The sequence below is a fragment of the Gigantopelta aegis genome, unplaced genomic scaffold (assembly GCF_016097555.1).
Source record: "Gigantopelta aegis isolate Gae_Host unplaced genomic scaffold, Gae_host_genome ctg2018_pilon_pilon:::debris, whole genome shotgun sequence".
Classification (NCBI taxonomy): Eukaryota; Metazoa; Mollusca; class Gastropoda; order Neomphalida; family Peltospiridae; genus Gigantopelta; species Gigantopelta aegis.
The window spans coordinates 46,568-165,132 of record NW_024532821.1 but is presented as its reverse complement, the minus strand read 5'-3'; the positions used below and the strand labels follow the sequence as shown (position 1 = coordinate 165,132).

Here is a 118,565-nt window from a genome sequence, read left to right as displayed (position 1 = left end):
ATGAGTAAAAATTATAAACTTGTACCCACTCAACGTGGTTTTTTGTTAAAAATTAATCCAGTAGTCTAAAGGTTAAGTTCTGAGTTTCATTATTACTGAACATTCAGATTAAAGACAGTCTTCATGGACTAGGATTTATACAAGGAGTTTTCTGATATGGGGGTCCCAACCTGAAAACAAAGGGTCCCAAAACCACACAAACAACAGAGAGCTGCGGACAATAAATCATGTGTATATGTTTCATTAAAGAAAACTAAATTTAACAAGCTGTGTTGTTTCCTACCTTTTATTGTAAATCAGTGAACTTGTGTCTTTCAACTTCATAGCATAATGTTTTTACTGTCAGTCAGTGAACTCTGTCTTTCATGGCACTAAATGCCTCTGCAGCTTTGACAAAGTTATACTGTTCTATACTAGGACCCACCGCTTTAATAAACGTTAAGCACAGCAAAGGATAAACATGCCAAGATTAAAACTTTTTATTTTCGATATGGGGAAACGCCCATTTGAATACGCAGTTTATAGGCTGAAAAGAAATACAGTGCTACACAGAATGATCGATCTTTGATAGTGGACAGGGTTACTGAAAATGTCAGATATTTTGTGTGGCTTCCCCAGAGAATTGCTGTATCAAGTTTCAAAACAATCCAATTAAAATTCTAGAAGTAGATATAAGCAGACCTGGCAACCCTCCCAGATTCCGCGGGAGTCTCCCGGTATTTGATCAAATCTCCTTTCACCTGTGCGGGAGACAATTTCTCCTGTTAAATTACATTTTTGTAAGCATAAACAAAATCGATCCTCTTTTGTCAAAATAACATAAGGGAAGTAACTCTGCCTTTTTTTCTCATTCGGAAAATGTCGACTACTTTCGGTATCTGAGAATGTAACAGGCCGAATTGTCCCGACAGTTTAACCTTTGCCGAAGTGAGAATTGTGGGATAGCCTATTTATATTGTTAAAAAAGCACATGGAGTTTGTAAAATGACGTGTTATTATAATGTTTGTTGTCTTCGTAATGGCTACGAAGCGTGTTGCCGCTAATTCAACAGGCTGTGTATTGACATTCAGTGTTGCCATATAGGCCTAAAAAAAACTATCCAATTTAGTTCTAATAGCACCTCTGAATTGTAAAATGTCTTTCCACTGGATTACATAATGCAACTATGATGAATCTGAACTGCCAGACTTCGAGTTGACAGCAATACACATGATGCATGTTAAAATCACATGTCACAGCAAGACAACGAAAAGACCAATTCGCTGTATAAACATACTTGTGTCAGTTAATTTTGTATGTTTGTGCAGTAAAATGTTGGTTATAAGAGTACACTTCAAGAAATTATTCTTGTACAATTAAAAAATGTGTTTGACATTGACATAAAGTTACTCACGGAAATGAGTATAATTCCGGTATATTTCACACGATGTCTGTAATGAGGTTTTACTTATGATTAATGAAAATACAATGTTTATTGCACCATTATAATGATTTTAAATAAGTACCACGCCACCGTTCCTCATTATAGTAAAAACTGAATATTAATTTATAAGATCTATATAAATTTGTCTTTGGTACTTAGGTACACTAACCACAAATGATAATGTAATGCAACCTGTAAGGCTGTAAATGTACTAATTAATTTTTTAATTTCTTGTTCATGTTCTTAACATTTTTGGATAAAATATTTAATTTTTTTTTAAATATGTATTAAATCAAAATAATATTGAAACTTAAAAAAAACAAAAAACAATTTAATGCCAAGATCTAAGGTTAACAAGTATATATGACATTATATAGTATTCATATAACTTATTGTAATAATGTTTTTTTTTAATCTTGCGATTTTGGGTTAAATTGTGTGAATTAAACAAAATCTCCTGCTTTTTGACAAAATCTCCTGCTTTTTCAACACACACCTCCTGCTTTCTCTTGACTAAAGGTTGACAGATCTGGATATAAGACTTCAAAGAAAAGTTGATGGATGCAAATCAAATCATGCAGTATCGGAAAAAATCTAATGACAAACAGAACAGCACTATTATAGCAGAGGAAAACATCTTTTGTTGTAGATATACTGTCAAATACTGATGGAAAGTGACACTGGTGCTTTCCCATTACTAGGACGTAGCCCAGTGGTAAAACGCTTGCTTGATGCGTGGTCAGTTTTAGATCAACCCCCATCGGTGGGCCCACTGGGCTCTTTCTCATTTCAACCAGTGCACCACAACTGGTATATCAAAGGCTGTGGTATGTGCTATCCTGTCTGTGGGATGACACATATAAAAGATCCCTTGCTACAAATAAAAAAGTGTAGAGGGTTTCCTCTCTAAGACTATATATCAGAATAGCCAAATGTTTGACATCCAATAGCTGATGATTAATACTCAATGTGTTCTAGTGGTGTCGTTAAACAAAGCAAACATTTTCCCCATTGCTACCAAGGTATCAAGTATTTAATTTTTATGAGCATTATTGTTACAAGTTATTAATTCAAAGTGACAAAAAACACAACAAATGGAGATGTTTAGACTTCTTTAGTTAAAAATATGAAATAGAAAACTAAAACATTTCACTTACTGTTTGGCAATGATGACTTCCAACTTAATAGATATTCCAAGTCACTTCTGATGTCTCTCTCCCACGAGTTCCAAGTACTCTGTTTTGCAGCTAGCATTGTCACCATATTTAGTTTACAGAGCTGATGAGCCTTAATAGCCTGCACAATTAGTCGAGCTGTCTCCTCTGTATACTTCAAAAGGATTCCTAAAATGAAAAGTATACTTCAAAAGGATTCCTAAAATGAAAAGTATACTTCAAAAGGATTCCTAAAATGAAAAGTATACTTCAAAAGGATTCCTAAAATGAAAAGAATACTTCAAAAGGATTCCTAAAATGAAAAGTATACTTCAAAAGGATTCCTAAAATGAAAAGTATACTTCAAAAGGATTCCTAAAATGAAAAGAATACTTCAAAAGGATTCCTAAAATGAAAATAATAAAGTGTTCAAGTGTGTGATTTTAGCTAAACACATTTTCATTAGACGTAAATACAAACATGCACAAGCATTTAAATCTCCAATCCTGACAACAATTTTAATATTTAAACAATTTCACAAAACACTGTGAGCCTAATTATGCAGATAAACTTAAATGTACAACTAAACCACACTTTTTATTAGTATTAATAGTAAACAAATATAGTTTGAAGTACACATATTTTTTCTCTTAAAATGATCCATCTTACGTAATGATCTAATTTTCTTATGAAGTTTTTGAAATTGGCTCCAGCCAGTTAATTTCAGGATGGTTTCTGATTGACATGAAGTGTATTTATTATAAATATCCACTGTAATCATAAATTATTTTTAGCGTTCTTAAAATGTAGCCAAATCCAAATAAATGAAATATATTTAAAGTGACATAAACCTTTAACAAGGTCATCATATCAAATAAAAAAATAACAAGCATTCTGAGAGTACTGCTAAAGCAATACATGTCTCCTACCAGACCCAACAAATTTTTGTATCTCCTTAATTCAAGGGGCATAACTCTGTCAAGAATTGGTACCTTGCCATGGAAGTTAAACTTGATTTGTAACTGTACATCATAAAGGTATATACAAAATTTCTGACAGACAGAAGGATGGACAGAGACAGAAGGATGGACAGACACAGACAGACAGAGATGAAATCTATAGTCCCCTCCGGTTGGACCGGTAGGGAACTAATAAAGAGATATACAAAATTTCAACTCAATATCTTGAGGCATTCAAAAAAACCAAAAAACCAAAAAAGTCTGGAAAACAAATCTTCTCATCTCCCAAGTTCAAAGGTCATAACTTTTAAAAATAGGTAAATCCCCATGAAAGTCAATCTTTATCTGTAACATTAAATGATAAAGCTATTTATCCTATAACTTACCCATGATATCCATGTCATACACCCATGTGATAAATATAGAATACTACATGTATACGACTTTTGTTCGGTCAGATACGTTTGGGAAGTTCACTGTTTTGTAAAAATGATATCTAGTGAAAACGAGCGTGGTATTTTATTTACCCTCCTTTAAATCATGCAAATTATGTAAAATAAATAAATAAATTTTGTATTTCAAGACCGGATGTCGATTTGCACAACTAGCCGGTGCATGACTACGTGCCGCCACATTGAGAAATAGTTTGTTATACTTCCGCTACTTCTCAGTGACATTGTCAGGGGAGTGGTGTAGACGTACTTCCCCTTAAATTTCTATCAGGTTTCTTTTTTTAATTTAAACAAACCTGTATGGTAGATGCATGTAAGGTAGATGCATATATATATATATATATATATATATATATATATATATATATATATATATATATATATACAGTCAAATCCGCTTATTTGGATGTGCCTTATTTATATTCAAATAAGCGGCATATTCAATAAACCGAAGGTACAATTTCGACATACGATATACCCAATTAAGACCTCTTGTTGATTTATGCAAACCCTAATTACGATTCTCCCAATTTGGGCCTCATGACATGTGGAATTTTCGTCAGAAACCGGTAAGTATTCCAAGTTCCATATTGTGACTCTGTTATCATTATCAAGTTTGTCTATAAACTTGATAAATACAAGAGGCAACAGTTAATGCGTTTGTACGCCTAAAGTAGAAGTGACTAAACATCTAATGACCCAGATAAAACGACCGGAAGCTCAATTAGACTGGCCACAGTAAAATAATTAAAAGGCCGTTATTAACTTCTTGATAATTAAACGGCCGTTATTAACTTCTTTGTACATTTGTAAATCAAATGCAACAAGACCCCACCCCCACCACCCAATATAATCTTGAATAAGTAGTCATTTCCATGTTCTGTATTTTACCAGGACGTCTATCTGACTATTATCTGTGCATTTGTAACTGATTTGACAGGTAAACTAGACTGGCCAAAGTCAAATAAGTGAAAGGCCGTTATTCAATGTAACAGAAGGAAAAACACAAACACAAACGCTAATATTGGGCCCGATATTGCAATGTCTTTTTGTCTGGCGACGGAAAACCATTCTGATAAGGCCTTCTCCACATTGGCTGCTTTTCCCGTTCTCTGTCTTTTTCGTTCTGGGTTAGCATTGGCGAGATACTGGGCACATATCTCGTCGTATTTCTGAGCCAAAGATAAATCGTTTCGTTTCCGTTTAAAGTTCTTGTCAATATTTATAGCTAAAAGATGATTAATCCAACTTGCTAAGAAAATCTCCTACAACTTACCGTTTGTCGGCATTTAACAATTTAAACAGTAATCACCATAATCGGTCACCCCCAAATGGGGCCGCACATTGTGAGCTGCAGAGGAAAAATCACGCGATCAAAAGATCCCGCTAAAAATAACACTAGTAGCAAATGGCTTTTGTTTGTTACTGTCACGGACAATTCATAGAGAAAAATATCTGACAAGTGTTTATTTATGGATTAAACATACACTGCTTCAAACGTGGCCGACATGAGATTAAGAGATGCCTGCTTACGAAACGCACATGGCCGCCAACAAGGTGGGAATGACTGACTTTGATCCTTGATTGTCCTGCATTGTCTCGGCCATTGGGTCACATTTGAGATGAATCTCAGAGTTCATGGATTAATTACGATGTAATTAGGAAATGTATTGATTAATAACGAGTCATCCGAAATAATTTAAGAAACAAGAAAGCAAGTTTGTTGTAAGTCTTTTCTCTTTTTTTAACAATGAAATTAAATAAAATTAAAAGTATTCATTTCTGTCTGTCCATCCTTCTGTCTGTCAGAAATTTTGTATATACCTTTATGATGTACAGTAACACAAACTTTCCTGTTTTACATGCAATTGACATTTGGCAAGGATAATTTTATATTCAAATATCCGAAAACACGTTAAAAAACACATCCAATTAACCGTTGGATTTTGTATTGTCATAATGGCAAATGGTTCCGTGCAGGACAAACATATTCAAATATCCGAAAATATACAATAATCCGACATCCAATTAAGTGGATTTGACTGTATATATATATATATATATATATATATATATATATATATATATATATATATATGTTTATTTTCATATTGGGTGAAAAAAGGATAAAACTAATGCATAGTTCCATATTTTAACCAAACGCCTCCAAGAAACAAATGTCCCTATTACACCACTGGTTATGCTAATAATGATGAATTCACAAATCACAACTGACAATAACAATTTGTTGACCAATAATCCAACTAATAAGAAAATAACAAGTTTTTTTGCAGTTAAAAACGTGTAGCTTGCAAAAGCAGTTGAGTTCATGGGAAAACTAGTTACAACTTTAAGGCCGATGACAGTCACCCTTGTTTTGGCTTTGTACACAATAAATATAGCATATCTTACTGTAATTTCACTTGAAATTCATATTTTGTAAAAGGTACAATTTGTTCATCACAAGATGTTTTTTTCAAACACATTCAGGTGCATTAGTAATGTTCACCAAAAAAAAAATTCAATAGCAACTGTGTATTGGGATTTTTCCAGGATTTTCAAAATGGAAACATTGTTTATCCAGTTTATGTTTAGTGTAGGAGATGCAAAATGACGTCATTGAAATACTGACGTCATTTAAATTCAAAATTAGCTGTATTATTACAATGCTTTGCCGCATTAAAATAAAAACTGGTCTACTAACCTCAACCCCTGTCAAATTTCTATAACAAGCAGACAACACTGTTTACAGGTTGGTATTTTTTTTTTTTTCATAATTCTGGACAAAATATTAATTTTAAGTTTTAAAAGATGAAAGAAATAAAAAGTATCTTTTGTTAAATATATCATATCAAAAAATTACCGTTGGATATGTTTTTAAATAATTTTGTATGAAGCCAAAACAAGGGTCCAAAGAGTGACTGTCGTCGACCTTAGTCAATTTTATTCCACCACAAAGTGTTCAAAATTAATTCACGGTTATTCTAACTCAGGACACCGGAATCCCACAGTGCTTGAATTTCATCGGCTGACAGCCTTTCGGAACCGTAAGGTAGGTTGCCTAAACCTTCCATTTTCAGTACTTTTTGTTTCGTCGATAGCACTTCTCTTAGCTTGCAAAATTCTCTATCTCACAGTAATGATGTTTCGTAATGAAGGGAAGGGAGCTAGACAGTTTGGAATTCAGGGACGACGGTCCATAATCTTCACCATTTGATTTTTTAATGGAAATAAGAATCGACATAGAATATTACAAAGCTCACTTGGGGGTATCAATTCGATATGCCTACTTTCACTGCTCTAGATTTTATTTTTATTTTTTATTTAAAATTATTTCTTGCGCAGTCAGGTTTACATCAACTTAATGAATGACATTGCTGAATCGGTGAATGGTATTCGCAGTGAAAGTTGTGGGATGTTACCGACCTTGACATTAACTGTGAATGAAAAAAATAGTCCCGTTATGCTAATAAGGTCACTGTCCAACCAATCAAAATGGACCCTGTTCCCTGTTGACAAATTAAAATGCAGTTTGTAATACGCACCTGGTGGTCCGTACGAAATTTGTACGACACCACTGTATCTTCACCAGGAGGGTAATAATGTAGTGTATTAATCCAGTTAATAATGGTATTCAAATTTATAGGTAGATATGCAAATTTGCAAGGTCTCCATGTAATATATCTGTTATTTGTTTACAGGCCAATAAGACCTGTATACCTTAGCGTAACATTTTCATAACATTTAGTTAAAATGCATGACGTCAAACTAATTTGTGCTAATCGTAATGACGTCATATTACCGATGGAGGCAACTTTTGTACTGTAATTTACTAAATATCAAATGAAAATGTTAGTTTAGAAGTCTTATAGGATAAATATAATTAGCTACTAGTGTTTTTCAATATGTAAATTATCAACCTCGTCTAGTTAATCAGTATTAATCAGGTTAATGTAATAGTGGAGTTTCACTGTATAATGATTTAACTGGTTCAAAATAAATGAGAAAAATACAAAATTTACAAACCGTCAACAGGTATGATTATGGTTGAGATTTTGTTCTTAACTGCTTCACAGATTCCTTTTTCAACAGCTTTTCCAACAGCAGATGGTTTAAAATCATGATACAAAACATGGATCAGCTTTGCAGCAGGCAGGTAGTCACTGTTAGTCATAACCAAATGATCTCTCTGGAGCTCTTTAGCTGTCAAATTTAAAAATGCAGTCAATTCATAAGAACTATTATTATATTTCTCAAAAATAAACACGAAAAGAAAATGTATGATAAAATACTTATTTATCATTTGCATTATTTCTGCTTAGTTAAATATACTGGTACATAAAAAATCAGCCACAAATAATAAAAAAAAAAAATGTTTTGTTTAATGATACCACTAGAGCACATTGCTTCATTAAGCATTGGCTATTGGATGTCAAGCATTATGGTAATTTTGACATAAAGTCTTAGAGAGGCAACCTGCTACATTTTTCCATTAGTAGCAAGGGCTCCTTTATATGCACCATCCCAGACAGGATAGCACTTACCAAGGCCTTTGATATACCAGTCGTGGTGCACTGGCTGAAATGAGAAATATCCCAATGGGCCCACTGATGGGGATCGATCCCAAAGCGAGCGCTTTACCACTGGCCTATGTCCTGCCCCTGACCATACCAAGGCTTTTGATAAGGTATGGAAGGACGGCCTGCTTTTAAAGCTTCTTCAAAAAGAGATTTGTGGAAGAATGTCATGCTTATTGGGGGTTTTGGGGTGTTTTTTTTAATTGCACACAAATTTTACCCTAAGCAAGTTTTAAAGAATCTATTTAATATTTGCTCATATAAATATTCTCACAGTATAGACAGTCATAACTCACAAAATCATAACTTACCCATGTTCAATTTATTTACATTTCATATTTCTTCATAAATTATTTCTGCATTTCAATTCAATCATTTTTAATAAAAAAAACAAAGTAGCATACATGTATGTGTGTGTGAGAATGCACAAATTTTGTATCATTACTTTATTTGAAATAAATTCCAATTTTTGACATTTCTGGATTGGTTTTTCTGAACATTAACATGTACTTGATTTTAGCAAGAGGACCATGCATGGGCCCCCCCCCCCCCCCCCCCCCCCCCGAGTTGCTCACCTGGTATTAAACTAACTAAAAGTAAACTATAATAATAATCATTTATCACAGATGGTCATTTGGTGACCACTAATTTGACAGTAACATAGCAAATGAAGATGTGCATACATATGTATTGTAAACCAAACCAATAAATGATACTTTTATCACAACATTTTGTGAACTCTAATTTCACCAGTCATAATTAGGGAATAAATGAAGATGTAAACTGGTGATGGAAATCTACATGGTGGGAACAAGTTGAAAATCTCTTAGCCAATCAGAGGCTAGGGCAGCCATATTAGATTTTGAATCGCTATGAAAAATAACAACACATGATCAGGGCCATTAGTGAATTTTGCTGAAATCTGCATGATGAAACACAAAACATGATGGCCATACTAGATTTTGAATTGTCCCCAAAAATAGTAACACTTGCAGAGCCATGAGAGGATCATTTGAACCACATTTGGTTGAAATCTGTCTGATGGAACTTGAGAAGAAGTACAAAAATGTGTCACGGGTGGCCTTCTTAGATTTGGAATCAGCCCGAAAATTAACAACACTTAGTCAGGGCCATGAAAGGATAATTTGAAACACATTTGGTTTAAATCTACCTGGTTGAAAATGTAAAAAGTTGATGGACAATGGACACCCCACCATCGCATAAGCTCCCATGGCCCTTCAAGGCATATAGTCACAGACCACTGACCTATTTAATGACCTAACAAAGTATTACCTGAACAAATATAATTTGATTTGTCCCCAAATGTACTTTATTCAACCATCTTCATAACCACCATACTCCATTTATTAATGACATTTTGTAAAAATAATAACTGAATTATGGCAATGGTCCATAATTCAAAAACTAAAATTGCCGAGAGGGATGACATGGATTTCACTCCATCATGGTTCAGTTAAGGTGATGCGATAGCTAGATTTGGTTTCCAACAATTAATGTAATTTTTATTTATTATAAATTTTTAGAGAAATAAGGTCCTTAACTCCGTGACAGTATGCCTTTCAGGCCAGATGAGCTAAAGTTCCATACCAGTGAACATTTGTTTATTTGATACACTCAACAAAAGTTAACATTTATATTTATTATGCTGGCTATCTTCAGCTGAAGCAACTAATCTGACAGCAAATTATTTGATTACATGATTATATGCATGATGATTCAGTCTTTTGTGACCATGCACTGGCTGTTGTCTGATAGAAAAAGATCAGAACAATGTTAGGGGATCACTTTAAAAAATCTTAAGTCTTTTTCTTTGTTCTTTTTCTTGAAATATTTATTAAAATAGTTCTTGCTTAACTAAAACGGATGCCCACGATTCACTCTGTTGAACAGACTGACATTTTCCCAATCGACTACAAAAAAGTGAGTCAACTAATACATTGTACCAACCTTTTTGTACCAAATATTGAGGTGGGTTAATACACAGCGATATACAGTAATCAATATATGGCATAGTTTAATAAATATATACATAAAAAAGTTTTTAAAACATTACCACATTTGTCAACAGCTTGATGATTCACCAGTTTCTGAAATGGATGTCTATGGGGATCTATAATAAAATAATAAATGAAATAACAAAAAAGCATGAAAGCTGTTCCATTGTTAATAACACAGGGTAATAGGTATTAGGCAACTCAAAATTGTTTTGTTGTACATTGTTAGCTTTTGGAAATGTATTCTGTGCAATAACTGATAGGGTACATAATATTACTGGTATACAGAATTTTCTCTCTGTGATTGTATAATTATTCAGATAATCAGTACTCTACAAAGCGAGTAAAATACTCGCCATGGTGACTAAAAAAATTCCCTGGCGTCTAAAAAATAAAATCACATTTGTCAGTTGGCGACTGTCCAATAATTTTACTTTAATTTGTAAACAAAACTGGACATCGAAAAACATTGCGGACCAGTAGCAATTTATCTTCTATAAAATTTGTTTTCTATCGGTTTGTTTGAAAAATAGAAGTTTGAGACAAGTTATATCGGACTATGAATAATGATTTTCCAGTATTCAAGAGTAAACATGTTAAGGGAGGTAATACTTTGTTATTATGTTATCTCCCTGAACTTGAATTTCAAGCATTTAGAAATAATTTGGCCCTCGTTCAGTTTTGGACGAAGTCAGTCCTGTCCCATTTAGAGCCCGGTTTTATTTATGTATCAAAATGAGATTGCCGAGTCACTGTGTGTCTTTACTTGTCTGTTTGAAACTCAAACGTTAATTATTTTAAATGTTTGACTTATATATGTTACGCTGCGCTCCAATCGTCTCGTCGTGCTTATTGTGATAATGGGTCCCTCCATGATAACAACTTCTCCAGTCGTGAATGTCGTTTTAATTATGTCGGAAGTTATATTCACCAGTGGAGGATGAAAACATGTTTCTATTTTCATGACTCAACTTTAGATGGCTTAATTTAAAGACAAAACAGTATTTATGGATTTACAAGGCAGTATGTGACGAAAATAAATATCATTTAAACCAAAAGTAAGGTTGCTGATTGGTAACTACTAGTAACACGTTGAAGCCTGGTAGATATTATCACAATGCTTTTATTTAACTTTTAATGAGTACTGCAATTTAAATGCATATCTTAGCAGTGCCATTAAAATATTAATTTGCTTAATTTTTTAAAATAAAATTATTGGGTACAGAATCTGCTAATGATAGTTAATAGTTGTTCACTGTTTTAGTGGAACCGGACACAAACAGTTGTAATTACTATTTAACAACTAGGAATTACCCCTTTACAAGTTCATTTGAATGCAGTCCTAATAACACTTACGACATTAGTAATGTGCCGTAAAATGGCACTAAAAGCATGTGGTTTATATTTTGTCATTTCGGAAAAAAGAATACAGATATATATATACATACATATTAGCTGGCTACTAAATATAAGTGGTTGGTGACTAAAATATACTTTACTGGCCAGGGAAGAGTAAATTTGAACTTGCTTTGTAGAGCACTGATACTACAGATTCAGTCATTCAGTAAAGCTGGGATACATTCTCAAATTAATCCTACTAAACTCCAGTCCTATGTATGCACTTTACACAATGGCCAGGTTGTACAATATTTCATATTACCACTTTAAACAAGCCAAGCACAACAATAAGAAAATTTTTTTGCCTTAAAATTTATAGAACTTTTAGCTGCAACTGGATTCATCAAAGTCACAGAAAAGTTCAAATGCTACAGGCCTTTATAGCCATGCTAATGTAAAATGTACGTAACAAATAAAATGGTTTAAAAAGGAGTAAAACAGCATTTTACCACCATTTGTTTTAAATAAAACATTAATTCTGAAGCATGTCATGTCATGTCATAGGGTTTTACGTGCATATTCAGAACAAGCTGTTGTAGCACACGCCTGTCATGGGCAAAAGAGCTGGCCTTGGCCGGCTCCTCCGTCCATGACAGGAAAGGTGGGGGGAGGAGAGAGGAGGGACCGCCTGCACTGGCAGGTGCAAGGAAGCACCAGCAGCCCGATCAAATCGGTAGCAGGCGGGTGGGGGTGGTGCATGGTGGTGCTATGGAATTTGAATGGAGCAGTTAAATGCCAAAGAGAAAAGAGGGAATTTGGCGCAATTTTGAAGGGTCGGTCGAAAGGTAAATGGCCGAGCTAATATAGGTTTTGATATTAGTGAATCGAGAGTAGCTCCTGAAGCAATGGAAGACTTAATTTATAGGGTTACTGAATGAATAAAATTTAATGACATCCCAACATAAAAAAAAAAGTACATCGGCTTTTTTTTCAAAAACATTGGATAAAGGTACTGTGTTTTTCGTCCTATAAGCCACTACTTTTTTACTGTGAATTGCAAGGTGTGTTTATGAAATAGTGTGCTTTATTTATGAATTTAATGGTAACCACTGTGCATATAAACCACACTTTTTTTTATTCTTATAACAATAATATAGCATACCAAATGACTGTTTATTAATTAAGCAGGGTCTGAAGTATTACTATGGAATGGCTCTTTATTGTGAAGTCAGGCTAGAAACAATACAACACTTGTGTATTTGTTATACTTAGTGTCAAAAATAGACTCGACCGTGAAGCTCCTTAGAAACTATGTTTCTTGATCTTTTTAATGCCTCTGTTTGTTACCTGTTTGTAATGTTTTTAAAGGTCCAGGCTTATCAAAAACATAATTCACTATTGTTTGGTATCTACGTATACCTTTTACAATATATATCAAGTATCAATAAAACAAATTCCAAAACATTTACCCGTTTTAATATATTCACAATAAAAAGTCGTGTTTTTCCCATCGCTTGCCAAAAAACCTCTAGACTCCTTGAGATAAGTCACTTGATTCTGTGACAATGAAAGTGTTATTGTGTACAGCCTTTCACACCTGACCTGACCTGACCTTTTCACACATTTGATTTGGAACGCGTTTTTTTTAAAACGCGAAAATGTTATTCCAGTGAATTGAATTGTATGGATGGAATATTCTTTTGGAGATAGTTTTCAAATGTAAAATATGGTGAAACATTGTTTAGTCTTTGGATGTTTTCCGAACTTTAGACAAACAGGGTTTGCAGGGAAGCGGTTCTTAAACTGAACCCGTGTGTAATGGAAAGGACTGTCACAATGCAATCTGCAGTGACCACTTCATCCCTGGGGATTACGAAAACCAGTCTAAAAAACACCTTTCCCGCATTTTTTAAATTATAGTAAACGGTAAAATTCTTTTTTGGGTTATTTTTATTTAAACTGAAAAGGAAAACAGAAAAATGCAAACAAAACAAAAGTTTTAACACCTTACTTGACATTAAGTCCAGTTCACAATAACCAATTGTCACATTGTTAAAAAAAATAAAAGCGAAATAAGATAATAATAATAATAATGTGTGCACAACCTACCCGGAAAAAAAAATCCATGTAGGCATCTTAGCCATGCATGACAGTGAACATGTATGCATCTGCAGTAATGACAAACTGTGCCACTCAAGAAAACGATTTGGAAACTGATCATGCGATGTGTCATATGTGATACTTTATTTTCAAAGTAATATTTTTAACAAGACAAAACAAAAAAGTGCTAAAATAATCCTGGGACAATAGTGTAGCGTGTATGGGCTACAAAGTGCGGTCATGAGCGGTCTATAAATAGCGGCGTCACCGATTCACATCCACTGAGCTGAAACACCAGACATATGCAAATCATTTTGGATACAAGGGGTTGCCTACACTTATGCACAATTTTAAAATATTTATTTACTACAGACATAAAACAATTTGTAGTCTCAGATTATGCACAGCTTCATTGGTGAGAGACAAATTTTATAAAGTATTTTACGGTGTTCACATAGAAAATAGTCTTTGAATGCTTAGGTGTGCCGATACACCGGACAGCACTGTAGTCACTTGGCTCATCGGATCATCGTTGTTGTATTCCAGCTCAAACTGATAGGGAAGTACCCCTAACAGATTTTATCCTTCGTCACCAATCGAGGTACCATTAGAATAGATTGACAAATGTGATAAGACCAAAATGTCCAAACTAGCGTCCATTAAGAATCCGCTGTTTTAAAAAAAAATCATTATCTGCAGTCGCCATGTTGACCTACTAAAAGCATAAGTGGAATCTGCCGCATGCTACGTCACAGGTCTGATGCGATACAAATTGACTGGATCAGTGGGTTTTTTCCCAAGCGTTTTACAAAAAGACACTTTATTAATAATTGGGGTGGTATTTTTGTTTTTTATTTTTGATAATGTAATCTTAATGTATTTTATAATATATATACACCGTGTATTAATAATGTGCCATGAGCCTGGACCTTTAATTATTATATCAGAATTCAAGTTCAGTATGAAGCTAGTGAATTAAAATTGCATAATCAGAGTACTTGTAATGTTTTTATTACAAGTTGGCATTCCCATTCTAATTAGCAAGCTAATTTATACTGAGCATTCGTTTGTGCATAAACATTTATGTAGAAACTTATTTTATTATCAAGAAGTTAATAATGGCCTTTTAATTATTTGACTGTGTCCAAGTCTAATTGAGCTTCCGGTGGTTTTATCTGGGTTATTAGATGTTTAGTCACTTCTACTTCTAGGCGTACAAACGGCATTAACTGTTGCCTCTTGTATTTATCAAGTTTATAGACAAACTTGATAATGATAACAGAGTCACAATATGGAACTTGGAATTGGTATTTTATTAACACAAAATACTTACCGGTTTCTGACGAAAATTCCACATGTCATGAGGCCCAAATTGGGAGAATCGTAATTAGGGTTTGCATAAATCAACAAGAGGTCTTAATTGGGTATATCGTCTGTTGAAATTGTACCTTCGGTTTATTGAATATGCCGCTTATTTGAATATATTTTTGTTGCACGAGGCACATCCAAATAAGCGGATTTGACTGTATATTGAACGACTGAACTACGGTATACACCTGTGTTCAGTTTATGCTCATGCTGTGTAACATGTTACACCGCGTTAATGTTTTGTGCATATCTTGTTTTGATGCATTTCATTATATTACATGTAATTATATATATATATTATATATATATAATTTTCGGCAAATATTTTGAAAAAAAAAAGGTCATCATTTAAAAGTTATAAAACAATGTCGAAACAGTAAATGATCGACAGGACTGTGCTTAGTTTCGGCCTATATATACAGCTTGACCCGACCTCATTTGCATATATAATTTTTGCACATGGCACATTAGTCAGGTTATAGAGAAACGTAATCGATTGAGTACTAGTAATTCTAATGCATTCTTTAAAAAAAAATTGTTCATGCTTGGTAATCATACTGGAACAAATAAAATGTTATAAGGTATTTTTTGCAACTAATGCAAGATTACGAACAATGCATTACCAAGTTCTTGTTCATATTTTCATGAAAATAGTGGGGTTTGTCAACGTTGTGTTTTGTTTATGAAACTTACCCATTAGGTGAAATGAAACTGAAAGCCACACAATCAACAATTATTTATTGTTTGAATTTAAGGGAGAATGGATTTCTTTATGATTATTAAATACAAACAATAATTAACTGTAATTAAGGTTGTGACTTTGTTTTAACCATGGCTTATTAAAGGTGGGGTTTAGGCTATGTATAGACGTAGTTCAGAACTTGCCTAACAAGGGGTGCAGTTTATATACCAGTGTGTGTAATAGGCCGGAAAATATGGTATGAATGAGTACTTATATTACCGTATATCTTCGTCGCCTGTAAGTCAACCCTGCCTGTAAATTGACCCCCTTTCTCTGATAATAAAAATCAACCATTTTTGCTTTGATTCGCTTATAAGAAGACAACCCAGTTTCTGTGGCTTCAAACAACAAACGTCGCCATTGTCGCTATCCTTATTTTGTTACTTAAGCTATTTCCTCCATATCAGTATGAGCGCCCTCTGTAGTATGCTACATTTTATAGTAACATGAAACATTGTTTTCAACTGAAGCTAAATTTATGTAAACAAATACAACAAGGTGGGTTTTTTTATATATACATTTTTACTAGTTTCTTTTTAATAACATTTCATAATTATAACCTTCAATATCAAATGCCATACCCGCATATGGATTTGATCACATTTTCTTTAGTGTCTTGGTGCATGTTTGAAGTTTTTCCTTCTTATATCTCCAATCTCGCACTAATTTTTCACTAACACTGAATTCACGTTCTGCAGCATAGTTATTGTTTTCTTCGGCAAAGGCAATAACCGTAAGCTGGAATGCTGCATCATAACAATTCCGTTTACGTTTCAGCATGATTGTCAACGAAAACAAATTGTGGCAATGAAAAACGGTATACAAATAGCTGTGATGATCGAGATATTAATAAAGTAATGTTTTATGTATATATAAATTATATTCAAATTAATCCATGTAATTGATTACTGTACCAATAAAACAAATGTTGCCTAATTAATATTCATTAGGTTGATATGTAATTGATTACTGCACCAATGAAACAAGCCGATTTTGCTTATTTAATATTCATTAGGTTGGCCTCATTTTCATTGGTATCAGGATCACATGAGGTTGGTAACTATTGTTTCGGGAGCAGGAAGTTATGTAAGTCGCAAGTTCTTCCTGCCGACCCTGTCATACCACTGGCTGAGTATTAAAACAAAAATCAATTTGCCTGTGTTGTTTAACATTAAACAACATACCGACTTCACTAGCTTCAACTTTACTGGATTATGACCCTATATCATTATCTGTGGATGGTATTGTCAGCCACCTAATTAACCACTTCTCAGGTCTTTTGGTTCAGAGACGGGTGCATTTGTTTACCGATATGTGCTAAGCGGGTTTGTAAAAACAACAATAATGGATCACAAAAATCAAATAATGCTTTATTACAGTGAATAAATATTAAAGGTAAGTACATGTAGTACTATTGTGAGTTTGAGGCTACTTTAAGATAAGATCGTGATTTAAAAACAAACCCATGGAAGATTTGCAAAATGTCATTTACAACATGCCAGGGCAGAGGATTTTTTTGATTTTTTTATTATTATTATTTTTTTAAATTCTCTTGTAAGTCAATCCCCTGGCTATTTGCAGAATATTTTGTAAAAATTTGACGTATAGTGGAAGATATACTGTAATATATAAGTTTTATAATTAAATAAAAACACAATGTAACAAGCTTGTATGACTTTTTAAAATGTATAAAAATCAGAATCTTTAACAATTTCGAGGAACTGACTACTTACCTTTCAAATCTTCAGAGTTCCAAAGGAAAAGAATGCTGCATGTGTTGGAAATCCTCTGACATTTGGAAAGATCACCCAACAGAACTTGGAGTACAACATCACCAACAGGAAACCGGACTTCAGAGTTGGATTGATTTTCAACGACTGCAAATTTTATTTATAAAATCTATTATATAGCAAAGAGTAAATATTATGTGCACCATAAATTACATTTTTATCATGAGCATCATCATAAATATACATGTAGCTTCAACTTTATATGATTTTTTAAATTATCATTTACTAACATGAAGCACTACGGTCCATGAAAGGAATACAATAAAGCAGAAAGTGACCGTTGCTATACACTTTTATATAGACAGGACAGGACATACCCTGGCCTCTGATTTACAAGTTGAGAAGAACTGATTGGGACTGTCCAGACATAAACGATACAATCATAAACTAAAAGTAACATTTGAACTAGGTGGTCACCTATTGTGTAGTCTAGTGATTAAAAGTATCCTCATGAAACTGTTGTATTTTTCTGCCAGTTATGTTATTTTGAATGTATGGTACCTATAATATTGCTGTTTTTAAGAGCATGTCTGCCAATTTCTGTTTAAAAAAGAGCATGATGTTTTTCAAAGAAAGGTGCATGATTCAGAGCGTTCTCAGAAAAGTCATTATCAATATTCAAAGAAACAACAGACACAAACATTGGTATCAGCATTTTATTATATCTAAGTTCATGCCATATGAATTCACAAAATATTATCTATTTTATAAAGAGGATCCAGCAATTTTTGTCGTGACAAAATATGTGACTTAATTGGCCACTGTGGTATATGTATGTATGTATGTATGATGGATGTTAACTAGTTTAACGTGGCCATATACCACTAGGGTTTCGAACACGCCCATCCTGAGTCCGACCTCCGATAAGATCGGTGGCCTGACTCGGGATAGAGGATATGTATGTATGAGAAACATTCTTCTCATAAACATTCTAACAGATGTGTATAGGGATTAATGATAAAAATGGGTATTCCTTCAGAGATCAGTCATTGAAAGATCCATATAAAATACATATAAAGGTTTTATCTGCTTTGTAATTTTATTATAATTATTAGATGAAGAAACCTTTTAATTATACTTGAACCAACAATGCAGGAAAATCTACATATTAGTTGTAAACAAAAGTACACACATGCTTACCATCGGCCTACTCCTGCTCACTGAACGAAAAAACTTAACTTTATTGAGTTGTGTTATTTACTATTTTCAAGTATAGAATCAAAAATGTCATAAAAACAAACTATATAACTGTAATTTGCATGGTTAAATTTATGTCTTGAAGCAATCAATAAAAAAGGACCTGTTTTTATAATTATTTTTACTGATTTAGTGGTTGCATGATCAGCAGATTGCTGCATGGTGTTTAAAATATTGCTTGCAACATAAGGTGAGACCAATTTCTTTTCTTTTTGTTTAAATAGTTTTGGTTTATCTAAATATTCTTCTACTATAATTTATTCAAATATAATACTGACTATACATATTTTGTAAAAAACAATGTGTTCTAGTGGCGTCGTTTAATAAAACAAACTTTACTTTTTTTACTTTATATATATATACTGAACAAAATAAGAAACTTCCGCCAACTTTGCTTGAACATAACTTGATGAAAACAAACCGGGGGAATAATTGTTATGTATGCGTTTAAAGAGTGTTCCATGATGCATCGTTTGGTGCAAAAATCATGGCCATAGGTTAACAGAAACTGGGAGAAATACACATGTATATTGTAGCCATAGTCACTCACTAGTATGTCAAAATAAACATGCACATGCAGACGACACTTCAATATATATTTTGGACATGATCACCATAAATTAAGAAAAGTACAAATGTTTTAATTGACATATGGGTCATGTGGGTTTTTTTTCACTTATTTTGGTTCTTGTGTAGAAAAAAGAATGTTTATGGTAAAATGCAACAAAGAATTGGATATACTTAAAATTTCTTAGCTACTTGACTGTTTACATATCTTACTATGAGATTTGGAATGTAAACACACAGTAGGTGGTGTATTACTTTGAAAAGGGTGAAAATCCAAAATGGCATGACTTAATAGAGACAATGACTCAACAGGGTGAGAATATACTTGAAATTTATTCAAATTAATACATCTATTTTGCATTATGAAACATTTTAGGGGAGAGAAGGGTTGTTTGTCAAGAGTTACAAATCGTTTCAAAATACATTGTATACATTTAAATAATAATAAAAAATGGTAATTATTTACATTTAGATTTGGAATGTTTTACTTCAAAATTGGGAATATTTAACAACACAGCCTTTGCAGAATGGTCTAGAAACAGCTGATTAAACCCTGCATATGTTTGCAACAGTATTTATTTTTCGCATACATACATTGTGTATGATTCCCAATTAATGTTTTATCCAAACAGGACTATTTTTATCCACATTTTCTGTGTGTCTTAAAAGTGTATAGTATAGGATAAAACCCATCTCACTATGGCTTATACACTCGTAAAAATGTTGTTAATTGTGAATGACCACTTTTATGGTATTCTGCATCTACGTGTACATCTAGCAGGCCTCAGAGAGTTGAAAATCTGCGTGACCCATTTATCGATTATGAAGAAATAAATCCAGGTAACCCATTTCCTTTTTGTTAAACCCATTATATTCAAATAAATGGGGTTCCAAATTTTGGAAGTACTAAAAATAGGTTATGCAAAATTAGATTTGCGCGAGCAACACGCGAACGAAACAATCGTTCTCGCAATTTTCACATGCCTGATGTAGTTGTATATTAATGACAAAGGTGCCTCACACATTAGGGAATCTTCAGATATATTTAGAATTTGCCAATTGTTAATATGTTTGTGTTATAAACAATTTTTGTTTTTTAATGACAGAGATCCTGGTTTATATAAATTACATATCTTTAAAAAAATAATTGTTATACAAAATAGTACTTTTCTTTTAAATAAATTTTTCCATATGGTTCACTATATGATTTTGATTTAGATATCTTTTACGGTAATATTTACTTGTTGAAATGCCACTTTGATGATTTGGCGAACATCTATTTTCCTGGTAATCATATTACTGATGATGAAATGAGTTTACTTCTGAGAAATCAAAGGTAAAGTGGATTTCATTAATACCCTTAAACAAGGTGAAATTCGAAACATTTCACCTGAATTGGCCCCTAGCAAGATCCCTGAATTTTATATTCAGGTGCAGATTAGTAGGTTACTTAAGTTGTGTTTCTATAGATCTTAAATATATTTAAATCACCATCTCAAAAGTGTGAAATGTACCAAGAATTAATTATATGATAATATATTTACAAACCTTTTGTAGACAAATTACCAATGCCAAAACTTCTTGATATTTTTTCAGCTTGAAATAGCTGAAACAAAATTTTAAAAATCATGCATTAAAATACCAATAGAAAAATTAATTTTTGAAAACTAGAATTGTTTTCTCTTTTCAAGAAAAGAAATTAAAGTGCAATCTTGCGTATATATATATATATATATATATATATATATATATATATATATATATATATATAAAAATGATATACAGTATATATATTTATATATAATGATCCTATATATATATATATATATAAACACACACACACACACACACACATAGTCAAACCTGTCCTAGGGGCTACCTGTATTCAGCAGACACCTGCCTTAAGCGACCACTTTTCCCCCATCCAAACAATTTATAACATAAATGCACCTGTAATAAGCGGTCACCTGTCTAACGCGGCCAGTGGCCATCCAAATCAGATTCCAAATTGCTAAAATACCTGTATTAAGCAGCCACAGTAAATGTTTACTATTATATAAAAGGGATATTTAACAACAGTGATAAAGTACAGCAACTAACCAATCTTTTCACCTTCAGGAATACTAGTACCCATTCAGTCCCGACATCTCTACTGTGTATCAGTTAAGAAAGTATGACTATGGAAAGCATCTAATTGGCTCTAAGTAAGCTACGCTTGACATTTGTAGATTCACTTACTATGACAATACACTGCATGAAGTAGAAATTAAATAATTAAATAGAAAGAGAAAACAAACTTGTTGAGAACGGTTAATTTAATACATTCCAGTTTCAGTTTTTCCTGAAGGAGGCGACATGTCAAAAGTTTATTTATAGTAAACTGTGAAGCACACATCCATTAATTAGCAGTACAGACGCTAAAACAAGAAAAAACAACATATGTTTTAAAAACTATATGTCGCAACCTGTAATCAGTGGCCACTTTTATCTACTCCCTTGTGTGACCGCGTAAGACAGGTTTGACTATTTATTTATTAATAAGCATTTAAAATGGATCATCCACTTTAATTTTCTTGGAATAATACACCAGTTCTTTATTTCTTTCAGCTGCAATCAATAAACTAGGTATGTAAAAATTGAGTATTCATTGGCAAAATGTCAAAAGTTTATTAAAACTGCAGTATGTTATGTTCGAGTCTAGCATTTGTAAACAATATTACAAAATTATAGAGTGGTGAAATTTAACTTATCAAATATATCAATAAATAAATATTACTAGTTGCCTATCACAATTAATGGTGATAATAGAACTTATTTTCATGTTTGCATCTAATTATGGCTCAAGTACACTGTCCTTGCAAATAACTCAGTGATCAGTGCATTTAATATTTCAAGCATCCTAAAACATGTTTTGCATATGCCTTAAATCATGAGATTGTCAAAATTAAATATGTCATATGTCACTTAATTTTTCCGAGATATAATTTTGTTATTGAATAACAAATTTATTTGCAAATCCTGACGTAATAATCAATGTATAGAATTTACCTATTATACAAAGACTATAAGGCCAGTTCAGTACCTTATTCAAAACAGAATTACACTTCAAAACCTATTTGACAAGATTATCATACCACAATACATGTAGATACTGGATAACTAATTGCTTACGTCAAATTTAAGATTAAACAGATAAATGGTTCTGTGTAGAAGGAAAACTTTGAAGAAAAAAATAAAACCCACATGGCAGACTGGACCTAGGAGAAGGCATACTACAACTGTAAAATGACCCAAACAGACAGCATTCATAAGTCTTGCTTGACAAGATGTCTATGAGAAGGAAAACTCAGATGTAACACCTGGGGAAACAGATGCATTCAGCAACCAACAAGCAACATGCTAAGAAGATAGAATGTGCCGGCTGTATACAGTATGGGGACCTTGAAGAAAACTGAGTAAATATACAATTGCCCATAATGGCCATGCAAACAGATATCAGAAGACTCTCTACCAGACAGGGACAGTGCTGGGCCACAAGCCTCGAATGTGCCCAAAACTCTACAAATGATGGGAATAGGAGTAAATGTGACTAAAGTCGATCTAAGTCATCCCCATAAAAAAAAATCAAATGCCCCATTCATTGATGCGCAGTACTAACGTGGAATGCTGAAGGAATCCGACACAAGAAACCTGAACTACAAAACGTCATGAAACCCACTTGACAGACACTCCACTGCTTCTTTGTTAGGTTATGAGCTATTCCGACATAACAGAGAACATCACCACAAAGGAGGAATCTTTACTCTGGTCAAAAATACCATTCCAGCAGCTGAGGTATCAAACTGCACCTGTAATAAGCGGTCACCTATCTAACGCAGCCAGTGGCCACCCAAATCAGATCCCAAATTGCTAAAATACCTGTATTAAGCAGCCACAGTAAATGTTTACTATTATATAAAAGGGATATTTAACAACTGATAAAATACAGCAAATAACTGATCTTCTCACCTTCAGGAATACTATAGTACCCATTCAGTCTCGACATCTCTACTGCGTATCAATTAAGAAAGCATGACTCTGGAATGCATCAAATTTCCTCTGGGCAAGCTACACTTGACATTTGTAGATTCACATACTATGACAATATTCACATACTATGACAATACACCACATTAAGTACAAATTAAATAATTAAACGGAAAAAAGAAACAAACTTGTAGAGAATAGTTAATTTAATACATTCCATTTGCAGTATTTCTGAAGGAGATGACATGTCAAAAGTTGATTTATAGTCAACTGTGTAGCACACATCCATTGATTAGCAAGTACAGATGGTAAAACAAGAAACAACAACAAATGTTTTAAAGACTATATATGTGGCAACCTGTATTCAGTGGCCACCTGTCTTAAGTGGCCACTTTTATCTACTCCCTTGTGTGACCGCTTAAGACAGGTTTGACTGTATATATACATACATATACAGATATATATATATATATATATAGATATATATATATACATATACATATATATATACATATATATAAATATACATATATATAAATATATACATATACATATATACATATATATATACACATATGTGTATATATATATATATATATATATATATATATATATATATATATATACATATATATATATACATACACATATATATACATACACACATATATATATACGTATATATGTGTGTGTGTGTGTGTGTATATACTCTTCAAAAGAAGAAACGCAAAACCACATTGTCGTAACATTTGGAGAATTGATTTAATTATTGAATGGTATCCGATAATTACCAAATGTAGGATTGTACAATTCATCTATCCATAGTGAGTAAGTGATAGGACACACCACCAGTATTCATTTTAATATGGAAAATAACTGCCTGGCACCACCTCTATGTTAATCGTATTTGTTGAGGCTCTGCTGAGACAAATACGGATTAACTAGACGAAATCCGGTGATGTCGATGGCCAAGGAAGGACATAATGTTGTTGTTCTGTAGGAAAGCAGTTGTGAGACGTGCAGTGTGAGGCCTGGCGTTGTCATTTTAAACAATTTTTGGCCATAATAAATCACAGTACTAAAGTCGCCGCCACCAGGTCATAAGATGGCTGCCCACACCATCACTATTAGCACAGTTTAGTTGACCACGACGTCATACACGCACATTTAAACAAATCTTTGAAAACACCTGTCTACGCAGTCAGGTACATTGTCGATGAATCTTGTTGGCTTGTAAGCAAATGGACCCATCCACAGCAACAGGCGGTTCCGTACGGTCTAGAGATCTTGCAAATTTTGCATACGTTCATTACCCGGATTAGCGGTCCTGCCCGGGGGTAGTGACCCGTGGTCGACCGGATCTACGGGAGTCACGTGTTGATCCATGTTGCTGGTATGACATCTGGATATGGTGCATGGGCAAGTTAATAGGCAACGGCCGTTCTGGATTCGCCTGCGTAGTCGGCTATGGCATTGTTTCTCTGCGGTTCATGAGACGTGGCATGTCCTGGATATCAACTGTATATATAGGCAAGCGATACTTTATACTATATATACATTGCACGTGTCATTCACAGTGCAGTCGGTCTTCTTTTTGCCTATTCAAATGGAAATAAGTGTGATCATCTGCCGTACAGGCCCTTACCAAAGAAGGACCTACGGCTCGGACACCCCGTTTCAACCGTATATACAATGGACTACGTCACGAGTATTTTTTAATATGGAAAATATCAACTGAGTCTATGTTAATCGGTATTTGTTGAGGCTCTGCCGAGACAAATACCGATTAACTAGACGAGGTTGATATTTTACATATTAAAAAACACGAGTAGTGAATAACATTTTAATGGATGGTAGTAAAACAATAATATGACCATCACGATCAGCACAGATTAGCCAAATGATTTTAAACAACCTATTGAAAACGTTACGCTCAGGTCACGGGTCTTGTTGGCTTGTAAGCACCCATCCAGCAACACATTACCATAGAGATGTTGCAAATTTGCAGGGATTAACCGGGTTTAAAGTAAATTATCACATGAGGCATGGATATCATCGGCAAGTTAAGGATAAATAATATGGACCAATATAGGGTATATATATATATATACATACAGTCATTCACAGTCACGGTCTTCTTGCCTGAAATGGAAATAACTGTGATCAACTGCAACAGGCCACCAGAAGGACCTACGGCTACACACCCTCCAACCGAAGGACAATGGACTACCCAGTTGGAAATATACTGATCTCAATAACAGGTGTGAGTAAATAGAAGACTGGATGGTAGAAAACAATCTTATCCTGATCAACACGCCAAATGAGAAGCCAACCTATCTTTCATGGTCCTGGAAGACAACAAGCACTCCAGACATTGCCATAGCCACAGGGATCATTCATAAGGCTCGAACAACAGGTAACCAATTAGGGGTAAGTGAGCCTCACACTCAACGTGGCTTCACCAAAAAACACAAGTATCAGTGGACCAAGCTGGAATCTAATCTTCTGCCAAGAAGCAGACATCCAAGAAAGCAGAAGCATTAATGACAATGTTGATCAAATTACAAGTCATCCCTCAAGCAGCAAACAGAAGCATGCCAAGAGGCTGTTGAAAAAACTAATAACATTACTGGTGTAAGAACCTCCAAAAGCACCACACCAGTTGACATCTTTCACCAGAGTAATTAGAAAAAAAGTCAACCTGAGAAACAACATCCACTCACAAACAAGCAAGAAACGCATTTGATGAAATAGATGAAACCAGAAAGGCCTGGCAGGAGAAAACCAGTTCCCTTAATATGCAAAATGACACCTCAAAATGCTGGAAACTGACGAAGGTGCTAAATGAGGACAACCAGTCAAAAAGACAAGAGCAACTACTTTGGAAGAAAATTATATGATCTACACCAGAAAGTAGGCAGCCAATTTGTTAGCAAAGAATTAAAACAATTACAACATATACTCCATCCCACCACAGAGAAAACAGCAAAAGTGAGAAAAGACATCAAACAACAACTGATGGAACAAAAAAACAAAAAAAACCTACCATGACATATATCTTCTCAATTCATGAACTCACAAACTGAGTCTGATGACTAAAGAATAAAAAATATCCAGGCAAGGATGGAATATCAAATGAAATGATCGGGCATCTTGGCAAATAAGCCAAACAGAAGGTATTGATTATCTTCAACCAGTCCTGGAAAACAGGAGTTTCTGTATTTCTGGAAAGAAGCCATAATAACATCAATCCTAAAGAAAGGAAAGAACACTCTAAAACCAGCTACAGACCCATCAGCCTCCTTAGTTGCCTCGAAAAGACAATAGAACGGATGGTATCAAGTGACTCCAGTTCCATCTTGAAACAAATGGCCTTATCAACCAGACACAATTGGGTTTTAGAAAAAAATTGTAGTACGGAGGACCAAATAGCTTACTTAACCCAGGAGATTGAAAATGCATTCCTGCAAAAGAAGACGACCCTAGCTGTATTTGTTGACCATACAAAGGAGGGGGCAGGATTTAGCTCAGTCGGTTGACTGCTCACTTGAGGTGCTTATGTCACAGGATTGAACCAACTTGGTGGATCCATTCAACTGATTGAGTTTTTTTCTCGTTCCAACCAGTGCACCACAACTAGTCAATAGCCGTAGTATGTGCTTTCCTGTCTGTGGCAAAGTGCATATAAAAGATCCCTTACTGCATTAGAAAAAATGTAGTGGGTTTCCTCTGACGACTTGGGAGTCAGAATTACCAAATGACATCCAATAGCCGATGATTAATTAATTCTTAATGAGGCCTTTAACAAGGTATGGAGTGAGAGCCTGCTTTTGAAGCTTCTCCAAGAAGGATTTGTGGAAGAATGTATTGCTGGATTCAAAGCTACCTGTTTCTGAGGACAGCCAGAGTAAAACTAGAAAGACACACAGGGAGAGGTCATCTCACCAACTCTCTTCATTATCTTCATAGATGACATTGTAGACCACTTCTCAACGTGCAAGCAGATGATCTGGCAATATGGACATCCGCTGAACATATCAACATAGCAAACATCAAGATACTAGATGCCATGAATACCATCTAAGACTGGGCAGAAGAGTGGATGGTCGCCACCAACAAAAACGAAATACAGGATGCCTGTTTTTCCCTCTAACAAAAGAAATCTTGAATAATATAACGTCTATCAAAGGTGGAAATATCCCCCAACAGAATACACCAACCTACCTTGGTGTGACACTGGACAGGCTTTCATAGATACTGTATTTGACAGGAAATTAGCCCATGTCTTTGAATAAGCTCCCCTCTGTTTTGATAACATTTAAGAAATTAGGCCCTTATTCGTAAATAAGCCCACCCCCAACTTTGTCACTGTATGACAGTAAATAACATGAAAATGCAACTTTGCTCAAAGTTCAGTTAAAAGGTCATACAATTAAACACAAATGTAACACAATATTTTACCACCAGTGAGATTTAGCAGTCTAACAGTAAAAGTGTGTAACATTGTTTTCAATTTCATGTCTGCAGTATTTCTTTGAAGTACCCAAGCCTGAACTAAAACCAGTGTCTATTTTTAAAACCACACTGGGTCTGCTGTTAATGTTAATTAGGCAAATACCTTGTTCTGATTGGTTAAGAGCAATGACCTTGATTGACAACTACATGTATAGCTAGTTGAACAGTGTATAAGCTGGCTGTCTGTGTCACAAATGTGTATAGGCTATTGAATTTGTTGTTAACTGCTGTTGTTGGAAGTAGTCTCAGCATTAAATTTTGGATGTAAATAAACAGCACTGGTAAGTAATTGTAACATAGAAGGTGTGTTTCTGATAATTAGATACTAGTAAAAAGCCAATTAATAAATAATTATTATAAATAACAAAGTAACAAATGGAACACTAATTAATAGAGGTATTACTGAAGGTTTTTTGTTTTCTTCCTGGTTCATTTAATTAATATTATTTAGAATTATTATTATTAATTTATTTTTTTAAACAAAACTGGCCCCTTGTCTGGGGAATAAGCCCACCCCATGCTAAGCTCACAATGAGTTGTCTTGGCCCCCTGGGCTTATTTCGGATCAATTATAGTACCACAAATTAAAGCTATGAAAAACAAGGCAACAAAATAATGGGCATCATGTGTGTGTGTGTGTGTGTGGGGGTGGGGGCGGGGGGTGGTGGGTAAATCACAAAATCCTCACTCATGTCTACACAGGTGCAATTCGACCACATCTAAAGTATGCTTCAACATCATGGATCACAGAAACAAAAACCAACATGGCAAGACTGGTAAAAATAAAAAATGCCAGCCTCCAACTAATAACAGGTAGATTAAAGACAACTCCAATCCCTGCAATGGAAAAAATTGTGAGATTACACTCATTTGAAAGGTGGGAAGAAAAACTACTCTGACAAGGTGAAAAGCTCAAGAGAATGAAATTTCACCACACAGAATCCTGAACCCATGTCTATACAGATGGCTCTGCTGAAATTGCTGTCAAAAATGGAGGTGTGGGTGTCTATATCAGATATGTCAATGGCAGTTTTTCATTTAAATCTATCGCCACCAACTTCAAAGCTGAGGCATGTGCACCAGAGGTGGGGAAAAGCCCTTTTCTCCCGGTCTGGGACCGATTCTCAATCTCTGAGACCGAAATTATTTTTTTAAAACGTCTGTTTGCCGGTCCCACTTTTGTCATTCTTGTCGGTCCGAAGCACCTGTCCATTTCTATTATTGGAACAAATTCTTATCCGTCAAGTGGACCGGCCTGCCCAGACATCGGTATCTCATGCATGATTTAAAATAATAAATAAATAGTGGTCAATATGGCTGGTATTTCAGACGTCTGTGATTTTAAAGTCTGCCTAAGTATATATCGTCTGTCGCTGAAGTCGGACCTACAGTAGTGTCAATCCACAGCCACTAGGCTAGACATTAATTTTGTCAAAGTTGCTGAGCTGGTCAAGCGATTAAATAGATGTTAACAATAACACCATTCTTGGCGAGAGAGCCATCAAGGTATTACACTCCAATTAAAACAAAGGACCCAGAGTTTGCAACTGGTTACAATCAACACCTGTCAACACCTATGTACGGAGCTTTGTCGGGTCGAGTGTCCTAGTCCGAAACAAGACACTTTTGTGCAATACAAACTGCTTGAAATAGCATAAAATATACTGAAATAATCTGTAAATGTATTTATTGTTGACTGTTCAATGTAGTCTATCCAATAATTATAAAAGGATTTTAAAATTAACAAAAGGTTTCCACTTTTTTGTTAACAAGTGGGAGTAAGCAGAACAGCTACATGTACTGTTATCTCAAGAGCCAATAGAGGTCATATTTCGTCCAATCAGTGATGACGTTATTAATCTCTTTGTCTAAACATGTGCTGGCTCAGGCTGTCAAACGCTTCAACGGTGCGATCTTTTATTAATTTTCAGGACACCGTACTGAATACTGGTACTTTTTATACATATATGGGATTTAAGTTCATAACTTTTATTCCTTCTATATATTATTTATTCCATTATGTAAAATATATATACAATTTGGGGGGGTGTTCACTGATGTGATAAAAAAAAAGTTTTTTATTCCTTTCTTTTTTCCACTCGCACCCCCCCCCCCCCTCCATTAATGATGACATCAAGTGGGACCGATTGACAATTTTATTTTTCCCCACCCCTGATGTGCACTGCTTGAAGTGGCCAGAATAATAAATACAAAAGACAACTTCTCACCTAATGCTGTTTTTCTTAAAGACTGCAGATCTCTGCTTCAGAGCCTTCAGGCCTATGGAGGTGAACAGATTCTGTTGGCTATCATGAGGGAACTTCAAGACCTTAGCCCAAGAACAAACTTGATCCTTCAATGGATACCACCCGACTGTGGCGTGTCAAGTAATGAAGAAGCAGACATGCTTTCAAAAGCGGGAAGCAGAACCCAGCAAATATCCTGCAATCCATCTGAATCCATTACTCTGAGTAAGATGTGGGATTGGATATTTGCCTCTGAGTCAGAGGTGAAAACCATCATAAAAAGCAACTTTAACACAACCTGGAAAGCAAGACTGGAAGTGAGAAAAGAGAAGGATTACCTTGAAACACTGGACAGGATACAGCAAGTAATCATATTTAGAGTGAGAACTGGGCATCGCTGCCTACTCTCCCACCTCTATAAACTCAAACTTGCCCATTCTGATGAATGTCCATGTGCCCAAACACAGGAACACATCCTTCAGTCCTGACATCACACAGAAGACAAGAAACCTGGCAGTATCCTGTGGACCTCAAAGAGAAACTTTGGGTACCGGCGTCGTCTCTTTGACTTCCTGATGAGAACATGACTAGAAATCTGAGCATGGCTTTGTAATTGCAGAAGAAGAAAAAGTAGTAGTGTTGTCCTCTTTGTTACATTGTAATGTGTCTAAGTGTTGTTAAATAAATCCATCCGAATCCATTCAATTGGCTATTCAGAAATTATTTAAAGTTGAGCACTGTCAGAAATCAACATTTTCTGGCCAAAAAACAACAACAAAACAAACAAACAAACAAAAACAACAAACAAACAAACCCAACCATCATGTGAACTGATCTGGTGTTTTTTTGTAGGAGTTCACTCCTACATAATGTTTTCTGTCATAACTTGCTTTTCAAACAATAAAAACCACCAATTAGAGTCAGTTGTTTAGTTGGTATTTGAATACTGTATATATAACTTTTAGTGAATTTAGCAAGGCTATACAAAATTATAATATTTAATAGCACTAAATTTAAAGAGATGTACAATTGATGGTACAAAAAACCAACAACTTTTGAGCAATCGTTTTGCCAGTGATTAATTGAACACATTGTGTAATACTTCGGCAATCGTCTCAGTGATGTAGAGCAAAATATGTGCTCACTAACATGTTGGTACTTGTTAACAACATGCAAGTTTAATGTTCATGACTGGACTTGATAAAAATCTGATTCAGGAAAATGTGTACTTTAGACACAGTAGCTGGCTACCATTTGGTCGTCGACGATTGCCGAAGTATTACACACAGTCCCCTCTATCCCTCCACTACAACATATCAATAAAGGGAGCACTAGAAGTAACTCGAGCTATCTTAGCATGTGAAATCAGTTCATCTTTTTAAGTCATTTTAAAACCAAAACCAAAGCCAAAAAACTAATTATCACAATTAAATTGGCAAATTAACTCTTTTGAGTATAAAGACTGGGGTAATTCAACAATAAAAACTTGCAATATATTCCCCCAAATTCTATTTTTTGGTGTGTAATTTTCTGACCCTTTATAACTCGACCACCCAAGTTATAAAATAATATTTTAATTAAAATAATTTGACTTATAGGCGAAGATATACGGTAAATGTAAGTTGTCTGTAAGCTGCATAACATTAAAATTGATCCAAAATATTATTTCAGTTGATTCGACAACTTAAGCTTATATTTTTAGTGTCTGATACGCTGACCTCGATAAAGTTTTATGTCACTAATGTGTCACTTATTTGGATTTTGCTAAATTGTAAGATTGATAATATTTTATGATTTACAGTATTTGAATATTCGCTATTAATTTTCTTCCAATATTTGAATACCATTTTCAGACAACATACCAAGTACCGTCAATTTGGAAAATAATACATTGATCACTATCTTACTGCCTTCATGCAGGCAGATATACACAATTTAAAAATAATTACCTTGATAGTTTCCACATCTTTGTGGTAGAGTACAAAACAAATTTCATCCAAAGAACTTCTTGGATTTCCAGCAAGGAACATTTCAACAGTATCAAACATGATCTTCACAACCAGTTCAGGCTTGAACTTTAAATTCCCAGTTCCAAGAACAGGAAATGCAATGGTCTTGAAACGAATTGACCACTGGCTGTACTCAAACATGAATAGATGAAACTTTCCATTATCTGAAATTAAAATAACAAAATATCATATATCACAGTATTTACTGGTTGCACCAAAAATATATACAGTCTACTGAAGCATGAAACAAGGCAGTAAAAGTAGATGGCATAATGTTCTAGTAACTGTTCTTGCATACAGATTTGAAGCACATGTACACATGTAGATGTATAAGGCATTTTGCAAACAGGCATGAAAGTTAAACATAAATATAAATTAACACATCTACATGTAATTGTTCAGCAATGATTTACATTGTAAGACATGCTTTATATGTGACTTTTCTTTCAAATGAATGTTTACTCCACTTCTGTTGGTGTAAGAGTTTTGTCATATTGAATACATGTAAACTACATGTATATACCACTTAAGATTTATTTTTATCAATGTGTACATGTCATTGGAAATACATGCACAACAATGCTTTAATAACATTGCAAGTATAATGTCTTACTGGATTGATCATATAGGTCACTATTAGTGAACACATTACTGAGTACTGATCACATGGTGACTATCACAATAGTTATCTATAATCATTGGCATTTTGATGAGTTGAGTTTGCAAGAAGTGATGCACATAAATCAACATTGCAGTAATAAAACTGTATTGTGAAACTGTCAAACTTAAAGTGCTGTTCTGGGACATACACTAACATTTTAAATTCCACAATTAAATGCCTTTTTAATTCATTGCAATAACATTTTACAGATATGTAAATCAATAATTACAAAAATGCCTAATAAAAGCATTAAAAAATCACTCACATAGAACACTGATGGAAACGACCGAGTAAAATTCTTGGTAAAACCATTTGCCTGTAAATAGCCGTGACGTCATGAAGGGAACTCGCTTCACAGAAACCTACCATAAGATGACTCCCAGCACAAGTGAAAGTGGGACCGACAGCGACTGCCAGGCTCAATTATCATGCGTTTCTTCTCTTCTCCTTTTGATGATGAATAGTGTAGTGATGACTGGACTAATATTTGTGCAACAACAAATAATGCCTTTTCTTACACACCCGGTGGTGAGAAGACCATGTGTTATTTTTGGTTACACATGGTTCAACATGTACATGTGTTAACAATTTGAAGATATACGACTGTCTGCTTCAAGGTGATGACCAGGTCATCAATGCCATATATCCAATGAAAACCACACAATGAAAATCGATTACACTGTGATGTATAGTTAACCTGCGATGCATAAGTCAGCTACAAGTGCAACGGCTGTAAATAACTTTTAGTCGAAAAAGACGTTAAAATTTGCTTAAAACCTGGTTTTTGAGGATATGTAAGAAATAGAATAATACATTCATGTCCATTAGATACCATTTATCTCACAACTCATTTAAAAACGTATCAAACTCGCTCTCACTCATTGGATACATTTTAAAACAACATGTATTATTCTCTATACCAGTTTGAACCTGGAACGTCTTCTGAAGAACCACCAGACTGACAGATGACGATGAAAATGGTCGTGGGAGACAGATTATGACTAAAAGACTTGTTTTGTGTTGCAGAAAAATTGTTGGTACGGCATCTTTTTAAAAAACCCCCATAAAACATGGTATTCCCATGTCTCACTTAAGCCGACAAGCCAGTTCAGATGAATCAAAACTAAAGTGTCCACTGCTGTTGTAACTGTCTTGGACATTTCTTCCTGTCCAGTCTTTCCAGGTTGTTTTAATCACATTCACACACAGCTTTCTCACAGCAACATTACTAGGAAATGTGTGAAGACTAAATTCATCGGCTTTTGTATTGCTATAGCTACCAACAACACACCGTTTAACCATAATAAACACAAAAGAAGCAATGAACAACGGTGCTGGCTATCGAAATGATTTCCCTTCGTTACGTCACAGGTCAAATCTTACAGAACTTCCCGAAACAAATTCAGCTGGTTCTGTTTTTCAGGGGAATATTTTGAAATCGGAAATATACCGGTATATAATTTAAAACCCCCCAAACATTTCTATCATATTAAACAATATGTTGACTGACATAGCTCAATACATCACACATCTGGAACAGCACTTATGAGTTCCTCTCAAGGCTGGGATATTTTTGCAATGGTTAAAATTTTATGAACATGATTACGAAAATATGCTAGTGCGAAAATACATATATTTTATTCTTTATTGAAAACTATATATTTACCAGTATGGTATAATTTATTATCGTCTAGTCAATATACAAAGCCATCAGGTATTTCACATAACAGCAGAGCCAGCACCTGCTGAATCAGCGAATGACCTACATGTACAATTGTTTTCTCAGTCCATGTCCATTTTTGGCCTAAATTCCGATTATAAGTGCAGTTATCAATATTCATTTTATTTTAGAGTGACATACATGTACTGGCCTAAACCATTTACTCCAAGAGGCAATTGGCTTTTATCAGAATTTTAGGTAAGGAAGGTTGGACAAACCTACTTTATGTAAAAAGTGGTGCCAATTCCAAAAAAAGAGAGGCCAAAATCAGCTAATTATAGTACTGTACCTATTAAACCTCTGACTATTTTACAATACTATTTTGTGATCAAGGTCTGGCCAAAGAATAACAATGTCATCAATGTGGCCAACTTTTGGCCATAACCAGTTATTTTTCATAAAAAATTTTAATGAAATTGTACTCAATGTGAATAGCAGTAAAATTTCATGACTATATAAAATTTATGAAGCCAAATACAGAAAAAAAGGCATTTGCTGGTTTTCAAAAGTTTTAACCAAAATAATGTGCAAAGAGTACACAGACGTACATCATCATCACCATGCACTACCATCATGATTACCTTCACTATTCTGTTCAGTGGTATGAGACAACACATTTGACTGCTGGTAAACCAGTGATAGAAAAACTGCATTAGCTAAAAACAATTACTCCGGTATAGTTATGATCTGTGTTTGTGTGTCGAAGAAACATGATTCTTTCTTTAAAATGTGAGGAACATTGAATGACAACGACCTATATATTGGCTATAGCCAAATCAAATCCCACAGACAACAATATGTGGATAAAACTCCTACCTGCAGTGTATTAATTGACAAATATAAATACCACCATGCATCTCTCACCTTTAAAGTGAATCAGAAAATATTGGGGGTCAAGCTGCTCATTTCAGAGATAATGGGTAGGGTCTATCAGGGGTTTCCCTAGAGCGATAAGCCGACACGGCCCGTGCTCCCTTAGCCAGCCAAGTAATTCATGTCTGGTAAGCGCCTTAACTGCAGGACCGTGTCGGCTTAATTTGTAACATGTATACAAAACAATGGAGCTGTGATCCGTAACGTCATTCACCACACATTATCACACTTCCATTTGGTATCTCTGCAATTCTTTAGATGTTCACTTTGAGGTCCATTGATCGCACCGTTTTAATTGTCGGCGGGCCTGTGCTGGTCACGTGGTACAGATAACTGCTTGTTGTAATAGTGTATGTATGCTTGGGAATTGCGCATCAAGACAAATCAAAGAAAATACCTATTAATTGAATAAACATCTCTGAAGGTGAAATTCTTGAGTAAAAGATGTCACCATTATTTTAATTTTGTAAAGTCTTTGAACCAAACCGACACTGCTTGTCAATTTGAATACACATGCCAGTTTAGGGCCGAAAGACATGTTGGCTATCCCAAGGGCCGAGTTCAGCCAGACCGAGCGAAAACAAAACGTTCGCTACACTGGTGTGTGCGCTTCACGTTAAACCAAATGGACACTGCGGACACCAATCAAATAGTTCGCGAACGTTAGGAAGAACGTTCGTTGGCTGAACTGAGGAAAGCTCGGCGTAATATACGTCACACTTCAGAGTCAGCTGACACCCACGTGTCAAGAGATATCGTTGCGGACATGAACAATACGATTACATGGAAGTAAATCTTGATGTAAATGTGTAGAAAAACAATAGTTGTTTGCATCAATGAATACCTAACTGCAGTTTCGTTATTTCCTTTGTCTTTGTTAATTTTGTAGCTATGGTCGAGAGCACGCACTGAGATCGCGATCGCAGGAAATGAGCATGCAGTATTTATACAAATTGCAGTTAAACGTACACTGAATTAGTTTACAATAATCATGTTTGTTAGATAATGCTAGATATGTATTTGTTAAACTGTGAGATGACAAGCATTTAACACGACGCTGAAATCAACAGCAACAACACGGCGCAAATTATGAAATTGTTGGGGGTGGGGAATTGATGGGTGTTTTTTTTTTAAAGATTTAAACCCCCCCCCCCCCCAAAAAAAAAAAAAAAAACCCCACAAAAACAACCCCAACATGATTTGATGGATTGAAGGCAAACACTTAACTGTTTTCAACCTACTACCCCACTTCTTTTGGCTTGATTTTTTTGTTATAATGATGCTATATATGTAAGCGCCTTAAAAAAATCCTGGGGAAAGGCCTGTCTATGACTACACTAGTCCCTCACAAAATTTTAGGACCCCATACATGTTTTAAGCACAAGGCTACTTAACACAGTGGTACAAGATGAAATAAAATTGCATACATTTTTTTGCCCAGATGAAACATTTTGTTTTACAACCAACACGCTCACATTTATCACCAATCACAGGACTTGTGATGTTAACTTCTTTATCAAACTTTGACCCAGCTGGAAGTTATTTGGTTTTGTACTACCTGCAGGACACTATACAAGCAAAATATAAGAATATCTTTGCTTTGGGCTTTCCATTCTATGTTCCACCATCTGCCAGTAATTGGGTCAGGTCAGGAACAGCCTTTCTGTCAGCCAAATAGTAAAACCAGAGAAACATCTGCTGCTATGTACAAGGTTTCATATCTCACTAATTTGTGCACAACAGGCTTTTTGTCTATTCTTAGCACACTGGGGTCTTTTTAGTGCAGTAATGTTAATAAAAGCTGGTAAAGTGTTGTAAATGTTCAGAATTGCATTTCAAGTTAGTTTAATCTCATAATAGCTCAACATTTCATTGATTGTTTTGTTATTGGCATGTTTGTACTTAATTTGGGTTTGCTTATTTGGTCTTACTTATTTTGAACAGACTATTTATTGCCTCAGCTTTGGTACAATCTAAAGCCCTGTATGAGTGTCGAACATATGGAACTGATCTTGCTACTAGAAGAGACAAATGATAGCTATGCAAACGTGGTTTAACCCCTGTCCAAACATGACAGTCGCCAGAGTGGATGAAATATTTGGAATATTTAGCATCCATGATGACCTATGAAAGTTTCTGTAATAACAGCAGTGCTGGCAAGTGCATCATTAATGCACAGCTTTTGGGGAACTAAATTGATATGAATGGTATCTACATCCATTCATTAACAGGACTGTAGGAACAAAATGTGTGAATATTTTTCAGCTTTATGCTTAGTGAAATTAACAACATTTTCTTTACTTCAAATAACTAGTCATGTACGCACTGTGAGCTTGTACAGTCTCACATATTTTAATCTGGATGTCACCCATGTTGGGATGGTAAACTTTGTTAATCTTACCTTTTCTGTCACAGTTATAAGATGGACAATTTGTTTTTAGCAATCATTATATGTTATATGAGTCAATATTGGTAAAGAGGTTGAAACATTTGCCAGTCTCAGTGACGAGCAGATTGTTGAAAGTGTCAAGAAGTAAAAGAATCCGACACTGAACTGGAGCAGTCAGTGGCCATGCAGTTCCTGGGATGCCATTAATTTATGATTAAAACGTAAACACTTGCCTTTTGTAGAAGGGAATCAACATTCTGACTTGTGTTTATAAATACTACATAAAATATTTGATAATTTTTTACCTGGTTGGTATTTTTATTTTATTTTATTTTGTTACTGCCTGTTAGTTATATTTAAAACGTCATTCTCTTGACATTTAGCAACTTCAAACAAAAATATGTTGGTAGTACCGCCAACTCGATATAACGCCAAAATTTCACTGGTACATTAGTTGGCGTTAAATCGAGGTTATACTGCATCTTCATTACTACAGTAATAAGAATTGTACCTGCATGTATACATACACAGGCTTCTGAGAATTAAAAATTGGAGTAAACCATTTATGGGTTACATGAAAACAAATTCAAGTAACTCATGTTGCTTTGGCATAACCTGCAATTATCTTGTAAATGATGTTCTAACTTTTAATGTTCAAATGAAAAATGTGTTACACAAAATCAGACATGTGCAAAGAATGATCATTCTCACAATTTTCTGGAGCCCTTTTAAGTGCTCATGGACTAGCTAACATGCAACTGACAAACCTGAATTAATTTCACTATTCACAAGCATTTCTGTCATTTGTATATAAACATGATATTTTAAAACAAGTAAGTAAATATTTAAATATCTAGAAACAAAGATGAATATGCATACAGAAGTACAATACTGGTAGTTTTCCTTGTATTCTTCTAGTGCCCCATGAAAAATGGCCTTGCATGTCCGTAATTTGCCTGATGATGTTTTCACTACACAGCCACTTTCAATTCCTTTTGGGCAAAATCTGTAGCATTCATCTTGAACTTGTTGTCCAGCTAGCTCTAATATGGACTTTGAAACCATCCCATGAGATAAATCCAGTTTCCAGTTTGTTGAATTTACCAAAACATCCACCTGCAAAAATATTTAAAATGAGTCGAAATTATAGGATATTTAGTAGACTTTAATACTATGCATTTGACTGTAACTGGGTTGTGAGCTATATATGGTATCCATTTATGAACTGAAGCCCAGTCATGGTGTCGTGCAATATCTAATGTTTTTATGCACCCCATCCCATCTAAAATTATGTAATGGTAATCAGCACTTTCCTACTTTTCCTGTCACTGGGTTATTCCATGTCAAATCACACAATTTATCCAGACACCTCTCAGATTTGGCTGAAGACATTTCTAAAAATACCTTTATAGGCCAAATGAAAGAATCCCAGGTTTTAGCTTCATATGTTTTAAAGCTGCAGTCCCTGTAATATTTTTATTATTTAAGCATTTAGAATAGATGATCCAGTTCTGTTTGGTACATAAAAGGTCCACCACGTCGCTATAGTTTCGCAATGCTTGCTTATCTAAATTATCTAGGTCAACTATAAATGCAATGGCCAGCTTTGTTTTTCTTCATTTAGCAGGACGCCAGCAGAACTGGGACTTTATGTGATTTGTGCAGGAGATGAGCTTTTCATGTGATTTTGAACAAATTTAACTGTCTTGATTGAGGGGTCGCCTCATATCATCTTTATATCCATAGAAGAAGGAAAGAAGGAAATGTTTTATTTAACGACACACTCGACACATTTTATTTACGGTTATATGGCATCAGACATACACATGGCTGTTAACAAAAGTAAAATGTTGTGACTGAAATTTAAAGGTATAGGGCATTGCCCTGGTTGGGGGTTTAGATGGCGGATGTCAGTGCCATGATTATATCACCATTCAAAATGGTAGTGTTTTACATGACAATTGTAGTCCACTTTAAACATGTATTTCTCCCAACCCAAACCCTGTTGGGGTTTTTTTATTGGACAAAAACATTAATTTGATGGGTCCTGCAGTGAACCTATATTAATAAAAATAGTCCTATTAGGCTGACATTTGCTGGGGTGTTCTTTCACAAGCTACGGACATTTTTTTAAAAGTTTGCATTATTACTTGATATTATTTATTTAGGCTTGATCGCCAGCTAATGGGACGGCAAATCAAATATTCAAATACATTTACATCAGGTTGCCGTAGTCTTATTGCAAATTCATTATGGTCGTTAAAAATTGGGGTAAAAGCCAATGTCTGATACTGCAATACGTTAACGTTGAATAGTCCTTTGTTGACCTTTGTGTCCATTTAACAATATGTAACATAAAATCTGGCAGTTTTAATACCCCTATCGCTCGTGTAACGTTTTGTGACCATGTCATATTTTACTTTGGGGTATTTAGTAATACATATATGTTAAAATAAAACGGCAATGACTGGTTGCATACTTTATTAATTAACATTACGTTGCACAATAACACCCCCCCCCCCCCCCCCCCCCAATTACGTTTTGTCACACATCCCATAATTCCTACTCTCATAGTGCACGTTGAGTAGTTCTCGAATGACCCCATTATTCAATCGTAAATAATAAAGAAGTAACATACCGCTGGTCGGTAAATGTTAATTTTTCACCGGATCAATTTTATTAAGTCTCAATATCTATAATATGCAATCTAATAATCTCCCAGCAGAACTATTACATTGCAACAGTGTTCAAACTCGCACGTGCTGTTCGTCACATGGTGTGACATCGGGTACGGCCATTACTTCAAAGGGAGTAAGTAGCACATTTAAATTAGGAGGTTTTTTTCACTTAATTTACAACTACTGTAGTAACGTTTTTTTATAGTGGGGTTTAATTACAAAAACCGTACCAAACATGATTTAATTTAAAAAAAAAATAATAATAATAAAATATCTGGAAAAAAAAGTACGAAACATATGTACACACCTTTTTACAAAATAAATCGTCTGCTTAACCTTCTGACTACTGCAGGCGAGATATCTCGCCCGACGTCACGTCAGTCGATATACTGTACACTGTATACAGTGCATTCCCCAATTCATATTTCCCGCCGTTTTGCACACGACACTTACAATAATTAAAGAAAAAAGATTTTTTTTTTCAAAATGGTGGTTTTTGTTTTGATTTTTTCAATTGAAAATACCTTGAAATTTTGAGTTCAAAAAGTGGTTTTCGGCAAGTATTTTCGCTTGACAACAATGGCGGCACGTCGCGGTAATTTTCAGGGATCGATAGCTGATTGTAACAGCTAATTTTGATAATAAATTTGAACCAACAACGAAAATTACCAAATATTGCAATATGAATCGTAGTTCGGGTTTTAAAAAAAATTCTTGTCAGAAAACCACTGTTATCGGGACTAATGGACATAAATACTGGACAGCTGGCCACAAATGCCCGTAAGTAAACGCAACTTTTTCGATTTTTTGCCTAATTTTAATCACCATTAGCCGATCTAAAATAATAAAAATTACAAAAAAAGACACGAAAATAATACTTACCGATTCATATATGAACTTTATTTCATGTATTTATGAAACATTTAAGTGAATATATGTGAGTAAAAATTATAAACTTGTACCCACTCAACGTGGATTTTGTTAAAAATTAATCCAGTAGTCTAAAGGTTAAAATAGCACAGAAAATGGTAGTGCAGGATGCACATTAAGTCAATACTTTTACTTTCTACATCCGTAAAATTAATAGCGGATTGGATAGATATATAGCTAGATAACAATTTAACGTGTCCATATACCACTAGGGTTGGACGTGTTGCGATATATCCCAAATATTGTTAACGCAAATGGATGGATTAAAACAAAAAGTTATATTCTTCTACCAAAAATATATTATATCAGACAATGTAGGCATTATTACTAAAAACTACGATACAACAGACTGTATCAAAACAGGATACACCTAATTTGCATATCCAGGTCAGAGTTGTTCGTCACGTGTTCATAATCGATTGGTAAACCAAAACGAAACTTTTTCGATGTCATTTTAAAAAAATATATACAATTAGCTAAATTTGTAAACATTTTTATGAGAGCAACTTTGGGAATCTTTATTGGGAAACTGTTGGGTTGAAGGGTCTAATTGGGGAAAAGTTTGATATTGGATTGGGAATTTACGTTAGGGAAATGGGGCCGTTCACCGGCCCCAAAATGTATAGTAGTTTATACCCTGTGATGGGTCCCTAAAGGGGGTCAGTGGGGCAAAGAAAACGTCCGAAGTGATCGGGTTGACATTACGGAAACCGAAAACGGCCTTAGTGATTCTCATTTAAAAAAAAAAAAAAAAAAAAAAAATTACTGAAAAGATAATTTCCACAATTTCTCTGACGACGGAAATCCGTCTCACGACGGACAGTTAACAGCCATGCATACATGTATGGTTAAGGACCACACAGATATTGAGAGAGGAAACCCGCTGTCGCCACTTCACAGGCTACTCTTTTCGATTAGCAGCAAGGGATCTTTTATATGCATCATCCCACAGACAGGGTAGTACATACCACGACCTTTGATATGCCAGTCGTGGTGCACTGGCTGGAACAAGAAATAGCCCAATGGGCCCACCGACGAGGATCGATCCCAGACTGACCACGCATCAAGCAAATGCTTTACCACTGGGCTACGTCTCGCCCCTTTTTATCCATAGAGGTATGGTACATCATCTTTCCAGGGGTCGGTGAGTGGGGTATTTGACTTGAAATTTTGACAGTGGCCAGCTGTTGGCATATGTGTTACATGTAAGGGGGTGTTAATAATTACATAACGCTCTAGTGGTAGAGAAAGAGGGTGTTCGATTTACTAACATTTTTCAAGACTATATTTTGTTTTTATTCATTACTTAGACCTAAAAAGGTGGGGTTTTTTTTGGAAATGCACGGTCGGTCTAGGATCAATCCCCATCAGCGGGTATATAAAAGGCCATGGTATGTGATATCCTGTCTGTGGGATGGTACATATAAATGATCCCTTGCTAAAAAAAAACATGTAGCAGGTTTCCAAGGCGCGTGTGCAGGGATTTCAGCGGGGTTGGGGGTTGTAGACTGTGTTGAGCGAAGTTTATATGGGGCCATGCTCCCCCAGAAAATAATATATTTCACATTTTTTAAACTTGGGCAGGTAAGGGTTTCGACCCCCAATGCCCTCCCCCTGCACATGCACCCGTTTCCTCTCTAAGATTCTACATGTATGTCAAAATTACCAAATGTTTGACATCCAATAGCAGATGATTATTAAATAAATATGCTAACATTGATATCATTAAACAAAACAAATTAACTTTACCCTTTCCAAACGAAAGAATAGTTATTCAAATTTGTCAATTTTAACACGCATAAAATTAAGTGAAAATGTTCATTGTCTACTTTAGTATATTTTATTAAAAAAAATTATATACATGATCAATGTGTTACTAGTGTACAAATTAAACTTTGAAAGTTCTACTAACACTTTATAAAATATTAATTCTGAAATAGGAAGGTACAATTGTCGATAATACATTGTCAAAATCAAACCGGTTTTATCCTCAACCGAACGTTCTTCGTACAGCGCAAGATTTCTCATTTAATTTTTTGAGACGAACCCTACAATTTCAAATCCGCAAATGCACGTGTTAACTGAAACTGACAACAGGCTGTCATTTGTGCTTTGCCATGCAATGGTGGCACAGGCGACAAATCGAGCATACACTTTTGACGATCTCCGTTCATAGCGAACACACACACACACACGCGTTTTTTAAAAGTGCATTTGAGCTTGTATTTCATATTTGTACATGATGTTATAATATGGTAACCAGAGACTGTAACTTTAAAGTTATGACCCATTTTCATAGTAGCATTTTGTGTGACCCATATCTTCTGTTCTTGAAAAGACACAATGTTCAAAATTGCTAACCTGACTACGTTTGGCACTGGCTTTCAAATTTTGAAGTTGACAAGGGGCCCATGGACCATTAAATGATCATCTGGGTAAAATCACACCCATTTTTCCTGGGTGTATGTATCAGAATAACCAAATACATAAGTTTGTTTTTCCACCAATCAATTAAGTAAGCTACCAACTAAATTTATAGTTAGAAATGATCTAGTAGATCTGAAGAAATTACATTTTAAATGCCAGAGTCCTCTAGTTTTTGAGATAGTTCAACCCGGAGTTCAACATAGGTTGAGATGTATCAAAATGTTCATCTTTGGGTTAGGATTCAGGAAACCAATGCTGACACTGTGGCACATTAGTGTGGGCTGAGAAATTCTGGGTCGAAAATATGTCTTTTGGGGTTAAAAATACGAAAAAAATAAAAATGTAAAATTCCAAAGCATATGCAAACAAGTCTAATAATTAATTTAAAAAAAAAAAATTTAAGGCTTAAATGACTTTTATTATATGCTGAATGACCACCTCAACTAAATTTACTGTATTTATTTGTTTGAATGACAATTACATAAGAAAAATGCCACCGAAAAGAACGTCATCAAACGACAAATGTGCATATCAAAACATAATTAAAGTTTAGGCATAATATAATTATGTTCTTGAATAATAATCTCAAATTGTTAAGATACTGAAAAATACAGAAACTATTTAGAATCAAAATAAATTCAGTACTGATCAAAGTATGACAAGTATATGACCAAAGTATGACAAGTGTATGCCAAACTATTAAAGAATCTGAAAAGTTCCAACATGCACAGCAAAATGTAGCCAAGTCTTGAAGAGAATATTACACCTGCATAGTGAGAAGTATAGTTTTAGTTTAATCACTTTAATTATCTAGTCTGCTGTGTCAGTACCTCTATATGGGCAATGGGTTAGAGCACTGATTTTCATCAAAATCCTCAACTCATGTCTGACAGTTGCATGCGGCATATCATGACCATTTGTTTGGTATCGGCAATCTTCTAAACTACATTTATTCAGTTACACAGGAACAAACACTAATAGTTAAAAAATCAAGGGCTGCAACTCACTAGTTATGCATGATGACTTAGTCTCAGGTTATTATGGATCTAACATGTCGTCAATTACAATACCATCAACTGGTAAAGATATCGAGAAACATTCAGCTGAAAACTGTATTTTGTAAGGGGTACAAGTTTTCCCCCAGCATTTTCACAACAAAATACCATAGTCAGCATTAATTGCTGTTTTGTTCACAAAGCTTTTAAGTTATCATTATGTAGAAGCATTCCGTACCATTAAACAAAATGCAGATTTATTTTTCTATTTCCAAAGAAAGAGTTCATTGTAGCACATCTTGTCAGGCAATAATGATAGTGCTTCTCTGGGAAAGTGTCAATTGACCATGTATCTCATGAACAGGTGTAAACTTTACCAGTATGACCTGTTAAAGAGACTGTCCTGAGTGTGCTATCACTGTTTCCGACTAATAGTTAAATAAGCCTTTTCACAACATCAGTGTTTGTGGATAACACAATGTGTTTCTGGTCATCCTAATTTTAGTAGTTGTCCAAATTGGATTTTACCTCCCAATAGTTTCATACTTACAGAAAAAAAAAATCTTTTAGGAAGTAAAATGAAGTTTGAGCTAGCTACTACAAATATTGGGACTAATGAAAACACATTGCATATGCAGACACCGATATTCTAAACCGGACAAATATTTAATATTTAATTTTAGTTGTTATAAAGGCTCTAGCTATAAGTGAAACATGTCACAATGGCAGTAAACTGAGGATAGTCCTGCATGATGGTGGATGATAAATACAAGGATATTTAGTGTCAGGATATTTGAAGTAAACATCACGACCTCCCCAAGGACATATGGAGGACCAAACATTAATGACATTCACAAATTAGATAAATAATTTTCTGACCTTTACATATATGTAGACTATTCATTGTAGCATTTCATGGAAGTAGGGAAGAAGCTTTTAAAAACTGATTTAAGCGAATCACACAGAGAACTGGAAGTGGGAGGATATAAATCTTGATGACAGGTAATGTATCTATAAAAGAGAAAACACCTCAAGTTTTCTCCATTTCCTTTCAACATCACCTGTCCTCAAACTAGTGTAGCATTCAACAGATGTCGGCAGGTTCCATACTTCGAAGATGCACACAACCTCTCCTCATGGACCAGTAGGAAGCTGACACAGTGGAAGAAAAGGCCAGCCAGAGTTCACCCATCCCCATTGAGATGTTCGGAACAGACCAAACCCATGCTGTTAGTATTAACAGTGGTGATGGTGGCATCCGTTAGTGGTGTGGAGGAACAATCCCGCGTAGTATGTACAGACTCGCAATCTCGTCATCCAACAAAAGGGTTAGATGCCGATGGTGCAGGTAATCCCTCAGCGTGGTAAGAGCACAGGATCGTAAACCGGATCCACGTAGATACTGTGTTCTTAGTGATGTCTTTCAAGTGGATCTGATTGCATGAGAGGAACAGTCGCTTTGAAATACTGCGGAAAGGCCTTACTCTCTCAATATTGTGTGGACCCACGATGGAAGAGAATGCTTGGACAGCGTAGGTGTGTGGCGCTTGATTAGAAAGCTGGTTCTTGACCATAAAGTTCAGGAGGCCCAGTGTGATGGATGTATTGTCTCTCTGGAACCGCACCATGTCCATGTCCAGAGTATGTATCTCTGACGCTCTCACTGCCATAGCGAACCCCAGCAAGAATACTGGTCTTCCTTGTCAAAACCTCTAAGGACGCCTCAGTTATGTGCTCATTAGATGCTTTAGACAAAGCCCTAAGAAAAAGATTCAGGTCCCATTTTGGTGGACAAAAACGTTGAACCTGGTCTTCATGCTTAAAACCCTTTATCATAGCATGATTCTCAGGAACAGCTGCCAACTTGGAACCGGCGGCAGTCATGAACTGTCGTGATGACTGAGATGTAGCCACATGAAAAGTCTGAGGTTTCAGGTTTTGCCTGATGCACCTTCAGTATCGCCGTTGTGGTCTTAGAAGAGAAAACGTTCTTCTTCAAACCCTCAGAGATAAGGTCCACACGTGTAGCTGGAACAAGTGTGGATTTGGATGGTGCAGTCTTGACGTGAGATGAAGCAAGAGGTAGTAGCAGAGGATCTGGATCCATGAGACTAAAAGAATCCTGTGTCCATGTGATACAGGGCATAATTTGTTGTCAGGGACGAGGCTTGCAGAGTCCCTAACATCATATTATGTACCCGAGGGTAGAATAGCCCTATCCCACATGGATACATAATGGAGGATTATTTTTCTCCCATCCAGTAGATGAAAAAACATGAAAAAAAGTACATTTTTTATTTTTTATCTTACAATAAAATAATCATAACCATTGAAAAGATTGTACCCCAAAATGGTTTATACTAAAAGTATAAACCGAAAATGATAGTATATTCATTATGACAGCAGCTTTTCTTGTTTTTATAAAATATAAAAAGTATTTCTTGTGTTATTTTGCCATTTACATGACATCACCCAATGTTAATATCAGCTCAAACAATAGAAGTCATGTGGTCATGCAAGACCGTTTTATTCCGCATGGGCTGACGTCATGGAATACGCCTGTCTTGCATGGCTAGGGATGGGAGAAATATGAGGTTGGGATACCAGACTCTGCATGGCCATATCAGAGTGATGAGGAGTAGTCGACAGCAAAACTCTTGAAACTGTTGGGAGTACTCATGGAAGCAGTACTGGTGAAGGGAATGCATAAGCGTCCAGACTGTCCCAACTGATGGCCAATGCATCGAGATTGAGAGCAGCAAAGCCTTTGGCACACCCACTGGAAGGTTTCTGGGTTGAGTATCCCCTTTGTAGCTCGCGGAGCAGACAGTTGGGACAACATGTCTGCCAGAACATGCGACACCCCTGGGATGTGACGGGCTCTGGGTTGCAGTGGAATGGCATCTACCCAATCAAACAGGTAATAAGACAGCCAGAGCAGGCTGCTGGAATGTGTTCTGTGCCAAAGTGGAATGTCACAGATTCTGCCAGGACAGTATAGCCTGCAAACCGAACCTTGTCCCATATGTCGGAGGAAATCTGTACTAGTCCCAGGTCCACACAAAGCAAGGCTCCAATGTTGGTTGCAACTGAGACTCTTCGACATTGACAATCCTGCCGATTGTGTTAAAAACCCATGAGCCACGTGACATCAACTGGATGATTGTCACCAGCTGCTGAAGTACCTATCCATTAAAAATTCCAAGAGGCAGCTGTCCAAATGATAAAGCTCAATGGACCTAGCACTGATAACTTTTGGAACCAGTAGAACTGGCAATTTACTTGCAGACTTCCAACAGATGAAGTGATCGAACTGCCGAAGATCTTGGTAACTTCACCAATCAACAGACGAACAGTTCACAGGGTCCCAAAACAGCACCAACAGTTGACCGGTCCAGTGTACCATCTTCCACCCCAAACTGTAATGCTTGTAACTTCGAACCGATAACAGCAAGCGAGAAACCCATAATGAATTCCCACCACCGGCTGCATGTCGAAGACCATGTAGTGAGGTCTACTGCAACTCATCGTGTTGTTATGGTAAACACGATGGAAGCTGTAACAAGAACTGTAGCTGGAGTAGCAACCCAAACGGAAGATGTGAAATAAAAGTATCTTCCATCTTAACAGCGACAGTTGATGTAGGAAAACTGGCTGTGTTCTGATATCTCACGAATGATCGGCACTGCACAGAAATCAGCAGTCAGATAGTGTCCGTGTGATCATAGACACTGGGCCCTTCTGAGATGTCGGCAATGGCTTAGCCATCTAGCACAGACATGTTGATCCCAAGTAGAACACTGGTCGAGATGACGTGGACCAGGGGATCCCAGCGGTTGAAGGTTGAATCTTCCAGCTTGAAGATCTGTGATGTCATGTACGACTGACCCACGGAAGACTGGAAAGCGGTTATCCTGTGATGGCTGCATTCTTGCTATGATGAGTTGAGAACTGTCGACTTCTATCTCAAACTGATTGCTGAGTGGAAGTCACTATAGGCCCATTACCTAGGTGTACCGTTGGTTCCCTTCATCAGATCCACTGTAGGCTACAGAGTAAGGTCATCCGAAGTGACAGTGGCCTAAGGTCTAGGAACCATGGCAGCATTATAGCTGCAAAGGTATGCTGTAATAAGTGTCCTCAGTGACTGTTGGTTGTGGAACGTCATAAGGAAAAACCCTCAGAAGTTGGAAACAAGCATGTCAATCACCACTGCTGAACGGCCATGGTGCAATGAACCATGGACGGTCCTGTTGGCTCCCCGTGAAGTCTGGTGATGCCTTCTCTCGAAGCAGCCCGTGGAAAGCAGTGAACCGGCTAGCCAATCAGTTGCACTGGAAGGTTGTGGAGATCCAGAACGTGTATGGTCCCAATAGGACCCATCGGTCACAGGACTGTGGATCTGGTGTCTCTACTGCGAATGACTCGTGGAAAGCGGTGGAGTCTGCTGCGGTCACGGCTCCGATGAGTAGTGGACGGTCGGCTCTTCTCTCGAGGTGAGTGTGATAATCGTCTCAATGCAGTTGCAGGAGTCCCGTGGGCATGGTTGCAGCAAGCGCCGTAAGTGGTTGCTGGTCTGCGGAAGTAACTGTAGCAGCTGATCCAGTGCAAGCCGATGGACTGGTGACCATGGCAGCATTAACTGCCGCAAAGGTCTCGTGAAGCATACTCCGTAGTATATTCTTCAGTATCTCGCAGAAGTCCTCTGGGTCATGAGTACCGTATTGCCCATAGGCACAGTTACAGCAAGTGCCATAACAAAAGCCATAGGTAGTTGCTGATCTTGGATACGGTATCAGTGATGGAAGGTTGCATGGCAGGAGCTGGAGCCATCAGACACTCAGCCTTCTTAGTCCGCTGGGCTAGGACACGGAGATACGCGCTGAACTCTGTCAGTCGAAGGCAGGCAATGAACGCATCTCCCATCTATGTCAACAGCCCGGACAGAACTCAGGGTGGGTTGCCACCACCACAAACTTCTTGCATTTGAGGCAAAACCACACAACACAAGAAGCACCAAAATCTGATATTGTTAACTAATCTGTAATGATAAAGAAAACAACACGAGTCTGTATCATTCTGGTAAAAATGGCAACCGAAGACTGTTGACTGGCAGGCAGGACAATTAATAAGTTGGAAAGAACACTTTAAATAAAGTGATTACATCCAAAATAATTGTACAACAATAAAGTAACAACATTTAGAAATGTGTTACAGACATTAAAGTCTTAAATAAACCAAGTAAAAAGGAGAACCTTAGGCCATCCCATTGGCTGTTGGGATGTTCGAACCAGACTACTATCCTTAGGGGAATATGCACTAGTTTGAGGACAGGATGTTGAAAAGAAATTAATAAATTCACAAATTTGTTTTACCCCTCCTTGGAGACAAACAGGTGATCTAACATTAATGTCATTCATAAATTAAATATCCGTCTGTAGACCTTTATATATGAGGACTATTCGGTTATAGGGAAGATGTTTTTGTTAAATTGGCTTAATGTTCCCCTCTTGTGCCATGTCCCTCGGGGGGAGGGTGTGTGTGCATGTGTGGGAGGGGGAGGTCAGAATGCTTCTCCATGTGCCAATCTTTCAACTAAATTTGCTTGGAATTGATCAAGTAGTTTTGTAGTAGAACAGTTTAAAAACATTCCTCTATACATGTATAACCATTGAAGTTGGAGTTAATTAATCCAGTCAAACATCTATTTTTCTTGAGGAAAGACAGGAATGGAAGTACTAAAGAACGACCATTCTATGTACAGCCCATGTAGTGCCTGTATCAAAATCTGAATGTCACAGTAAGTTATGGGTGGGTGACTGAGGCATATTAATTACACCTATTATAATTTTATTTTTATATAAAAGTCATGTCAGTTTTTTAATCAAATCAAACATACTTCATGACATAAAATGGGAACATCCTGCGTGACAACCATGCTGTGATCACTTATATCAAAAACGTAAACCAGATTATGACAATAAGGTGTGGGTAGAAGGTATACACCTTTTATTATTTTATTTTCATCATTCAGTATGACCATAAAGGTTTCTATTTGTTTTAACTGCTCCTTTTACAGTAATAATTAATGTTTTCTCCTTAAGCTTATTTAGTAGCTTAAAACTATTTCAAAGTTCCTTTCTATTTGTTAACAAATGTTTACTTTAAGACTACAGAAATGTACAGTTTAAGAAAATGTAACAACAAAAAGGAATAAAGTACAACAATGTAAACAATTGACTTATATAACAAAATAACCAGCACAATATGATTGATTTGTATTCCTTGATGTTTACTTTAAGACTACAGGAATGTACAGTTTAAAAAAAAAACCACTTGACAAAAATTAAACCAAATATTAATGTAATCCATGAAAGAATTTAAAGATTCTAAATAATTAAAACCTGATGAAAGTCAAAATGACCTTGACCTTACAAAAGGTTCAGATACATACATGTATGTACCTCTAAGCCCAAGACTCATTTATACCAAATATGAATGCCATCTTTGAAAAGTATCACTTAAGTGAAAAAGCAATTGGAAAAACATTTAACAAAGTTCCAAATGATCTTGTCCTGCCTTGACATCAGATTTAGGGTTCCAAATGTGTGCTGTTGAAAGACTCATCTGGTGAACAGATGTTCCAAATAGGAAAGCCATCCCTTAAAATGATTTAGTTAAAAGTAACTTCAAAAACTTTTACTTGACCTCAAATTACAATCATGAGGCAGGGGCTAGGTGGGATACACATGAAAGACTCGTCAGGTAGACACTCATACGAAATATAAAAGCTATCATTAAAGGATTCAAAAGCAGGCCTAGCTCTGAGAATTGCAAGAGCGATAGTTTCGTTTCATGCGTCGCTCGCACAAGTATGATTTTGTGTATAACCTATTTTTGGTGCATGCATTGAATTTATGATATCATTTACATGGCCAGGGTGGGATATAGCCCATTGGTAAAGTACTCGCTCGATGTGTGGTCGGTCTAGGATCGATCCCTGTCAGTGGACCCATTAGGTTATTTTTCGTTCCAGCCAGTGCACCATGACTGGTATATCAAAGGCCATGCTATGTGCTATCATGTCTGTGGGATGGTACATATAAAAGATCCCTTGCTACTACCGTATTTGACCGGAAATTAGCCCATGTCTTTGAATAAGCCCCCCTCCGTTTTGATAGCATTTAAGAAATTAGGCCCTCATTCGTAAATAAGCCCACCCCCAACTTCGTCACCTTATAAATAACATGAAACTGCAAGTTTGCTCAAAGTTCATTTAAAAGGTCATACCTCCTGCAGATAATTAAACACAAATGTAACACAATATTTTACCACCAGTGAGATTTAGCCATCTAACAGTAACAGTGTATAACATTGTTTCCAATTGCATGCCTGCTGTATTTCTTTGAAGTACACAAGCCCAAGTCTGAACCAAAACCAATGTCTATTTTTACCACCACACTGGGTCCGCAGTTAATGCTAATTAGGCAAATACCTTATTCTGATTGGCTAAGAACAATGACCTAGATTGACAATTCTTTGTAGTGTAAGCTGGCTGCTTGTGTCACAAACGTGTGTATACACTATTGAGTTTGTTAATTGCTGTTGTTTTAAGTCTTCTCAGCATTAAATTTTGGATGTAAATAAACAGAACTGGTAAGTAATTGTAACATGGAAGGTGTGTTTCTGATAATTAGATACTAGTAAAAAACCCAATTTAATTAATAAACAATTATTATTTATTAATAACAAATGGAACACTAATTAATAGGTGCTACTGAACGTTTTTTGTTTTCTTCCTAGTTCATTTAATTATTATTATTTATTTTATTTTATTATTATTTTATTTTTTTCTCAACAAAACTGGCCCCTTGTCTGGGAATAAGCCCACCCCATGCTAAGCTCACAATGAGTTGTCTTGGCCCCCTGGGCTTATTTCCGGTCAAATACGGTAATGACACACATTTAGCAGATTTCCTCTCTATGACTCAAAATGACCCTATGTTTGACATCCAATAGCCAATGACTTTAGTGACGTCGTTAAAGAAAAACAAACTTTAACATCATTTACATGGTTATAACAGGTTACGTAACAACAAAATGGGTTACCTGAAATTTGTTTTTGCATAACCCATAAATGATTTACGCAAATGTTCAATTCTCAGAGGCCTGAAGAACTAAAGGCAATTGGAAAAATGTTAACAAAAAATTACCATGACCTTGCCCTGAGGTCATATTGCACTAACAAACTGAAAAACACTAAATATGAAAGTCATTAAATGCAATCAGAAAATCTCTAGCCACAATCTAAATGACCTTGCCCTTGAGTCATAATCATGATGCTGGGAATGTGTAGTTACGATTCCACAACGGCCGAAAATGTTTGGTCACACTTTCGATCATTATCCCCATGTAAATAAGTCTAGACACCAATGACAAATATAGGTTATGAAGATCTAAAAGTATTAAGATTTTAGGTAATTGTTTGTATTTCATATGTCAGAATGTTAGACATTATGTTCCATACAATTTATAGAACATATATTGACAAAATTTAAAAATACGAACGAAGTAACATGAAGATTGCCTTTACAATTTCCATATTTTTACATTTAACATCAATTTATACCATTTAATAAACCACTATAATTATTATTTGCTTTGTTTAAGAAAATTCAATCTTTAATCTTTAAAATGCAATTATGATGGCAATGTTTGGTGTATTCTGTAGAATGTACTGGTTGTTTATAAACAGCATGTCAAAAAACAACTCAATGGTTTTGTCCACTACCCTGTGTCTGGTTTTGTCATAAGATATAGTAAAATAATGTATGGTTTAGTTTTTCTGTGTATTAATTTTAAACAAAATATTGAATGTTTTCTTGTTTCTTTTTTTTTCCTTTTCTTTTTTAACAGCTAATGCTTTTAGCTGAAAGCAATGCAAATTTTGTGAATGCAAATTTGACTCTTGACACTGCATTCAACCATATTATTAATCATGTACAAAAATGTTTTTAAAAACCAGTAGTGAATTAAACATTAGTACTGGAAAATATAGATACAGGACAAATAATTGTAAAATAATTTTGAAAATGTAACAACAAAAAGGAATAAAGTACAACAATGTAAACAACCGACTTATATAACAAACTAACCAGCGCAATATGATTGATTTGTATTCCTTGATATTAAAGGTTCTATATCACTGTTAAAAATGACATATTTTGTTATTTTTAGATTTAACTGCAAATGAATCGATCCCATATATCTTTGCATATAATATTATAACTCAGGAATATCAAAATTGTAATGTGGTCATACTGTGTAACCAGAGTAGCGTTCAGCACGACTAACTTCTTGTCTTAACAAATTGTAAAAAAATCTTTGGAAATCGGAGAATCCACAAAATCTGACAAATTGACTGGATTTGGCCGTCAGAGACAGATGAGTTGCTCAAAGACATTATATTTGTCGGCAACACACTGGCATTTTTCACAATATATGTTTGTATACTTATGTATTCGCTGAAAATTTATTCATGTATATAAACACCAGTCATTACCAAAGAGTTGGATCAAATGAAATAATGACTTATAATGAGCAACTGTTCAATGCAATCAATAATTTGTTACAATTACAATCGCAAGTAATATTAATAAAACAAAATTTATCATTTTGCAATCTACTATTTTCTATTTACTATGAAGGACTTTGTAAGCCTATTTTAAAAGAAAAAACAATAACTGAAATGGTTCAATGACTCTTTTGGTAGCGAGTTTATGTCAGTTCTAGAAAAATTCGGGGAATCCTTTTCCAGAAAATTTAGAAAACTAGAAATGCAATTTCTTGCATTAGACAAATAAAATTCACCATGACAGAATGAAGGTAATACAAGGTGAAAAGTGTTTTGGCCAGCTCATTTTGCCCAAATATCACCATTCTTTTTGCCCGAATGAGTAGATTTGCTCCATCACTGGGGGAGGGGTCCCCCATCTCGTACGCTTATATGGCTGTAGTATGTGCTGTACTGCCTGTGAGAAAGTTTGTATAAAAGATCATTTACTTAGACCTGTAGGAACGCTATCTAGAGTTTAGGACACAACCTCTAGTTGGGGAAGGGAGGGGCACATGTACATGTAACTTTATTCATGTATAGTAGGTATTTATTTCAGTTCATCTAAAGCCGTAAACATCTTAAAATATACCAGTAACAAGGTAAAATAATGTAAACTAGTACCACTGGTCTGATGGTGACGCCCATTCTATCGATAGCAAAAATGTGACCATATATTTTCTCCCATTGTGGAATTGTAATAGTGGTTATGCCAAATATGAAAACACGTCAAATTTCCAGTCATGTGGGAATGCTCAACTGTACATATTTCAAGTGTTGTTTTGCTACTGCAAGTTCGATTGCATATGAACAGTGGATCACTCCTTGTAACCCAACTCATGAAACTCGATCACATTAATTTGTGATAGTCAGTATGTGGTCATTACAAGTTATTCTAACATTAATAAGTGATCTATATCATGCAGTCAAGTAAAAAAAAAAGACAGTATAATCATATTTATGATGTCACATTTGTTGTTAATTGTCACATTTAGTAGATCAACTGCCTGGCAATCCCGCCTTTATAATTACACGTAGCAGTAAGACAAGACAGAATACTGCAGATACAACATGAAAATGTTTATATTGCTTCACAACATCGTAACAAATTACACATATCTATATTATTTTGAATACCTGTTGTTTTGCAAGTTCACCAATTATCACAGAAATTCTAGAAATAGGCTGTACTGTTGAATCTGAAAAGAAATTAACACACTTTGTTTATTGATTGAACCATTATCAGCATGATATAATTATCATGTTAGTAATTAACAAAATAATATTAGTTTGTTTTGTTCAACAACATCACTACAGCATATTAATTTATTAATCATTGGCTACTGGATATCAAACGTATGTAACACATGGATGAAACTTGCTACATTTTTCCATTAGCAGCAAGAGTTCTTTAATATGCACTTTTGTTTACAAACAGGACAGCACATACCATATATTGACATGTAGTTGTAAGGCATTGTTTAGGACAGGAAAAAACAATTGTTTGGGACAGGAAAAAACAATCAGAGAATACTGGGTCCACCAGGGGCATCTGATCATTTGACCCAAGCACCTAGCTTTGCCAACAGCTTTACCAACTACTGTCCGAACCAAAATGTTAACAACTACCAAAAATGGCTCTCCTACCTTTATTTTTTGTTAGATTTTACTCACATTTTGTCCAGACAGAAATCTAGGAAAAACCATTGCAATGACACAGATTCCACATACTAGATGATAACCATGTCACCAATATCGACTTCGCTGAGATCGCATAGGGCAAAAAGCATGTAATTTTGTGCCGGCTGCCATTTTGACTTTTTATGGAATATTCTCCAAGAGGGGTGAAAGGATATGACTTAATCTAGCAACGTCATAACATGTTATGATATAAAAGAAAACGTGATGATGTCATATTAATTTAAAAAAAAAAAAATTGTTTGTTTAAATATACCACTAAAGATCGTTGATTTTATATTAATTATGTCACATACTTTGGAGGCTTTCACCCCTCTTGAAGAGTATTCCATAAAAAAGCAAAATGGCACAGCAGAAAACTGCATGTATTTTGCCCTATGCTATCTCAGCAAAGTCGACACTGGCGACATCGTTACAGTCTCATATGTGGAATCTGTTTCACTGTAATGTTTTTTTCACAACTTGTGTGTGGACAAAATTTGGGGGAAATGTAACGGTAATTAAAGGTAGGAGAGTAATTTTTTGTAGTTGTTAACATTTTGGTTTGGACAGTAAGCAAGCAAAATCCTACCCCAAAATAAGGAATATATATATATACACACACACACACATATAAAGAACAGTTAGAGTTTCAGTGTGACTAAGTATTAATGTATTTATTTTAGAAAAAAACAGTTTAAAAAAAAGAGTACACCTAATAAATCACTATCATTCAACATAGTTTATAACTCAAATACTATATGAGAGACCACCATAATATGTAAATTAGATTAACTACTGTAGATCCTGAATTTAATGTGATCAAAATATTAATGCGAAAAATGCGAGTTTCTCATTAACCTTCTGACTACTGCAGGCGAGATATCTCGCCCGACGTCACGTCAGTCGATATACTGTACACTGTATACAGTGCATTCCCCAATTCATATTTCCCGCCCTTTTGCACATGACACTCACCGGAAACGGAAATATAATTAAAGAAAAAAGATTTTTTTTCAAAATGGTTTTCGGCAAGTATTTTCGCTTGACAACAATGGCGGCACGTCGCGGTCATTTTCAGGGATCGATAGCTGATTGTGACAGCTAATTTGATAATAAATTTGATCGTTTTACCAACAACGAAAATTACCAAATATTGCAATATGAATCTTAGTTCGGGTTTAAAAAAAAATTCTGGTCAGAAAACCACTGTTATCGGGAATAATGGACATAAATACTGGACAGCTGGCCACAAATGCCCGTAAGTAAATGCAACTTTTTCGATTTTTTGCCTAATTTTAATCACCATTAGTCGATTTAAAATAATAAAAATTACAAAAAAAGACACGAAAATAATACTTACCGATTAATATATGAACTTTATTTCATGTTTTTATAAAACATTTAAGTGAATATATGTGAGTAAAAACTATAAACTTGTACCCACTCAACGTGGTTTTTGTTAAAAATTAATCCAGTAGTTTAAAGGTTAATAATATGACACATTTATTTCTCTGTTTTGTCCAGCAATAGTCCAGCAAGCTATGTGCCACATGCTATTAAAACAAACAAAGATTTATCGCACGTAAATGGGTTTTAGCACACTAATTCTGAGATCGACCATATTTCTTTGTTTTTACTGTTCAAGATCGGTCAACAGATCTTAGGAAGACATACATGTAGTTGTAATAGTACATGAAACTATGAAACTTTATTTCGGTACACTCAGGCCATCAAACGACAGCACATTTCAACTTATTTTTGTGCTTATATGTAATTAAGGTTCAAGCATGCAGTCCTGGGCACATACCTCAGCTATTTGTGCTGTCTGTCCAGGACAGTGAGTTAGTTATTATATAGTGAGAAAGAAGAGGGTGTAATAGTCTTACAGCTACTGATTGAGTCATTATATCCCAAACAAAAATTGCAAGCTTAATAAATAGCTGGTAACAACCTTGCGGCAAGGTAGTAACTACCGCGTTTCGAGCTAGTATTTGGAACCTTTTTACAACCTTGCCGCAAGCTTGCGACGAGCTGTTTGCAACCTTGCGACGAGCTTCCTGCAAGCTTATTCAGTTTAAGCTAGTATTTGGAACCTTTTTACAACCTTGCCGCAAGCTTGCGACGAGCTTGCCGCAAGCTTGTTGCAAGCTTGTTGCAACCTTGCCGCAAGCTTGCGGGAAGCTTGTTGCAACCTTGCCGCAAGCTTGCGACGAGCTTCCCGCAAGCTTATTCAGTTTAAGCTAGTATTTGGAACCTTTTTACAACCTTGCTGCAAGCTTGCGACGAGCTTCCCGCAAGCTTGCAACAAGCTTCCTGCAAGCTTGCGACGATCTACCTACAAGCTTGCATCAGTGGCAGCCATCTTGCATCTTGTATAATTCTTTAAAAAGCACAACAATGGTTTTAAAGTGAAAAACATGAACAGTTAAAACAAAAAAATAGGTGCTACATGTTGTCAGATACTTAGGCTACAAAATTAGTTTACCTGTCTGATAGACATGTTCCATTTATGTGGGATAGTCTTGCCTAAACTAATATGCTAAAAAGCTCCTGGTCCTATATTCTTCTTCTTCCTCTTGTTTTAGGTTATATTCCTCCACTATCTGGAGATCCACACTGTGGTGTAAAGTGATTTGTTTGTTTCTTCTTGTTTTCTTTTTTCTCCTGTTCCACCAAGCAGGATTCAACCAAACTTGGTCCAAATGATCCTCTTATAGACCTGACCAAGTGTTGTTATTTTTCAGGCCAATAAAAAGTCCAAGATGGCCGCCCTTGTCTCTGAATAACTGAGACATTTTTAACTTTTACTCAAGTTCCACCATGCAAATTTAAACCATATGTATTCCTAATGATCCTCTCATGGCCCTGACCAAGTTTGTTATTTTTTCGGGCAGATTTAAAATCAAGATCGCTGCCCTGGCCTCTGATTGACAGAGACATTTTTTTGCTTCTTTTCAAGGTCCACCAGGCAGGTTTCAATCAAACTTAGTCCAAATGATTCTCTCATGACTTACTAAGTGTTGTTATTTTTGTGGCTGATTCAAAATCCAAGATGGCCACCCTGGCCTCTGATTGGCTCAGACATTTTCAACATCTTCTCAAATTCCACCAGGCTAATTTCAACCAAACATGGCCCATGTCATCCTCTCATGGCCATGCATATGTTATTATTTTTGGGGCCAATTGAAAATCCAATTATTACAAGATGATTCTGTTTTAACCTTATTGTATTATCATTTGTATGTATTAATATTAATTTTGTTTTAATTATTATTGTAAATACTATCTAAATATGTAACATGTATGTTTGGTTGTTTAGCCACTGTTCCCACTGAATTTGATAAATCATATGAGAAGTTATGAATTAAAAAAAAAATAACCATGAAAATGATTTGGACTTAGCTTTTTCTCCACAAGTGTAGACATGCTTTCACAGTTGAAGATATACATGTAGCAAGCTTACAAAAATGAAAACATGCTTGCGGGAAGCTTGCACAGTTGAAGATATGCTTGCAGCAAGCTAGCAAAAATGAAAACATGCTTGCGGGAAGCTTGCACAGTTGAAGATATGCATGCAGCAAGCTTGCACATGCTTTCACAAATGAAAACATGCATGCGGCAAGCTTGCAGAAATACTGACTACCTTGCGCGAGCTAAATGTTAGCTTGCAAATAGCTTGCATTGCTTGTACTACCTTGTAACAACCTTGTAACTACCTTGCAACAACCTAGCCGCAAGCATGCATTTTTGTTTGGGATAAAACTCGCTCTGGGTGGGAGCCGGTACCGGGCTGCGAACCTGGTACCTACCAGCCTCATGTCTGATGGCTTATAACCACGACACCACCGAGGCCGGTCGACAGCATATGAGGAATTATTGTACAATGGGTATTTACAGTGACAAGACAAGAACAGGAGTTATTCATAGACTATATACAAACATAATTCTAAATAGCTATATACACATTTTAAAAAGAAAACATATACGTCTGCTACAGGGGTGGGGAAAAGCCCTTTTTTGCCGGTCTCGGACCGATTCACAATCTTTGAGACCGAAATAATTTTTTGAAAACGTGTGTTTGCCGGTCCCACGTTTATTATTTTTTCGGTCCGAAGCGTCTGTCCATTTTTATTATTGGAAACAACTTTAATTTGTTATTGATGTTTCTGCAACTCATTACTTACCTACTTCACTAACAGGTGATTATTTTGAGTCGTGATACATTTAAACCAGTCACACGTTTAATACAAATCAATCGGTCATGTTTTGTTTTTCTATCAATGACCGGAAATAGAAACGTTGAACACGGTGAATGAGCTATTTGTGTCACTTCTCAGTTTGTTCCTGCACAGGTGTCGATCGGTACACAATTACAATAGGTTTAATTAAGTCGGCCAGTAATCTTTAATATCACTGTGATCATGAAGCAAGCGCGTAATAACAAAATAATTACATCAATGGGATTAGCACCAAAAACCGCAATGAACAGTCGGTCACAACCGGTCACGAGATTAAAGGTTTACTTATTAGCGATGATACCATTTATTGGTGATAATGAAGGAAGGACGTATGCTTTAATTAAAACAAAGACCTAGAGTTCATCTTTAATCAAAGGTGATACTATTTTTGCAAATATGAATACGCTGCAGGTATGCCTATACTTGTCGACAAAAACAAAAAATTTTAAGTTTAACGTATGTATACTGTTTTGCTGGGAAAAGCAGATGCTTGCGATTTGTATTGAGATATCAATATGTCATTGCTTACATGGGTAAATAAGAGTAAATAAGAGTAAAAAACGAAAACAAGACGAGGTAGATACGGACGACGCGGAGGTTACGGACACAGGTTCTTCCCCAGCTAAGAAGAAAGTTAAAGTGCGATGTTTTCAGTCGGCGTGGTTGAAGCAATTTAAGTGGCTAATTTGTGATGATGGAGGTCGACAGTTGTATGGGGAATTGTCGGGTCGTGTCGCCAACAGGCCTTTGTAAAATAGTACTTCATGTACATGAACGCTGAATGTTATGGGAAGCAAAATGGTTTACACCGGTTGTCATACACAGTAGCTCAAGTTCAAGGTGAACCAATCAGCGTCAACATTATTAATCGTTCAGTCGGCAACTTCTATCAATAGTATCATTGAATTAGGTGTCAAGTTGGTTGTTCAACGACACTTATCAGGACGCGTCAATAAAACAATATAGTAAGGAACCATAGCATAATATGAAATGAATTAATATCTTCCTTATTAGAAACATCATTTAATGTACAGATAAGTAGGTGTTTTAATGTACGTTGAGGGATTGGGTGTACGTGCAGTCAGATATTTTACGAGCACTAAAGTCCCGTAAAACGATAATAAACTATAAATTCATCAAGTAGGCCTATAAAATAGTTTAAAATTTTTTTTAACCGGGGGGGGGGGTTAGGCTACTAATTATGTCATAGGTGGGACCGATTGGCAATTTTAATTTTCCCCACCCCTGGTCTGCTAATGTTTAGCCAGATTTAGGTAACTTTCTTACACACCCGTTGGTGAGAACATCATGTGTTATTTATGATTACACATGCTTGTTTACACACGTACATGTGTGAACAATTTCAAGACATACGACTGGCTACTCCTTGGTGATAGCCAGGTCACCAATGACATACGTTCAATAAAAAACCAGCGTGATGGAAATCGATTACACTGTGATGTATAGTTAACCTGACAATCATGTGTCTGTGGCGCGCAAGTCAGCTACAAGTGCTACGGCTATAAATAACTTTTAGTCGAAAAAGACGTTAAAATGTGCTTAAAACCTGGTTTTTGAGAATATGTAAGAAATAGAATAATACATTTTAAAACAACTCATTGTGAGATAAATGTTATCTAATGGCCACTCATGTATTATTCTATATATACACGCTAAGTAAATGATTGCTGCAAAAATAGGCTTTGAGTTAATTGATCTCACCAAAAACACTAGGGACTAAACAGGTTAATAGACCTATTTTGCATTCCTATTGCACATGCACATGAAGTGTGGTCCCTTGCCGAATTAGACTGTATCCAGGCTATTTACAACTTAGGGGGGTGGGCATGATCAACCGTTGTCATTAGTGTTGTGAGTAGTTTCGTAAGAGATGGGAATCTCTGGTGACTATAGTATGTATGTTATAACATACATATTTCATATCAGATGGTATGTCTAGGGTTTTAACAACGCAAAATTTAAAGTTTTATCCAATAAAATAAACTTAATGGAAATGTATTTGTTACTTTTAACAATTAGAATTAGTTATATTCACGCAGATTTCTAGTGATATTTAATTCTTCACATATATCAGTATTTAAAATTTAATAAAATATGCCTCCCCTTCCCCTAAAAAGAAAAAACAAAATCCCTACCTCATATAGACCTTAATTTATCAAAGCTCTATTTTTACCCTTAAATTTCACTAAAAACGAGTCCTATAACTTTTAATCAGTGCTACATGTCTTTATTTATTTATTTATTTATTTATTTAACTTATTTACTTTTCACTACCATATATATATATATATATATATCAGACACATACAACTTCATTTGAAATATCTTGTATTTCTTTATTTATCTTGATTTATTTTATTTAGTTATTATTTATATAATTTTATAATATATTTATTTATTTATTTATTTTATTTATAATTTTTTTCTTGTATTTACTTTTCACTATCATTTATATGAGACACATACAAGTTCATTTGAAATATCTGGTTGTTACGAAGTTTAAAAACATATATAGATGTTATTACCAGAGTGTGTTTCGGTATCGTCAATATCATATATTAGGAATCAATATTGTATTATGCAAGCCTCTGCTGAACATAATACATTGTTTTAATATTCCTAATATATGATATTGACGATACCAAAACACACGAGAGTAATAATCTCTTTATCATATAATCTCAAACTTAATACAACATATTTTTGTAAACTGTATATATACCAGTCAGCCATTGATTGATATTCAAATGACATATGAATATGTGATGTGGTGTTGTTTTGAATGGGAACAACGTCGGATATATTTACATTCAAAATAAACTAGTGCATGACATTTTTTGGGTTTTTTTTTTAATGCTGGACAACTTTCAAAGTAGAGTTGCTACTGACATGTTTTTGTTTGACAACTGTTGATGCATATGTTAATTCTGGAGTGTCACCGTAGTACGGTTGCTTAAATGCCAATAAATGTGTTGCTGTGACCTTGATTAATTTACAAAGTTATCAAATTCTGAAAGTATGTGATCTGAAAAATATTTATTTATTTATTTATTTATTTATTTATTTTTTTATATTTCTTTCTTTCCTTTATTTACTTTTGACTATCATTTATATTAGTCACATACAATTTCATTTAAAATATCTGGCATTTATGTAGTTTAAAATTATGTTTTAATTTACATGTATTTATTTATTTATTTTATTATTCAATTGATTTTCTTTGTTTGTTTGTTTACCATCATTTATAAACTAGTGTCCAAAAGAAAGTATACACACTAAAAATATTAATAAGTTTCATCGAAATGAGAAATATTTGATAAAACAATACTTAAACATGTCTCATGTACAAACACAACATTTCCGGGAACAAAACGCGAAACAAATTGACACTGTACGCAAATACCGCATTAAATGGAAAAACGACTTTGGGTGATGTAGCACGAAATCCACGTGCAGACTACTGGTATAAAACAGCTTGTCCGACAGGTCACGAGCACAGCAATCAAAAGCACACCAAAGTTATGCCACGATTAAGCAGTATTGAGAGGGATCGAGGGAGCCACAAACACAGCCATTGCAAGAACGCTTGGCTGCAACCGCGTCACGGTCAGCAGACTGATGCAACGTCTACGACAAACCGGCCACACAGCAGACAGGCCTAGGAGCGGTAGACCACGAGTCACCACGCCAGGTGAGGATCGTCACATCCAGACCATTCATCTGAGGGACCGCTTGACAGCGACGTCAACGGCAGCGATGGCACTGGGACATCAGATCTGTCGACAGACAGTGTATCGCCGATTAAGAAACTTCGGTATTCGAGCATGTCGACCCTACCGCGGAGTTCACATAACACCTCAACACCGACGTAACCGACTGATATGGGCCAGGCGATATCGACGTTGGCAAGTGCGTAACTGGTGACGCGTGATGTTCACGGATGAGAGTAGGTTCTGCCTGTTCAGGAATGATGGTAGGGCACGAGTATACAGACGATTAGGTGAACGTGTGGCGCCAAATTGTGTTCAACAAGTCCACCCACTTGGAGGCGGTAGTGTCATGGTTTGGGGAGCGATCTGCGGTGATCTGAAAACGAGGCTCGTTATTATTCACGGCAACCTGAATGCTCAAAGATATCAGGATGAAATTTTGCGACCCGTTGTGCAGCCATTTATGCAGCAACAACCACATGGCATTGTCTACCAACACGACAATGCGAGACCTCATACGGCAAGGCTCACCATCGACTTTCTTAATAATGCCAACATCAATGTTTTACCGTGGCCAGCATGTTCTCCAGACATGAATCCCATTGAGCACTTATGGGACTACCTGGATCGGCAAGTTAGAGGACGGCCAGTGACACCAATCACCACTCAACAACTGGAACAATGTCTCCTTCAGGAATGGCAACGCATCATGCCTAACGTCATTCGTCGTCTTACGTCATCAGTGTGTCGACGTGTTATGGCGTGTATTAATGCGCATGGTGGGCATACACACTATTAATTCGACATTTGATGACATTTTGCTGAAAATTGAATGACATTTTACAGATTATGAAGACTTGTTGAACAATTATCGTACTGTGCATTTTCACAACCTGACACCCCCCCCCCCCCCCCCCCCCCCCCCCCCCCGTTTGTGGGTCTCAGTCGGGCGCTATTTCCATGTTTGAATGATCTGACATTGTTCACACTAGATGGCAAGAGTCTCATCTAATGAAATATATACACATTGATTTTTGTTTTCATTCCATGGTTTCCCAAACACAGTGTATACTTTCTTTTGGACATTAGTTTATTAGTCATATACAAACCGGCCTCGGTGGCGTCATGGCAGGCCATCGGTCCACAGGCTGGTAGGTACTGGGTTCGGATCAAAGTCGAGACATGGGATTTTTAATCCAGATACCGACTCCAAACCCTGAGTGAGTGCTCCGCAAGGCTCAATGGGTAGGTGTAAACCACTTGCACCGACCAGTGATCCATAACTGGTTCAACAAAGGCCATGGTTTGTGCTATCCTGCCTGTGGGAAACGCAAATAAAAGATCTCTTGCTGCCAATCGGAAGAGTAGCCCATGTAGTGGCGACAGTGGGTTTCCTCTCAAAATCTGTGTGGTCTGATGCCATATAACCGTAAATAAAATGTGTTGAGTGCGTCGTTAAATAAAACATTTCTTTCTTTAGTCATATACAACTTCATTTGAAATATCTGGTATTTACAAAGTATAAAAAATATTAATTAATTAATTTATTTATTTATTATTTGGCCTAACTCTTCTTTTTCTTTCACCTTTTTAATTATTTTGACTTAAATTCAGGTTTGGCACATTTACTTTGGTTGACTGTCCGTCGTACAAATCATAGTACTTAATTAATATGTTTGCTTCCAAAATTCAAATGAAGTACCTTTTTACTGCACATAATAAACCCTCTTGAGTTTATAATAAAGGGACCATCCTGAGTTTGTAGCCAGCCATTTATCAAGTTGTCAGCTAGTTTAATCTCTTATAAATAAAACTTACATGTTTCTGAGGCTACATATTCTTCTTCGAATATAAATATACTGCTAGGCTAGATGGGAGACCAGTATCTATAGGTACTGAATACGCCACCTTCTTTAAATAAAGATTATTATTATTATTATTATTATTATTATTATTATGTAAAATACTTAAATACTGACTATTTTTCCTGTGTGATTTTTCACACTGAGACTGCATTTTTTAAAAACTAAAGTCTGAAGAAGGCAACTTTTTGACATTTGTTAATTGTTGTATTGTAATGTTCACTTAAACTAGTTTTCATCCCAGGGATTTTCACATATTATAATTATATATGCCAAACACATTTTTGCTGGTATGTGATGTGGATGTGTCTTACATTGAATTACATGTACACAATGTAGTAATGTGGATCGTAAAATGAGGCACCAAGTTGTATTGTTTATAATCTTATTTCTTATAATCATTACAGTACTGTTATTGTTTATAAAATTGTATGTTATCTAGATATTAAATTGTTTTAATCTGCTATAATTTCTCCATGTTTCCGTTTTTATTCTAGTTTAATATACAGTGGACTCAGTACAAACCAGCATAGTGTCTAAAGTGGATTTCTGTGTAAACCAGCACACTTTTAAAGTCCTGTCCAGCTACCGTTAATTAATTATGAATAAAGCTCTGCCTAAACCGATGCAAATTCAAGAACAAAAGAACTGTGTAAGTAGTAATTAGCTCTGTCTACTCCGGCACGTGGTCTTATCTCTTAAACAATGACGGCAGTTCCCCAGTAATTAAAATATTATGAAATAATTGCGCCTCTTTGAAGGCTTAAAGGAAACATGTCACGTAAACCATATTTGGCACCAACCATGTACAATTAATTATAAATTGAATCACCTAAAAAAATTTTTTATAAAAAATTAATTACTTAAAATATCTCCATAAAAGAACCCCAGATACGAGCTCTTAGCGGAAATTGCCGATCTTTAATGAGCAGGGCAATCACGAGGTCCGTGACGTCAGAGACGCGTCGCTTGATCTGAAGCCTTACACTTAAAAGCATTAGTCCGTACCACTCATAAAGAATCTAAGACTTGCACAGCTTACCAAAACAATGAGTGTTCGTTCGCAAAACATTTTGCCGTATCAATATGAGCTGTTAGTAAATGAAGAAAGACACACATTTACTTACAACAGTGATACTGAAGAAAAAACGGATAGCGAGTCGGAGGGTGGAGAAACTGATGGTGCCAGACCAGACCGGTCGACCAATTTACAGCCCGGAGCCCGAAAGTAACCCGGAGACAAAACCAAAACTCGGATGCTAATGCCGAGGTGTATACTGTTCATATTTAGCATAAAGATACACCTCGATATGATGTATCTAAATATGTAAAAAATATAAATGTAGGACAATTTTTTTTTGAAATTTAAGTGTAAACAAACGCTCTAATTTACGACAAGGCACTTCACTTTCATTAACCTGGCTTGTAAAACAACATAAATGACTTGAGAGTATAATCAATAATATATTTCTATTTGCATCAATAGAACGAAATGGGGTTATAGTATTTTTCTCTCATAAAAAAGTAGCATATTATTAGGCCTATTGGTAGGGTGCGTTAGAGTAAAAATGACCACTCACGATACCCAAGTGATAATTTTCTTTTCTTTGGTACTACGTAATTGGTCAGTTTTGTAATTTTAGATGGGAAAGTCTACTTAATCAAGGGTTTTACAGCATTATTTACAGTAATGAAGCAGGGCGGCTGATAATGTCCATTAACATTGTACTATAGTCGCGATAGGTTACGCCACAATACCCTGTGATCTTAAAAAAACTGGCACGTATTTTGTACGTATGTCTAGACCGTGGTAATCACTTACCTGGTCGATACCCTGCAATATACACCTGCCAATCAGGAATCACATGTGCAGGCCACGGAAAGAAAGGACCAATTAACTAAAACAACACTCCGATTCTCAAGTCAGCCCGTGGATGAAACATAATAGTTTATTTCGACACTGACAGTAGTGGTTTATTTTGTATTGAACTTCGTGTTGCTTTGGGGCTTCGGGCGATGAGGAACGTTTTTGTGACGTATTCCGCCCGAAGATTAAAAACATTATTTAAAATTATTATTGTTTTCTACACGTTTTTTAAAAACATATTTAAATACATCGTACTGAGATGTATCCTCATGCCAAATCCCATGTTTGTATATGCCATATTTAATTACTTGTTGACGTTTCCTTCTTCGGACGGTGAATACAGATTTTGTTATGTAGGCCTACAGCCCTAACATGAAAAATCTTCTTTTTTTTCAAAAAAATAAATAAATAAAAAATAATTCTACATTTTTGTTTTAACATATATAAATACATCATGCTGAGGTGTATCTTTGTGCCAAATATGTACAATGTACACCTCGGCATTCGCAACCGAGTACTGTTTTTGTCTCCGGGTAACGTTCGGGCTCCGGGCTGTAAATAGGCTGACACCAAAGTACTATGCGGTGTTGGTGTCCAATCTTTTCTTTTGCGATAAAATACACGCGTCTTTCTTCGGATACAATCCTTTGGAAAACCATAAAAAGACAATCCCGATCGTTTAAACTGTTTATTTTTACACCCAAAGGCCGCGCAGTACGGCACTGTTGGACTGAAAAGATCGTAAGCCCCTTACTCCATATATAAACAGTTAACAACAATGGAAGAGTACAGCGGCTCTGACGTCACTTCCCTTTTTTTCCGAACGCTCACGAAGAAATATGCATAAATCGTACTTTGATACTGATTAGCGTAATTTCTTCATTTTAAGTTAACTACACGTATTTTATTGTTATAAAGTTATTTGTATATTATTTTTATATCATTTTTCTTTTAAAATGAGCTATAATATGGTCTCGTGTCATGTTTCCTTTAATAAACAATGAACCAAATCTGTTGTAATGGATGTATAGGTTGCAAAATCAACTGGGATTATTACTGATTGAAAAACGGACTATTTTTCCGCTGACACTTGGTAGCTAGACTATATTGAAGTACTGTGACATTTATTAAAACAATAAAACTATAAATTCAGACCCCTATTTCATGTCATTTTAATCAAGAAAATAATGTTATTTATTCTGCTTGTTGTTTTTAATTGCATTCTGGTTTGGACACATTTTTATTACTGTCAAATGTTGGTATCCATAGTGGATGTTAATATCCCACTTTCAAAATTCAAGTTTGGTCGGAACTTGTATTCCAGCCCGCTTCTGACTGATGATCTGTCATATTTTGTTTTTCTTAATTTTCATTGGTTTCTTAGAAACACAAATATCTTTCACAGATGTCTTACACGTAGTCAAGCGTTTGGTGAATATTTTGTATTATTTACATTGGTATTTTCTTATCACTATACCGCAAGACAAACTGTGGACAATATCTGTCTAAACCAGCATACTTCATCGGTCCTAAGTGAATCCGGTTTAGACAAGAGTCCACGGTAACTCATTTAACAGTATACAAAGACAACTTCATGTAGTAATTAACAAATCAATTTTTCTGCTGATTGACATCATGCACATATATTTATGTCATAACAAGTTGTTTTTCTGAAGTTTGTAACTTTTAATTTTAAGTGTAAATATTCATCATGTAACCGATTGGTGATATGTGTAAACTGTGTAACCATCACATGAACAGAACAACGGTGTGCATGAAATTTTGTGCCTTGGAATTTGTCACTCATATTTTTAGTATTAGAAATATCAACTTCAGCCTGTTAATCTGCATTAAATTTTGTCTTGCCAGAAGCGTGACAAATACATGTTAAAAAAATACTTGTAATGATTTTAGTTAAGCATGCATTAAATAAAACATCAATATTCAGTACATTACCTGTCATGTCCCACTTGTTGCATTTCTTGTCCATCACAGATTTCAGATGTTGCAATTCATGGTCATATTCCAATAAAATATATATATTTTTCAGAATCTGCTGAGATGATTTCGTACACAGCAGATCTTTTACACACTGTATGACAAGATGGACATCAACAGTAGTAGGAAACGCAACTGATGTAAAGTTTTTGTCCATCACTTCTTTGAATGTCTGGTTAATTGTATCAATGCTGACAGTTTTGTTTTTGTTTTGTGGTCTTGGAATCAGTGTAAATGCAAGACACTTGCATCTCTGGTTTTTCACTTGAACAAATTCCACTGTCTTTTTATCCAAGCTTTTCACACATTTCTGACATTGTGAAAATTCTTCACCTATTAAAAAACAAAAAAATCCAACACATTTACTTTATTATTTTATCATTTAAAATATTCATTGCCTTGTTTAACCAACTATATTGATGACAGTATTAAGAAAACATATTTACTGCTGCACAAATATCTATTTGGCCCGAGTGATACATGTATATACAGCACTGGCAAATAAATGTAAAAGAAAATAATCTGTAAGCATATAACATAACTACACATTAGTACAAGTTATACACTAATAAAACAAAATGGTTGTTCATATGGCAATGCTACTAGCAATTTAATTTTGAAAAGAAGCAAAATATCTAGGAATTGAAAACATCCCATTAACAGTTTCAAACACCTCAAAATATTAAAGTTTTTAGATTCAAATGACGAGAGCATCACAATTTTATGTATGTTTTGGTATTAACATTAATCTGTATGGTTACTTTGTAACTAATGAATAATTCTAATCTGTAAATACTATTTTGTTAGATCATTTTAGCTATTTTCTTTGTTGTTTAAAAGTAATGATTAAATAACTGTTTGTGTTATTTGTTAATGTTGAATCAATAAATTTTGAAAACGATTTATCGAAGTAACAGTAATTTTTAAAGTTGTTTATATTAATACATGTACTATCATGCACCATCGACCGAACAGTGCTCCAGCCATGGTCCAAACATCCCAACAGCCAATCAATAGTTACATCTTCCATTTTATCCAGAACACCATACTTCTGGTCACATGGATACGGAGTGCAAGACAACCGATGGGTGAGCCCAACCGGTGAGGTCAGGCTAAGCATTCATGAAAAGAGAAACACTCAAAAGATTTCTCCATTTCTTTTCATCTTAATCTGACCTCTTTACCTATTTGTAATATTCAACAGGTAGGAGGTGGGATTGCAAACCAAGGTTGTGGAAACTCCCTTTAGCAAGCCAACACAGGAATATCTGATACAATGGAAGATTATAGCAACCTAACCAAGACTGATTTCATTAAAAAAATATTGCAGTCCATAATATCATTACAATATTTATCAGAGATAAAACCACACAAGTAGTTATTTATTAATGAATCCCAATGTTCTGTGGAAACCATCAACATCCTCGGTTGAGATATCCTGATAATAATGAATAATGATTCATGAAGACTAAATTGATGGACCAAAAACAACCAAATAGAATGTTTTTTAATGGCATGTTGCAGTGAAGAGATATTGACACAGCCAATGCTCTCAGCTTGTGAGGGTTGTTAACCTTAGGTAGGTCAAGGCATGTATCTTGACTGGCATCAAAATAGTATTTCTCATATCCTTAAGACGTTTAGAACTACAGAAAATAAAAAAATGCTTGCAATTCTGACGAAACACCTGCGTCCACCGAATATAAGAACACAAAGTCTGAACAAGACACGGTGACAGAACTGCTGAGTCACATCAACAAAACCTAACCTGCTCAATATCTAAAGCATGAAAGAAAGAAAGAAATGTTTTATTTAACGATGCACTCAACACATTTTATTTACGGTTATATGGCGTCAGATATATGGTTAAGGACCACACAGATTTTGAGAGGAAACCCGCTGTCGCCACTATATGGGCTACTCTTCCGATTAGCAACAAGGGATCTTTTATTTGCGCTTCCCACAGGCAGGATAGCACAAACCATGGCCTTTGTTGAACCAGTTATGGATCACTGGTCGGTGCAAGTGGTTTACACCTACCCATTGAGCCTTGTGGAGCACTCACTCAGGGTTTGGAGTCGGTATCTGGATTAAAAATCCCATGCCCTCGACTGGGATCCGAACCCAGTACCTACCAGCCTGTAGACCGATGGCCTACCACGACGCCACCGAGGCCGGTCTAAAGCATGAAGTTCAGAAACCCTAGCAGACATAGCAAAACAGAGTATTCCGGATGTAATAATCACAAATCATAAAACGATCCTATATTGTTGATAAAAATATCAAAGAAAAATCGCAAAAACTTCAAAGTGTAGTTGACCTATATTATCGACGCTTGACCCAGATACAATACTTCGCGGGACCAACTGCCAGTGATTTCTTCTTCTTTCACTCCCTCAATAAACATGTCAGAAGAAGTTAAACAAATATAAATTCATGATTCCGATAATAATGTTTTCAACATTTACTTGTGCGACATCTCAAGTGACCTATTGCGGTAGGGAGCACATTTTCTACGTCCGTTCGGACTACTGTGCGTCACGCATAAACGTTTCACGTTTTTGACTTCTCAAAAATGTCTTAATCAGTTCCAGCTACATTTTGTGCCACACATAAACACATTCTGACCTCCCTCTCCAAGGGCATAAGCGACAGGGCCCAAAATGATTTTTTTTTTTTTTAAATGAAGTGGTATAGGCCTAAGCGTACGGGCTCTAATTTTTGTTGGGGATGCTGGCAGATTTCTGCCAGAGTTGAACGAAAATCCCTGAATCTGGATAACAACAATTATTCATATTAGCTTTACTGCCAAACAGCAGGACCTCATCTAGCGGGTAGAGGCAATGGTGTGTGTGTGTTTTATTTTTTATTTAACAACACCACTAGAGCACACTGATTTATTAATCATCGGCTATTGGATGTCAAACATTTGGTAATTTTGACATACTAGTACCGTATTTGACCGGAAATAAGCCCAGGGGCCCCAAGACAACTCATTGTGAGCTTAGCATGGGGTGGGCTTATTCCCAGACAAGGGGCCAGTTTTGTTGAAAAAATATAAAATAATAATCATTAAAATAAATAATAATAATTAAATAAACTAGGAAGAAAACAAAAATATTCAGTAGCACATCTATTAATTAGTGTTCCGTTAATAAATAATAATTGTTTATTAATTAAATTGGGTTTTTTACTAGTATCTAATTATCAGAAACACACCTTCTATGTTACAATTACTTACCAGTGCTGTTTATTTACATCCAAAATTTAATGCTGCGAAGACTTAAAACAACAGCAATTAACAACAAACTCAGTAGCATATACACATGTTTCTGACACAGGCAGCCAGCTGACACTACAAAGAGTTGTCAATCTAGGTCCTTGTTCTTAGCCAATCAGTATATGGTATTTGCCTAATTAGCATTAACTGCTGACCCAGTGTGGTGGTAAAAATAGACATTGGTTTTAGTTCAGACTTGGGCATGAGTACTTCAAAGAAATACTGCAGGCATGAAATTGAAAACAATGTTACACACTGTTACTGTTAGACTGCTAAATCTCACTGGTGGTAAAATATTGTATTACATTTGTGTTTAATTATCTGCAGGAGGTATGACCTTTTAAAAGAACTTTGAGCAAACTTGCAGTTTCGTGTTATTTATAAGGTGACGAAGTTGGGGATGGGCTTATTTATGAATGAGGGCCTAATTTCTTAAATGCTATCAAAACGGAGGGGGGCTTATTCAAAGACATGGGCTAATTTCCGGTCAAATACGGTAGTCTTAAAGAGAGAACCAGCAATTTTTTTTCCATAGTAGCAAGGGGTCTTTTATAGCCGCCATTCCACAGATTGGATAGCACATACCACGGGCTTTGATATACCGGTCATGGCGCACTGTATAGAACGAGAAATATACTTCAGCTGTGAGACACTACACGGACGATGACACTCGAGATCCACTGTCAGACCTCATTAGTAGCAAGGCATCTTTTATATACACCATCCCAAAGACAGGATAGTACATACCACAGCCTTTGATATACCAGTCATGGAGTACTGGCTGGAACGAGAAATAGCCCAGTGAGCCCGCAGATGGGAATCAATCCCAAACCATCCGCGCTTTACCACTGGGCTGCGTTCCGCCCCTGGTGTAGGAGGAATGCATTGGGGGGGGGGGGGGGGGGGGGGGGGGGGGGGGTGTTTAAAATAATAGAAAAATAGTTTATTGATACTGCTGTTTTAAGTATGTAACCTCCCTGAAATGACCGCAAAATGGTGTCTTGCACCTTCCATTGGTTCATTGTTTAAATCCTAGTTACAGCCCTGAACAGCTATATAGGGTTGCAAATGAATCACTACATATTTTTACATGGATTACAACTAATATTGTGTCAGAGTAAAATGATGGAAATACATGGTGAAAAGGTTTTAGGCCAGCTCATTTGCCTGAAGTGCTATACCTGGATAGTATTCAAATAATATATAAAGGCAAATAGATGACCAGTGTATATAACTTGTGAATGTCCCCTAGGTGGGGATGGAGTTCACAATAGTTATATAGAAATTGCATATCCGTGACCCATTTTCTTATGAATTTGGTCATTCTACCCCTCTCCTAAGGGTGGGGCACAAATAGGGGGAAATTAAGCCAATTGTCTACCCATTGAGCCTTGCGGAGCACTCACTCAGGGTTTGGAGTCGGTATCTGGATTAAAAATCCCATACCTCGACTGGGATCCGAACCCAGTACCTACCAGCCTGTAGACCGATGGCCTAACCAAGACGCCACTAAGGCCGGTCTCATATAGACAAATGCATTTAAACTATTATGTCTTCAGAAATACTAGACCATTTCCAACCAAATTTATTTGGTAGTTGCTCTCACCCATGGAAAACCCAAAACCATGAATTTGGTCATTTTATTCCCCATAGGAAAATGTGCCCCACACTCCATGTGTTTGGTAGTTGTGGTCAGCAATTTACTCAGGTGACCGTTTTGATCTATTTTGTATCATGCATAAGTGTTCAACACTGGATATATATTATGTATACAGTACATATTTAATTAGGGCTCACATCTTGATGTTTGTTTCTTTGGGTTTAAAACATTTTTTTAGGTAAATGGACATTTTACTTCCTTTTTTTTTACAATTGTGACCATGTGAAGCACTATTGCAAGTATCTTGTGTCACAATAAATTACTGAAATGCATAAAATCCTTTTCACTATTTCTATTATTCTAATATCAGTGTCCAGGGTTTCTGCCAGAGGGTATGAAGGGTAAAATTATGTACCCTAAAATCTTGGGAATTAATGAATACGTTTTAATAATTTTTAGAACGATTATAGTAAGATAGCTGCTGCTTAAAGTTTGTACATGAAATGCAGTGTCCAATTTCAAAAGATTCCAAACCCCATAACCGCCTAGTAGTGGCAGTTATGATCTGGAGTTTTCAAGTACAGTAAAGTACGTTTAGAACGAACACGCTTATAACAAACTACCGGTTAGAACGAACTGATTGTAAAGTCCCGATTTTCTCCCCTATATATTAGTAATACATTTTAATGTATAGAACGAACTATGTATAGCGAATTAACTGTTAAAACGAACCAATTTTGTGGTCCCAAATAGTTAATTCCAGTGTAAATAAGTGTTTACATAACGAACCGTGAATACCGGAAGCATACCGTATCAAACCAATCAGTGTAAAATGCTGCAAAGCCGTGGGATTGACCGCACTAAAACAACAGCCTAAATAACTTTTGTTTGTCTGGACTTGGGAACAGGTATCAATTAAGGGATTAAGTCACTAATTATACCGGAACCGTTACGTATCAAACCAATCAGTGTTAACGGACAGCTGAGCCGTGAGATCAACCGTACTCCAAAAACAGTCTGACACGTTCAACTCAATATATATATACAATGATATTAATCAGCGGTAATTAATGGGATTCTCTTTGTTTGTTATAAATCCGTGTCAGTTTTTCGTTTTTGAGTGACATCAATAAGGCATTCGACAGTCAACAGGAGCACTCAGTTTCCATCTTGACGGCAATCAACACAGCCCATCGTGCTTGGCATCACGTGACCTCATCGTGTATCGTGAACTGTTTTGCAAAGGGTGGGTTCAAAAGTGCTGCGTGTTCTGAGAGTTCTGACGACGAAGACGACAACACCCCGTTAGCAAATCTACAGACAGTGTGGAATGAACTCGTGAGAGCCATGCCAGTGCCAGATGGTGTCACTCTGGAAGATTATCTCACTGCAGATGAGCAAGTTGTAATCACTGAACAGCTGACAGATGACGACATCGTTTCAGAGATTATCGGAAAACGAGACGGCCACAGTGATTCTGAACCAGAGGACGATACACAGGAGCCACCCGAACAGCCAACGCCCACAGCAGTTGAAACGCACAAGGCACTCGAGACAGTCAGACTGTTTTTTCAGAGCAAAGGAGATATTCGATTGCCAGTATTTGACAGCATTGCGGACATTGACTCAGCATTAGAAGTTATGCGTCCAACGCTAAGTAAACAAACCACGATTAGTGATTACGTGACGAAACGTGATTAGGTACATGTAATTCACTAAACTCTTTTGATGTGATCTTTCAGTAATGTTTTGTTGTATTTATTGATTGTAATAAATGATATATTTTTTATAAATGTCTTATAATCACCAAGGCATTTTTTTATTTTTTTTACTATTATATTGAGTTCAAAATTCAAAATGGCCGACTTTCGGAATAAAAATTACCAACTTCTGCAAATGTGTACAACGAACTACTGTTATAACGAACCAATGAAGCTGGTCCCTTGCAGTTCGTTATAAGCGTACTTTACTGTACCCTCAAATTATTGATTACTGGTGTCCTTTACTTTTGACCCAAAAGTTGCATGCATACAGCAAATCGTTTCCAGTTTTACATACTTTACCATGGTAACCAGTAGTTTGCATTGGTTACCATGGTAACAGTTTCGATCTGGGTACCATGGTAACATATAGTTTGGAACTGGTTACCATGGTAACAGAATGAATAAGCTTCATATATCTTTTGTACAGACATATTACAATTATGTCACTATACATTGGTTTTTTAGAAATTTGTTTTCTGTTTTGCATTGGTTACCATGGTAACAGAATTCACAATTTTCACCCTTTTCTTGTAAACAGCTGGGAGCTTATTATTACATCATTATACAGTGATATGTATTCAAATAAATTCATTTAAAACATTTCATATGGGAAACGGTTCCTCTTTTTTGCATTGGTTACCATGATAACAGAATTAATAATGTTCATTTGAAAATGACAGGAAGTGAAAGGGCATATACCTTTTTTTAAATCGTGTGTCATTTGACAAAGATATATAAAGTAATAGAGATAGTATACATATTTTTAGTGTCTAGGTAATGTTGGACACAATGTCCACAAGTTACAAAAACGCGTTGATGGTAGTATGTGCATTTGACCCTATTATTCAAAAACAAAAGTGGCTGTCTCCTTAATTCTTTTTCTAAATCGAGTAGTATGGTTAATAGATCACATCAAAGACTTAAATTAAAAGCAAAATATTAGTTTTAAATTAAAGTTTTCATAATTATTAATGAAAAAATGGTATATTGAAAGTTGCAGCTGTCTGTTGCCATGGTAACATAAATAATATAATTGACTATAAAATGTTAGCGTTATGTAGGTGGATATTCTTAGTATATACATGTATGTGTGTAATTTCATGCTGAAATGTCAACTGATTTTAATAATATTACCAGAAATGTATAATAGTTAAATGTTGGACATTATGTTCATAATTTACAAAAAATGTGTTGATAGCCAAATGTGCATCTGACGCAATTTTTCAGAAAAACCGTGGTTGTCGACTTAATTTTTTCTTTACATCAAGCAGTATGGTTAATAAATCACAGCATAGACTTAAATTAAAAGAAAAATATTAGTTTTTAATTAACCTTTTCATAATTATTAATGAAAATATGGTATATTGAAATTTGCAGCTGTTGCCATGGTAACATAAATAATATAACTGACAACAAAATGCTATAATTTCATAGGTGGCTTTCCTTTGTATATGTGTGTGTAATTTCATGTTGAAATATCAACAGGTTTTAATAATATTACTAGAAATGTATAATAGTTAATGTTGGACATTATCTTCATAATTTACAAAAAAGCGTTGATGACAGTATGTGCATTGCACCCTATTATTCTGAAAAAAAATTGTCGTCTACTTAATTTTTTCTTTAAATCAATAACTATGCTTAATAAATCACAGCATACACTTAAATTAAAAGAAAAATAGTAGCGTTTTATTCTTGTTTTCTTAATTATTAATGAAAAAATGGTATATTGAAATTTGCAGCTGTTGCCATGGTAACATAAATAAAATAACCATCTACAAAATGCTATCATTACGTAGGTGGATCATTATGATATATATGGGTGTAATTTCATGTTAAAATGTCCATGGATTTTAATAAAATTACCAGAAATGTAGAACAGGTGAAAATTCTTTAAATTTAGCAAAAAGAATGCGGCAGGATAAGGGTTAATTTGTGGCACTGGATGATGGTCCTGATAAATTTATCAAAAACAAGCATTCTGAGAATACTGCTAAAGTAATACAGGTCCCCTACCGGGCCCAAAAAATTTTCACATCTCCTAAGTTCAAGGGCCATAACTCTGAAAAATGGGTAAATTGCCTTGAAAGTTAAACTTGATCTGTAACAGTACATGATACAGCTTCATGTATATATAAAACATTTCATCTCAATATCTTCAGGCATTGAACAAAAAAGTTCAGAAAACTAATTTTCCCATCTCCTAAGTTCACAGTATATCTCTATGAAAAATGGGTAAATTGCCATGAAAGTCAAACTTGATTTCTAACAGAACATGTTAAAGCTACACACAAAATTTTCAGCTCAATATTCTGAGGTACTGGGGAGGGGAGTCTGGAAAACAAATTTGGGTAAATCTTGATTTCTAATGGTATATGAGATAAATTTGGGTAAAACATGATATATGAAAATGCTATACACAAAATTTCAGCTGAATATCTCGAGGCATTGTGAAAAACAAACATCCAGAAAACTATATGTGGGACAGACAAATGGACGGATAGACAGACAGACAGACAGAAAGGAAGGACAGACGGATGGAGATGGAACCGATAGTCCCTTCCAGTTGGATCGGTAGAGCACTAATAATGAAAGAATTTTGTATCAAATACAGGAAGCAATATTCTTTACATAAATGATTAATTTTTATGAACATAAAATGCATGTGCAGTTATTGCTGCTGCAGTTATTGCTGCGTAATTTTCTCTCAACATATACATGTAGTTAACATGTGAGCTGGTACAAATTGGAACTTTTGATATACCTTGTATGAACATGACATTAGGAGATAGGGGTAGGCCTAGCTCCAAGATAGAAAATCAGAAAGAAATGTTGCACTTTAGCAACATCAAAAGTCTTCGTGCAACATTTCTGTCTGAAGTTCCAGTTACGCTATCTTCTAATGTCGTGTTCCTAAGAGGCATAAAAAAATTCAAATTTGTTCCAAGAAACATGCTGAGTAAAAACTATGCACGTGCATACATGTTCATGAACATTAACCATTTACACAAAGAATACTGTTGGGTGAATTCAATACAAAATGGGGTACTGTTTCATTATTCAATTTTTTTTTTATCAGGACCATCAGTGCCACAAATATAAACATCAAGGATTTTTTTTGCATTTATGAATTAAGACATAGTGTTCAATTTCACAACAGTGAAAATTCTGCTGTGTTCAGCTAATAATTAATGGTATTATGGAGAAATACACCAAGTCTTGCATATAAAATATATTTGACTCTCAACTTGAGTAATGTGTGCACATGTATGTGTGTGTGTGGGTGTGTGTGTGTGGTGTATCATGCAGATTCCCCTAATGTATTTGGTAAGTACATGTATAATAAGCAATGCAGCCTAATTTAAATATCAATCTATGTCATTTTTCTTCTCTTTTACGTTTTGAGAAATACATTTTCTAAGTTATAGTCATCATATATTGATGTTACCATCCAATTAATAGCTGATTATTAATAAATCAATATGCTCTAATGGTGTCGTCAAATAAAACAAACTTTAAATGTTAATATTGACGTTATAAAACTAAACAGTTGCTCTAGAAACATTTTGTTGCATTTAATTGTGATCAAAATTATTAAAGTACAGAATACTGGACACATTATATAGGATTAAAGTTTCTACCTGAAAATGCAAAACAGAAACATTGGAACATACCTTTTAAAAAGTCAGCTGGAATGAGTTCCTGAAGGTTCTGCGTTGCGTCATGGACTGGACAAAGTAGCACATCAGCTTTCATCTTCCACATATCTCCCTTCACAGCAACAACACACACACCATTTGGTGAATACCAAGCAGCCATTTCCTGATTTTTGATGACAGAATCTGATTTATGACCATGTTGAGACATTCCATCAATTTCAATTCTGCAATTATGCTTTTCCTCGACACTAGAGAGCAGGGGTTTTCCATCAGGACTCAGCAAATCTGATGCAGCCAGTTTATTAATCGGAACAGAGAACTCTAATTTAGATCTGCTTTTATTATCATCAACCAGCACATTGCTTTGAGAGGGTATGCTAGATTCTTGCACAGATTTGTTGGTAAAGGTGGTCATTGTTTTCACAACAGATTCTTTTGGTGTTTGTTCATCTAGAACTGGACTCCTAGCATATTTATGTTTAGCATCTGTTTCTTTGAGGGCATTTTCATCTAAGTTATATATCTGCAGATTTTCCCCTTTAACATTGCCAGTAACATGAGAATATGCACTGATCTTTGTTGTAAGCTTCTTCGACTCTTCAAATGGTGAAGCTATTACAGTCTCCTGTGTTTTTGGTTTTTCACCATCTGATGTAGTATTCCTTAAGGCAGCAAATGATACATTATTTTCTGATTCTTTTGGTCCATTTGATGCAGTATTGTTTGAGACAACAACTGATATATCTTTTTTTGGTTGTTTTAGTCCATCTGATGAAGTATTTTTTGTAACAACTGATATATCTTTTTTTGATTCTCTTGATCCATCTGCTATTCTGAGATCTGGAACAAGTTGTGCAACCTCCAGTTTTTGTGAACTGTTCAATGTTTTCTTTACAACTGCTAATGTTTGTTCCATTATATCTGAAGTTCCAGTGATAATGATTTTGTTTGACTTTTTCTGAAATATTATCAATACCTTTCCACCATGAAGGTTTCTTTCATTTTGAATATCACTTACTACCTGAAAAAGATTCAACTCAGTTTCACTTCCAATGGGCACTTTCTCCACCTTAATAATTTCAATTAATCTTTTTTCAAAATCCTCAATACAATTGTTATGAAAACACAGTACTCTAACAGCTTTTTCTTCAAGGCACCATTTGCATAAAAAGCCATCTTTAAAGAGAATATTTTCAGTTTCAAATCGAGCCTCTTCACTTTTCAGTAATAACTGCGACACACTTTCTTTAAGTTCAACTTCTACCATCTCATTTTCAATGTCTGTCATCAAACTTTTCAACTTTTGTACTGCAACTTGGGTTTCTAATTTCAAACCACGCAAAGTGAAACCATTCCGATCTGTAGAACATTTTATTCGAACATTTGTATCTTTATCTATTGTTTTGATTTGTACTTTTTTTTTTTCTTTCAAAAAAGTAATCTGGTGATCTGAAAGAGGAAAGAATTCTTCATGTTCTGAGTAATTGTCTAAAATTTCTTTCAGTTTAGATGTCAGTACTGCATGTTGGTCACCAGCTATCACTACAAGATAAAACACATTACCTCCTTGCTCATCAGTGGGAATGATATCATACCGTAAACCATCCAAAGACTGGTCTGCAGCAAGTTTGTCCTGAATATCTTTTACAGTTAAATGTTTAGGATTTTGCAAACTGTGACTGTCTATAACAACAAATTGATTTAGTGAAGACTGAACTGTCCCTGGACTGATGCCTTGTTCAAAATGAATAACAGATGAAGAAATATCAAAACTCAAAATTGTCATTCCCATTTCCTTCAGTTTGTTGATGAAGTCTAGTTTGGCTGCTTGACACGAATGTAAAAACTGTAATTTTAGAGAGTGGCATTTCACTGCAGTGGTGGTAGCACCAGTATCTGTCGTTGTACTATTTTGTTCTTCTAACATTTCATCCACCATTTTGCTGACACCTGTTTTCACATTCTGAACATCACGCCCAATGCCCTTTAAGGTAAATCCATTACAGTCATCCTTTGTAAATGGCTCAATAATAACTAGATATTCTTCTTGCAACAAGTCTAGAATCTTAGTTTTCAAATGTTGAATCATGTCCATGTCAAAGTCTGCTGGCAACAAAATATCATCTGCAATACAATCATTCATAACTTTCTTCAGTAAGCTGCACAAACTCGCATCAATATCTTTGGTTCCAACAAGTGTTATAACATTATTATTTAATTCTACATACAGTTTTCCATCTCTTCTTATTTTTTTAAGCAACTGTACAAAGTCATTTGTTAAAAAATTAGTTGGTTTGTTAATGTTTACATCAATAACATAAGATACAAACAATTCTGAAAACACATGTTTAGCTTTTTCCCCAACAGACTCATCTTTAACTTTTATAGAAACTGTTACTTCATCTTCAAACACAATGTCAAGATTATTTTTCTTCATTTCAGTTATGACAAAAGCTTTAACAGATTGACTTTCACAAAGTTTAATTTGTTGATGATTAAGCTTTATCAAATAATTCATGTATTCACCACTACTAAAGCTTTCTTTTTTGCATTTGTGTTTACCACACTTACTCAATTCTCCTTGTGTGTGTTTGTCATCAACTGCTTCGTCAAGCTCTCCTTGTGTGCGTTTGTCATCAAACACTTTATCAAGCTCTCCTTGTGTGTGTTTGTCATTAACTGCTTTATCAAGCTCTCCTTGTGTGTGTGTGTCATCAACTGCTTTGTCAAGCTCTCCTTGTGTGTGTTTGTCATCAACCACTTCATCAAGCTCTCCTTGTGTGTGTTTGTAATCAACTGGGTGATTAAGCTCTCCACCAACACGACTAAGATCTTCTTGGGTGTGTGTGTCATCAACTGGGTGATTAAGCTCTCCACCAACACGACTAAGATCTTCTTGGGTGTGTTTGTCACCAACTGGGTGATTAAGCTCTCCACCAACACGACTAAGATCTTCTTGGGTGTGTTTGTCACCAACTGGGTGATTAAGCTCTCCACCAACATGACTAAGATCTTCTTGGGTGTGTTTGTAATCAACTGGGTGATTAAGCTCTCCACCAACACGACTAAGATCTTTTTGGGTGTGTTTGTCACTAACTGGGTGATTAAGCTCTCCACCAACACGACTAAGATCTTCTTGTGTGTGTTTGTCACCAACTTGGTGATTAAGCTCTCCACCAAAACGACTAAGATCTTCTTGTGTGTGTTTGTCACCAACTGGGTGATTAAGCTCTCCACCAACACGACTAAGACCTTCTTGTGTGTGTGTGTCACCAACTGGGTGATTAAGCTCTCCACCAACACGACTAAGATCTTCTTGTGTGTGTTTGTAATCAACTGGGTGATTAAGCTCTCCACCAACACAACTAAGATCTTCTTGTGTGTGTTTGTCACCAACCGCTTCATCAAGCTCTCCTAGTGTGTGTTTGTAATCAACTGGGTGATTAAGCTCTCCACCAACACGACTAAGATCTTTTTGGGTGTGTTTGTCACCAACTGGGTGATTAAGCTCTCCACCAACACGACTAAGACCTTCTTGTGTGTGTTTGTCACCAACTGGGTGATTAAGCTCTCCACCAACACGACTAAGACCTTCTTGTGTGTGTTTGTCACCAACTGGGTGATTAAGCTCTCCACCAACACGACTAAGACCTTCTTGTGTGTGTGTGTCACCAACTGGGTGATTAAGCTCTCCACCAACACGACTAAGATCTTCTTGTGTGTGTTTGTAATCAACTGGGTGATTAAGCTCTCCACCAACACAACTAAGATCTTCTTGTGTGTGTTTGTCACCAACCGCTTCATCAAGCTCTCCTAGTGTGTGTTTGTAATCAACTGGGTGATTAAGCTCTCCACCAACACGACTAAGATCTTTTTGGGTGTGTTTGTCACTAACTGGGTGATTAAGCTCTCCACCAACATGACTAAGATCTTCTTGGGTGTGTTTGTCACCAACTGGGTGATTAAGCTCTCCACCAACACGACTAAGACCTTCTTGTGTGTGTTTGTCACCAACTGGGTGATTAAGCTCTCCACCAAAACGACTAAGATCTTCTTGTGTGTGTTTGTCACCAACTGGGTGATTAAGCTCTCCACCAACACAACTAAGACCTTCTTGTGTGTGTTTGTCACCAACTGGGTGATTAAGCTCTCCACCAACACGACTAAGACCTTCTTGTGTGTGTGTGTCACCAACTGGGTGATTAAGCTCTCCACCAACACGACTAAGACCTTCTTGTGTGTGTTTGTAATCAACTGGGTGATTAAGCTCTCCACCAACACGACTAAGATCTTCTTGTGTGTGTTTGTCACCAACTGGGTGATTAAGCTCTCCACCAACACGACTAAGATCTTCTTGTGTGTGTTTGTCACCAACTGGGTGATTAAGCTCTCTACCAACATGACTAAGATCTTCTTGTGTGTGTTTGTAATCAACTGGGTGATTAAGCTCTCCACCAACACAACTAAGATCTTCTTGTGTGTGTTTGTCACCAACCACTTCATCAAGCTCTCCTAGTGTGTGTTTGTCATCAACTGGGTGATTAAGCTCTCCACCAACATGACTAAGATCTTCTTGGGTGTGTTTGCCATCAACTGCATAACTAAGACCTTCTGTGTGTGTATTTTCAAAATCATCCCATATCTTCTGTAATGTATTAATGACTCGATTTTCAGCATCATCAAGAAGATTCTTTTCAGTAATAATATACATTGCACCTTGAACAAATATTACAGATATTGTCTGTATATCCAATAAACTATCAACATTTTTCTGGAAATAATCAACAACTTCATGGGCATGTCCAATTCCCACTTTTCTGTGTGAAAACAAGTTTAGCTTGCTTGTAATAATATTTCTGACAAACTGTTTCCAATCAGGAATCCATAAACCTTCACAAAATGTGCCACATTCAGTGGTGATACTGTTATTTGATGCAACATCTATGGTTGTTTTACTGGTCATTAATTGTCTTTCAATGTCTTTAATATGATCTGTCTTTTTTAAGTGTATCCAGTAAAAAAAATTAAAATCTAAATATTCTGTGTCTGAAAATGAATGAATTTCCGTACAGGCAACAACTTGTTTATAATTAAAAGTAATTGGACACTTTTTTTCCCATTCTGACAGGTCTTTAACTTGATCTAAAAGAAAAAAAGAAAAAAAGAAAAAACCCAACAACAATGAACAAATTCCTAGTACTAAATATGATATAAAAATTACTTTACAAGAGACTTAACTTTGTAACTACTGGTAGCAAGGTTATCATTTTATTTATTATCAGTTTTCTTTTATTGTGCTGCATTTAAAATGAAATATAGAAACCAGAGGTATATAAAAGGTTGGGGTAGGGCAGTGTTCTAACTAGGATTTTGACAGGGCAGAGTGCTAATTTAATTGTAGGGTATTTTTAACGCAGAAGTCATATTTTCCAGGCAAGTGTTGGATATGATTGAATTTTTGACATTTATACCAAAAAATATCATACAGGGTTTTTTAAAGGTTTCTTTTATTCCTGCTTCCTTTTAATTTAGTAACAAAATTATTATTCTTAAATTTGGATTTTTTATGAAAAAGTACATTCATAACTGTATTTAATATTATTGTACCAATGCATTAAATATAAACATGATTAAGCCATAATTAATCATTACAAAATGTTGGATCACACAAAAAAAGAACAATGAAAAATGGTCTATTGGACAACAAACAAAAAAAAAGGTCGGTCTTTGGTCAGTCAATGCAGCTTTTTAAAAAAAAAAGAGAAAAAAAAAGAGCATGGATTGCACAGAAAAGTTGGGTTTAGATTGATACCGAAATAAGAGGCATATTTAAATTGAAATCAGAATGCACATCTTGGTTCATGTGCGATGGCATTTTGGCTCCAAATGTGGTTTTACATAATATATCATAGAAAGAAAAGCCCCACAAAAATCGTCATACTGTCATAAAAAAAACAAAAGTTGATGCACAAGGGTCAAAATCGACATGCACACGCTGACCAGAGACCAGAAATTTATTTTGTTTGGCCTTGTGTATATGTAGTATTTATTCCATTTATGACCGGCCTCGGTGGCGTTGTGGTTAGGCCATTGGTTTACAGGCTGGTAGGTACTGGGTTCGGATCCCAGTCGAGGCATGGGATTTTTAATCCAGATACCGACTCCAAACCCTGAGTGAGTGCTTCGCAAGGCTCAGTGGGTAGGTGTAAACCACTTGCACCGACCAGTGATCCATAACTGGTTCAACAAAGGCCATGGTTTGTGCTATCCTGCCTGTGGGAAGCGCAAATAAAAGATCCCTTGCTGCCTGTCGTAAAAAGGTAGCCTATGTGGCGACAGCAGGTTTCCTCTAAAAAACAGTGTCAGAATGACCATATGTTTGACGTCCAAGATAAAATAAAAAATCAATGTGCTCTACTGGCGTCGTTAAATAAAACAAACTTTTTACTTTATTCCATTTAATTATCACCCACAAATAAAATAAATAAATAAAATAATTAAAAGAAATCTATGAATGAAAAATAATGACAGAATTATTAGAAAAATATAGCAAGAAATAAAGGAATTTATAAAAGAACAAACAAATAAATAAATTGGCATATGGATACATTTGCAACTGCATTTAATTTCTGACACTTTAAAAACACTATTATTAAAGGTCACAGTCTAGAATAATTTCATTAGCAAGCTTTTGCAGACGAATGAATGAATGAATGAATGCTTAATGACATCCCAGCACAAAATATATATATCGGCTATTGGGTGTCTAACAATGGTACATTAATACATTGCATATAAATGAATTGATGATCAACATCAATATTAAAAACTTCTAAATTTAAGTCAATTAAAAACAGTGTAAAGAGATGTGTAAAAGTATAAACAGTGTTGCAAGTTTTACTTGTGCATTATTATAAAGATGCAATTAATGTTGTATTTATAATGGCAGGTTATACCAGTTAAAACTATAACATGTATCATAATATACTTTAAAAAAACATTACTTTCGATAACTTATTAGTTATGAAAATAAACCTCACTTTTGTTGTTATGTTGTTATCTTGTTGGTCTACTTTCAACTGATTGTTTGCTTTAATTGTATTAGTTACGTAATTTGTGGTCCAGTGTGTGACAGACTGAGGATTACTCATCAATCAAGCTTTTTTAAGAATGGCTGCCTGCTCATTTGCAGTCATATAACGTAACGAAAAACAAAAGAAAAGAAAAAACATGACACAGTTCTGTTGTCGGACTTTCACACCTGTGACCAAATGAGGTAATGTGAAACGTTTCTTAGTTAGGAATTCAGACCTGTAACAACCCTGTACACTGAGCGAAAAGCAAGATTTCAATTTTATTATTTTTGTATGGCAACGAATTAGGGCAGCGTGGCAGCGTTAATCATGGGCAGGGTACAGCACCCTTCTATTTATTGCTACCTAGAACTCTTGGGACGGGACACAGATGACATTTCATGTTTTCAGGTACAAGGAGGGCAGTACGTTGCACAACCATAAAATATAAAAAGGGGCCCATTGTCTAGCTGGACAAGATCCTATTATTGTGCCTTGATTCTTTTTGTAATGCCACCCCATTTATTTGATGTTAGGTATGGCAAACATATATTACAGGCATTATAATTCTCCTTTCTTTCACTTAGAAACAGGCACTTATCTGTCCTGTGGAACTTGAAAATAAGTAGAACATTTCTTAGTCAATCAATGGCCAGGATGGCCATCTTGGATTTAAAAATGATACAAAACTAACACTTTGTCAGGGCTATGAGAGGATCATTTCGACCAAGATTGGTTAAAAACTGTCTGGTGGAACTGGAGAAGAAGTAGAAAATGTCTCAGTCAATCAGATGTCAGGATGTCCAGTTTAGATTGTGAATCGGCCCGAAAAATAACAAAAGTTGACAGATGACGGATGCCCCACCATCACATAACCTCCCATGCATGGTTCTTCAGGCTTGGTGAGCTAATATTGGCATCATTTGATTGCCCTTGACTCCACATAATATAGAATCCACAAGCAATGTTTCAATAGGTGGAGATATAATTATGACCATAATAAAAAAAATTCTTACACTTGTTGATAAGAACACATGCGTTATTTAGTATATTGTTAATGTATGTGTGTTAACAATTTCAAGAAATACGACTGGCTGCTCCTAGGTTGTTACCAGGTCATCAATGCCATATACCCAATGAAAAACAACACAATGGAAATCAATTACACTGTGACGTATAGTTAACCTGACAATCATGTACATGTATGTGTCTGTGACGCTTAAGTCAGCTACAAGTACAGAGGGTTGTAAATATCTTTAGTCGAAAAAGATGTTAAAATTTGCTTAAAACCTGGTTTTTGAGGATATGTAAGAAATAGAATAATACATTCATGTCCGTTAGATACCATTTATCTAACAACTCGTTTAAAAACGTATCAAACTCGCTTTCGGCCACTCATGTATTATTCTCTATTTAAATAATTGAACTGAATTGTGATCATAATTTTAGAAGAAATATGGTATTTTCAATAATGACAATTTAATAATGTCTTTGATATGTTTTTTAATACACATATTTATTAAAATACCTTTACTGATGTTCAAACTGTCAGCTGCCATCGTTTCTGATTGTTCGTGATTAGAAGGTTCCCGACTATCCCATGTCTCCTCTGGGTCATTAGGAAGTGGAACTTTACTTGCCTTCTTTAAAGTCCCATCCACGTCACCTATAGTAAATAATTTAATATAATATTGAAGTGGACACTTCTGTGGAGCCTCCAATGCTAACCATGTAATTAACTCGGTATACTGCTATTTATTATATAATGACCAAGAACAAGATATCTGAATGAAATGAATTTCTTGATATTAAGAAATAAGAATCAATTCATAGTATTATAAGTAGAATGGCACCCATACAGAGAGTACCAATTAGTAGTGGTTTTTTTGTGGGGTTTTCAGTTCATTATCTACAAATTAAATGAGCTTTTTCATAAACATCATTATTATTTTGGCACTACTGCATTGACTTTGTGGTAGCTGGTATTCCAAACACTTAAGACTTGTGGAGACTATAGTGCTCCATTCCATAAGGCAATCTTAGCACCGTAAGTGCATAACTACCGTATGCAGTTATATAGTAACTGCTTTATCCAGTTAGCATTCACTTTTTGTACCTTGGTCATTGGTAGAAGACAACAATTTTGACATCATCAAGTTCCCCAATTAATTATTATTATAGATCTCAAATAAAATCAATATCACATTAATACTAGGCCTACATACTTATTCTGAAAACTGTGAGATTTGTTTTTAAATTCCAAATTCTGTTAGGTTTTTTTTACATGCTATGAACAATTTTACACAAATAAAGCCAAGCCTCCTCCCCCTAAAAAAAAAAAAAAAAAAAAAAACCCAACTAAAGGGACAAAACTTTTTTATGACTTTAAAGGGAAGAATTCATTCAGTTTCTAGCTGCTACATAACTCATCAATACAAAAATGACAACAAACGGTGCGACACATTCACTGTTACCTTGACACTTGATTGCACAAAAAACAAGGAGAGAAGTTAATTATGGTACAACATATCCAGCCATACATTCAGTGACAATGTCACTAAAATACATATGGTCAGCAACTACTTTTACCTGGAGATTTGTTTTAACAGAAGTAAAGTGCATCTTTAGATTGCATCTGTGTGGTATAATTAAAAACCTTTCTATAGTTCAATCTACCAGTAAAAAGGTGCCAGAAAAACTATCTAGCACAAATCCCCTAGACAGTAATGTACTCTTTTCAGTCAATTTCGTTGTTTAGAAAGTAGACAGACATGTCGACTACATTATTCTTTAAGCAAAGGTAGTACCTGACATCACATAATATGTAATACTGCATGCATTCCTTTTAGTGACGTAACATATATCAGGAGTGATGTCACGGTAAAAAAATAAAATGCAGTGAATTTTATAATAATTATATTAACATTATAAGAATCGTTGAACTAGAAAATATTTCTGGCACTTGTCTTTTTGTAGATGGTTTTTCTGACACTCGATAGTTTCAAGAAAATCAATCCTTGGAGCTCCTTGGAGCTCACTAAAGCTCACTCCAACGATTTATTTTCTTGAGACTAAAGTAAAAAAAAACATCTACAAAAGGACTCATGCCAGAAACTATTAATCTAGCACCATGCAAAAGCTGGCTATAATTCAGTCCAGTAGGCAAGAAATAAAATTCTCAACTGTATTTAATAATGGTATTCCAAATGTTATTCCAGTAGCAATTATCGTGTACATTACAGATACTGTAGATCCTTATGTATTGCATCATGAATGTATTGCGATATGCCAACAGTAGCCCAAACTCCACCGATATTAACACAGTGACGAAAATAAACATTGAAAATCTAAATATCAACAATGTCCAGGAAATAAATGAAAGCATCAACCATGAATCTGACCCCAAAAAAGTATTCATCATCGGCAGCAGCACTGTGAGACATCTAAGTACAAGAATGATGTCAAGTCAAAATGTTAATGTCAGGGTGAAAACCCTACCTGGTGCCAAAATTGCTGGTGTATACAAGTATTTGGAAAACAATGAAACTGATATACAAGGCAAATATGACAGTATTGTTTTACATGTTGGTACCTATAATATTTCATCATTCAGCAAAGACAGTATCATTGAAAAGTTTTAAAATCTACTAAAAAGAACTCAAACTTTAGTCAAACCAAATGGTCAAGTGTTTTTGTCAACAATACTGCCACGTCCTACAAATGTGTCAGTAACAAACAACATCGAAGAGATCAATTAATCACTAAAACATCTTGCTGACACCATGCATGTTGAGATTATTGACAGCTATGAAGAATTTGTTACTCAACATGGAGATGTAAGGAAAAACTTGTTCTTTGACCATATTCATCCAAACAGAGAAGGAATTATAATTCTTTCAAACACAATTCTGAGAAGTGTACATGATGTGCTGGGATTACCACTACATAAGAAACATGCTAATTTTCAACAGGAGATGACATATGGGAGGAGAAAGTTAGTAAAACCACTCATCAGTCGACCACAAATGGTACCAATGACACCACTCATCAATCAACCGCAACCGGCACCAATGTTTCTTTCTTGCATGCCACTGTATCAAGGATAGACATTCTCACCAGTGCATCCTTATCAATTCCCTCCTCACACCAGACTGTACGGCCTACGACCCAACCAACCATAGTTTCCCCAGTGGCTACCACCTCCACCACCACCAGGATGGGTCAACAGAGCACCCGTAAGTTAGTTCTTACACTGGCAAATAGGTATTCTGTGTTGGATAGCTTGTGTGGACATTGTGACAGTAATGTGCAAAACTGTTCATGTACGAAACATGTTACTAAACAAAATAGGGCTAACCCTATCACAATAAAAAATAGTTTTAATAGTGTCCAACCAGTCATTTCTGCTACTACTGATGATTCACAACCCATGAAATGCAACTATTATAATTCCCCTGATAAATATCAAGCAACTTGTTGTACCGAGAAATCTGTTAACAAAGGTAAAATATTTTTGTCCACTACAGATTCCCATGTCACTGAAATAAATGTCTACAAACTGCTCCTGCAGTAGATATACCAGTGAAAAGCTTTGATAAATACTGTATTAATAACAAGGACACTTTAGAAGTTACAAATACTCCTCTCATGTTTTTACTACCAGTTGGTTTTATGAATGTTAACGTTAGTCTTCATTTATTTACATATTATTTCATATATTGAAAATGATGCATTTGAAAAGCTAGGAGATAAATGTACTCTTTTTGCCTAATCCATTTAAGTTTACTCAGATAAATGTTGTTCCTGATGTTTCCTGGATATACAATGACGACACTATGTTTTGGTTTTGAATCTGCAAAAGGGTTAACAATAGCGCATCTTAACATCCAAGATATATGACCAAAATTGTATCAAGTTAGCCTGCTTGCTCAAGATGTCAGTATTCTATGTCTAACAGAAAGCAAACTAAACAACATAATGCCAGACAGCATGTTAAATATCAATGGGTTTCATAAACCAGAAAGACGAGAGAGAACTCACAAACATGGTGGTGGTGTTATTGCTTATATAGCTATGCATCTTGCCTACAACAGAAGAGTGGATTTAGAAAGCAATGAACTTGAAGTAATATGGTTGGAAATACTTCCATATAAATGTATATCTATTCTTGTGGCTTTTCTTTATCGACCACCAAATGCCAAGATTATATGGTTTGAACAATTTCATGCCAATATAGAAAAAGCTATCACACTTAACAAAGAACTGATTATAATGGGTGATTTTAATATAGACCTGCTAACATCAAAATATTCTGAATTTATTAATACCTGTAAAGCATATAATCTAGAGCAAATAATTATTGAGCCAACAAGAGTTACAGAAAATTCTTCAACACTTATTGATCATGTTTATGTTACAAGCAAAGCAAAGGTTAATCAGTGCATATTTGTACCCAAACTTGGAATAAGTGACCACTTTCCTGTCTGCATTGTTTATAAATCGAAGGCTGCACCTATTAAAAAGAATCATCACATCACACTTCAATATCGATGCCTGAAGCATTTTGACCAGAGTACCTTTTTGAATGACTTATCAAATACTCTTGAACCAGGAAGTAATATATCTGACCCCAATGTTGCTTTCTGTGCCTGTTTAACTGAAGTAGTGAATGCACCACTCACTGAACATAGGGTTAAGCATACAAAACTTAAACCATGACATACAGATCAAATTATAGGTGCTATGAAAATGAGAGACCTTTGCAAAAAACAACACAAAGAACGGCAATTCAAATATTGGCGTAATATAGTCAACTCATTGATCGACAAAGCTAAAACAAACTACCTGCGAAATGCTGTTAAAGAAAACACATCAAACCCAGCTGCCATTCACAAAATCGTTCGAAATCTTAATCCCAAAGATAACACTTCCATAGCCTCAATTAAGGATGACAGCAACCACCAAGTAATAAACCTTTGCGGATGATTTTTTTTTCATATCCCGATGAAAGTAAAAGAAATAACAGACAATCCATAACATGACACTGTATGATTGGAGTCAGTCTATTATCAGATGTTGTTAAACTGATCACATAAGAGCAGTAAACTGATATTCAATGCATATGTGATACTAAATTCTCACACAGAGTTCTCTACAAAGGGTGTGGGAAAAACTACAGGTCTAATATAAGAATGTTTCTTCCTATTCTGATGTTCTGTGTCATCATGGATTCTGACAGCAGTTCAACAGTCCTCAGTAAAAAATGTATTTAAATATTACAAAAAATCTTTCTTCATTTCTCTCGGTCTCTCTCTCTGTGTCTTTGTCTCAAGTATGTCCATTCTTATCTGCCAAATACATATCAAAAGCACTTTTGACCTTTGCAAATGAAATTGAGAACAGCATATATTAAGTAATCTTTTATTACACATTTAACATTATGATATAACCACTAAACTTTCAAATATTGCATGGAAGTAATTTTTTGTCACTGTTTAGTACAGTGAAGTGACCAAGTACTGTTTTCATGTGTATGCACAATAATAATGCTTATTTAGAACGTGTAATATTACTAAAAGGATCAGCTGGTATACCGTACCAGGATTGCTTGCCATCATGCCACCACCACCACCTCAAATTTCAAGCACTTCCATCTCCTGGACTCACATCCTGCAGAACAAAAACACTTATTAAATTCATATCATTATAATTAATTGTACATGTTCTTCAAGCATACATGTACTTGATTTTTTTTATGTAAGCTACTTTAAATCTTGAAAATCCAATTTAAAATCAAAGTTTGGTGTCAAATTTGGCAAATCGCCACTTTCAGAATTTTGTAGCCACTTTAAGAAAAGATTCACCACATTTATTTTACACAACAATCAATATAAAAAAACATGTCTTTTTATACTTTTATATGTATTACATCAAATACATGGCAGATATATAAACATTTCAAGCAAAGTCATCTCAAAACTATTACATTTTTAATATATCAATTAATAAAGCTTTTAAAAAATGGGTATATGCAGGAACCTGCCTGCTTTTTTTTCTCAATTATATTCTCCATCCCGTTTATTTCATCCCTGAGCAGATATATATGATTTGCTCCAAAATACTGTAAAACAATCTACCATGAACTCTACAGATACTAGTTACTATACACCATGATGCTATACCAAACCAAGTTCTGGTTTGAGCAATAAATTACTTTTAAAAAGAAAACTATTAGCTAGCACAAAATCTGTACAATGCTACTAAAAAAAAAGAAAAAAAAAGAACTACGATCGAATTGGCACAGAAAAAGCAAATAGCAGTAATAAGTCTACTTGTTAAAAACAGTTAATATACACAAACGTGCTACCAATGCATCATCTTACAACAGGGCTTGGCCTAAGTGTTCACAAATCAATATTATTAATGTTCAATGTTTTCCATTTGTTTCTTCAACATTATACAAAAGTTATATTGACATAAAATAATTTTAAACTTTCAAAAACATTAATTCTTAGCATATCCCCCACCCAACCTATACACAAAAAATTTAAACAACCCTATAATTCAATGCTGCTAATAGATAGGTATTTTGAAAAAATAAATTTGTCATTAATATCTTATAATTAACCTCTAGTACCACACTAGTACATTTATTTTTCAACTGAATATTAAATTATAATTAAACAAAATTAATCAAAATGTCTTAATAAAAATGACAAAAACCAGCCAACACATGTTGCCATTACCGGTATGCTAATTGAATATTTGGTATTATTATGTTTGAGGTGTCGAATAGATTATGTAACCGTTTGTTCACATCAGAAGACAGAAAATGGCCCAGCCAAAATTTTAGCCACTTGCAAATTTTATTAGCCATTTTTTTGTAAAAATAATGTTTAATTAGCAGATGGCTAAATTGGTTACCGACAGCGCGAGCCTTGGATGTTTTCAGTATGTGTTTTGGGAAGGGGGTGTTAGGATAGAAATTACTGATTGCCAACTTAACTGTACTATTAAAAAGTGCTTCACCTATTGTTTATTGAGTTAAATAGTACAGTTGATTTTGTCAATGGGCATCTTCTTTGATCGGCCTTGAAGCTTGATTGCTCGGCATGGGAATCCCGTTACGCATAAGCGCCTTCCTGACAGATTAGCGGTACCAGTAGATGTGGTAAAATTACCAAAGACCAATTGTGAGCAGACGACTGGTCCATTGTTAAGTAGTTAGGAAGTGTTTTACCTGTCATAGTGATTAGGTGTGCTTGATATACTGGTACACAAGTTGTTTGCAAGAGGTAGTCGATTGTCATGAGATGTAGCGAGACTAAGAATTTGAAATGCAATGTGTTTATTGTAGTATCTGAGGGTTTAGTTGTCAAACAACAGTATGAACACAATCACGCTCCCAATGTTGGTGACATTGAAGCTCGAATCATCAAAGTGCTATTACCATAAACACTATTGAATAAAACATTTATTTAACTATATTCATTTTTGTAATTACTTATTTGATTTAGTTTGTTTATAATGGGGATGACAACCGGTGGCAGTAACAGCCAATATGACTGACAATCTGGGGCTAGTGGAACCAGGGCTAGTGGGGCTAACTCGAATGGATACTAAGGTCGATGACAGTCACTCTTCGCACCCTTATTTAGCTTTGTACACAATAAATATAACATATCTTAACATAATTTCACTTGAAATCCATATTTCGTAAAAGGTACAATTTTTAAATCACAATATTTTTTTCAAACACATTCAGGTGCATTAGTAATGTTCAAACAAACATATTTCAATAGCAATTTTGAATTGGAATTTTTCCAACGTTCTGAAAACAGAAACGTCATGTACTTGGTTTATGGTTATTGTAAGGACATGCAAAGTGACATCATTGGAATACTGACATCATTCAAATTCAAAATTAGCTATATTATTACAGTGCTTTGCCACATTAAAATAAAAACTGGTCTACTAACCTTGATCCCCCGTCACAATACTATAATAAGCAGACAACGCTGTTTACAGGTCGGTATGTTTTTATTTTTTATAATTCTGTACAAAATATTAAGTTTTAAGTTTTAAAAGATGAAAGAAATAAAAAGTACCTTTTGTCAACTATATTGGATATATGTTTTATTTATTGTGTGTGAAGCCAAAACAAGGGTCCAAAAAGTGACTATCGTCAACCTTAGTATTTCTGAAGGTGTGAAGGTCAGTTATTTGCTGCACCTTGTCAATGTTGGTAAAAATATCCCTTTTATATAAAAGTAAACATATTTACTGTCTGTGGGATGGTGCATATAAAAGATACTTTGCTGCTAATCGAAAAGAGTAGCCTATGAAGTGGCGACAGCAGATTTCCTCTCTCAATATCTGTGTGGTTCTTAACCATATGTCCGACGGCACATAACCGTAAATAAAATGTGTTGAGTGCGTCATTAAATAAAACATTTCCTTCCTTCTTTTATGTCTCTATAATATTAAACCATAGCATAACCCACCCAGCCCACACAACTCACCATCCTGAAGTTGTTGGGTTGTACGTGTGCATTTAACAGGGGTGCAGAAATGGAAAATATTTAATTAGCCCGCCAGACCAGAACCAACTAAATTTTACTAGCCCACCAGAATTTCAACTAGTCCACCATTCTATAGAACTATATATTATTAACAATATTATAATAAACAGTGTCTTCAATTCAAATTAAATATATAGATAGTGACAAAACATTATTAATAACACTTGCTAAGTGATCAACATCATATGTCAAACGAAATAAAAACAGACAAATAGACAGTCTGCATTTTGTAAATCGTCCGTAGGAATCTTTACTCGCATTTGGCGAGCGGGCGAGTACTTTTTGCAGCCCTGTTTAATAAGAAAAATTACTATTTCACGCATGCAAACTTGTTTTCGCCACAAATACCATAAGTTTTGTAACAGGACACATTACCTTTCAAGAGCTGTGGAAGTGGCCTCTCCAAATCGCGAGAACATTTGCCAGTCAGGTAAAAAAAACAACGTTATTGGATATAAACACTAAATTAAAACAATAAACAATGTCTGGTTTTACCTGTAAATCTAAAAGAGCAAGAACAGTGTTGTATTAATGCCTAAATACAAAACCCCAGCATTTTGTCGCTTGAATACCTTTGTAAGCAGGAAATCGAAACTGAAACTGGTTATTTTCTTGGAAAAGACAGAATCAGGTGACCGCTATTTTAGCCAATCATTACCACACAATTTATTACGCAGTTATAAATTATGCCATAAACAGTTTTTTTTAAATGTTTAAAAATCAAAACTCAACATAATATTGAAATTAAATAAATGTCGCCATATTATAATTAAAACAGTCTACAAACGCGGGATGGCATTCAAAACAAGGGGAACAACTCTAGGTAATGTAAGGTTTTAGGATTTAATGAGTTATGTCCCTTTACATTTAATGACACGTGCTTTTTTTTTGGTCCACCACCCTCCAACATTTACATACTCGTATTTAATTGGTGAAATTACTATTTTAATATTATTACAAATTAATATGTGTATGTTATCGGGTTTCCTCTTCAACATAAGCGTACGAGACGGGAGTGGGGGGGGGGGGGGGGGAGAAAACCCTCAAATTCAGGTAAAAATTAGACCGATATTCGGGCACAACTAGTTCATAAAAATAAACTCGAATGTAAATGCACATTGTGCTTGCACTTGTAGCCAAAGTTAATCTTGATGAACTAGGGCACAACATACTAATCTGAAACCCTTTATTTCCATTATTCTACCGTCAGAATTAGTTGTAATCCATGTTATGTAAAAATGTGTGTAGTGATTCGCTTGCAACCTAATATAGCTGTTTGGTAGTAATGCTAATGATATTCAGATTCGTTCGGAAGGAATGAAATGTAACTAATGTTTTATTTAATGACACACTCAACACATTTTATTCACAGTTATATGGCATCAGACATATGGTTAAGGACCACACAGATATTGAGAGAGGAAACCTACTGTCGCCACTTCATGGACTATTTTCATTTAGCAGCAAGGGATCTTTTATATGCACCATCCCACAGACGGGGTAGTACATACCACAGCCATTGATATGCCAGTCGTGGTGCAGTGGCTGGAATGAGAAATAGCCCCATGAGGTTCAGATTCAGGCATTTTCATTTAATTTGGTCAAAAGCCAGCCTGCCCCCAACAAAAATGGGAGGTCACACGCCTATGCTTCTAATAACAGAGCTGTCAACTTATGGCGGCCAGGAGTTTAATGTTTGGTTCCGAGAATTCGAAGGAGTGAGAAAATTAGAAGCTTGGGTCCAGGGAGAAGTCCTTCTCTTGGGGGTCCATGGGGGGGGGGGGGGGGGGGGGGGAACTATTTGTTTGTTTAAGCCCAAAATGGAGATATATGGATGCTTTTTAACATGTTGTAAGGAGAAGGGAAATTACTTAAATTGCTTTAATAGATAATCCTCTCACTAAATGAAGAGTAAAACTGGGAGTACAATTATTAAACTCAGATGATGAAATTACATTTATTTTCTATATAGCATACTGTAGTTCATGGTGGCAAATTTTGCTCTCATAGTTGGCTCCCATTTGTAACAGGGTGTTTAAGATTCCGTATTGGCCATTTTAATCGTGATCATACTTAAAAGTGCCTGCTTAATCAGAATATTATTCCATTCAGCTCTAAAATACAAACCATGATTATAAAACATTTTTATTTTTAAAAAGCGTGAATTATAGTAGCATTGCATGACAGCGTGATCTTTGATACAAATGCGTGAGATTCACGACTAATGCGTTTGAGTTGACAGGTATGTAACAATCTCTACATGTGGTTCTTAACCACATTATGTCCGGCGCAATATAACCATAATTAAAATGTGTTGAGTGAGTCGTTAAAGAAAATGGTTTTTTGTTTCTTTTTATACATTAATTACAGTATTCAGTACAGTACACAAGGGATGGATTTCCATCGCCCCCAAATAACTATAATTTTAACTGCGGGGGTATTCAAGTTTCACATTCAGAGCAAGCTGCTATAGTCGGGTGACTTAGTAAAATTATCTATACCTGGCGAATAAAAGCACCAATATTTGTTAGATGTTCCCTTTCGCTACTATTAATTTTAGCATGACCCCTCTCGAGAATTTTTGGATATTCATATAAAAAACTCAAATCCAAGATGGCCAACAATAATAGGAGTCATAATAAGTCATAATAAGTCACACTGAATAATGTATTCCAATATCCATCCCAAGTTTGTCCGTGTGTTAGACTGAAGTGCTCAGGCGCTTCTATGTATGTAACAGCTTGTCTATGTGTGAGACTGAAGTGACAAGGCGCTTCTCTGTGTGTGACAGCTTGTCCATGTGTGAAACTGAAGTGATCAGGCGCTTCTTTGTGGGTGACAGTTTGTCCATGTGTGAGACTGAAGTGATCAGGCGTTTCTCTTTGGGTGGCAGTTTGTCTGTGTGTGAGACTGAAGTGACAAGGCGCTTCTCTATGTGTGACAGCTTGTCCATTTGTGAAACTGAAGTGACAAAGTGCTTCTCTGTGTGTGTGACAGTTTGTCCGTGTGTTAGACTGAAGTGCTCAGGCGCTTGTCCATCTGTGAGACTGAAGTGATCAGGCATTTCTCTGTGGGTGACAGTTTGTCCATGTGTGAGACTGAAGTGATCAGGCGTTTCTCTTTGGGTGGCAGTTTGTCCATGTGTTAGATTGAAGTGATCAGGCGCTTCTCTGTGGGTGACAGTTTGTCCATCTGTGAGACTGAAGTGATCATGCACTTCTCTTTGGGTGGCAGTTTGTCCATGTGTTAGATTGAAGTGATCATGCACTTCTCTTTGGGTGACAGTTTGTCCATCTGTGAGACTGAAGTGCTCAGGCGCTTCTCTGTGACAGTTTATCCGTCTGTGAGACTGAAGTGATAGGCGCTTGTCTGTGGGTGACAGTTTACCTGTGTGTAATTTTTCAGGTTCATTGACAGCTGGAACTCGGGGGACTTCTTTGGTCATATAACCGGCCTCAGTGGCGTCGTGGTTATGCCATCGGTCTACAGGCTGGTAGGTGCTGGGTTCGGATCCCAGTCGAGGCATGGGATTTTTAATCCAGATACCGACTCCAAACCCTGAGTGAGTGCTCCGCAAGGCTCAGTGGGTAGGTGTAAACCACTTGCACCGACCAGTGATCCATAACTGGTTCAACAAAGGCCATGGTTTGTGCTATCCTGCCTGTGGGAAGTGCAAATAAAATATCCCTTGCTGCCTGTCATAAAAGAGTAGCCTATGTGGCAACAGCGGGTTTCCTCTAAAAAAATCTGTGTGGTCCTTAACCATATGTCTGACGCCATATAACCGTAAATAAAATGTGTTGAGTGCGTCGTTAAATAAAACATTTCTTTCTTTTTCTTTGGTCATACAAAATTTATAATTAAATTCTTTGTCTTCTTAGCTTCTGAAATAGGTCAGAATTGACATACACCAAATGCACGAGTGGGAGACGAGACCAAAAATGTCCAGGCTAATTTTAATTTTGCATCCTTTTCATTGAAGGCAAAAGTGGTGTCGCAGCCTGAAAATTAATGTATAGGACACCAGTAGTTTTGTGGTCTCCCGAAGAGAGCACTGATGATATAAAAGCTACAATTCTTCTTCATGCAGGTAAAGGGTCACCATCAGTCTTTCTGCCAGATAGACATTTTTGGTTATGGCTCTATGGAGTTGAATGCAACCACAGTCAACAGAGATATGGAGGGTCCTCCCTCAGAAAGAAAATGGGTCAAGTTTAGGGTTAGGATTAAGAAAATCATACAGTAATGATACCATAAATAAACATGTTTCTTTACAAAGTACCATTAAATTAAACACATTAAATCTCATTTTTAATACAGGGTAAAAGATAATGCAGTACAAAGAGACTAAAGGTAGAACGGCATGTACTCTAGTAAATGTCTGGGAATGGCAGTCCTCTTTGTGGCAATGCAAGAGGGATGGAATAAACTTTGTGGCAATGCAAGAGGAGTGAAATCCCAAGCAAATGATTTCCTCAGAAGTGGCTGTTCTATAGACTAGGCACTAGGTATAGATCCATGAAATCATCCACTATTTTGCCAAATGCTCTTTCAACACTGCTTTGTGCAGAGATACTGCCCTGTTCATGTATTAATTACGGTTGTGTCATTCCGATTACCTTGGGTGTTACATCAATTGCCTTAAAACATGTATCAGAAAAAAAAGAGTTAACCTATGCAGTTTGATGGTAATTTGTAAAGAATTTTTGTTGTTATTTACACTGCACTTTTACCCCCAATAAAATGTTATTTGAGACGGTATGAATTTAAATGTTTTTATATGAATTTTATCTTTATTCATTATGTTGGCGCTGTCATAATATAGAACATGTTCTATGTCTTCTGCTGCCAGATCTGTAGTGTGTTTTGTCATACTCGATTCAGTATTGTTGTATTTCTTTTTTAACTAGTACGGTACCATACTCGTCAGACCCTAAAATCAATGGTCGCCCAATGGACTACCTTTGTAAAATTCTTAGTCGCCCTTACCCAATAAAGGTCGGGCGACTGCTAATTTTCAACCCTGATATATATATACTCTTCAAAAGAAGAAACGCAAAACCACATTGTCGTAACATTTGGAGAATTGATTTAATTATTGAATGGTGAGTCCGATAATTACCAAATGTTGCAGGATTGTTCACAATTCACTCTAGTCCATTGTGAGTAAGTGATAGGACACACCACCAAGGTCAAGGTCATCTGGAGTCAATACCGGGTGTGGCCTCCGCGTGTGTTGACAACTGCCTGCCCATTGAAGCAACCAGAGTACGGATGACGTCCCGGGGGATGGTGGCCCACTCGGCCTGCAAGGCTGCTGCCAGCTCGGGCAGGGTCTGGGGCTGTGGTTGTCGCTGTCGGAGGCGTCGGTCCAACTCATCCCATAGATGCTCAATTGGGTTCAAATCCGGTGATATCGATGGCCAAGGAAGGACATTAATGTTGTTGTTCTGTAGGAAAGCCGTTGTGAGACGTGCTGTGTGAGGCCTGGCGTTGTCATGTTGGAACACTGCGTTGGCGTTGGCCATAACTGGAACACTGCGTTGGCGTTGGCCATAACTGGAACGATGTGTGGCCGGAGGATCTGGTCAATGTAGCCCTGTGCATTCAGGTTGCCCTGCACGTGGACCAGGTCAGTTCTGCCAGTGTGTGAGATGGCTGCCCACACCATGACACTACCCCCGCCGAATCTGTCCACTTCCTGCACGCAGTTTGCCGCATAACGTTCACCACGACGCCTATACACGCGACATCTTCCATCATGACGTCGGAGCAGAAATCGGGACTCGTCACTGAACCACACCTGTCTCCATCGCAGTTGAGGCCATTGTCGATGAATCTGGCACCACTGCAGTCGGAGTCGACGGTGTTGTGGTGTTAAGATGACACCTCGAACTGGACATCTGGCACGAATTCCTACCTCACGTAGACGGTTCCGTACGGTCTGGTCGGATATCCTGCGCAAACCTGGTATTGCTGCGGCTGTGGAGGTGGCAGTAGTCAATCGTTCCCGAAGGTGGCGTACCCGGATGTAGCGGTCCTGCCCGGGGGTAGTGACCCGTGGTCGACCGGATCTAGGGAGGTCACGTGTTGATCCATGTTGCTGGTAACGGTCCCACAGTCTGGAGATGGTGCTTGGGGACACATGGAATGCCCTGGCAACGGCCGTTCTGGATTCGCCTGCGTCTAGTCGGCCGATGGCATTGTTTCTCTGCGGTTCACTGAGACGTGGCATGTCCTGGATTGTCAACTGTCAGCCAGATACAGAGGCCAGGCAAGCGAACACCCTGCACTTTTATACTGTCGGTGTTCATGTTGCACGTGCAGACAACGCACGTGCAGTGGTGACATGGTTTGCACGTGGCTGCGTTTTTGCGAATATTCACATTTTGGAACTTTATTGTACAGTAGCTGCGTTTTATCGAATGTAACCGTGGGAATGTGTTTGGGACATGCAATGACCTTATATTCACAAAGCATGAACCGGTAGGAAACATAAAATCGGAGTTATAACCCATTTGTACCCTTTTGCGTTTCTTTTTTTGAAGAGTATATATATATATAATATTTTGTATGACATAAAATCAAGCAAGGAGAACAAAAAGAAAGTTAAATCAATACATGTATATCTTTAGTTTTATATTAATAAAACGACCTCAGACTCTATTTCCTTGTTCATTCCACACCACACCACCACCCTACCACTCTCCCTTAGCTCCCCTTAGCATGTAAATTTATATGGTATCATCAATATATTATCTCAATGACCCTCCTCTATTCTGAAACTTACAAATGAGTCTCCATTCTGGATCTGCTCTTGATGAATGTGGTCAGTGTACCTCCCACATCCCTTACATGTCAGCATAGAAAACAACACTACACCTTGACCTCTTGATAATTAACAGCTGTAGTTGATATGAAGACAACAATTAGATATACACAGACTTTAAACCACACAGGAAGACAAGTTAAAGGACAGGCGCATTTGCAGCACTAGGACACTGTGACATAGCCATGGTTTTAGTGTTCTTTCTGTTTAATGTTCTGACAATATTGACCGAAAAAACTTTAATACTATAGTACTGTCGGAAATAGAATAAAAATGATTTTTGTCGATTATTTCTTACATATTAAACTGACAAGTAAATATTTTGTAAATATCTATTTAATGATAGTCTACCTAATTTAGCATTTACTTGTTTGGGCGCTCATTGATGTTCAATGTGGTGTTTACTCTTGAAATTAAAAGAAAAATGTCAGTAAACAAGTGATTTGTACACTTTATTGGAACAGACTATAACAAATTTTGGTCAACGTGTAAATTTTATTGCATTTACAATATATGATGATGATGATGGTTTACCCCTATCCCTTGCCAAAACAAAATATTTGTAGTCATTTATAAGTAACCTTTTAGCAAAACTGTCAAGAACCATTATGAGTGATCCATTATACCGGTATTAAAGGTGCTATCTCAATGTTGCACAATGACAGCTATTGCAAATCTTTCTCGCTTTTTTTTAAAATAAAATTTTGATTTAACATTTAAAGAAGATACCTTTAACAATATGCCCATAAATGATTATAGGAAATAATTTTATCTACTGGTAGAAAATAAATTTTTATTGGAGATCTTTATCACAGCTCGCATATAACTATGATATAGCACCTTTAAACTGTTGCAAGATTGTGTAAGTTTCTAATGTACTTATATTGAATTTATATTCAATAAATATGCTTGTCATAATTAATAATTTATGCTGTAATTCAAAATAATCAGTTAACTTGCAGCTTTAAATTACAAGTTTGTTTAAGGGTAAATGAAATTGACACATATCATCAAAATGTGTTATAGTCTTTTCCAATAAAGGTCACAAATCACCTGTTTACGGACATCTTTAGTTTAATTTCAAGAGTAAACACTACCTTGTACATCAATGAGAGCCCAAACAAGTAAATGCTAAATTAGGTAGAGTATCATTGAATGGGTATTTACAAAATATTTACTTATGAAAGAAATAATCGATGAAAATCATTTTTATTCTATTTCCGACGGTACTTTAGTATCTTTGAAAATGTTTCCACTGAGAACACCCCTGCAGCCGAATCTGCAAGATGGGACACAACCCCTCCCACACGCCATCTTCATAAATCAAGGCTAATATTCGTTCCTCGAATACGAGGAACGAATATTAAACTTGATTTATGAAGATGCCCACACGCACCCTCTCCTCTAGACCGAATATTTCTGTCTCTGTAAAGCTTTATTTAATGTTTTATATTTATTGTTTAAATAATTTGTCCATTTTATATTTATATCATATGTTTAATGGCTTTTACAAGCCATTAAACATATGATATAAATATAAAATAAACAAGCCACTGAATATATGATATAAATATAAAATAGACAAGCCATTGAACATATGATATAAATATAAAATAAACAAGCCATTAAACATATGATATAAATATAAAATAAATAAGCCATTGAACTTATGATATAAATATAAAATAAACAAGCCATTAAACATATGATATAAATATAAAATAAACAAGCCATTGAACTTATGATATAAATATAAAATAAACAAGCCACTGAACATATGATATAAATATAAAATAAACAAGCCATTGAACATGCGGTATGATATAAATATAAAATAAACAAGCCACTGAACATATGATATAAATATAAAATAAACAAGCCACTGAACATATGATATAAATATAAAATAAACAAGCCATTGAACATGCGGTATGATATAAATATAAAATAAACAAGCCACTGAACATTTGATATAAATATAAAATAAACAAGCCATTGAACATGCGGTATGATATAAATATAAAATAAACAAGCCACTGAACATATGATATAAATATAAAATAAATAAGCCATTGAACATGCGGTATGATATAAATATAAAATAAACAAGCCATTGAACATGCGGTATGATATAAATATAAAATAAATAAGCCATTGAACATGCGGTATGATATAAATATAAAATACACAAGCCACTGAACTTATGATATAAATATAAAATAAACAAGCCATTGAACATATGATATAAATATAAAATAAACAAGCCATTGAACATGCGGTATGATATAAATATAAAATAAACAAGCCATTGAACATATGATATAAATATAAAATAAACAAGCCACTGAACATATGATATAAATATAAAATAAACAAGCCATTAAACATATGATATAAATATAAAATAAACAAGCCATTAAACATATGATATAAATATAAAATAAACAAGCCATTAAACATATGATATAAATATAAAATAAACAAGCCACTGAACATATGATATAAATATAAAATAAACAAGCCATTGAACATTTGATATAAATATAAAATAAATAAGCCATTGAACATGCGGTATGATATAAATATAAAATAAACAAGCCATTGAACATGCGGTATGATATAAATATAAAATAAACAAGCCACTGAACATATGATATAAATATAAAATAAACAAGCCATTAAACATATGATATAAATATAAAATAAACAAGCCATTAAACATATGATATAAATATAAAATAAACAAGCCATTAAACATATGATATAAATATAAAATAAACAAGCCACTGAACATATGATATAAATATAAAATAAACAAGCCATTGAACATTTGATATAAATATAAAATAAATAAGCCATTGAACATGCGGTATGATATAAATATAAAATAAACAAGCCATTGAACATGCGGTATGATATAAATATAAAATAAACAAGCCACTGAACATATGATATAAATATAAAATAAACAAGCCATTGAACATTTGATATAAATATAAAATAAATAAGCCATTGAACATGCGGTATGATATAAATATAAAATAAACAAGCCATTGAACATGCGGTATGATATAAATATAAAATAAACAAGCCATTGAACATTTGATATAAATATAAAATAAACAAGCCATTGAACATGCGGTATGATATAAATATAAAATAAACAAGCCATTGAACATGCGGTATGATATAAATATAAAATAAATAAGCCATTGAACATGCGGTATGATATAAATATAAAATAAACAAGCCATTGAACATATGATATAAATATAAAATAAACAAGCCATTGAACATATGATATAAATATAAAATAAACAAGCCATTGAACATATGATATAAATATAAAATAAACAAGCCATTAAACATATGATATAAATATAAAATAAACAAGCCATTGAACATATGATATAAATATAAAATAAATAAGCCACTGAACATATGATATAAATATAAAATAAACAAGCCATTGAACATATGATATAAATATAAAATAAACAAGCCATTGAACATGCGGTATGATATAAATATAAAATAAACAAGCCATTGAACATATGATATAAATATAAAATAAACAAGCCACTGAACATATGATATAAATATAAAATAAACAAGCCATTGAACATTTGATATAAATATAAAATAAATAAGCCATTGAACATGCGGTATGATATAAATATAAAATAAACAAGCCACTGAACATATGATATAAATATAAAATAAACAAGCCATTGAACATTTGATATAAATATAAAATAAATAAGCCATTGAACATGCGGTATGATATAAATATAAAATAAACAAGCCATTGAACATGCGGTATGATATAAATATAAAATAAACAAGCCATTGAACATATGATATAAATATAAAATAAATAAGCCATTGAACATGCGGTATGATATAAATATAAAATAAACAAGCCATTGAACATGCGGTATGATATAAATATAAAATAAATAAGCCATTAAACATGCGGTATGATATAAATATAAAATAAACAAGCCATTGAACATGCGGTATGATATAAATATAAAATAAACAAGCCATTAAACATGCGGTATGATATAAATATAAAATAAACAAGCCACTGAACTTACAATATAAATATATAATAGATTATTCATTAAAAAAAAAATATATAAAACATGAAATAAAGCTTTACAGAGACAGAAATATTTGATCTACCTCTCTGCCGCCCCGATGTCAAATTCCTTCTGACGCCCCTGCAAGTCTTGAATCTCCACCGGAATCTGTTACTGGTTCCTACATGTATACTGATGGAAAGAAATTAGAGAACACATACAGTACTTGTGACCAAATATAATTCATTAATAGAGTAGTTATGACAATAAAATACAAAGATGTAATGTGTGATTCGAACTCGAAACTCTTATTTACGTGCCCCTATAGCCTACACTGAGTTTTCAGGCACACTGTCCCAGGTCCGATCTCTGGCATAGCCAGTGACCTCTGACCTGGGACAGACCTGAGGACTGAATGTCAGTACAGCAGGATTAACTGCCAGTAACACGCATAACTTACTAATAAGGATGAGGTAAGGAAGGAAATGTTTTATTTAACGACGCACTCAACACATTTTATTTACAGTTATATGGCGTCGGACCACACAGATATTGAGAGAGGAAACCAGCTGTTGCCACTTCATGGATTGCTCTGTCGATTATCAGCAAGGGATTTTTTTATATGCACTATCCCACAGACAGGATAGCACATACCACAGCCTTTGATATACCAGTTGTGGTGCACTGGCCAGAACGAGAAACAGCCCAATGGGACGGGGATTGCCTACTATATATAATATATTTGATGTCGATGAGGGTTGCATCCATAGATATTAATTTCATTGTATATAAAACAAAAATCTAAGTAAAAAACCACAAAAAACTATTATTATAAATATTGGGAGTTTTTTCACAGGCATTGTGATGAACATACTTAGACCTGTGCAACTGTAAACCATGTTTCATTGGTCTAGGACTTACAGTTTCTGAGAGATGGAGCTAAATGCAAATCTTTAATGTCAAGAGTAAACACCACCATTGGAAGAGCAATAGCTGTATCTTGTTTTTGTTTTATGTGTGGCAGATATAAGCAAACTTAGTTTCAGCTCAGCCAAATTAAAGTTAGTTGACAAGACATGAGTACCCGTGCAAGGAATAGCATTCTAAAACAAAATTAAATAATAATTTATTTATTTTACATCATTTTGCCATATGCTAGCTGCCAGTTACATTATAGGGCTAAGACATGGATGGAAGACAAAAATTGATTGTGTGGAATGCAATACAATGCCATGATTTGGCATTTATGTTCAGCGCTAAAATTAAGATGCATAAAGCTATTTTACTTTATTTCTTAGTCTCATCATCATATAATATAAGTGTCGGGTACTCGGATCCAGGTCGAGTTTGACCATCGAGTACTCGAGTCCCAATATATTGGACTCGTGGGGGCCCTACTGTCAAAGCAATATCCAATATATACTCTTCAAAAGAAGAAACGCAAAACCACATTGTCGTAACATTTGGAGAATTGATTTAATTATTGAATGGTGAGTCCGATAATTACCAAATGTTGCAGGATTGTTCACAATTCACTCTAGTCCATTGTGAGTAAGTTATAGGAGACACCACCAAGGTCAAGGTCATCTGGAGTCAATACCGGGTGTGGCCTCTGTGTGTGTTGACAACTGCCTGGCACCGCCTGCCCATTGAAGCATCCAGAGTACGGATGACGTCCCGGGGGATGGTGGCCCACTCGGCCTGTAAGGCTGCTGCCAGCTCGGGCAGGGTCTGGGGCTGTGGTTGTCGCTGTCGGAGGCGTCGGTCCAACTCGTTCCATAGATGCTCAATTGGGTTCAAATCCGGTGATATCGATGGCCAAGGAAGGACATTAATGTTGTTGTTCTGTAGGAAAGCCGTTGTGAGACGTGCTGTGTGAGGCCTGGCGTTGTCATGTTGGAACACTGCGTTGGCGTTGGCCATAACTGGAACGATGTGTGGCCGGAGGATCTGGTCAATGTAGCCCTGTGCATTCAGGTTGCCCTGCACGTGGACCAGGTCAGTTCTGCCAGTGTGTGAGATGGCTGCCCACACCATGACACTACCCCCGCCGAATCTGTCCACTTCCTGCACGCAGTTTGCCGCATAACGTTCACCACGACGCCTATACACGCGACATCTTCCATCATGACGTCGGAGCAGAAATCGGGACTCGTCACTGAACCACACCTGTCTCCATCGCAGTTGAGGCCATTGTCGATGAATCTGGCACCACTGCAGTCGGAGTCGACGGTGTTGTGGTGTTAAGATGACACCTCGAACTGGACGTCTGGCACGAATTCCTACCTCACGTAGGCGGTTCCGTACGGTCTGGTCGGATATCCTGCGCAAACCTGGTATTGCTGTGGCTGTGGAGGTGGCAGTAGTCAATCGTTCCCGAAGGTGGTGTACCCGGATGTAGCGGTCCTGCCCGGGGGTAGTGACCCGTGGTCGACCGGATCTAGGGAGGTCACGTGTTGATCCATGTTGCTGGTAACGGTCCCACAGTCTGGAGATGGTGCTTGGGGACACATGGAATGCCCTGGCAACGGCCGTTCTGGATTCGCCTGCGTCTAGTCGGCCGATGGCATTGTTTCTCTGCGGTTCACTGAGACGTGGCATGTCCTGGATTGTCAACTGTCGGCCAGATACAGAGGCCAGGCAAGCGAACACCCTGCACTTTTATACTGTCGGTGTTCATGTTGCACGTGCAGACAACGCACGTGCAGTGGTGACATGGTTTGCACGTGGCTGCGTTTTTGCGAATATTCACATTTTGGAACTTTATTGTACAGTAGCTGCGTTTTATCGAATGTAACCATGGGAATGTGTTTGGGACGTGCAATGACCTTATATTCACAAAGCATGAACCGGTAGGAAACATAAAATCGGAGTTATAACCCATTTGTACCCTTTTGCGTTTCTTTTTTTGAAGAGTATATATATAACATCATAACATGCAATACAAGTTAATAGCATGTAGATATTGTCATTTTGGAGTCAAAATCGTATATACAAAGTTAAAGGTTTCGACTCCCGAATGATGATAGGTGCATGTGCGTGTATGTATGTGTGTGTGTGTGCGTGTGTGCGTGTGTAAATGTATGTATATGTTGAACATTTTATACTATGGCCATTTAGTTTGTTACATGCTATTTCAACACTTATGTCCTTGACACACCAAATTTGGTTTTCAGAATGCACATCAATAAACTTTCAACTGTAAGTGGAATCTATGACATAACCCATTGACACACTGGCCATGAAAGCACGTCAAAAAGAACTGAAGACTTTGGTATGAATACACCAAATACGGTAACCCATTACAATGTATCAGGAGGGTCCAATTGCTTTAATGTCATTTCTGGGACAGTACCGACACTTTCATGCAACATAAGACATAAAACCAAAATGAACTGCGTTAAATTCTTTGACACACCAACACAATTCCAACTTCTACATAACAGAGGGAAGGAAATGTTTTATTTAATGACAAACTCAACACATTTTATTTACAGTTATATGGCGTCAAACATATGGTTAAGGACCACACATATATTGAGAGAGGAAACCCGCTGTCGCCCCTTCATGGGCTACTCTTTTCGATTTTATATGCACCATCCTACAGACAGGATAGCACATACCACAGCCTTTGATATACCAGTCGTGGTGCACTGGCTTGAATGAGAAATAGCCCAATGGGGATCGAACCCAGACCGTCCGTGCATCAAGCCAGCGCTTTACCAGTGTGCTATGTCCCGCCCTCTCTACATAATAGATACAGAATTGGTTCAAAATTAATTAAAACTAACGAAACTTGGTGTAGCAACAAACTGGAAGTAAACGATACTGAATGAACATCGATTCACATCGGGTGTCAGTGAACAGTGGTGTACCTAGGGTATGGCAGGTATGGCACGTTCCCTGGGCACCACTGGGCAGTTTCTATTAAGTCGGACATTATCTAAAAGATGGGTGTCAGATGTTTGGACAGGGGTGCAATTTCAGTGCTTTTCAGTAGATATGCTACTGCAGTGATATGAGACTAAAGAATGAGAGTATAGCCTGTATTAGAAACATACTTATCTGCCCTTGATTTGCATAGCGCTAAGCTGCCCCAATTGGCCACTAAATTATTTCTGGCGCGTTCACGCTCCAGTCGGTTGCAACAAAGGCCCTTTGTTACTACTGAATTGTGGAGTAGTTGTTGACTTGTTCTTTTATTTTTTGACATTAATAAAGTTTTCTATTACTATTATTGTTTGTCGGATTGTGTGCAATCTCCTTCTTTTACAGAAAACAAAATGTACAATATGTTTTGTGCTCAACAGAAATACTTACGAACACATCTTGTGGGGCGGGGGGGGGGGAGGGGGGAGGGGACCAAGAAAAATGGCTCATTGATGATTGACTCGTTAAAACGGCACCTTAATAAAGTTTTGATATTTGCAAGTAATATGCTTGTGTTTGCACACACATCAATTTGGTTGCGTGAATATTTACCGCCGAGAGTGCCACACAAGATGAAGAAGTATTCTCTCTTTTTTTATATAACAAATTATTACTTTATATCAAAGACATTCATAAAGAAATTTTAAAAAAACCCAGAGGCACATTTATACCAGTCAAACTAAATTGTTTTGATTACTAACCTCTTTCGCACAATTTTAATGAGGAAGCCATCTCAGGATTTGTCACAGCTAATCCTTAGGTATGTTTGAAGTAATTAACAAGCCTTCTCCCACAAGATGAAGAAGTATTCTCTCTTGGTTTTTTTTTAACAAATTGCTACTTTACATCAAATACTGCTCTTTGATATTACTATTGGTTTACTCTTCATAGTCCAAGAGAAAGAAAGAAATGTTTTATTTAATGACGCACTCAACACCTTTTATTTACGGTTATATGGCGTCAGACATATATGGTTACGGACCACACAGATTTTGAGAGGAAACCCGCTGTCGCAACTTCATGGACTACTCTTTCCGATTAGCAGCAAGGGATCTTTTATTTGCACTTCCCACAGGCAGGATAGCACAAACCATGGCCTTTGTTGAACCAGTTATGGATCACTGGTCGGTGCAAGTGGTTTACACCTACCCATTGAGCCGTGCAGAGCACTCACTCAGGGTTTGGAGTCGGTATCTGGATTAAAAATCCCATGCCTCGACTGGGATCCGAACCCAGTACCTACCAGCCTGTTGACCGATGGCCTAACCACGATGCCATTGAGGCCAGTGGCCCAAGAGAATGCTTTCAGAAAATATGTATAATTTTCACCAGATTTCAGGAAATATGTATAATTCCTGGAATTTTCAGGAATTACACATATTTCCTGAGTGAATCAGTCATACATATTTTCTGAAATACAGATATCATTCCTACGGGCCTGAGTAAACGAATTTTTATGCACACATTCTCACAGGCAGGAAAGATGAGAAAACGTAAACTGCCTTCCTCCCAAAATGCTGGAGCAAATATACTCATTCTGACGACATTAGGGAAACATGAGTTCACCATGTATTTCCTTCATTCTGTCGTGGTGAATTTTATTTGTAGAATGCAATAAATTGCATTTCTAGTTTTAACCATTTTCTGGGAAAGGATTCCCCAAATCTTTCTAGAGCTGACATAAACTCGCTACCAAAAGAGTCATTGAACCATTTCAGCTTCTTTTTTTTTTACAATGGATCTATAAAGTCCTACATAGTAAATAAGATTTTGTGGATTCGCCGATTTCCTAAGATTTTTCACGATTTGAAAAGACAGGAATTTAGTCTGCTTACACGGTATAAGCATATTACAATTTCAATATTCTTGAGTTATATATGCAAAGATTGTGTATGGGATCGATTCGTTTCCAGTTAAATCTAAAACTAACAAAATATGTTATTTGTAACTGAGATATAGAACCTTTAATATCTAGGAATATAAATTAATCATATTGCACTGGTTATTTTGTTATATTATTCTGATATTAGAGTCAGTTGTTTACATTTTTTATTTCGTTCATATTTAATTTTTTTGGCAATATATGTACTATAAATCGTATGGAACATAATCAGGGCTAGAAATGAAAAACAAAATCTACATGCACCAGGTGCATGTTGAAAAAAAAGTTACATGCACCATTAAAATTCTGCATGCACCAAAAATAAGGCAATTTCGTTTGTTTTTTTTATACGAAGCTATTCGGAATTATTCGGCAATACCTATATTTATTTATTAACAGTACCGGAACGTTATACAACTGCGTTTATTACCGATTCTTGATCAAATTTGAAAATTTCACCCAACGTAAACGCCTTACAGAAATCTATAATAGGCCTATTACAAACACGTACGAATATTTGTGTTTTGTATTAAGCAAGTTATCAACTTTTTTACGCAATACACAGTACTTGAAAAATATTAGCATGCACCACGTGCACCCAGTTTTAAAAGTTACATGCACATGCAAAAATCAGCATGCACCGGTCCATGTACTAACACTGCATTTCGAGCCCTGATAATGCCAAACATATTGACATGTGAAATACGAACTATTACCTAAAATCCATAGTTTCAGCTCTCTATAATCAATATTTGTCATCGATGTCAAACCGTGTTTACATACGGAGTGTGATCAAACATTTTGGGCCATTGTGGAATCGTAACAGTGATATAAGGTTGCAAACGAATCGCTACGCATTTTTTTCATGAATTACAACTAATGTTGAGGGTAGAATTGTGGACATGCGCAATAAAACGGTCTCAGGTTATCATATTTTGCTCGAGTATAAGTATAATTTGAGGTTTTGTTCCTGTGCCCTCTGTCTCGTAGTGACCTCAAACGTATGTTCTCTCACATATACGCATAATTTAGGATTGGGGAAACTCAAACTAACCTGTTAATCTTGATCATACAGTCAAATAATGCACACGTCTACATGCCTATTAAAAACATTTAACAAAGATTCATTTGCTTAAAAAGTATAATAGTAATATCATTTTTAAATTCCTTTAGTAATAACCAATATCACACCATCTTCGAAAATATGAAGGAAATAGAAACCGAAAGTGAAAAAAAGTTTTAGTCTAAATTTGGTGACGTGCGTCACGTAGAACATATATTCAGCCAATCATTTTCACATTACATTATTTGTTTACTTAGTTACGGATTTCAGTGGCTATTATACTGAACATAATCAAAATGCCAGACTATTAACACTAATTTAATTTCAATAAAAAATAAAATGTCCTTCTTACAATTACACAGAAAAAGTCGCAAAATAAGAAGGTAAACAACTCTAAATAGATACGGTTTTAGGAATGAAAGAATTATCTCCCATTATTATACATTAAAGTTAGAGGGTAAACGACAATATTTTTTTTTATACAAACTGGTTTTGGTAACAGACACTCGACACCTAACATTGTTGTCACGTTTATTGATAAATCAATGTGATATAGTTCTATATGAATACTTAGCGAAGGAGGAACGGACAAGGGCGACACCCCTTCCTTTAGTTAGTTTAGGCTATAGTTTCGGTCCTGTATAAGCTAGGTATGGTAATTGTGCCCCTTTCTTTCGTTAGTTTAGGTTATAGTTTCGGTCCTGTAAATAAGCTAGGTATGGTAGCAGTGCAATAAAATGTATTATTCAGCCCCGTAGGAATAGCATCTCAAGTGTGTGGGGAGCACAATCTCTAATGGAGGGGGCTAGTCTCTAGTGGAAGGGGGGCGGGGGCAAGATTATTACAAAAGTAAATTTAGTGGCTTGGAATCAACTTGTTTTTGTATTATTGTTTTTTGTGTAAAACAGTTACTGTATCTCTGTTTTGTGACTGTCCATGTGTGTTTGTGTGTTTGTGTGTGTGTGTGTGTGTGCGCGCGCGCCTGTGTGTGTACATGCATAGCAAAAGGCACCAAAACAAACATTTACAAAAATCTTCACAAACAATAAAGGACAAGGAAACATTACTTATATACTATGTAAATAGAGACTTACAAATGTGATCAAATGTCGATGTTGTCAAGTTTAGACTATTTGTTCAGCGACGTTTTCACATAGCCTAAGTAAAGACATAAGTGGACTGATAACCATAAGGGGTATCTCGTGACTCAATACCAGATAGCCAATCGTTGTTAGCCAACCAGGAAATATTTTTTAGGAAGCCAGATCGTTCTTATATTGTACATGTCATTTACGGAGAAATCATTACTCAAAGGTTACTATGATAAATAGTTGATTAAAAAACCCATTTATGTTCAGTTCATTATCCATCTTGAAATGGAGACGTCTGAATAGGGTGGGTGGGTATATATTTCGCAACCCCCTCGGGGAGAGGGGAAAAACGACATGGGGGGAATAAATGTACACATCACTGCGGGGCCCCCTGAAGCGCGGGACCATAACACGTGCTACATGTGCTACTAGGAGAGAGAGAGAGAGAGAGAGAGAGAGAGAGAGAGAGAGAGAGAGAGAGACAGACATTCAGAGAGACAGACAGACACAGAAAGAGAGAGAGAGAGAGGCAGACAGACAGACAGACATTCAGAGAGACAGACAGACACAGAAAGACAGAGAGAGAGAGAGAGAGAGAGAGAGAGAGAGAGAGAGAGAGAGAGAGAGAGAGAGAGAGAGAGAGAGACAGACAGACAGACAGACAGACAGACAGACAGACATTCAGAGAGACAGACAGACACAGAAAGACAGAAAGACAGAGAGAGAGAGAGAGAGAGAGAGAGAGAGAGAGAGAGAGAGAGAGAGAGAGAGAGAGAGAGAGAGGCAGATCCATCAAAATGTTTTAAGAGTCACCTTCTTAAAGGGACAGACCCAGGTTTATAAACACCAAGTCATATTTTTCACTATTAGAGCCGTTTTGATACGCCTATCTATGGGTCGTATTATGGTATGGCGTTATCCGTCCGTCTGTTAACTTTTTCTTGTCCGGACCATATATCTTGTATACAGATGCATACAGGACCATCAAACCTCACATGTAGGAACAACTTGGGATGGAGGTGTGTCGCATACTATTACCAGGTCACTGTTACCTACTTTTCATGGTCTGCTGCACATAACAGTAAATCCTTGTCCGGACCATATCTTGCATAAAGATGCATACAGGACGATCAAAACTCACATGTAGGATCAACTTGGAATAGCGGTACGTCGCGTATTATTACTAGGTAACTGTGACCTACTTTTCACGGTCTGCTGCACATAACAGTAAAATCCTTGTCCGAACCATATCTTGAATACAGATGTATACAGGACCATCAAACCACGTGTAGAAACAACTTGGGATGGTGGTTGGTCCAAAACAAACTGTTCATCCATCCCATTGCAAAAAAAATCACATAATTAGAATTGAATCATACCCATAACATATTCATTAATATAGAGATGGTTTTCCATTAAACTCCTGATGGGCGTATCATGTACCTCACCGGTACTCTTGTTGACAATTGAAATCATACGTTACTTATATTTTATTGTTTAGATTATCCATCCCCGTACATCCGAAGTGTTTCTGGTAATCCTGGTGTTTTTAATACCACAAAATGCATTTTTAATATTTTTAAAAACGCACGTGCGCCTCATAAGTAATGGTTATGGAGTCAAGTTTCAGTCTATTTTAAAGGGTATTTTACCATTTTAATGTCACAGACTCTTGTTTCACTCTGTTGTAACGTTATCCAAATGTGTTACAGGATTGTAAATTAATCAAACTTACTGTCCATTTTTACGGGTTGAAACTAGGGTCTGCGACTTTAAAAAAGAAGAAGACATTTTAGTCTTTATTTTTAAAAATATAAATTGTTTCACATGTAATGTGTGAGTGAGTGAGTAAAAGTTTTACACGTGCGTATATACCACGAAGTTTTCACGCACGCCTATCACGGGCTTAATCTCTGACTTTCGCCAGTGACTAAGTCCGGGCCAGGAGGGGGGAGGGGTACGTTTGAGGTGGGCGGAATTTGGAATAAAACATTTAGTGGTCGGTCAAAGACCTAAGTCCTAAAATCCTAACGACATTCTACACTTCTACACATGTCCGGACTAAGAATTTAAAACCAAAAGTTTTTGACTGCTCGGCCTAAAAGGTTTTAAGATGATTTGAGCAATTGATCGGGCACCAAAGTAAAGTGCGTTGGACTATTTATAAAAAAATAAACATAAGAATTTTGAGCCGCGGCCGAAAATTTTTAAAGTCCAACTAAGCCCAAAAAAAGAAAATGGAGGTTGGTGTCTACTTTTGGCGAGCCTGAAGATTCCCGGAGTAGAGGCAGGAGATGTTGGCGTCGTAGCAAAGTACGCACTACAGCACCGTAGTCGGGGCCGCAGACCGCCCGGATCATCTTGTGGATGTTCTTGTTGTCCAACTTGGCCGGAAGTATGACTTGGCGGTAGGTCTTGTCCCTCTGGTGCGTCACGACTACGGTGTCATGAGTTCCAAACATCTTGTTGTGGAGTTCGTATTTGCTGCCGTCCTCCAGGGATCTCCAGTCTGTGTTGAGGTGGCTGCCTCGTAGCTGCGTCGGGTCAGTCGTGTCCCCCTGCATGTACTGGTGAAGTTGTTTATTCAG

The 118,565-nt window shown here is 35.8% G+C and overlaps 1 protein-coding gene across 1 annotated transcript; it reads right to left on the bottom strand.

The window, feature by feature from the left end:
• Window positions 1–32,425: 32,425 nt before the first annotated feature.
• On the bottom strand, window positions 32,426–97,784 carry LOC121391262. Its single transcript, XM_041522950.1, has 8 exons — window positions 97,593–97,784; window positions 94,115–94,185; window positions 89,045–89,182; window positions 80,459–85,585; window positions 70,100–70,474; window positions 55,903–55,964; window positions 39,002–39,238; window positions 32,426–32,643 (listed from the first exon to the last, which is right to left on the bottom strand). The coding sequence occupies exons 2-8, from the start codon at window positions 94,131–94,133 to the stop codon at window positions 32,548–32,550; spliced, it is 6,054 nt and encodes a 2,017-aa protein (XP_041378884.1). The 5' UTR covers window positions 94,134–94,185; window positions 97,593–97,784; the 3' UTR covers window positions 32,426–32,547.
• Between the last annotated feature and the right edge of the window lie 20,781 nt (window positions 97,785–118,565).

Excerpts from the sequence above, each read along its gene's own strand:
- LOC121391262 (XM_041522950.1), bottom strand. Across the intron at positions 70,475-80,458 it reads TCCAGCTGACTTTTTAAAAG|GTGAAGAATTTTCACAATGT; the intron begins GTATGTTCCAAT and ends GTTTTTTAATAG. Across the intron at positions 55,965-70,099 it reads CAACAAGTGGGACATGACAG|ATTCAACAGTACAGCCTATT; the intron begins GTAATGTACTGA and ends ATTTCTTTTCAG.